Source organism: Juglans regia, chromosome 7, assembly GCF_001411555.2.
Source record: "Juglans regia cultivar Chandler chromosome 7, Walnut 2.0, whole genome shotgun sequence".
In the NCBI taxonomy this organism is placed as follows: Eukaryota; Viridiplantae; Streptophyta; class Magnoliopsida; order Fagales; family Juglandaceae; genus Juglans; species Juglans regia.
Window position 1 is genome coordinate 37,344,173 of NC_049907.1, and position 102,035 is coordinate 37,446,207.

The window sequence follows — 102,035 nt, forward strand, 5'->3', positions numbered from 1 at the left end:
AGTACTAATTGCCAATTAGTAGCGAAGGGAAATTGGATTTCGGATTCTTATGTTTGCATTGAGCAACACTTGATGGAGGATCCTGAAGGGAGGAATACCGGCAAATTGTGGACCGATTGGATGGTGGAGATGTTGGTAGATATTCTCTACCAAGAGACCCTTGAGGGGAAATTGGTTGTGTCGAAAATCACCAACCGAGACCACATCAGACTGGCAGAAAAGATGACACAAGTTGGGAGGAAGTCTGTTGATCCTAACCAAATTCGGGAGAAAATCACTCGGCTGAGACAGAGGCTATGACTGTTCACTGATTTGCTGAGCTAGATTGGAATGGGTTGGAATCAGCAAACGAAGACTGTAGTTGCCACAGAGGAACATTGGGCTAGGGCAATATCGGTAATCAATTGATTGAACTTAACTAATTTGACATCATTTAATCATTTATTACTTAGTAGAACATTTCTTTGCTTTATGTACTGTTATGCATAATTATTGTACTAACATAACCGTGTCCTACGATTAGGTGCGTGGCCAGTGGAGGAAATTCAAGACTCATGGTTGTCCAGACTACGATCTCCTACGCACCATTTTCAAACAATCTATTGCCATAGGGGTCCTCCATTATGCGTTCACGCAAGAACCCCCCTTGTCAGATGAGGACCACCTTGAGGAGGAGGCAAGGGCACGGGGTCCTGTACTGGGAACTATTACAGATTTGCCCATTGATATAGACAGCCCAGACATGAGTGCGCTAGGTGTGAGACGAGAGAGTTCTTCAAGGATCACTCGTCGTAGAGCAAGGGAGCTTGTTCGGGGTAGCATTTCCCCATAATTGAATAAAACTCTTGAAGTGATGGTCGCCAGCACTGTCGCTAGAACTGAGTTGGAGCAAAAGATGTTTGGCAAATCTAGTAGAAAGCGTAGCAAAGGCAAAGGCTTAAGTGGATCAAACGCTTCATTTAGCAAGATGGCTCAATGTATGAAGTTGTTGGAGGAGTTGACCCCTCGGCTACCTGCAGAACAATATAACAAAGCATCAATGTATTTCTTCAAGAAAATATGCAGGACATGTTCTTATGCATCGCCCCAGAGCGCAGACGTGATTGGATCTTGTGGTTGCCGTTTCGTCGCGTATGAGGATGGGCTTCGGAGTTGTCTTTTTTTATTAGTTATGGTTGTTTTATTTTCGCTAGGACTGTTGTTTGTTTGTTGTTGCAGACTATTTCAGACAATCAAATTTGAGATGGTTGTTTAATGTTTTATTGACATCTGCATTTGCTGCGTCGATGGATCATGTTTTATTGATTGGGTTCATTTCATTTCTTACTCGAAATGATTTGCATAATTTGCTAATGTTTTGAATAATTTGATAACTGTCTGTTTTAATATATAAGATTAGTACCAGATGGATTTTTGAGACAAGTCATGTGGACATAATTGATAAGCTTTTTTTAATATTCACTGTTATATCATAGAATACTAGAAATTCTGTCACGTGCTACGCATGCAAATGGAGGGATGTACTTAGGCTAATTGGTTTTTTTAATTTTTTTTAAGTTTCGGAGTGCCGAAAAAAGCCAAAACGATCTGAATGTTTAAAAAAGGAAATATCACTAAAAATTGATTTTTAGCTTAATTTCAATTTAAATAAAATGTTTTTAAAAAATTGTGCAAAATTATTTTGGCACTAATTTATCATAACAATTACATTTATTTAAACAATATACAAATAAAATCATCATTTTACCATCATTATTAATAAATTTTATCATATGGGATCTACACATTTTTCACATTTTTATACAAAAGTCAACAACTCAAAACACTCTCAAAGAGACCCACAAACCCACTCAAACGTACTGTACAAAGCTCGGCTAACTTTTCTAGATTGGGTTTTTGGTAGCATGACTTGCCTGATTGACAAATCTCTACATGTTTCCAGTAGCATACATGTCGTCAACAACAGAGACCATTGATTTAATGGAACATTGAAATTTTGCTTCACCGACTTGATGAAGGCCTCGTTTGTTTTGGGAAAACTTTTCATCTCATCTCATCTAATCATTACAACTTTCCCAACTTCCAATACAAAATAAAATAAACAATTCAACTTTTTCAAATCCCAAAATAAAAATAATATTAAAAAATATACTCTAACAATATTTTATTCAACTTTTTAACTTTAATCTCATCTCATCTCATCTCATCTCATCTCTGAAAACAAACGAGGCCGAAATGTAGAAAAAGTCACACTTTAGTTTCTCAACAACATCAATCTACGATAATCTTTTTTATCATGCACTCGTCCAAGTAAACTTGAGTGATAAAACTCAGCTCCATTCTAATGTAAGGATGTGATGCTCGAATTTAAGTACTGTACAACAACAAGAATCCCAACCTTATGCTTCTGAGAGATCTACATTCTTGTTTACTTGAATTGTTGGCTCAGGAGATGGGTCTTGGATACCTTCAGAATCAGGTGGTTGAGATTCATGCTTTGCAGCAGCCTGCAAGACCCGATTTTGAACATCTGAGGATGAAGGGGATGTTGGCAGTCCAATGCGATTGGTTTCCCATTTTCCCGCAGCCCATGAAAATGCTTGAGTTCCAACTCTAATGGGAGCAAGCAGCAGGCTTCAAGGAACGTAAGAAGATATGTTAGATAAGTATTCTGCTAGATGATTCTTCTCGAAAGAAAGGAAACAAATGGTAGGGAAGTCGGCATTTTCAGAGCTTCAGTTCTCTAATTAACTTCTGACATGCCTTTTTTATATACTAAATAAACTCATTTTGCATAAACAAACTTTAACAGTCGCTAGGCAAAATGAATGAAAACTTTAAATCTTTTTCACCTTTATTTTCTGTCTTCTACTCGTTGAAAGTTTTGAACCCAAGATTTGTCTGATTCTAATGGTCACCCATACAGAATCGAACAATCTTTAATAACATATAAAATACTGTACTCGCAAGAATATCGTATCAATGTTTCTTTCTATCAGCAATTCACCGTATTTAAAAATTATCAAGCATTAAATGACAACAAAGAAAGATTTTGCAATGTTATGGAGTTCATTACATTAATGAAACTTTGACTTTAACCTCAATGTTACGAATCCTGAAAATATAAAGTGAAGAAATAAATCACAATTCTCACATTAGCTCGGAATTTAGTTCATGGATAACTAGACTTGTGGTGAATCCTTCTCTCAGTTTGTGTGCCAGAAACTTCTGGCATGCATCAAACCCTGACTCGTGTCTGTGTAAATGACATCAAGTCAACAGAACAGGTAGCACTAAATAATACACATTAAAGATCAACATATCCCAAGGTGACTGTCTGATTAATGGCACAATTATCTGAATATGAAATAAAATAGTTTCCTATACGTGGGATTAAGAAGTAGCACCTCTCCAGAACGAAAATAGACCAGGAAGGACTAAGGTTTCTGTACTTAAGATTTTCATCACTAGACAACAAATGCTGCGGTAGATTCTCCAAATAGTTATGACTACATCTATATATTTGTATAAACGGGGGTATCGGGTTAAAAGCAATTACTTAAAGAGCTCTCTACTATAATGATGACATGATTATATATGGCCTAATGAAGTAAAATTACCTCACATCCTGCTTAAAATCTTCAGAGCTCTCATAGGAAGCAACCCGCCGGAAGATCGTCTGGTTGAGTTAGCATAAACCCGGCAATGAGGAATGGCAGATCGGCAATGCACAAAGTTTACGAAACATATAAAAGAATAAATATATATACATGCATATACAGTGAAAAACTAGACAAATAAATGCAGATCCTGACCAAGGACAAGGGTTCTGAACCACTAACAATGGAAGTTTAGAACAGGCAAGTTGAAGCCAGATCCCTCAGAACATTGGCTCGGATTATCTTTTTTCAAGTAAAACTGGCTTGGATTACCAAGATTTCAGGTCATTCCAAATTCTTATGTGTTGGTTCCTATAATGAAATTGACTTTTAGATTTGGTCCTACTCGCTATCAACAGCGGAAAATAAAAATGCATTTACAGGTCAAGGTGTCATCTTCCCTTGTTCCATCAAGCAGGAAAAAATGAGGATAGTAATCTAAAATAGAGCTTCATATGGGGACCCCATGCACTCCATATCCATGCCGAGGATAAAAGATCAGTCTACAACTCTATCTTTATGAAATGCTAATGTGGGTAGCAACCTTCTAGTATAAGCAAACATGGGCAATATAACTAGAAGATCTTCCTCGCAGCCCAGCTAACCGATTTTTCAAAAAAAAAAAAAAAAAAAACTAACGTTTGATGTTATGATGTAAACAATAAAAAAATCATGTCCTTTCCATTGTAAAAAGCACAAATTTATGATCATTGATATGGGAGTGTTCTCACAGTCACACATAGAAACATGCAAATGCGAAAATATACAAATAAAAACATTTGATCAAAACTTCCAATTTTTCGGCAATTTTTCCATCTTTATTTGGAATAGAAATTACTGTGAGCATATCAGGGGAAAAGCATGAGCACCTGTCCGAGGCCAACAATGCCAATAATTTGTAATGTCTTCTCCCACTCTGAGACAAAAACTAATTATGGTTAGTTGCAAAAGAAAGGTGAAACCAAAAGATCATATTAAAGCAAGACTAGAGGCTGCAGCTTGCACCTATGCACCTCTAATCAACAATCAATTAAGCGTTTTTTTAATTTTCTTTTTCTTTTTCTTGTTCTAGGTAACAAACACTCAAGATATAAATGCTATCTGAAGCTAGATTATTATCTTTATAGAAGCCATTCCTCTTACAACAAGGTGAAGTAAAAGAAGAAAGATACAAACAAGCATCCAAAGAAACAAGCAATAAAGCAACAAATGTAACAATTTCCAATCACAACCAAGTTTAACGAATTTCACAAAAGTGTGACATTATTAGGAGTACGCTGCAATTCGAAAGATAATTTAGGAGGGAAAAAAAAAGAAACCAAGAACCATCAATAATAACTTGATTAGTTCAGCCTCTCTCATTCTACTTAATGATGTAGGCCAAGGCAGACAAAATGAATCAGAACCTCTATATTTTTAGCATAAAGGACACCCATTGTTTCGACCTTTTGCTAGTCTTAAAGGCATGCCTCAAAATTATATAATAGAACCACAGTTTAATATCAAAAAGCAAAAATATTAAAAAGACAAAATAAAATCTTAAGATGATGGACACAAAAAAAAAAATACATCGCCAACTTAAGAAATGTCAAAAGAAACATGCCAAATATTACTACTTATGAACAAATCAAGGTTAACTTAGGATATATTCCGATAGTATATTACACATCACTTGTCAACTAAATTGTAGGTCACAATGAAAAAATATACGTACCTAGTAGGGCATAAAGGGCCGCAAGGAAACCCTGTCCACAAAGTAGTTGCATTGATTATGAATAATGATCTCGAAATTGCATGGGATTCAAAAAATCATTTTCAAAATGAAATCAACATGAAAGTCTTTAACGATGTCTATCCACTAAATTAACTTTTATCATTAACTAGATCATGGGTAGACCTTGTTAAATATGGGTTACAACTCATCTTTGTGCATGTCAGGTCACACCACATGCAATAAAAAGTAAAAATTTAATGAAAAAAGGAAGAAAATGAAAATATATGGTAATTATCACATTCAATCCATCCCTCTGGATTTGGTAGCTTCTATTGGAGGAATAAGACAACAAAAATGGCACATAATTGCATGTTTTCGTATTTGATCACATTCAGTCCATCCCTCTCGCTGAGAGTCGTCCAGCGTTGACCTGGACTTGACTTTTGCAAGGTTCTCTCTCTATTGTCTCTCAGAGTGGGCCCGTGTGTAGTGGTGCTTACTACGGACGGCTCTGTCGGTCGTGCCGTCAACACAAAAAGAGTCGCCGGCTTCCGGTGAGTCTGCTAGGAGTACTCCAGCGTCAAGATCTGTCTGTCCCGTGAGCCCTATCCACAGCTGGGCTTCGTTAGTTCTTCAGCTGTGTCCCTGTCGCAGATCTCTCTTTAGATCTGCCTCAGATCTGCACCAAAGCGCTCGTATCTTTGCATAAACTTTCAACATGAATGAAGCTTGGTAAACCCTTCAGCTTGGGAAGCCCCTGCATTTGAAATCGGAGATTTGAACTTAATATGGGTTAGTTGGTGCGTTTTTGGGTGGAATCAAAGGCTTTTGAGTTTTTACCAAAAGCATGGAGGTCCTCATTAAAAATTGTGAAAATGAGCAAAAGGGTTTGGAGGTCAATAGCTATGGGTCGTAGTGGGATAGGATGGCTGGTGGCTACGGTGGAAGCAGTATTACAGGCGGGGAGAAATTCGGAATTCACAAAACATTTACGTGAAGGAAACAGAACATTTGTGGTTCAACGATGCTCCAACGTGCATGGTAGGTATCTAACTATCACCGAATATGGTGGAGGAGGCCAGCGGAGTGTTGTAGTTATTCCTGAAGGGTATGAAGGTTTGGGTTGGGAGAAGTTTGCTATTGAATTACGCAGAGCCGCGGATATGTTTTTTTCCTTTCATGCTGATGGGTCAAGGAAGGAAAGCCAGAAGAGGACATCTGATTATGAGAACATCAACTTGGAGTTGAAACAAAAAGATCCAAGTACAATCATGGTGACGAGACGATCATATGCGGCAACTCTGAAGACGGGTCATGCTTCGGTGACTCAGAGTGAGGGGAACTGTGAAAGTGGCCAACTTGTCGTGATGCATAATTCATTAAAGGAGATGGAAACCCAGCTTGTCGAGTTGAAGGCAGCGATCGCTTTCTTGTATATGAAAATAGACTTGCTCTTAGCTGCAGGCAACAGGGTCGTAAGAAACAAGCCTAAGATAGGCCCAAATCCTTTAAACTCATATAAAGGAAAACGGAAAATCGTACTAGGCCCCATCCCTATAACCAGATCCAGGAGAGTGTGACAGGTCAAAAGGAAAACCGGGTTATTTGAAGTGGGTTCTACGTCGGGTATCGACGTAGAGACATCCATAATGGAATGCCCTTCGCTAGAAGTGACACAGGAAAGACAGATAGTCGGTGTTACACCCTTGGTCAGTGTTCTCCCCAAAAAAACTATGGCTCTCACGTCGAAGTTGAAGGAAAATGGTGTAACGCCGAGGTCTCAAAGAGATGTAAGGTCCGTCGAAGTTGCACATAAAGGGTCGCCAGAGGTGAAGGAACTTGCTGCCAACCCAGAATCTCCAACGGTGACCATGACCTTACCATTGGAGAGAACCAATGGAGTTGTTGAGGAGGTACGAGATTTGAATACGGGTTTTTCGTTGGTGCCTTGCAAGGATGAATGTTTAGGACCAGCTGTTTAGCTGGGAATTGTGTTTGGGGAAGATGTTGTCCCCTTGTTATCTCTTCCTCCATTAAACAATATAGCTGGATCATCATTGGATTGGGTTTTGCAAAAGGTTAATGAGATACAGCAGCGTGTGGGATTACTTGTGGAGGATTTGAAAACCAATTCACAGCACTACTCATTGCAATTGAGGCGGGTCATTCGCTTGAAACAAAATCAAGATTTAAGAAGAGTAGGGAGTTAAAGCGTCTTACTTGGGCAATCAACTATGTCACAAAGGGAGGTAGTACAAGTCAAGGGAGGACTAGAGAGAAGGCATAAAGCCTTCCTCGATCCTCATAGGATAATTCGGATGGAGTATTAAATGTGTGAGAGACAAAGGGTTGGGGTAGTTATAGTGACTTGCTTTGCTTTGGGAAGGCGTTTTTTGTCCCAATAGGGCTTGGTATCCATTGGATAGGTTTCTAATTTCTCTCTCTTTGGGCGATGTTCATTTAGGGGCTCTCTATTACGGGCTATGTGTTCTCTCTTGTATACACTCAGTTGTACTTGGTTACGCCTTTTCATATTAATATATTTTTACTTATCAAAAAAGAAATTGCAATCAATAAATCTATTTACAAGCCTATTTATTAATACAAAAAAACACACCTCTGATATGGAAGCCCACTATTTTTTCTAAATATAATGTGCCTCACCGTCTAACAGTAAATGGCATGTTTATACATCAGGCTTGTGAATAATGTAACTCAATTGCAATTCACCAATCACTAAGCTGCTATAAACATGACCAGAAACTTACCAAACTAAACCCAAGAACTTTAACTGGAGAAGGACTGATTTCCTCCAAAATTGCCTCAGCATCCTGAAATGACCCGATTTTACAATCATATAAAGTTTAAAAGATTTTTAAAAGTACTGAAAATACTATACGTTCAGCTCACTTTAAAAGAACATGAAGTATGGAACTTCTACAAAACCAGCATATTGAAGGGTCAGCTTGGAGACTAGTCTAGTGGCAACAACCTGCCCCTCCTAAAATTTGACTTCATGCAAAAGACCACTTCTCAAAAACTAGATGAAATTCAAGCTCAGCTTCCTGGAAATGATAGGAATCATATAGAATATTCCGTTTCATCTTAGGCACATGTACTACTGTATCAGTTTGATATTTGGTAGACCATGAAGTTTCAACACTGACCAGGATGACTTCTTCAATGCTTCTTTTGTTGTATACCCTCCATCTATAAATCAGTTAGTGGATCTCTCTAATTGCAACAGCTTCAATGTCGGATAATTTTTTATCTAGATCCAAACTAAAGCATAAACTGTCTCATGACTCATAATCAAAATAAATCATTACTCACTTCTTAAGATACTACATATACCACTCAGTACTTTGAAGGGATGAACCAACCACATAGTGTATTTTCAAATTGCTTCAAAGTTGGAAGCAAGAAAAAAAAACAATGTAGTCTGACTTGTAGATATACCTCAGACGTCTTAAGAGTTCATTAATCCTCACAACTTATTTACATATTAGTTGACAGCCTCATATATACTTGCCCAATATTCAGTATCAGTTACAGATAATTTATGCCTTCTATATTTGAAGAGGTAGTTTAGGGGTGTCTCACAAAGTGTTTGGAGCTTTAAAATCAAATTATCCAAATTATGTCATTAATATTTCTTTTTCTTGTTCTATCCTTGCTGTAGAATTTGTAGACAAGTTGATCAAAGGTACGAGTAGATTTATCAAATTTCTCAGTATCAGATACATCAATTAAGTATGACTCTCGGCTGATCATGAAATAGTCAAAATATGAAAACTCAAATCAAATGGAAGTAGCACTTACAGAATACATAGGAAATGATATCTAGGAATTGAACTTTAGCAAAACAAAATTATTAAACAAGATATTACTTCTCTTGAGGCATTAACTAGAAGTTAAAGAGTGCGGGCAGCAGGAGTGAAAAACATACCTCGTTGAGAACAGTAAGTGTTGTCTCAGGTTTGAGCTCCTTAATACGGAGCCCCTGCTTTTCCCAAGACTCAAAGCCACCTTGGACCAAGTATGGTTGCTGTCGTGTAAAAAAGCAGTCAAATCATTAGTATATATAATGTATTTTGCAAAATAAAGACCAAGACCACTGAGTAAATTTACTACTGCATAATTTTCTTAATGATTCAGTTACTAAGAATTTCAGTTATGATAGTTCCTGCCAGTTTTTACAGAACTGTTTGAGCACATTAGGACAAATAATTTGAAACATTGTCTTGCTTTTTTGAGATTCTTGAATATTAATTCATTAACCAGATATATAACGATCCCATTTGCAAAATCAGCTGCTATTGTCCACCCAGGTAGTTGAGTTCTCTAATCTGAGCTAGAGTGGAATGAATTCATTATGAACCCTTAGCTGCCTAACATTAAACAAATCAAAGTGCCATATGGAATTATTTTTTCAGCAAAGTGGGATTAGCATGGATTATGCCGGGAAGGGTGGTTGAACTGCTAGCTAGCTGGAGAGGGATCATGGGGACACCATAGATTGCAGCTATGTGTAAGATGGCTCCCATTTGTATTTTTTGGTGTATCTAGAGAGAAAGAAATGATAGAAATTTCGAGGATCGTGAGCGCTCCGTGGAAGAGTTTAAGAGTTTTTTTTAGAAGACTTTATTTATGTGAGCCATTGCTTTATATTTAAAGTAAAATGATATATACAACCGCGTGGGGGAATCGCGGTATAACCGCATCCCACGTGGAAAGAAATGAAAATGCTCATCCCTCCCCCCCCTACGGCCCTACCCAAAACCTACTCAAAGAGCTAATTCCTTCGTATGCCTCCTCCTTCTCCTTCAACCTCTCTCTCCCTCTTTATCTCTGTCAAAGTAAACTCTTAACCGATTACCTCCATTCTCTTTCGACTGTACATAGCGTTTTTGTCAAAGGTGGCAATAACTAAGGAGATTTTCTGTAACGCCCCAATGGAAAGTCCAAACCACATGGCCTATACTCCAAAAGGACTAGTCAATGATACAATTAGAGTCTCATTGGAACCTTATAAAGAGCAAGAACTTCTCATTCCCAAGCAATGTGGGATCCCATACACCACCTATCCTTATCCATATCATATGGGGTATCACAATCTACCCCCCTTAAATTCTCAACGTCCTCGTCGGGCTTGTCCATTGTAGGTGGCATGGCTCAAGTCCTACATTTCCGGTTGGGATAGGCTCTGATACCATTTGTAACGCCCCAATGGAAGGCCCAAACCACATGATCTATACTCCAAAAGGACTAGTCAATGATACAATTAGAGTCCCATTGGAACCTTATAAAGAGCAAGAACTTCTCCTTCCTAAGCAATGTGAGATCACATACACCACCTATCCTTATCCATATCATATGGGGTATCACATTTTCACTTGCCAAGGATGCGGAGGCTGAACCCCACAAACCTGTACAAGTCAAACAATATGAGTATGGGACGGAGCCAACCACCATATTCTCTGTTCTACATTTGACTTATACATCTTACTGAAAATTTTCCCTTTTCTATTTTTTTTTTTCCGAAGAACCTTGTGTCAATTATGCTAATAACTTGTTAATCAACTTCATTTTCATTTATTTATGATCTGCCAATTGAATGATTTTAATTTTCTTCTTTTTATTTTTTTCAAATATGCTTTTCACTTGGAATCTACAAACTTCATCTTTGAGTGGTTTTTTATTTTCTTGAAGGGATGTTTCCAGGGATGAGAACAATATCTGGGAAGTTTCTCGTGGAGATCGATAAATGGATGAAAAGATTTGACTGTCGTGTTGTTGTTCCAGTCCTTGGAGTGGGAAGGGACCCGTTTCTTCTGGTGTGTTTTTATTGAATCTTGATGGGGTTTATTAAGTGACTTATAAGCTCCCTTGAAAAGTATGTGATTTGGTAGGATTTCTAGATGAAAGAAACATTTGTAGATGTTTATAGTCAAAATGCTGCAATTGGATTTTTTAGTCGAAATGTTGCAGTTAGATGGATTTCGAAATGGGTTTAGGGTTTGAACGTTTCTCTCTTCTCAGATCTCTCTTCTCAAATGTTTCTTCTCACTTTTCACTCCTTCTCAGTTTTCATTTCTTTTACTTCTTTACTTCTGTCATGATGATGTGGCTACCCGGTTACACAGCGGTTGCGCATAGCCGGTTGTACGTAGCAAAATTGATATTTAAATGGTCTCAATTTCCATGATTTGCTTGTAACCATTTATAGTTCCTAAATAGGTTTAATCACATGTATACATCCTATGTAATTAGGCTATGCCTATCTTTATATCAATAAAATATCTTTTTACTTATTAAAAAAAAATTAAACACATCAACATTGTCAAGGCTTAGAACACCTTAAGTAGCATTTGCATGGCTTAGCCTGTAGATGGTATTACCCAAAGTCCAATTCCGAAAACATGCTAAAAATGGATGTTACCTCCATCAATGCTACAACCAGAATTACATATAAAAAAAAAAAATGCTACAACCAGAATTCTATTTTTGAATGATTTTTTTTTTTTTTTATTGGTCTTTTGAATGGTTTTCAGAATGACCATATTATTCCTAGCTTTAAATTTTCCAAGAAAAATCATGATAAGCAAAAAATTGTAACATATATAGTGGACCCTGCTCCTATGCCTGTAGTGTAAAAGAAATTGTTCGTTATTCTAGAAACAAAAAATAGCAAAAAAAGACAGGAGTGTAAGCGGAACATTTACTCAAAAGCAAGACATTGGTACGAATATAAATTATCACATGATAAGTCATTTATCACTGATTAGGTTCAAACTGTCGCATAACATCACTTGAAAAGAAAATGGACCAAATGTGAATCCTATAAAGTGAAATCAGCGAAAGTGAGAGTGATTACAGAAGATATTAGAGTCAACTCCCTCAGGGTATTTAGTAATATAATATATGATTCACTTTTGAGTTGAAGATAAAAATTCAGAACATATGAAAAGCTATTGACTATGATTCTATTGATGAGATAATTCTATCATTTTTCCTTTCGAACTTATGCTTATCTTAGCTATTTCTTCATAGTCGAATCTTTTGAAGTTTAGAAACACTTGCCTTAACCCCAAGTTTTTTCAAGGATCTTGCAATGCCTTTGGAGCGAGTACCATTAGCATCCATGATTATGACCTTGGACCTGTCCTACAGGTAGTAGAAAACAATATTCAGAGGTATCATTCCTCAATCTAGATCCTAATATAGCAAATCATAAGAGGTGCATGATAAAGGAATCTCTCATCGCCATAATAAATTAATATTTCTGCAGTTATCACATTGGTCATTTGCATTTTTCTTTCGTAGGTGTTCTTGTATTGTAACGGGCTTTGCCTAATTCTTTGATCAATAAAATTTGTTTACCAATCCAAAAAAAAAATTCTTAGCTCATTTAAATGTAAAAAAGGGTAAAATTTATTAAGAATTTTTTGAGCAAAGAGCATCACATGGTATTTTGAAGTTAGGAAGTTGAGATCATGCTTGCGTAAGAACAGAATTTTTAGTATTCTTCAACTTTTAATAAAAAATTATTTCAAATGCCATTATAGTTTCACCCCCCCCAAAAAAAAAAAATCTATTCATTAGTCGACCCCACCACTTTCACAAACGCAAAAAATATATATATATATATACAAATTTCAATTTCTTTTTCAAAAAATTTTATCAGCTTCCTTCAACTTTTAATGCTACCATGTTTTAAAGCCCATAATAATTTTTCATTTAATCATTGTTGGAAACTTGGACCCCACCATTTTCACCACACAAGAAAAGAAACGTTTAAAAACTTCTTCTCATACAGATTTACAATGGGCCTACTGACAAACACAAACACGAGACACTTCTAGAAAACTTTTCTCAAAATTTTTGTTATGCAAACATGCTCAAAGAATTTGTAAGACTGTCACGAAGTGACCAAACCTGTTGCTATAGCAAAAGCTTTTATGGGTCCAAGACAAAACTTGTAATACACTCATCAATAGGCCTCCCTTTATAAGTATTTACATCCATGGTGCCAAGCCAAAGAAAAACATCAAGCTACATACCTGAACAATCTTCAAATTCCGAATGACAGCAGCAATCAAGGAGTCATCAAGGTCTCTTCCACTCTTCAAGAACTTCCTTACAGAACCATCAACCTGAAATCAACCAAAAATAAGCTTCAGCAGAGAATGCACTGAAGGGCTACTGAAATCAATACTTATTTATTTTATTTAGCCCATGTCATCAGAAGCAGCAAAGCAAAGGTACTGGAATATGTCATTTCCTTATTACCAATTAATAATACTACTTTACATTTCCATAATAGAGTTCTTCAAATAGCATTCTGAACCAACCTCAGGTAGAGTTACATTTGCATAGCGAGACCGAGCTGCCCGACGGAGATCAGGAACACCATTACTTTCTCTCAAAACCTTCAACCAAGAAAATTCCCGACACTAAAATCAGTGGGAAATCCAGTTTCAGAAAATTTCAAAGAAAATACTTTTTGGGGATAAGTAAATACGTTATTAGAAAGAGAGACACCCAAGCACAAAGGATGACCATAGGGTGGAGGAAAAGCTAAAAGGGAACCATGAGGTCATTAACAGCATATTTAGTGGGGTATAAAAGAGAATTTGAACAGCATGTTTTGAAAAAGAACAAAATACTTGTAAAAATATTGCAAGCAAAGCATTTGGTTATTTGGCTGACTTCACCTCTTGAAGGAAAAATAGATTTATTATTATTTTTTGCTCCAAAAAAATGCCAGAAAAATTTACAGTCGCTTGCCTCGGGCCGGACATCAATGAGTACATTATTCTCCTTCCCAGTCAAGAACTCCAAAGTTAATTTAGGAGATAAATCTCCAGAGTAACCACTATATGTCCACACCCAAAAAAACACCCTGCACAAATCTGATAAAAAATATGAAATTTCCCATGAAATAGATTAATTATTCTCCTAATGAAAATAAATAAAGAAATATCTTTGAGCACAAAAGAATATTCATACCATAAAGTGGTTGAGGTTCCAAGGAAAAGCACAAATGGAACAATTGGATCATTTGGATCCAAGCCAAGATTTTTCTCCAACCCCTCTAAAGCAATATACACCTGTTCACAGCAGATTCGTTCAGCAAGGAGTAATTATTAAGTACTACCAAAGTACAAACACGTGGTATTCTCATCGTATCATAGAATGCCATGTCAATTAATATATATATATATATATAAATATATATACTTACATAACTAATTTTAATTCTAATTACATGGCATGTTCGGATAAATGAGAGTACCACGTCATCCGTGTTCCAAGAGTTTCTAATAATTTTCCTTCAGCAAGTACTATATGAATACTTTCTGTATCCAAAATACGGATGCAATTGATATCTGTTATGATTTTCAAACAGCATTATCAGGTTGTTGATGGATAAGCAAGGCTGATGGTCAGCAAAAGAGCCAGCAATCAACCAGATAATCCAAACCATTGAAACTGATTTTCAGCAAAACAGAGAATCTCATAATAGAGGGATGACATTGACTTGTCCAAAAAAACTATAAATGAAGTGTATAAGACAAAGAATGAGAATACCTGTTGAAAAATCACCCTGACCGGCCTCAAGACATCTATTGCTCTCTCTTCAGACAAATTCAGAGCATCCCTGATGTCTGGAGGAAGCAGTTCTTTGGTGGACCCATAAGAATAAACAACAAAGGATGCCCCATCTTTTAAAGAATCCTCCACCGTGACAATTGTACGCCTCAATACATCAGCAGCAACAACAGATGCTTTACTTATGGCTTCCTTCAAGTCACTTGAAAAGCTTGTCAAACTATTACCAGCCAATTCTCTGTTTTGATCAGCAGTTGAAAACACTCCACCAACAGCATTATCTACTGCATCAGTAGCATTTTTAATGACTGATGAAATTGATGCATTAATGGCATCTACTGAGCTTTTCAAGGCACTTTCTCCCTTGTTTAGTGATGTACTGAAGGACTTACTAGCACCATCCAGAAAATCCTCAATACTTGTTTTTTTATTGAACAATGGATCCTTATACGCATCTAAAGAGTTAGATGCAGATGTCATTATGTCAGTAGTTGATATGGTTTCAGGTTCTATAGGTCCAGAGAAAATATCTGCAGGTTGAGATGATATCTCTGTCAAGTTCGTGAATCCTTCTTCTGCAACAGCTGTGCTAGAATCCTCTACATATTTGACTTCCGTACTTCCCAAGGGGACTGTTTCATTTATCATTTCATTTGAAGAACTCCAAACATCCGAAAAGTTGCACTCCAAATAATCTGATTCATTTTGGCAGGATTGATTATTAGTGAAACCTGGGGAGACTGATTGTTCAGTGCTCTTAACAAAAGTAGAGTACAAAGACTTTGAAGCTTGTGTTTGAAAGGATTCTCCTCGGGACTGAGTTCCATTTGGCAAGCCTAAAAAAACCCTTTCTTCCCTGATACATCTGACCTCAAAATCCTTCTGGAATGGGGAAGAAGGTCGCAATCCAAGTAGTGAAATCTGCAGGATCCACTTAGTAAAATCAATAAAAACTGCTGCACAAAAATGCATGCCATGTTTCCATTCAAGATTGACTTTTTTGTGCTTGGAGGTCAATGAGAATAACATTGTAATCATTTTCTTCTTTGATTGGAATGGGTCTATTTGTGTTGCATTCACTAAATACATTTCTTTCATTTTGCAGGTCAAAGATAAAGAAAACCCATATATCTTATCTCTATCAGCCCGCGGCACAATGAAAGATGGTTTAAGCCTTACCATGTGTCAGCATAAATACCAGGAAAATGTAGGTGGTCACTCACTTGATCTAAACTGTCAATTTATTAAACTCATGCCAGCCTTCAACTTTGCAATGTACTCATTTTTTTACTACAGTGAGATTCTATCCGGACTTATTGGATTAAATTTGGTTTCCATGAAACCGTCCAATTGAAACCCATCAAACCTTAATTTTTGCATCTAATCTGCATCATACATATAATAGTATACATATCAAACTGCAACCATCTATCTTAAGTCCTTAACTTAATTGTGAAACAGCATAACAGAATGCTTTCTAGCTGTTGAAAACTCTATGACATTAATACATGTACGCTGACACACATTAGCAAGCACATGTGCGTACATACAGTGATATGCATGAAGAAAAGAGAGTATCTGTAATCTGTAGACACTCCTAAGCTACATTTTTATGTAGACTGACTTCAAAGGGTGCAATAATACTCATCATGGAATAAAATCCCTCACTATGACTTTTAACAGTCACATCACATTGAAGACACCCGATTTTACGAGTATAAAATAAATAAACTACAATAACTTGGATGGAATAATTTAAATGACTCCTTGTTTATTGATAAAAGAATAAATGAGCTGTAGACAACTACTGACATAGTTAAAACTTCATAAAATGGGTTAAGATTCAGTCGTTTAAGCATGTAATATATAGTATATACACACATATTCAGTAAGTCGAGTCTCACCGTAGAATAGGAAGCACAGCTTGGGGTGGCTGAGCAAACAGGCAACATTGTCACGTCAACTAAAAATGGTTCCAAAAACATTCACCAAATTCTCATCCTCTGCCCAAAACCAGAAAAAACAAACACAAAGTTCAGCGTTGCAAAACGTGAAACTCCAAATTGAATAAAACCCACCAACCAAAAGTCAATTTCAAAGGAGAGAAAAAACCAATCTTGTGCGACTCTCGAATTCAAAGAAAAACACGATTTTAAACTGAAGGAAAACGAACCGTGTTAATTTAAGACGTTAAGCTCAATTCTTGAAAAGGGTTTCTAAAAATTCAGTCTACAATGACAGTCAAGTTGACAAAAATTGATGAATTGGAAGCGTTTTTAGAGTGGGGGGAAAAAGAGTCTGCAAGTCGTTCTTACTTGAAAGCTGTAGTGATCTGAAGAAGGTTTAGGTTATTTAGACGGAGAATCGTCCAATGAAAAGATATAATAGTAGATATGACGAGGAGAATCGTGTGGCCTGTCAAAGCCGTTAGCGCCATCCCCATTGGCTCCTCTTTGCCTCTCGTTTATTTGTGGGGACAGGTTTTGTATTTTTTATTCTGGATTAACAGATATGACCCCTTTTGTATTCTTAACAGATATGCCCGCCGCCCGCCGGGCCGGGTACGGTACACGGCCAGAACCGTATGATATGTGGTAAATTAACCGGAATTTGAATGTCGAGTTAAGTTGAATTTTTTTATTAATAATAATAAATTAAGATGATGAAATAAATTTTATAAAATCTATCTAAAATAAGTTTAAATTTATTTAGATGTTAAAATGAGTTTAAATATATTTATGAGAAGTTAAAAATATTGTGAATCTCACGTGTAAAGATGTGTTGAATTGAAAAAAGTTATAGGTCTCACGTATAAAAATGTATTGAGTTAATATGAGTTTAATTATTTGAGAGTTAGGGATTTAGATGTTAGACTTAGTTTAAAATTAGACTTGAACTGAGATGATCTCAGTTCAATCTAAATTTTAAATGGGGTCTAAGATCTCGTTTATTTTCGTAGATGATATGAGATGAATTAAAATAAAAGTTGAAAATTGAATAAAATATTTTTTTAATATTATTTTTATTTTAAAATTTAAAAAAATTGAATTGTTTATTTTATTTTGTATGTAAATTTAAAAAAATTGTAATGATTAGATGAAATAATATGAGATAAAAATGATTACGATAATAAACGAGACCTAAATATTAACGTGGAAGTCCATAGGAAAGTGGATTAAATTACAAAACCTTGTTGCATGCTGAATGGCATATGTTTTTTTGTCAAGACACGTCTATTAATACTGCATAGTGCATGTGACTCTCGTAACGTTTCCTTCAAAATTACCCTTTTATCAACCATTGAGTCCGTCAATAAATTATAGAAGGGGGACATTATGGTACATAATCTTATTTAATTTTACTTTTCATGCAATCAAACTATTGTTATTAAGTGAGTATCCTCTCTTTCTTTTTGTTTTTTTCTTCAGTTAATCTTATCTTTTTCTAAAAACAACCCATCCACGCGTGCCAATGACTTCGTTGAAATAACAAGGAGATATATAGAGTTTACTTGGCTGTCAACACTAATTGCGTCTTAAAATTGTATTCCAACAAGATAAAAATGGTCTTGAAATCGTACAAGATTATTGGATTGAGAAATGCTTTGGACCTGAATTTGGTCCCGAATTTGTGTCATTTTTTATTTTTTTAAAAATATTTATAATGATTAAAAAAATATATTAAATAAAAAATAAAAAAATACTGTTCTCGGGCTACGTCTCCCGAGAGATGTAGCACTACTCAAATTGTTTTCCAGCAAAATAAAACAGAATATCGACGGCTTGAATTCCTTCTTTAATAGATATGGACAATATTTTCTTTGAAATGTCCAAGGAATAGTTAGATTGAGTTCTCGTTTGGAGAATGAGATGTGATTATAAATATGTAAATAATAGTAAAATTATTTGTAAATATTAATGAAATAATTTGAATTAAGATATTTTATTAGATTTTGAGAAATTATAGATAAAAAATTGAATACAAATATTATAAAATTAAAATATTATTAGAAGAAAAATTCTACTCATCATTCTTGCACCACACACCTGCTTTTATTTTATATATTTTTATTTTTTTTCCTTTAAGAGATGTGTGATGTAAGGATGATGAGTAGAATAACTATTGTTATAAGATAATTTTTTAATCATAAACGCTTCCCAGTGATCAGGCTGAAAATCCCATAAAAGCAGGCCTCCATTCAGCTAACTCCATGTAAGAAAATACATTGTAAGAGAAATACACTCCATCACATAGAATCACGGTCGTATGTAGCCCAACCATTTTGCCTTCTCATTTGCACCGCCCGCCCTTCTCTGCCCCTCTCTTCCTCGTTGCATCCCTTTGCACCGCCCTCAGTCCAACGCTAACGCCGATACCGATGCTGACGCAAGTAGTCTTCCCACCCTAACTAACTCCGGTTCGCAATTGTCAAGCTCTTCAACCGGATTTTCTTCTGGTTCTCCTCCTACTACTACTTCGACATCACTGAGATCGACAGAGTCAACACCAACGAGCTCTACAACGCCGTCCAGCTCTACCTAGCTCCTCCATCTCCATCACCGGTACTACCTCAGCCTCACCCGAGCCCTAAACTCCAGCGCCATCACCTTCGGCCTCTCCAATAATGACAGCATCGTCGACACCTACAACGGCGTCACTGTTATCTAGGAACACATCATCATGCAAAGGCTGTTGGGGAAATCAACACAGCGGAAGGAATAAAAGCGGAAATAAAATAGTACACTCACGCACTCAGTGACACCAAGAATTTAACGTGGTTCGGCAACTGCCTACATTCACAGAAAAGAGCTTCACTAATAAATAGTGGAACACAAGAAAATATTACAGAGGAGGAGGATCACACTCTACTCAATTCAATTCTCTTCTTTTCTCTCAGAGCTCTCTCGACTCTCTTTCTTTTCTTTTCTCCTTGGGTGTCACTGAAGCTCTCACATGGAGCTTCAATTTATAGGCGCCTCGCCTCACGTATGAATGCATTTATTTGCATTCAATGTGTAACTACATTTGCAGTTACTTGTTGAGGGTTTAGGGTTAAGCACTGAGCAGTCAACAATGACTGCTCAGGGCATGGATTCAACAATTCTCCCCCTCCATGCCTATTTACCTAGATGCTATCTATCTCAGCTATGTCTCTGCATAGCTCAAACTTCTCACTTGTAACCACCTTCGTCAGCATGTTCGCTGGATTCTCTTTTGTATGGATCTTCACAAGCTTCAACAACTGTTGTTCTATCGTTTCGCGTATCCAATGATAACGGATGTCAATATGCTTGGTGCGGGAGTGGTACATTGAATTCTTGCTCAAGTCTAGAGCACTTTGACTATCACAATGTACCTTGTAGTCTTCTTGACTAACCCCTAGTTTTTAGAGAAAACGCTTCATCCACAACATCTTTTTCCCAGCTTCCGCTGCGGTAATGTACTATGCCTCTGTTGTAGATAAAACAACACACTTCTACAATTTGGACTGCCAAGAGACAGCTCCTCCTGCAAAGGTGAAGAGAAATCCCGAAGTAGATTTCCTGCTATCCAGATCTCCTGCTATATCTGAATCTGTATAGCCTTCCAAAACTGGTTTAGCTCCCCCAAAACACAAACACATATTCGATGTACCTTTGAGGTACCTGAGAATCCACTTGACTGCTTCCCAATGATCATTTCCTGGATTTGAAAGGAATCTGTTCACCATGCCTACAGAATGAGCAATATCTGGTCTGGTACAAACCATTGCATACATCAGGCTTCCTACTGCTAAAGAGTATGAGACTGCTTCCATTTCTTCAATCTCTTTCTTTGAAGAAGGACACGAGCTCTTACTTAACTTGAAGTGGTTCGTAAGTGAAGTATTGACTGGCTTAGCATCTCCCATGTTGAAACGTTTAATGACATGTTCAACATATTTTTGTTGTGATAGCTACACCCTTTTGACTTTCCTATCACAAACAATCTTCATGCCCAAAATTTGTTGTGCTGGGCCTAAGTCCTTCATGTCAAAGGACTTGGATAATTCCTTCTTTAGTTTGTTAATCATGGATATATCATCACCAACGATTAACATATCATCAACGTAAAGAAAGAGTATGACAAACTTGTCATCCTAGAACTTTCGAACATAGACACACTGATCTGCAACAAGTCTCTTGTAATCATGATTCATCATGAATGAGTCGAACTTCTTGTACCATTGCCTCGGCGCTTGCTTGAGGCCATAGAGACTTTTCTTTAACTTGCAGACTAAGTGATATTTTCCTGGAGCTTTAAACCCTTCTGGTTGCTCCATATAGATCTCCTCCTCCAAATCTCCATGGAGAAAGGTTGTTTCACATCCATCTGTTCGAGTTCCAAATTTAACCTGGCTACCAATCCGAGTATGACTCGGATCGACATCATTTTCACGACTGGAGAAAATATCTCATCAAAATCGATTCTCTTCTTCTGCTGGAATCCTTTGACAACCAATCTGGCCTTGTGCTTTATCAGTTTTCATTGGCCATCTTTCTTCAGCTTGAACACTCATTTGTTCTTTAGGGCTTTCTTTCCTTCAGGAAGTTTCACCAACTCATAGGTTTGATTTTCTGCAGAGAACTCATCTCTTCTTGTATTGCCTGCACCCATAGGCTTCTATCAGCATGAGTTTGAACTTCCTGAAAGCTTTCTGGCTCCCCCTCATCAGTAAGCAGAATATAGTCTGATTCCGGATATCTCATCGACAGAATCAATAGGCGGCCTCTTGCCAATCTTCTTGGTTGAACTTCAACACCCTGAGCTTCTTCTTCTGCTTCTGGATCTTGATCCTGCATATCCACATTGTCTGTGGATTTGGAGTATAGGAATTAAGCTCTCTTAAGGAAGCTTCAGTTCCTGTGTTCTGGTTTTCATGGAACACAACGTCCCTACTTCTGATAATTCTCTTTGTCACTGGATCCCATAACTTGTATCCGAATTCTTTATCTCCATATCTAACAAAGATACATGAAGTTGATTTGACATCGAGATTTTGTCTCAGCTTCTTGGATACGTGTACAAAGGCTTTGCACCCAAATACTCTCAAGTGAGAGTAAGAGACATCTTTTCCAGACCAAACCTTCTTAGGAATTTCAAATTCCAGTGGTGCAGAAGGTGATCTGTTGATCAGGTAACAGGCAGCTAGAACAGCTTCACCCCAGAATAGCTTTGGTAACTTGGTCATACTGAGCATGCATCTTGTTCTTTCAATGATGGTCTGGTTCATTCTTTCGGCTACACCATTGTGCTGAGGGGTATATGGGACCGTCTTCTCATGTCGAATACCGCGATCAGCGCAGTATGCAGCGAACCTTTTGGAAATATATTCTCCTTCGTTGTTCGTTCGCAAGCACTTCAACTTCTTTCCTGTCTTTCTTTCCACTAGGGTGTGGAAATTTTTGAAGTGCTCGAAGACTTGATCCTTTGACTTCAAAACATATACCCAGGCCTTTCGTGAAGCATCATCAATGAATGTCACGAAATATCTGTTACCTCTTAATGACTCTTCTTCCATGGAATCACATACATTAGAGTGTACCAGACTCAACAACTCTGATCTTCTCTTCGTAGAGGATTTAAACAAGACTCTATATTATTTGCCAAACAAACAGTACTCACAAGGGTTTAACGCTGTTCCTTTGGCAACTTTGATGAGTGCCTTCTTCATAAGCGTATCCAACCCTTTCTCACCCATGTGTCCGAGTCTCTTGTGCCACAGATTTGGTGATGCCTCGTCTTCCACTGCATTGAGGCTATCAGAACCGATCTTCACATGGGTCTTGTATAATGTACCACAACTATGTCCTCGGGCGACAACCATGGCACCTTGTGACAGCTTCCAAGTGCCTTTGCTGAAGTAGCTATCATAGCCCTGTCGATCAAGGGTTGTCCAAGAAATCAGATTGAGCCGAACGTCAGGAATGTGTTGAACATCTTTCAACACCATGGTGCAACCAACGTTGGTATTTATTTGCACTTCGCCAACTCCCATGATCTTCGAGGAACTGGCGTTCCCCATTCTTACCGTACCAAAGTCTCCTGCTTTGTATGTAGTGAAAAATTCACTATGGGAAGTGGCGTGGTATGATGCTGCTGTCTCTACCACCCACTAAACATCATGGTTTGCAACGTGCAGACACGTCTCGTCATTAGTGGAGAGTATTGCCATATCTCCCGAAAGAGTGACAAGGGTTTCACCATCTTCTTTCTTCAACTTATTGCTTTAACCTTGCTCCCTTAAAAACTTGTGGTTATTTTTCCTCATGTGGCCTTCTTTGCCACAATGATAACATTTCATGTTACCCATCTGCTAGTTCCTCCTACTGCTGGACCTTCCACGTGGTTAAGGCTTCCCTCTGTTTCTGCCTCAACTTCTCCCTCTATCATTACCTTGAGGCATTTCTCTACTCTCGGTGACAAGGACATGAGTTTGATTCATACTTGTCTCTTTTCGTCTGGTCTCCTCATTAAACAGGGCATCCTTAACCATCGTCATGGTAAGTTTGCCATCTGGAGTAGAGTTACTTAGGGAGACCACCAGCGTCTCCCAACTGTCTGGTAATGAACTGAGAAGTAGCAGGGCTTGTTCTTCATCGCCAAGATTCAGGTTGACGGACCCAAGTTGACTAGGTTTTGAAACTCGCTAATGTGCTCGGCAACAGAGGTGTTGCTCTTCAACTTCAAGTTAACAAGCCGTCTTATCAAGAGAGCCTTATTTCGAGTAGTCTTAGCCTGATACATATCCTCTAACTTTTTCCAGAGGTTATATGCATCCGTCTCCTGGGCCACATGGTGAAAAACACTATGGTCGATCCATTGCCTGATCTGACCAATAGTCTTCTTGTGCATCTTTTTCCACACTTGATCCGTAACTTCATCTTCCAAAGGGTCAAACAGATCTTTACAGTTCAAGAGATCCTTCATTCGAGGTCTCCAAAGACTGTAGTTTGAGGCAGTCAGCTTTATCATGGCGCCTGATGCTGAATCCTCCATTGATTTAGACTGATTCTAAATACAAAATGGCAAGTACAGAATCTTCAAGGTAGAATATTACAAAATAGACAGCACCGTTGTGTTCGGAACATCTTATTTTGTTGGAAACGAGTCTTGTTTCGTCAAAATCGGACTCAGATAGCACAATGAATGAGCAAAAGAACCAAAACAGGAACTCTGTCGTGCGTGCAGTGCATGGCGCGACAAACAGCGCGTAGGTGCGTGTTCTTCACGCGCAAAAATCTTACTGGTGCGCGTGGAACGCGTTGGGGCGTGTATCACACGCGCTTCTCTGAGTCAGGGCTCGTTAAGCGCGTGATCTTCACGTGCAAGGTCTTCTCTGGAGTGCGTGGAAGAGCGTGGGATTCACGCACTCAAGCCTTCTCTGGGCGCGTGTTGTGCGTTTCGAGAGTGGAACTCACTCTCCGATCTTCAAATGGCGCGTGGAGGCGCATGCAGCCTCCGTTCGGCCTCTGGTTTTCACTGCTTTTCTTGTCTCGATGAGACGAACACAGTGGTATGCTCAAATTTGAAAACTGAGCTACGCACTAAAACCGAGTTTTCAGTAAAAAAAAACTCCTTCCAACAAACGCTCTGATACCACTTGTTGGGAAAATCAACACAACGGAATGAATAAAAGTAGAAATAAAAGAGTACACTCACGTACTTAGTGACACCAAGAATTTAACGTGGTTCGACAACTGCCTACATCCACAGAAAAGAGCTTCACCAATAAATAGTGGAACACAAGAAAATATTACAGAGGAGGAGGATCACACTCTACTCAACTCAATTCTCTTCTTTTCTCTCAGAGCTCTCTCGGCTCACTCTCTTTTCTTTTCTCATTGGGTGTCACTGAAGCTCTCGCATGGAGCTTCAATTTATAGGCGCCTCACCTCACGTATGAATGCATTTATTTGCATTCAATTTGTAACTGCATTTGCAGTTACTTGTTGAGGGTTGAGGGTTAAGCGCTGAGCAGTCAACAATGACTGCTCAGGGCATGGATTCAACAAAGGCAAGCTCAAACCTTCTCATGGGGTCCTTTCCCAGAAGAGAAACGAGTCTTCACTCTCATGGCATCCTTCTCATGGCGGTTCCTTGGACTCGAGGGGACACCTATGAGAGTATGTACCGTTTAAGCATCCAAGCACATTTGAGACCTTAGCCATGAACCCAACAAAGAAGTTGGAGATTATGGAGGATCTCATAGACTTCGTGAATGGTCAAGGATTCTACCAGAAGATCGGGCAAGCATGGAAAAAAGGTTACACACTCTATGGTCTGCCGGGGACAAGGAAATCAAGCATGATCACAGCCATAGCAAATTATCTGGGTTACGACATATACGACTTAGAGCTAATCGAGGTGCATACCAACTTGGAGCTGAGGAAGCTGCTGATGAAGACGAGTTCCAAGTCCATAATTGTCATCGAGGACATAGATTGCTCTCTAAGTTTGACTCGGGTGAAATGCGAGGTGGGCGGTGTGGCTTGGGTGACGATTGTGGGAATAATACGATTACGGACAGGTTATGGTGTTGTTGTGGGAGTGAGAGGATTTTCGTGTTTACCATGAACCACATTGAGAAGCTTGATCCGGTGAAAAGTTGACTTAATATCTCTGGAAATGGATTAAACAGAGTAAATTTACTTTTTTGGTCCATTTTCATGGCTTCCCAGTCATAGATTCTATCAACTTTAATTCGAATTTTTTTTTTCAATGTAAAGGTGAAGTTATGGGTTTGAGTTCAAATCAATCTTGAGAACCCAACAATTACTTCATCAGTTTTTGTAGCCAACAAGTTTTATTTTTCTTTGTTCATCAATGGTTTGCTTATTCTATTTTTAACAATATCATTTTGAAAGACCACCGCCGCGCAAACCGGCCCTCCCACCATCTTTCACATCAAAGAAGAGGTGCAGAAGCTGTTGTCGTGCATGCTGATGCTTCCTTTGCATCTTCATTCTCATCCTCCTCCTCATCATCGTTGTTGTCGCCTTTGGCCTCTTCTACCTCTGGTTTCAACCGAGACTCCCGGTTTTCCACCTACAGTCAGCTTCGATGTGCTGAAATCAACTTCGAGGGGGTGCGAGGGCTAATGGGATTCAATCGCAAAGAAGAGCTTGTCCTTTTCTGGTGTAGTGCTGCTTCATTATAATTGTGGTGGAAGGCTTACGTGTTGGTATGTGATTGGCAGGCTATTATTTGGCTAATAGCAGCCCAATTGGTCTTAAGGATTTTTTTTTAATATTATTTTTATTTTAAAATTTGAAAAAATTTAATTATTTTTGTATTTTGTTTAGAAATTTAGAAAAGTTGTAATGATTAGGTAATGATTAAATGAAAAGTTAAATACTATAATTGGAAAGTGTTTGTGTTTGAATGATGTTTGAGAATAAAATTATAAAAAACATTTAAGATGAGATAATTGATGGCTCTATTTCGTTTTTGCCTTTTTTATACGCAAACACTAAACAGTCTCATTTAGGTCATATATACGTTTTAGAATGGCATACCACTAGCAAATATATTTGTTTTTTTCGATAATGTCATATAATTAACAAAAATTTTACATGAGTTCTATTGTACTAAAAATATTCTTTCAGCAAGAACACCAATAATAGCAACACGTACCAAGATTGATTCAAGAAAATATAAACAGAAAATGCACTAAATAGAAAAACAATAGAGTAGAACGAAAATACCAAGAACACAAGGATTTAACATGGTTTGATCCTTTCGAATCTACATCCACAGGGGGAACTGGCCAGAGATCATCTTATTGAAGCTTCAAATCGCAAGGATGGACAGGTTACAAGATTCAGGTCATCAGAATGACCTTAACTCTCTCGGATTATTCCCTGATTTACAAGTTTCTCAAAAACCCCTTTCTCTTCGTTGAAGCCTCTCTCTCTGTAATGTATCTGCTTTTCTTTTTCTTCTCATACCGCTACAGTAGCCATCGCAAGCCTTTTATAAGGCTGCCTTATACCAATAGCCCTAATTCATTTGATCTAAACATGTGGCCATCTAATAGCCGATGGATTAAAAGTAATGAATTAGAATTACACAAAAGGACAAGAAAAAGTAAAGAATACGTGGTCACTTCTTTGACCATTAGTTACAAGGCTTAACAAAAGAAATTACAACTTTAACCTTCTAAAAAATAAATTATTGACACATTGGTCATCAATCTCTACCTTGTCATCAATTTGATTTCATGATTCCCCATCTCTGGCCAATTCCCACATTTTATTCCCTGGTCAACCCTCCTCCATTTTGATCAAGTCTAGACAGTGCTTGAACTTTGATCTTGGCAATGGTTTGGTCATCATATCTGCTGGGTTTTCTTCAGTTGGTACTTTCTCCACTTTGACAGTACCACCTGCAACCACATCTCTTACAAAATGAAGTCTAATATCAATGTGTTTTGATCTTTCGTGAAAAACTTGATTTTTAGTGAGATGTATAGTACTTTGATTATCACAATAGACTGTGATATTTCCCTTGTATAAACCTAGTTCATTTGTTATACCTTTCAGTCATAAAGCTTCCTTTATAGCCTCTGTCATGGCTATGTATTCAGCCTTAGTTGTGGACAAAGCCACAACTGACTGTAAATTGGATTTTCAACTCACAACACTACCAAAGGCTATGAATACATAGCTAGTTAGAGATTTCCTAGTGTCCAAGTTTCCAGCAAAATCAGAATCTACAAACCCACAGATTTCTTGACCACTTAACACATTGCCACCAAAACTTAGCCCTAAACCTGAGGAGCCTGTTAAGTACTAAAACACCCACTTCAGTGCTTGCCAGTGGGGTTTCCCAAGATTTCCCATGAACCTACTAACTAGACTGACAGCATAGGTGAGGTCTGGTCTTGAACAGACCATTGCATACATGATGCTAACTACCATACTTGCATATGGTATTTTTATCATATATTCCCTTTCATCATTAGTTTTAGGGGGCTGATTAACAGAAAATTTAAAATGCTGTCCAATGGGAGTACTTACAGATTTTGCTAAGTCCATGCTAAATCTTTTAAGTACCCTTTATAAATATGTTTTTTGTGATAAGTAGAGTAGTTTCTTTTTTCTATCTCTAATTATCTCCATACCTAATATTTTCTTAGCAGGTCCAAGATCTTTCATTTCAAAAACAGATTTTAGAATTTATTTTACAAGATCAATTTGACATTTATCTTTACAAGCTATGAGCATATCATCCACATATAACAGAAGATAAACAGTAACCTCATCAGAAACTTTAAAGTATACATAGCTATCATAATTGCATCTTTTAAACCCATTCTCAATCATATGAGTGTCAAACTTTTTATACCATTGTCTTGGAGATTGTTTTAATCCATACAAAGATTTTTTCAACAAACACACATGATTCTTATTGGATTCACTTACAAAACCTTCAGGAGGTTGCATGTACAATATTTCTTCTAATTCACCATGCAAAAAAACACTTTTAACATCCAACTGTTCTAAGAACAAATCATGATAACCAATGTAAGCTAACAACAATCTGATGGAACTATGTTTTACTACAAGGGAGAAAATTTTATTGAAATCTATACCTTCCCTTTGTGTAAAACCCTTTGCCACTAACCTAGCTTTGTACTTAGGTTTTTCTATCCCAGTTATACCCTCCTTTTTCTTGAATATCCATTTAGACCCTATGATTTTAACCTTATCAGGTTTTAGCACCATTTCTCAAGTCTTGTTCTTATAAAGAGATTCCATTTCTTCTTACATAGCAAGAAGCCAATTGTTAGATTCTTTACTACACATTGCTTCTTTATAAGACCTTGGTTCAGGGTCTTCAATGTCTTGAGTTACAGAGAGGGCATAGGCTGTTTTATCAGCCTGTGCAAATCTCACTGGAGGTCTTATAACCTTTCTTGGCCTATCTCTTGCAAGGTTATAAGATTCAATGGTTTCTTTTTGGTTGCTGCAGAATCAGACTTCCAATTATCTCCAGTTTGCATGCTTATATCTTGAGGTAATGAGTCTGAATACTCCACCTCCATCTGGACTTTGTTTAGAACAGTGATAGATTGAGTCTCAACTGTATCTAGTTAAGATCTGGCCATTTGTGACTCATTAAAGGTCACATCCCTACTTATTATACACTTTTTTTTTCAGGTTCCTTTATCCAAAATTTATAGCCTTTTACTCCTTCAGGATATCCAACAAAAATGTATTTTACTGCCCTAGGTTCTAGTTTGTCAGTTTTACTGTGTGCATATGCAACACGATCAAATACTCTCAAATTACTGTAATCTGAGGGTTTACCAGTCCATAATTCCTGAGGAGTCTTGCAATTAATGACAGTAGATGGACTCCTATTTATCAAATACACAGAAGTATTAACTGGCTCTGCCCAAAAATTTTTTGGTAACTTAGCATTTGACAACATGCACCTTATAAGTGATAATGGACAAAAATCAAATCTGGAAAGATTGCCACCTCCAATTGCATGATTTTCTGCTGCTGTCTCCAATGTGATTAATGCATTACAGCTCTCTTGTAACCGATGTACTGATTTGTAATTCCTTAAATCTTGCCTTTCCATTATATTGTACAGCCATAATTGTATCTATTTATACTGATATCAAATACAAGGAAATTTATCTTTCTTTCTAAAAACATATCTTGTTCATGGTATCAGAGCTTCCAAAGCTCCAACGAGCAGATCCTCTTTGCTATGGCCACCAATAACATCTCTGTTTCTTCTAATCCTCAAAGCTCTACGCCTCTAATTGCTGTAAATGCTGCTGCGCAGCTTCCTCATAAACTGACAGCCACCAATTTTCCTGCTTGGCGGTGTCAGTTCGAATCCTTACTCATTGGTTATGATCTTATGGGGTATCTTGATGGTACTCTTTCATGTCCTTCTCTCAGTGGTGTCTCCACTAATGACCAGGCTGCTGTCAAGGCTGCATATTCACATTGGATACGTCAGGACAAGCTTCTGCTCAACGCCATCCTTGATGGGGTCTCTGAAGGCGTTGTCTCTCATATTGCTAATGCTGAGACGTCCATGGAAGCATGGAAGACCCTCACCCGACTCTATGCTAGTCGATCCCGTACTCGTGTTATGCAACTCAAGGAGGACCTCACCTTTCTTCAGTGAGGGTCTCGGTCTGTCACAGAATTTCTTCATTCTGTGAAGCACATAGCAGATGAGTTAGCACTCATTGATGCCCCTGTGACAAACGACGATCTAACGCTATACATTCTCAATGGTCTTGGCTTAGAATGCCGCGAGATTATTGCTCCAATTCGCACTCGTGACACCTCTCTCACATTTGAAGAACTCCATGACCTGCTCCTTGGTCATGAGCGCTACTTGAAGCGCCTGGAACTTACTTCCAATCCTCCTGTTATTACAGCTAATACCTCTCAACGCAGGTACAACAATCGTTCCTCCCAAAAGAATGACAAGAAGCAATCCTATTCTCGGTCTGGCAATTCAGGTGGCTCCTTTCAGTCCAAGCCCACCGACAACTCCTCTGTTGACTCTGCTCAAAGAGGTCGCCAACAAGGAAAAACGTGTCATTTTTGTGGCTTCAGTGGCCATACTGTGACTGAGTGTCGCAAGCTTCGTCGTGTATTAGCACAGGCTAACTGCACTATCATGCCTCAACATGCCACAAATCGTTGGATGCTTGACTCTGGGGCATCTCACAATATCACCTCTGAACTTCAAAACATGACCATGCATTCTGAATATGAAGGACCTGACGAGGTTGTCATTGGGAATGGTACAGGTTTGAATGTCACACACGTTGGTTCTACCAATCTCTCCACCCCTTCCAAAACCTTTGCACTTACAGATCTTCTTTGTGTTCCTTCTATTCATCGCAACCTTATTTCTGTTCATAAATTTACCTCCTCTAACAATTGCTCTGTAGAATTTAACCCCTTCTCTTTCTCTGTGAAGGATCTGAGCACGGGGGTGCACTTCAAGGCAAATGTGAAGATGGCATCTACTACATGCCTCAGTCCGCTCATATCTTGCGCAAACCACCAGTGGCATTTGTTGGAGTCCGCACCTCACTTGATGGTTGGCATTCACGACTTGGTCACCCTTCCACCAAAATTGTCACCCAAATAATTCGATCATTTGATTTGCCTCTAGAAAAATCTTCATTTACAAATAAAAGTCTGTGTGTTTCATGTCAATGTAATAAAAGTCACAAGCAACCTTTCTCCATTTCGTCTATGACTAGTTCTCAGCCATTTGAATTAATTTATTCAGATGTCTGGGGTCCATCTTCAATTACATCCATCAATGGTTATCGGTTTTATGTTATTTTCATTGATCATTTTACAAAATTCACTTGGTTCTATCCTCTCAAACAAAAATCTGAAGTTGAAAGTGTTTTTATTAATCTTCAAAATTACATCACAAATCAGTTTGCCACTACCATAAAACATCTCTATATTGACAATGGTGGTGAGTACCTCAAACTCCGTCCCTTCCTCGCTAAACATGGCATTACCAGCCTTACAACCCCTCCTCACACGCCTCAACACAATGGTGTTTCTGAACGTCGCCATCGTCATCTCGTCGAAACTGGGCTTACTCTTCTCCATCACTCTAAACTTCCTTTGTCCTACTGGTCTTTCGCATTTGAGGCAGCCTGTTATCTTATTAACCGAATGCCCACCCCTCTCTTACATTGTAAAACTCCTTTTGAAGCTCTCACTCTTCGTTCACCAAATTATCTCAAGCTCCGCACATTTGGTTGTCTTTGCTATCCATGGCTCAAACCATATAACAATAGCAAACTTGATCCCAAATCCACTCCTTGCATTTTTCTCGGTTACTCTCTTACTCAAAGTGCTTACAAATGCCTTGATATCAAGCCCCACCGCCTCTATCTTTCACGCCATGTTGTATTCGACGAACACACCTTTCCTATCTCCACCAACTCTGTTGCTAGTCAGCTTCCTCTTGCCCCTGACCATAATCACCAATCACATGCTGCTGTGGAATCCTTTGGTTCTATCCCACAAGTCCCGCCAGTGACTCAGGTGCCTCCATCTCTCACGTTGCCTGAAGTACTTCACCCTCCTGCACCATCGGATCCACCATCGTCATCACCAGGTATACTCTCTTTTCCCTCTGACAGCACTACTCTCTCCTCTTCTCTTGCTGCACCCGCACCACCTACCTCTCATAGGATGACCACTAGATCTATGAATCACATCCACAAGCCTAAACACATGTACCTTGTCACCAAACATCCCCTTCCCAACTCTCTTGAACCAACTTGTGTCAGTCAAGCACTAAAACATCCTCAATGGCGCCAAGCCATGTCCCAAGAATTCACAGCCTTGGTTAAGCATGGTACATGGGACTTAGTTCCTCCACAACCTTCTCAAAATCCCATTGGGTGTAAATGGATTTTTAGAATAAAAAGGAAGCCCGACGGTAGCATCGACCGATACAAAGCTCGCCTTGTTGCCAAAGGCTTTCATCAACGGCCTGGTCTTGACTATACGGCAACCTTTAGTCCAATCGTGAAGCCTACCACTATTCGGACTGTCCTCTCCATTGCTCTTATGCATCGCTGGCCCATTCGCCAACTTGACGTCAACAACGCATTCCTCCATGGCACCCTTGAGGAAGATGTCTTTATGGCACAACCACGTGGATTTGTTGATAACAATTTTCCAAATTATGTCTGCAAATTAAGAAAATCCATCTATGGCTTAAAACAAGCTCCTCGTGCGTGGTACAATGAGCTCAAAGGTGCTCTCCTTGATTTGCACATCAGTCAGTCCAAATCAGACTCTTCGTTATTTATTTATCATGCAGGTGGCCACACTATGTACTTCCTTGTATACGTTGATGATCTCCTTATTACTGGCAGCAGCACCTCACTTGTTCATGAGATCATTCACAAGCTCAGCAACCGATTCTCCCTTAAGGACTTGGGCCTTGTCCATTTTTTTCTTGGTATTGAAATTATTCCCACCTCTGTTGGAATGTTTCTCAGCCAGCATCAATATATCCGTGGCATCCTTGATCGGGTAAAAATGGATGGTGCAAAAGATGTTCAAACTCCTCAGAGTACAAGTATCACCCTCAAGCTCAAAGATGGCTCCTCTCTTACTGATGCTACTGAATACAGACAAGTCATTGGTGCACTGCAATATCTCTCCTTCACTCGCCCGGACATCGCCTTCTCAGTCAACAAACTTGCTCAGTTCATGCACCAACCAACTGCTACTCACTGGACTGCAGCCAAACGCATCCTCCGCTATCTCAAACACACCATCCATCATGGGCTGTATCTCACTCGCACCAATGCGTCAACACTGCACGCCTACTTCGACGCCGATTGGGCAGGAAATTTTGATGACCGGTCAAGCACCACTGCCTATCTTATTTTTCTGGGCGACAATTTAATTTCATGGAGCACTCGCAAGCAACGAGCCATTGCTCGTTCGTCCACCGAAGCAGAGTATCGTGCACTTGCTGCCACCACTTCAGAAGTTGCTTGGCTTACATCCTTGCTGTCCGAGCTTCATTTTCCACTCTCCAAATCTCCACTCATATTATGTGACAATATCGGGGCTACACAAATGAGTCTTAATCCCGTAATGCACTCTAGAATGAAGCACATTGCCATTGATCTTCATTTCGTCCGAGATTATGTCAACAAAGGCCTGCTTGATGTTCGTCATGTTTCTACTCATGATCAATTTGCTGATCTCCTCACTAAAGCACTTCCCAAAGCTCGATTTCATTTACTCAGGTCCAAGATTGGCGTCCTTGACAGCACGTCCATCTTGCGGGGGTGTATAAGTGATAATGGACAAAAATCAAATCTGGAAAGATTGCCACCTCCAATTGCATGATTTTCTGCTGCTGTCTCCAACGTGATTAATGCATTACAGCTCTCTTGTAACCGATGTACTGATTTGTAATTCCTTAAATCTTGCCTTTCCATTATATTGTACATCCATACTTGTATCTATTTATACTGATATCAAATACAAGGAAATTCATCTTTCTTTCTAAAAACATATCTTGTTCACACCTAACCCTCTCAAGAATTGTTCTGTTCATTCTTTCAGCTAGGCCATTCTATTGGGGTGTTTCCCTCACTGTCATATGCCTTGCAATACCCTCTTTTTGGCAATAGTTGTTAAACTCATTTGATAAGTACTCAAGTCCATTATCTGTCCCAAGTTTTTTAACCTTCATCCCTACTTGATTTTCAACCAAGACTTTCCATTCCTTAAACTTGTTAAAGGTGTCACTTTTCTGCTTAAGGATATAAACCCAAACCTTCCTAGAATAGTCATCAATAAAGGATAAAAAGTAATTCCCCCCACCATGAGAACTAACCCTTGCAGGCCCCCACAAATCAAAATGGATATAGTCCAAACTTTGTTTAGAAGTGTGTGTACTGAGTTTGAAGCTAACTCTAGTGGACTTGCCTAGTATACAATCTTCACAAAAGGGAAGGTCTCCTAGGTCTTTGTCACCAAGTAACCCCTGTTTTTGGAGTTCCTTTAAGCCTTTATGGCTGACATGCCCTAATCTTTTGTGCCAAAGTATAGTATCATTTTCCAAAGATTTCTGGACAGCAGAAGCATGTCCTATAACAATCTGACCTACCAGGGTATAAAGATCATTTTTTATTTCCCCTTTCATTACTATTAAGGACCCTTTAGCTACTTTTAGTGCTCTTGATTCAGATTTAAAAGTGCAACCAGATTTGTCAAGCATTCCAAGAGAGATTAAATTTCTCTTAAGATCAGGTATGTATCTTACATCTTTTAGTATTCTTTCCACACCATCATGCAATTTTAATCTGATTGTACCAATTTCAAGAACTTTGCAAGATTTATTATTACTAAGCATAACATGTCTACCATCAAAAACTGAAAAAGTTTCAAACCAAGATTTACAAGGGCACATATGAATAGAACATCCTGAATCTAAAATCCATTCATTACTAGATTCAGTCTCTGAGATACAAAGTACCTCAGCACTCTCATAGCCTTCAAATGCAACAGATACATTTCCCTCGTGTTTGAATTTATCCCTCTCTTTTGTTTTCTTTTCTGGACAATCTTTCTTGAAATGTCCCTCTTTGTGACATAGGAAACACTTCAGTTGTTTTCCTTTTGATTTTGATCTACCCTTAATTTTATTTCCTTTATAATCAGGTTTTTCAGATCTTCCCATAGCCACTAACCCCTCACCAGTCTGTGTTTTAGCTTCAAAATTATTCTGAAGTTCCCTTGCATGCAATATGGATTGCACCTCATCTAATGACAAACTCTCTCTGCCATACATAATTGTTTCTTTTAGGTTAGCATATGAATTTTCAAGGGAGCTCAATAACAGTATAGCCTCATCATCTATTGTGATGTCTATGTTAGCAAGATCTAGGATGATCTTGTTAACTCATCCAGATGATCTTCAATAGTCACCCCCAGAGTCATTTTAAAAGTATACAGTTTTGTCTTATTATGAAGACGATTGGTCAGGGATTTGGTCATGTAGAGAGTTTCTAGCTTTAACCAAATCCCTGCAGCTGAATCTTCATTGGCTACCTCCCGTAAGACCTTATCCCCTAAGGAAAGAATAATGACATTGTGTGCCTTTTGTAATATTTTGGGTTTAATTCTATCAGTAATGGAAGAACTTGATTTTTCCTCTGAAGACCCCTTAGACAACTTCTTGTCCCCAAGAAGTTGAGTGATGTCGAGCGAAGCTCTCTGACTTAGATATCGCTCGAGCTGTATGTCGAGCGAGGGTCGAGCGAAGCTCTCTGCCTAAATTCGCTCGAGCTGGGTGTCGAGCGAGGATTGAGCGAAGCTCTCTGTCTGAATTCGCTCGAGCTAGATGTCGAGCGAAGCTCTCTGTCTTCATATCGCTCGAGCTGAATCTTGAGCGATGCTTGAGCGAAGCTCTCTGCCTGATTTCGCTCGAGCTGAGTGAACCTCCGCTCGAGCGAACATACGACACATGCACTGTTCCATCTAAATTCAAGTCACCTCTTAACAAATCTCCACCTTGGCTTGAACTCTGCCAATTTCAACATAAAAAAAAAACCTTTGACCACAAAACCAATCCCCACCACCAAATCCCTTACGGGAATAACAAAATGCGAACACCAATCAAGTCCAAACAAAGTTTGAACTTGTATACTGCAACTGGCTTAGACATCATATATGCTGGATTCTCTGTAGTAGCAATCTTCAGAATCTGTATAACACCTTCTGTAACAATCTCTCTGAGAAAATGATACTTGACATCAATGTGCTTCGTTCTCTCATGATACATTTGATTTTTGGTCAAATGTATTGCACTCTGACTGTCGCAGAACCATCTTGCTGTAAACCCAAATCATTGATCAAGCCTTTCAACCAAATGGCCTCCTTAACAGCCTCTGCTGCTGCCATGTACTCTGCCTCTGTAGTTGATAAAGCAACAGTGGATTGCAGTGTTGCTTTCCAACTAATAGCAGACCCACACAAAGTGAAAACATAACCTGTCAATGATCTTCTTTTATCTAAGTCTCCAGCATAATCAGAATCAACAAAACCAGTAACTTTGGAACTGAGATCGACATCTCTATCAAATATTAAGCCAAAGTTCAAGGTTCCCCTCAAATACCTGAGTATCCATTTCATAGCCTGCCAATGAGTCTTACCCGGATTAGCCATATACCTGCTAACTACACTCACGGCCTGTGAAATGTCTGGACGAGTGCAAACCATTGCATACATGATGCTGCCAACTACACTCGAATAAGAAACACTAGCCATGAACTGTTCCTCTTCATCTGTCTGAGGAGATAGGGAAGCTGAAAGTTTAAAGTGTATAGCAAGTGGTGTACTTACTGGTTTGGAATCAAACATTCCAAATCTCTGAAGCACTTTCTCAATGTACTTTCCCTAGGACAAGTACAACTTTCCAGCTTTCCTATCTCTAAAGATTTCCATCCCCAAAATCTTCTTCGCAGCACCTAAGTCTTTCATTTCAAACTCATTTCTGAGTTGGGTCTTTAACAAACCAATGTCAGATATGCTTCTAGCAGCAATAAGCATATCATCAACATATAATAGCAAATAAATGAAAGACTTATCAAATAATTCCTTATGATAAACACAACTATCATAGCTACTTCTCAAATAACCATGATCAATCATAAAGAAATCAAAATGCTTATACCATTGCCTTGGCGACTGCTTCAAACCATATAATGATTTATTCAATCTGCACACATGATTTTCTTTGTTTTCAATAATGAATCCCTCTGGCTGATGCATATAAATGGTCTCTTCAAGCTCACCATGTAGGAACGCTGTTTTAACATCAAGTTGCTGCAGCTCTAAGTCATACAATGCTACTATAGCAAGTAGCAATCTGATTGAACTGTGTTTCACCACTGGAGAGAAGACTTCATTGAAGTCGATGCCTTCTCTCTGACTGAAGCCCTTAGCAACTAAACGTGCCTTGTATCTTGCATCTGTATCACCCTGGATTCTCTCTTTTCTTTTGAAGACCCATTTGCAGCCAACAGTCTTCACCTTCTTTGGCAACAGAACCAAATCCCATGTTTGGTTTTTGTGAAGAGACTCAATCTCTTCAGTCATAGCTGCGCACCACTGTGCAGATTCTGCGCTCTTGACAGATTCTGAATAACTGGAAGGCTCCTGACCAACAATATTCTCTGCCGTAGTAAGAGCATACATCACCAATCTGCATGAGCATATCTCTGAGGTGGTCTAATCTGCCTCCTCTGTCTACCAGTCGCTATATTGTAGTCCTGCTTACCTTGTGCGCCGCTACATCCAATCAGAATCATGCTCATCTGCAATAGCATGATCTTGGGCGCCACTGGGCAACCCTTGTGGTGCTTCCACCTGAAACTTCACCTGCTTTCTAACATCATGTTCTTGTCCTGTAGACTCAATAATCTCTTTCTCGGACTAAGCATGGATTTTTCATCAAAAGTGACATCCCTACTGATCACAAACTTGGGTGATTTAGGATCAGTACACCACAGCCTGAATCCCTTCACCCCACTGGCATACCCAATGAATATGCCTTTCTTTGCCCTTGGCTCAAGTTTTCCATCATTAACATGGAAATATGCAGAACAATAAAAAATTTTCAAATTTGAGTAATCAGCAGGAGTATCAGACTATACCTCATTCAGAGTCTTCAAACCAATCGCTGTGGCTGGAGAACGATTGACCAAGAAGCAGACTGTGTTGATTACTTCAGCCCAGAAGTCCTTAGCCAAGCCTGCATTAGAAAGCATGTTGCGGGCTCTCTCCAAGAGAGTCCTGTTCATCCGTTTAGCTACCCTATTTTGCTGTGGAGTATGTCTAATTGTACGATGTCTGGCAATACCTTCATTTTTACAGAATTCATCAAACTCACCTCCGCAAAACTCCATACCATTGTTAGTGCGAAGTCGCTTTATTTTCTTGCCCGTCTGATTTTCAATCAAAGCTTTCCACTGTTTGAAGTTAACAAATACATTGCTTTTCTGTTTCAGAAAGTAAACCCAAACCTTCCGTGAGAAATCATCAATGAATGTAAGCAAATACTGAGCTCCACCTTTTGACGGGACGGAAGATGGGCCCCAAAGATCAGAATGAATATAGTACACAGAACTTTTGGTTCTGTAAACCCCTGTAGAGAACTGAACCCTGCACTGTTTTCCAAACACACAGTGTTCACAGAAATCCAGTTTCTCTATCTTCTGATCACATAGCAAACCTTGCTTACTCAAAATTGACATCCCCTTCTCACTCATATGACCCAAACGCATATGCCACAAACGGGTGACATCTGAATCTGGATCATCTGAAACAGACACTGCAGCTACACCTGTCACTGTAGAGCCCTGAAGGAAATAAAGATCATTTGTCTTATCTCCTTTCATCACAACCATAGAGCCCTTACTGACTCTGATAGCTCCACCTTCACCAGTGTACTTGTAGTCCAGAGAATCAAGAGTACCCAAAGAAATAAGATTCTTTTTCAACTCTGGAATGTGTCGAACATTAGACAATGTCCTGACAATTCCATCAAACATCTTAATTCTGACTGAACCAATTCCAACAATTCTACAAGCCATATCATTCCCTAACAGAACGGAGCCTCCGTTGACTGATTCATAGTTAGTGAACCAGTCCCTCTTGGGACACATATGAAGGTGCAAGCTGAGTCCATGACCCACTTGTCACTAAAGCGACTACTGGAGTCGCTAATGGCTAGAACAAGATCTGAGTCGTTAGACCTATCATCAGCAACACTAATGGCATTAGAGGAACTAGTGCCGTCCTCTTTGTTTTTCAATTTTGGACACTCATTTTTGTAGTGACCAAACTTATGGCAGTAATGACATTTGACGTTTTTCTTACTAAACGTTGTTTGTGAACTGCCCCTGGATTTCCCCTTATTCTTCTATGAACCCTTGTCATTCGATCTACCCCTGCTTGAGGATTTAACAAACAAGCCTCTAGCTTGTTCATTAGTGTTCTTCACACTCAATTTATTCCTCAACTCTTTAGAATTCAAATCAAATTTTACATCTACCAAGGAAATTGTATTTCTACCATACAACATGGAATTCACAAAGTTCTCAAAAGATATGGATAATGAACATAAAATAATTAACGCTTGATCTTTTTCTTCAAGCTTAATATCTATATTCTTCAGATCCATAATGATTTTATTAAATTCATCTAGGTGTTCAGAAATAAGAGTACCTTCCTTCATTTTGAGAGTGTATAACTGTTATTTCAAATACAAACGGTTGGTGAGAGATCTCTTCATGTACAAATTCTCAAGTGCCGACCAGAGACCAGTTGTAGTCTCCTCGTCAGCAACTTCTCTTAAAACTCCATCAGATAGTGACAAAAGAATAGTACTGTGTACCTTTTCTTCTTCTTCTTTTGAAGGAGCCGGAGAATCGTCAGATACCGACACTTCTAATACTTTTGACAAGCTCTGTTGTCGTAGTAAAGCCTTCATCTTGATGCGCCGTAGATTGAAACTGTTCTGACCGTCAAATTTCTCAACTTCGAACTTAGCCATAGCCATCCCACCAGATCACCCTGAGCCAATCTTTGACACCAGTTTGTTGGGAATAACTGTATATCTAAGACTAACTCGAAGTATAGTAGCGGAAATAAACGAAAGAAATTGATGACAATCACACAGAAAGAACACCAAGATTTAAGTGGTTTGACTCAAAATGAGCCTACGTCCACTGGTGGGGTCGGTATCGAAAATTTCACGATCAACAAAGATGGAATACAGAAGAATAATACAAAACTTCACAAAGATGTTATCTCTCAAACTCACTCTAAACTTCTCTCTCAAGAAATCACTTAAAACAAGACAAAAAAGGATTTCTGAAGTCTATGGAAAAGGGAGGCGCCGTTTGGTATTTATAGGAACAGTGAGAATTCACTTCTGTGAACATTGGCTCGAGCGAACACTCGAGCGAGTGTCGAGCAAACGTAGGTTTTGTACACTTCGCTCAAGCCAACAGTTGAGCGATGTCGAGCGAAGCTCTCTGACTTGGATATCGCTCGAGCTGCATGTCGAGCGAGGGTTGAGCGAAGGTCTCTGCCTGAATTCGCTCGAGTTGGGTGTCGAGCGAGGATCGAGCAAACTCTCTGTCTGAATTCGCTCGAGCTGGATGTCGAGCGAATGTCAAGCGAAGCTCTCTATCTTCATATCGCTCGAGCTGAATCTCGAGCGATGCTTGAGCGAAGCTCTCATCGCTCGAGATTCAGCTCTCTGCCTGATTTCGCTCGAGCTGAGTGAACCTCCGCTCGAGTGAACATACGACACATGCACTGTTCCATCTGAATTCAAGCCACCTCTTAACATATAACTTTCCTAATCTTTTAGTATCATAAAAATCTCTAATTATTCCAATTCTTGAGTTTGATTGAGTTTTCCCAAAACTCAAATGTACTGTAGAAAAAATCTACACGCATACAAATTTGGGATGATTCATAAGATTTAAAAATGGGTTATCTCAGAGTCCAAACGCTCAATTACATTTAAACATTTGTGTTATTTTTTGTTGATAAATCGCCAATTCATTTTAGTGATATTATATAATTAAATTTAGAGAGACAAAGTCTGAAAGATGTATCATTAAAGAATAATGCTATAAATTAGGTCAAATTTTGTTATGTGATAAATTTGTAGTCATTGAAGAATGATATTAATCATTTCAATATGTCTCAATGTAACATCAAATATTTAATACATAAATAAGAACTATAAAATAATTTTGAACCATTTGATGCATTTCTCATAAAATATATGATTGAAATGATGGATAATAGTCATTAGATTTTATATTTATTTTTTGTTGAGATAAGATTTTTTATTTATTTGATTCAAGAGTTACTAATATCGTTGCATCCATATGAATATTAATGTATTAATATATGAAATATTTTTGGGAGTAGCCACTATTTCGCTACATCCGGTGCACACTTGAAGTGGGTAGCAAACGCACTGTTTCATTGAGTGAGTTGAGAGTGAGACGAATTCGAGAGATAACTCATAGATGAGAGAGACGATGAGAGATGAGAGATGAGAGATGAGGGATAGTCGAAGAGAGAGAAATTTGATGAGAGAGAGTCGAGGAGAGAGAGAGCCGAGAGCGAGAGATGCAATGAGAGATAAAGACGATGAGGAATGAGAGATCTGATGAAAGAGAAAGCTGATGAAAGAGAAAAAGAGATAAAAGGTCTGTTGCGTTCCGCATAAAAAAAAAAAGAAAAAAAAAAAAAAGAGTAGATACGTAACGTGCTACGACAGCTCTTAATATAAATGTCCAAATCGCCATTGTATTAATCGAAACTCACAACGATGATTTTTCACAGCCACATCATTTTCTCTCTCGGAAAGATAATTAGCAGGATGAAGACTACGTTTGTACATTAAATTTAAGATGATATAATTTGTGAATAATAATAATAAATAATAAATTAAAAATAATAAATAATATATAAATAATAATAAATTAAATAATAATTAAAAATAATAATTAATTTATAAATAATAACCAAATTACTTCACTTACCAGCTTAAACCAATCGTCTTGTTTTGTCCTTTGAATTTAATTTTGGTAAATTTGTCTCTCTCTCTCTCACCCCGCTTTTTAACATCCGTCGTGTCTACCGTACCCAATACTCGCATCTCTCCGTTGTCGCAATTCACCGGAGCGTCCAGCGCTCTCTGGCTCTGGCTCTGCGAATTCATTTGTCTATAATACGAGCGTTCGACGATCAAATTCCCTTATGAATCGCTTTCCCTCTCTTCGTGTCCAGGGATCGTAAACTCGACGGTGCTATCCAAGACTGCTACTAGTCGGTTCGATTCCGAGCTCATGGAATCACCTGGTCAGCTTCTCTATCCATGCACCTCATTTTTTTCTCTATGCATCTCCTAATTATTTTAGGTTTTTAACTCTCAACCTCAGTTTGATGCGCTAATTATTTCCGACTCAGCGTGTCTGATCTGTTTCTAAGTCTGAAAACTCGAATTCTTAATCATCTAAGAATATATTTGTGTGCGTGTACACCACACACACACACACACACACACACACAAACGAAGCCCATGAAGGCAAGTCTTTTTGTTTATTTGATATTTGCTTACGTGCCTTAACATGATAGCTTGGATCCGTAGATCTTCTTGTTCGTGCTATTTGCTAACATTTGTAGCATCCATAAGCTCCGGCATTTTCATTATGAGGTAGCTACAACTGTAATGCATTTGTCCAAATCTCCGTTGATTGCTACTTAAACAAGCCTGATGTGTTTTTTATGATCACGACACTTGACATTGGTGCATGTGTTCCCATGCCGGTATTTCAGAAAAAAAGGATTGTTGAGATCCGACACGTTGAAATCAAATCCATCTCTTAAAATTCGTGTCAATATAGATCTAGGCGTAACATGGTTTAAACGTCATAGGAACACATGGTGCTAGGGATGAATTTTATTTATGCGGCTCTACGAGGATGCCATGGATAGAAGCCGTCTCATGCAAAAAATTGGTGGAAGAAAATGTATATTTATGACCTTTTACTCTGATTGCAATGAGGATAACCTAATTTTCAATGGATGAAAGGACTAAGACTCTTAATGGCAATAACGGTGCTAGTAATTATAGCAATCTTCATTATCAAAATAAATATGAAGAAAACTGCGGCCAAATAGAGTGGGCATTTGGTTGAGGAACCACTAACTTACACAATGCTCACATGTATGATGGTTTATTTGAATTTATTGGAGGTTTAATGTATAATATGCAGTGAGATTTTCCGTGTAGTTTTGGCTCAAGCGATTTATCCAACAAACACCAGTTTCAGCAAGGATATTTTTTATCTTAGATTTTGTACCTGTCTTCCACCAACAGAACCTCTACTATAGAACCGGGATTTCATGAGGGCATACATCAAGGGCGTATGTTGTTGAGAAGAAACTTTAGCTTGAAGTGGAACTAGGTATAAAAGGTGTTTGTGAGAGTCTCAAGTTGAAAAAATCGTCAGTAAAGAAACTTTCATCAATTAAAGATAGAAGAAAGTTACCACAAATTGAAGGAAAACATCTTATCTCTAGTTGATGCTGCGACTTTCTCTGCAAAACCTGTCTGGGGTGTGACAACCTAATGTTAAAAAAAGGACAACCTCGTGTGCAAAAGACAGATTCCAAATTATGCTAGTTAGCTAGCTGCATACTCATTTACTCAGCAGTCTGTTTAGTCCTTTAGGAACTTGAGATAGAGAGAGAAGGTCGTAGACAACGAAAAACTGAATTGGATTCAGTTGTAAAATGAAAGCAAATATTACATTTGCAGAATCCCCTATCACCTATATTTTATGTATGCACACATTTGTAGAGGCAAAATTAACTTTTGTTAATATGAAAAAAAAAAGATTGTTGTTACTGCTCCCTCCAGAAATAAAGTGAAGAAAACGAATGCATGGTACGATAAACACTTAGATCCACACAAGGTGGATATGGTGCCTTCTAGAAGACTAGAAGTCTCTTCTGTGCATGGTGCTTTGTCAGCAAAAGAAGTCGGCAATATAGTAGACACTCAGGCATTTATGTTCTTATTTCATTTTTGCTTCCACAAAGTTGTTTACTTCTTAATATGGCAGGCAAAAAGTCATTTTTTTGTTAATATGGCTGTCATAGTTCATTTTATGTTATGGTAAAATTGACAGATGTCAGATTCTGTTTTTTAATTAACTAGCTTTCTTCTTACTATTTATTCACAAAGCAAAAGCTCTTACTCTTTTAGTTTTCTTGTCACATGAATACTACCATATCTGTTACTTCGAAAAATCTTGCTTCAATTATGGTGTCATTCTAATATTATGCATGCTTTTCATTTTTCCTGGTGCTGTGTTGCAGTCCGGAATGGGAGGGATACATCTGTGATTGTTCTTACACTGGATACTGGTGAAGTATATATCATTGCTAGCTTGTCTTCCAGGACTGATACTCAGGTGATATATGTCGATCCAACAACTGGTGCCTTGCGCTACAATGCAAAATTGGGTGTTGATATTTTTGAATCTGAAAAAAAGGCTTTAGATTACATTACAAATGGATCACAATGGCTGTATAAGAATTTAACATATGCCAGGGCGATTTTGGGTTATGCCGCCCTGGGAAACTTTGGTTTGCTACTTGTTGCAACGAAGTTAATTGCAAGCATTCCAAACCTGCCCGGTGGAGGGTGTGTATATACGGTGATTGAGAGCCAGTGGATCAAAATATCACTTCAAAATCCTCAACCCCAAGGTAAAGGAGAAGTGAAGAATGTTCAAGAATTAACCGAGCTTGATATTGATGGAAAGCACTACTTTTGTGAGACAAGAGATATCACTCGGCCTTTCCCGAGTCGTCTTCCCTTGCAAAAGCCTGACGATGAATTTGTTTGGAATGGATGGTTTTCAATGCCTTTCAAAACCATTGGGCTGCCACAGCATTGTGTCACTCTGCTGCAGGTTTTGCTTCATGCTTGGTATCTTCAAATTGATGCTCATCTGACTGTTGTTCTTTCAAAATGTCTAGCTTTTAAGCGAGCTCCTCTATATGTTCTTGCTACAGTTAACATAGGCCCATTGTAGTATGCTTTGTATTTTGTAGTTGCATATACATATCTATACAAATAATATTAAGTGACAAGCTATGAATTTCCCTCCATATTAGGAGCTGAACTCCATCTTAGTTATGAAAAACTCATTCAACTGATGGATAAAAAGCATTTTGGTAACATACAATTGAGGGTTAGACATTTCTCAATTCATTGCTCTTGGTGGTAAAGCATGCATGTAATAATATGTCTTTCTACAAGCAAAGTCAATCTTAATCTGGACTGTGATTAGCATATTGTTCTGCTAGGGGGTTCAAAAATATTTGAATGAGGTCAAGTTAAGCCACATTTTTTGATGTCCTCTTTTTCAAACCTGCTATCTCATAGGTCAGGTTGAAGTTGTCTAATCATACCTTGCTGGCTAATTTTCAAATTTGGATATTCTAGTGACCTTCTCTGTAACTGGTAATAAAGGGGGGAAAACAATGTTGTTCTGCTTCCTGATGCTTTTATATCCAGGAATTTGGTACTGCTGCATTATTTTTTAATCGTTTCTTCCTATGTTTAAGCATTTATTGCTAAATGCTTGGGAAGAAGCCATTAGACGTGTATATACATATATGTTTGTGGGGGTGTGTGTCTTTGTGTGTCCCCATGAAGGAATTTAATTCAGTCAGCAGTGCTTGTTAGAAAGAACAAGTTCAAATTGCCACCATGTATTACTTATCAGTCTGCCTATTACAATCAATTATTACTGATGTGTCCCAAATTGCCATCAGAAATTACTTAATTTGTCTACCTATTAGAATTAATTATTTCTGAAAATTTGACTTTTTTTAACAACTAATTGAAGGTTATATTGAAAAATGCAAAAGGTATAGCCTAGATACACAAGAAGTATACAAGAGGAACACCTAAGTAGAAGTAGGAAAATGTTTTTATGTGATGTTAAAAATTTATTTCTCTGGAATTTATTTTTGATAGGTTTCTCTGGAATTTATTTAGACAATGTTTTTGTTATCTATAAATCATTATCACTTGGATATAGTTAAGTTGTGACTTCTCTTGTTTGGCTGTTGTCACTATCCATGTGTGCTTTCACAGTCCATTTTTGTGGTTAAGCCATGACTTCTCTTGCTTGAATCTTATCACTATTCATGTGTGCTTTCATATTCCATTCTTTTTTTAAAATTGATGTTATCTTTTTTCCTCTGCCAATTCACTTTCATAATGATTTACCTGCCCTGCATTTGGGAGTATTTGTTTAGCTATATTTAATGTTTAAGATCTTTACAATAATGTGTAGGGGTTTGCAGAATGTCGAAGTTTTGGAAGCTCAGGTCAGCTAGAAGGGATTGTTGCTCTCACTGCTCGTCGTAGCAGACTGCATCCTGGCACTCGATATTTGGCTAGGGGATTAAATTCGTGTTTTAGCACAGGTCTGCAACACATTAACAACTTTTGAAATTGAATTGCATTGTTATGGAATTTGCTAAGTTAGTTTGGTCAATTGGTAGAAGCTCCCTACAAAAGCTTTTACCAATTAGAAACCAAAAAACTTCTGAAAGTTATCTTTTGGTTTCTAATACTCATTTGTTCACTTCATTTAAACCCACAAAGTGATAATTTACATCTCAACAATCCAGTTACCACATTGTCTCTAGTTTGGAATTAATTGACTAATTAACAACATTGACAATTTTTTGTGAATTTTCATTTTATAAGTAGATGAAGTTGAAAGGAAAAAGGGTGATACCTAAGTACACAAGATATTCACTTAACTCAAAAAAAGTAAAAAGAGCAAGAAAATCATACCATGTTGGCTAGTTTTCAAATTTGGATATTGTGGTGACCTTTATTGCACTTATGCCAAAGAAGGAAGGATCTTTGGATGTGAAGGATTTCCACCTCATTAGCCTTGTTAATAGGATGTACAAAATCATATCCAAAGTTTTTGCTAACTGCTTGAGCATGGTTTTGGAGAAAATTATTATCTCTAAGCCTCATAATGCTTTTGTCAAAGGTAGACAAATTTTGGACTTAGTGCTAATTGCTCATGAATGCTTGGAGAGTAGAATGAAGTTGGGTGTGCCAGGTATCTTATGTAAGTTGGGCACAGAGAAGGCTTTCGACCACTTAAATTAGAATTTCCCTTTTTTTTTTTCAAAAAGAAGATTTATTTGGGAGATGTGGTTTCGAGGAGAGGTGGTGTAGTTGGATCAAGTATTGTGTATCCATGACCCGCTTCTCAGTTTTGGTGAACGACACTCCCGTTGGTTTCTTTAATATTTCTCGTGGATTGAGACAAAGGGATCTGTGTCTCCCTTCCTTTTTGTCATAGCATGGACGCTCTTAGTCTGATGTTGGGGGACGCTCTTAGTCTGATGTTGGGGGCCGCTATTGGTGGTGTGTTCTTGGGAGGTTTAAATAAGGTGCCCTAACAATGGTTTTGTCAATGTTTCTCATCTTCTTTTTGCAGTTGGCACTCTTATTTTTTTCAAGGTAGAACATGGCCATGTTCAATTGTTAAGGGTTCTCTTGCTTTTCTTTGAGATTGTCTCGGGCCTTAAGGTGAACCTTGTGAAGTCTGAGATGGTCCAGTGGGAGTGCTAGGGGGTTTGGTGCTCAAATGAAGTGAGAGGCGCACATGTTGCAAGATTGTAGAAATACATTAGGAGTAGTTGGGCAGATTTGGCCCGTCATGTTAGTTTCGTGATTGGCTAGGGCTCCAAAATTAGTTTCTAGCATGATGACTCTTGGTCTGGTGGTACAACCCTTAAGGTTTCATTCCCCACTGTCTAATGGATCACCCATAATCAGGATGCTTCGGTTGCGGATCTCTTGGATATCTCTAATGGATTGCCATTGTGGAATGTGCGTTTTCTTAGAGCTGCGCAGGATTGGAAGATTGGTGCTATTTCTGATCTGTTCAATTTGGCAACCAATAAGAGTGTGACATGTGGCACTCTTATTAAAAAAATAATAAAATCAGAAAAATCAAAATAAAAATATTTTAAAATAAATGAGAAAACTAAAAACTTAAAAATGTAAAATAATTAAATTTATAAAAAAAGAGACGATTTTTGGGGAGGCCCTCCCCGCTGGAAGGGGGATCCCTTCCACAGGGCCGCAACGGGGTGGCTGGGAAGCCACCCTGTGGTGGTCTGGTGGTGGCCAGCCCCACAGTGGTTGATCTAGCCTTAGGCAGCCAAATTGGCCACCTATAGTGGTTTTCATAGCCATCGCGGGGTGGCTTATTGTTCACCCCGCAGGGCCCTGTGAAGGGATCCTCTCCCTAGAATTGTTTTTTTTTTTAAATTAATTACTTATGCTTTTAAGATTCCTAATTATTTTATTTGTTTTTAATTTTTACAGAATTTTTATTTTGATTTTTAAGATTTTATTATTTCTTAAGGGTGCCACATGTCGCATTTTGATTGCTTGCCATGTGGCAACCTTGTTGTTAGATGAATTGATGGGAGATGCACAAAAGGATCTAATTGCAAAAATTTGCATACCCAAAGGGTAAATTATAAAAATTTGAAACTGAGGGTGTGATTTGCAAACAGACTTCAACCCATGGACTAATTTTATAATTAACCCTATCATAGTTCTTTTCCTTGGAAGTGCATTTGGAGGAGTAAAGTGCCTTCCAATGTTGCTTTCTTTGGTTGGACGACCTCTCTTGGGAAAATCCTGACAATTGACAACCTTTTTTTTTTATCGGTAAACAAAATTTTTATTGATCAATAGGGATAGGCAATAGCCCAATTATACGAGAAGAGTGGGCTTATTGTTGTGGATTGGTTCTATATGTGTAAAAAATGTGGTGAATTGGTGGATCATTCATTACTTCATTGCAAGGTGGCAAGGGTATTTTGGGATGCAATTTTTAGAAGGTCTATACCATAGTTTTAAATTCTGTTCCAGCCGGAATTTTCCTTTCCGGTGTTGTATCTGGTACACTATACCTCCTCGTTTCGTTTCACTCCAAATTCAGGCCCTTTTCGGTCCGTTTTGGCCATTCCAGTCAAATTCCAGCCATTCTTGCCCCTATTCGTTTCAGACTGTTTTTGTAATTTTCTTGTGCTTGGATGACATTTTTATAAATTTTAAATCTAGATGGTATTTAGTTAATTCTAGAATATAAAATGGATTTATATAATTTTAATTTTTTGTAACTTTAGATATGTCCTCTCATTCTCTCATTTTTTTAAATATCATTACTTTTAATAATTTCTCTATTATTTTATTTTTTTCTTTGTTTTTTGTGTCTCAACTCAAGTTTGTAATTTTTTCAACGAATATTCATTTTATAAATCTTCAATTCTTCCATATATTTACACATATACATGATACACACTTATATATATATATGTATTTATTCCATTAGTTGTTAGTTTATATATACATATAAATATTTATATGTACTATATATTTAATAACAAAACGGTAAACTGGAATGCACCAGTACCGAAATATTCCGTTTCAGTACTTAAACCGGAATGATCACCGAAACTGAATTTAAAACATTGGTCTATACTGGCATGGGTGATGCCTAGGAGGGTTGTGGATCTTTTTGTTTGTTGGAGAGGTGTTCGGGGTGTTTCTCATACTGCTGCTGTATGGAATTTATTCCTTTATGCCTCATGTGGTGCATTTGGCTTGAAAGGAACAGCAGAAACTTTGAAGATCGAGAGCGCTCTTTGGACGAATTGAGATGTTTCTTTTTCCACACTTTAATTCTATGGGCTTTGGCCAATGGGACTAGCGTTCATGATTTTCTTGCATGGGCTACGCCTATTTACTTGATTCACTATTGTGATAGTCACTATTGTATACACGAGCTACGCATATTTACTTGATTCAATAAAACTTCATTCTTATTTATAAAAAATAAATTAGAAAACTAGAATTAGGAAAGCAGTTATAGGCAGCCATCTAGTGGTAAAAAGGTTTTGAAAAAAAATGCCTTTAGTTATGCAATCGTTTTCTCAGCCTTTTTTTACAAGTAAAGATACCAGATTTTAATGAAGTGTGCCATGAGCGCAACCCAACTATGTAAGAACTATACAAAGGAACACTTGTAGTTAAAGGAAAGAAAGAGAACAATAAGCCATTTTTCTAGTTCTCAGCTTGTAAATAGGCTTTCACTTTCGTATACTTCTTGTGTACTTGGGCTTTGCCTATTTACTTGTTTTGGTAAAATCTTTCTTATAAAAAAGCCATAAAGTCAACAAAGGAAGAAAAAGAAGTATTGTTGTGGGCAGTTGTCCAATCATATAGAAATCTAAGCATGGAGGTTTTAACTCTAGTAGTGTTCTCTCATAGTCTTCAAAATTGTGGATGCTACGTTCCTTCCATATGCTCTACATTATGCACAAAAAAGAACCATCCTCTGGTCAATAATTCCACCACCATTTGTGGCACCACCTAGTCAATCTCAAAAAGGTGGAAGATCGCATATCGCAAAACCCTAGCCAGTTCACGACAAAGCGACAATTGGTTGATGGTTTCCCTGCACTTCTTTTTTTCTTTGTTGTTTTTTTTTTTCCCTGTTTCCTTGTCTGGGTACATTGGGTACTGCCAGGACATATGTTGCATTTATCTATTGGTTAGCATGGGAGACTTAGAGTCAAAAGGGGATGTCTGGCATGGAAAACTGTTCCCTTTTGTTCCTTAGGGATTGTTTGGACCTAGAGTAGGTGCAGTCTTGATAGGAAAGAGGCACCTGCTTGTGAAATTAAAGCAGGTGTCCTTGTTGATGCTTAACTGCTTCACTTGATCTTTGTTTTTTCAGCACCTCTTTTTTTTTTTTTTGTTGTTTTTTTTTTTTTTTTGCTTTTACAGATTCTCTTTCTTGTAGACGTTCGTAAGTCTGTACAAAATTAGGTTTGGTACTTGTACAACTGTTTGTGATAAAGCTTGGAGAAGTAGTTGACTGACGTGTTTTTTTTTTTGCATTTATAAAAAAAAAAGTAGTTGACTGACGTGTTTTATCTTTATGTAATAAAGCTTTGGTACTTGTACAACTGTTTGTGATCATAGTCCTTACAAGGCATTTTTACAATTCTGTACCACTTGGAGAAGTAACTACGAGTTTATATGTATATTTTATTCCCAAATATTTTCAGTTCTGTGTCTGCCATTACATTTTATTGCCTGTTCTTATCTCAGCTGTTTGTTTTGTTCCCTATAATTTTCTTTGAACTTAAGAAGAATATGTACTTGATAGGAAATGAAGTTGAGTGTGAGCAACTTGTATGGGTCCCCAAAAGGGCTGGTCAGAGTGTTCCTTTTAACACACATATTTGGCGACGTGGCACAATTCCAATCTGGTGGGGAGCAGAATTAAAGATCACTGCAGCAGAAGCAGAAATATATGTTTCAGAGGTCGATCCTTATAAAGGAAGCTCACAGTATTATCAGAGGTTGAGTAAAAGGTATGATGCTCGAAGTTTAGATGTTGGTGTTGGGGGGAGTCAGAATAGAAAAGCTCTGGTTCCAATTGTATGCATCAACTTGCTTAGGAATGGAGAAGGAAAGTCAGAGTCTATTTTAGTTCAGCATTTTGAGGAATCTTTGAATTATATCAGATCAACTGGAAAACTTCCTTATACTCGAATTCATTTAATAAACTATGATTGGCATGCCAGTATAAAGTTAAAAGGTGAACAACTAACAATTGAAGGATTGTGGAAACTTCTAAAAGCACCCACTGTATCTATTGGCATTTCTGAAGGGGATTATTTGCCTTCACGGCAGCGAATCAAGGACTGCAGAGGTGAAATCATATATAATGATGACTATGAAGGTGCCTTCTGCATAAGATCACATCAAAATGGAGTGATACGTTTCAACTGTGCAGATTCTTTGGATAGAACCAATGCCGCTAGTTATTTTGGTTCCCTCCAAGTTTTTGTGGAGCAATGTAGGCGGCTGGGAATATCGCTTGATAGTGATCTGGCATTAGGTTATCAGTCAATGAATAATTATGGTGGTTATACTGCTCCATTGCCTCCAGGTTGGGAGAAACGTTCTGATGCAGTGACAGGGAAAACATATTATATCGATCACAATACTAAGACCACAACATGGATGCATCCCTGCCCAGATAAACCTTGGAAGAGATTTGATATGACATTTGAGGAGTTCAAGCGATCAACAATTCTTTCTCCAGTATTGCAGTTGGCTGATATTTTTCTGCTTGCTGGTGATATTCATGCAACACTTTATACTGGTTCTAAAGCTATGCATAGCCAAATCCTTAGCATATTTAATGAGGATGCTGGGAAGTTTAAACAGTTTTCTGCCGCACAAAATATGAAAATTACTTTGCAGAGAAGATATAAAAATGCAGTTGTAGATAGTTCTCGTCAAAAGCAGTTGGAGATGTTTCTTGGGATGAGGCTTTTCAAGCATCTTCCATCACTTCCTGTTCAACCTCTAAATGTACGTTATTCTAGGATTTTTCTGAATTAGCGGTAATAGTGTTTTATTTGTTTATATCTTTCTGCAGTCTCTATATTCTTGTTAGTTTGTTTCATAATTGCCATAGTTTTGCTTGAATAGTTGCTACGTTATTCTTTATTTATTTCTACAGCTTTTTGTCAACTTTCCCTTTAATTATGTCTCTCTTTCTCTCGTGATTTTATTGAATGGATTGAAATTTATGATAAACAGTCATCAAATGTTGAATCATGATGTCAATTAAGATGTTTCATATGGTTGTTGTGTTGCTAAAAGTATGGTACTCCTGTGGATCATTTGTCATTTTCTATTTCTAGTTTGATGGGTTATAATTACTCATCCATTAACGTTTTATACTTTTTTTTTGTCTCTCTTATAACCTCAATAAAAATTTTATGCATTCTGAATTTATTATAGCATTACTTTGTTCTTTCAATCATTACATACTATTTTTTGGGTTTTGAAGGCGCAACTTATGCTTAAACCACCAAAACTGCTAGGCATGAAAATTGATATTATCTTTGATGCATTGATAATGAAAAGTTGGTGGAAATTGGGAGGGAATTATAATGCGTAACTAGCCAGATATGAATGGAGCTATTTGCAGATGATGACCTTTCTACTCTGGGTGTATGTGTGTGTTCAACTCTATAATGCACAACGCATAACAAACTTATGGTATGGATCCCTAATTGCTAACTTTGTCAAGGTTAGAGAGTCTAGGGGTGTCAAATCGTGTTAACGGGTCGTGTTCGTGTCGTGTCAAGACAGGAACATTATACTATATGGGTTAACACGAACACGATCCGTTAAGTTTAAAGTGTCAAAATTTCAAACCTTAACACGACCCATTAAAATAACAGGTTGACACGAAACGACACGATATGACCCATTATTAATTAATAAGAAAATGGGTCGATATGACACAACCCATTTCGACCCATTTCAACCTGTTTTACATTAAAATTAAAATCATAATATCTTTCAAAATTATAAAACTAACTCCAAAATTACAATCAAGATTCCAAATAATAAAAACACTTAAGGCTGCATTTGGTTCCCAAATTCAGCTGAGTTCAATCTAATTATTTTAAACTGAGTCTAACATCCAAACACTCAATTCTCAAATTACTAAACTCATCCCAACTCAAAATCTTCTTACACGTGGGACCCACAACATTTTTCAACTTAAAACATCTTTATACGTGGGATCCACAACCTTTTTCAATTTTTCATAAAAAGTACTAAACTCATCTTAACATCTAAACACACTTTAAACTCAGTTTAGATGGGCCCCACATAACTCCTTTCACTACTCAACTCACTACTATTCATAAAGAACTCAACTCAGCTGAACTGAGCTCAACATCCAAGCGCAACCTAAAATTAAAATTCTAGCAATACCAAATATGAGAGTATAACTTTTTTTTTTTGATCGGTAAATGAGAGTATAACTTCATAAGTCCAAAATTACAATACAAACTATAAAAATATAAACATAGTGTAATAATATTAATGTTACAATCCCAATAATGATAAATACAAATCTAAACAATTTTAGAACTTGGAGGAAGTGAATGGTCTCCCTCTGAATCCAGAGTCAACTTCTCCTCCAATCTCTGCGGTACACTTCCTGCTGCAAATAAAAGAACAGAGACAAAGAAGATTATCATTTCCTTAATTGTAACAAGTTCATCATTTCATAATCAAGAAAGTCCGAAGACCCAAGAACTTATATACCCACTTGAATTTGGCTATTCCATTCAAAACGAATTCCCGCATTGAATTATCCAAATACTATATATATAATAATAAAATATTAATAATTTTAGCCAACTGCTTTTATTATGTATTGTTTGCCTAAAATAAAACCTGATTTGTTCTAAATGTTCTCAAGTGTGGTAAAGAATTGCTATGTATGTGTCACGTGACAACAGAATAAATGTTCATCAGCGTAGTGAGATTGAAATCAAATACAACACCTCGGCTGGGCAGCACCTAGGCACCTGCATTTTATATTACATCTACCTAATCTCTCCAACAAATGTAGTGAGATTGAAAAGCAAAATCAGCCAGTCATACTTCTGTATTATACAATTAACAACCCAACTGTATTATAGGCTATAGCAGTACCACCAGCAGCTTCAATCTCAGAAAAATTAAACAAATACTTTCAACAAGCACCCGTTTCAGCTCATAATAATAATAATAAAACAAACACAAGCAGTTTCAACAAACAGGTTGTAAATTTTTTTGTACTCTGCTGCTAGTAAACACAAAAAACAAGCTATTGTTACTTGTGTTTACTATGAGCTGGGTACTCCAGGAAACATATGCTTAGCATCTAAATGATCTTCTTTGGTTGTACTTGAAGGAAAACGCTTTCAATCAAAATAAAATAAAACAAAATGAGTCTGAGCTTAAACGATTGGAAAAGAAAGATACAGTATTTAACATTGATTCCTGCTTAAAAGTTTCAAGAATGTTCTTCATGAGATGGAGTTTTATATAGGTACCGAGTACCTATCAAAATTATTTAACCCCAAGGGGTTGGCCCAAGTGGTGAAGACTTTGGTCTTGGGGTATCATTCCCTTCAAAGTCTAAGGTTCAACACCTCATGGGTGCAAACGATCCTTTGGGGCCACACCCCTTGGTGAAAAGCCAGCGATTTAACCAGTTCTATGTAGGGAAACTTCTGAGGGTGCGGTGTACGAGACCGGGGTTTACTCTGCAGAGGTGGGTCCGAAGGGCCCTGCATTGGAGAGGTTTCCCGACATAAAAAAAAAAAATTTATATATGTACCGAGTAATTTTGTGAAATCTATGACATGAGGGTTTCTTACAGAAAAATGAAATCTATGTTATTGTATTTAGGTTCTTTCATGACTTTGACAAGAGGGTTTTTACAAAAATGAAATTTATGTTTTGTGAAAGGAGAAGGGCTCGGCTCTCATATTTAGGTTTTCCATTTCATGACTTCGACAAAAGGGATTCTGATAAAAAAAACTCATGAAATCTCAATATGGTTTTGGAAGGGAAGAAGAAACACAGAGGAAACAAAGATCCAAGCAGATCCAAACCCAACCCACTAACTAATCAAAGATTTTTAGCACAAATCAAAGTGTAGCCAATGAATCGCACCATAACACTAGCTGATGTTTAGCACAAACTAAAAAGTGCGTACATTGAACATATGTTTAGCATATCCAAGCAGTTTTTTAGCAGCTGTTCATACCTTAGAGGTGGGTATGGGGGCGGTAGGAGGCTTTGAGAGATGGGAGGCAGAGTGGAGGCGACATGAGAGTGGCAGGGCGTGAGGTGAGGGGAGGGGAGGGGAGGCGTGAGGAGCAGAGAGGTGAAGAATCTGAGTGAGGAGTGAGGCCGTTGTGAGAGAGGACATAGGGATTTTGGTTTTATGTTTGTAAGGGTATAAATGTAATTTTGAGTAAATTTCTTAACAGGTCATAATGGGTTGACCCGTTAGTGACCGTTAAGCAATCGTATTTTAACGGGTCAACCCGTTTTGACCCAAACCCGTTAAGGCTAAACTCAAATTTGCTTTTATCGTATTGTGTTCGTGTTGGGTTAACGGGTCATGTCATATATTGCCACCCCTAAGAGAGTCTGACTTTGAACAGCCTTATCAGGAGATAGATCGTAGATCTAAGTTGCTTGAAATATATAGTATTCTCCCCCCTTGTCTCTCGCAATCATCCATAGTAGGGGTGGGCTCCGACTTCGATCGGAGGAGCTCGGAACTCCAATTGGAGTAGCAACTGGGTTTTTTCAGGCCCAGTTGCCCTACTTAGGCCTAGTTTTCCTATTGAGAAAATGGATTCCGAATTTCCGATTGGCCCAATATTAACGCCTGTTTAATAATGTAAAAACATAATTAAAAACATCTAAAATACTGTAAAAAATAAGTTAAAAAACTAAAATTTAAATACAATAACTAAATCAAACTACAAATCGCAAACTATAAATTTAAATTTAAAACTACAAATCACAATAAATTTAAATTTACAACACCAAAATATTGAATGTTGTCATAAATTTCATTCAAATGTGAAATAGCTGCAATGGCCAATGCCCCGCATCAGTCTTGGACAGTCCATGCATTCGAGTCAATGACTTGATATACTTGATAGTGCTTTTCAATTTTCCTGCATGAAGTTTTAACTTTTATTGATCAGATGCACTATTTTTTCTTTAGTCATTTAACTATAGACTTCTAAACCATCAACCAAGACTCTAAGTGATATTATGAACTCACCTCCACCTCTAAGGCTTCGTTTGGTTTCTAAACATCTCTCAACTCATATCAACTCATTATTACAACTTTTTCAAATCCCAACATAAAATATAATAAACAATTCAACTTTTTCAAATTTCAAAATAATAATAATATTAAAAAATAATATTCTAACAATATTTTATCATCTCAACTCAACTCAATTTAACTCACTTCAACATCCAAACGCAACCTAACTCTAACGAGTTTTGCATGATGGTAATCATCCCATGGTGCATTGGTTTCAGACTCTCAGTCATCCGCAATTAGTCTGGGGTTCACAGTTAGTCTACAAAATCATATAAATTATAAATTAAATAATGAAAACATTAAAATTATGTAAATAATCATTTGATTTGATTTAAGACTTAATTATAAGTAAAGAAAGATTGCATAAACAAATAGGCTTTGAGGAAAGTGGAGACTGAGAGTATAACTGAGAAAATAATATATTAAGATTTGTTTTTGATTCATTAACAAAAATTGCACCTTCATTATCACCCGAAGTCCCTAAACTCTAGAAAAATGTTTCTTCAAATAACAATTATCAAGCATAAAACCGGAGTACACAGGATAGTCACCAAAATTCTGATGAACTGCAGAATAATTAAACATGTCTCATAACTCAGCAACATTTCACAATTCACAGTTTCATTTTCACAAACACCTTCCCTGCATACACTGGTGCCATTTCACAGTGTTCCACTCCATCGTAATCCATTCCATTTTATATTTACAAGCAACCCAATAGCCAACAACTAGACCCAAAACAACTGTTATAATGTAAAACATCAAATAATTCCAGGCAACCCAACATCATGGCAAAAAATAAAAATTGCAAAAATTAATTAATTTAGGGCTCGGAGTCTCGGACTACACTTATGAGTTACGACATCGCAAAGGCTAAACGGCGCAAACGACAGCAAGATCACGACGGCAAACGGGAATGGAGCAACAAAGACTCAGAGAGGGATCATAGAAGATTCAGAGAATCAAAAGAAGGGAAAGAGAGTGAGGGGAAGAAGGAAGAAGGGGGGTCCTGCGTTTTGGACCCCCGTGTGAAGAAACGACGTCGTTCCACATTAAGTGGAATGGCGTCGTTTAGTTATTTTATTTTATTTTTAAATTCGGATGTAAAATGATCGTTTTACATCTGGATTTTTTTAAAAAACCGCTAGAGTCGAAATCGGAGCGGAGGTCGGACGGAGTCGGAGTGGGCGGAGGGTTTGCACAGCCCTAATCCATAGTGTTCTAAGTAGGTTGTCATGTGCTGGTCAATTGATGAAAGTAGTGCGGATTTGAAGAATTTTAGAGAGCATGTGTATTTTTTTGTTTTCCAAATCATGCCTGGTGGTTTCACCGTGCATGACCAACACATGTAGAAGAGAGTGTCAAAATATCATGTGAATGGCCGAATCGAATGGCCTTTGAGTGATCTGTATATTATATATGAACTTTACAAGAGAGCTATACATGGAATGAAACTAATTGCTGAGTGATTCTAGCAGTCTAGCCTTATATGGAAACTATATATTCTGTCAATATGCTAACTGTACAAGCCTATGTAAATTAAGTAAAGGTGAAATAAGGAAAGAAGAATAGAAGGAAAGAAGATTGATTATGGACAGCAAAGCTGTCGATTGACAGAGAGAATGGGCCCTTAATTGCCAACCTGTCTCAAGGAGTGTAACTACAAACTGCCTACCTTGTGAGAGATTTGCAGTAACCCCTAGATTGTCCTAAAGATGTGGAGTTTTCTTGTTTCCCTGCAGTTTTGGTGCTTTGGTTAGACTTTCATGGGTGGGTTTATGTCCATACTGGGTTGCAGTTCAGTTATTCTCTACGAAAAAAACTGAAGTGGGCAACAATACTTCACCGATATAGCATAGGTGTAACAACTATCCACATCTGGAAAATTTAAAATGATAAGTGGACCAGAAAAGAGAAGTGCCTAAGCTTGGAAGTGTGCTAAAAAAAAACACTTTTATATCACTAAGTTGTTCTTATGATATATTTTCTGCTGATTGTTAAAGTCTCTTTTTGCATATTAAATTCCTTGAAGCAACTTTAAATCTTTTGTCATCCAGCAGAGAGGAAGTTGATCTGTGCGTGGAATGTTCAAAACTTGTTGAATTTTGCCTTGCACTTAAACTGCAGAGGTTGGGTCTCTTTCACCAACCTAAGCCTTGGACATTTACTTTTTAAACTTGTTTTGTGGCTGCTCATAACCTAGTCTTTGAAGTTAGTTATCTTTCATTTTGATTTTCATAAATTCTAGCTAAAATACTTGTTTATTATTTGAGTCACCATGAGGTTGCTCTTATGAAATGTAACACCCCAGATTGTGTGTAGGAAGGTAGTGAATGGATCACGCAGAGGGAGAAGTTCAAGGCCTCTATAATGAATTCAAGGGGCTCCAATTGTAACCTTGACTAGTCCTTTTGGAGTGTAGGTTTTTTTGGGAGTTATCACCTGAAGATTTTTGGTGGTTGTGATTTTTTCCCAAAGATCCCGTGTACCTGGGGTGTGCCTAGTTCTCATCAATAAAATTCTTATTTACTGATCAATTTTTTTTCTGAAGGACAGATAACCTTTTATAGAACAGATATATATATATATATATATTTTTAATATATTTTTTTAATCTTTTTTATCACAATCTGGCTGTTTTATAAATTTAAAAGTGTATTACATGATATGTTGCAGGTACTCTCACGACCATCTGGTTTCTTTCTTAAGCCAGTTGCCAACATGCTTTCGATTTCTGATAGTGGAGCCAATCTTCTGAGTTTCAAAAGAAAAGACCTAGTCTGGGTATGCAACCTACACATCTTTTTGTCACAAAGGAACAATTTTTTGCAACTCAAGAATGATCTTGGACGCATATATTTCTATATGATTTCAATTAATGATTATTCATCAGTGTCATTTTCTTATGGAAATATATGCATTGTATTTCTCAGGTTTGCCCCCAGGCTGCAGATGTGATTGAACTTTTTATCTATCTTGGGGAGCCTTGCCATGTTTGTCAACTTCTTCTCACAATATCTCATGGTGCAGATGATTCAACTTATCCATCAACAGTTGATGTTAGGACAGGACGCTATCTAGATGGGCTCAAACTGGTCGTGGAGGTCTGTATATCTCTTCCATATATCTTACTCTTTTAGCTTCACATCTTTGCATACCCCTTGCTGTCTATTTCTGTATGAGATAAGAGTAGATAAAATTATTTACATGGGTAAGAAGAGGATATGGTATTTGTTCGACTTTTAGTTTCTCTTTCAAGTAAAAACATGCATTGTTTTTAGAAGAAGTCTCCTATTGCCTAAATTACTCATAGGGCAAGAAAGCAATCATAGGGAGTTGGGATTTATCAACTTATTTGATAAGTAATCATATTTGGGTAGTGCTGTTTAAATTATCAAAAAAGAAAAAAATAGACACTGGACAGTGAACGTAAGTGCTGCATAGTACCTTCTAAAGGTGTTTTTGGTAAGTAAGGTAATTTTATTTATAGGTAACATATAGTTTTCTCGATAAATAAGATAAATTTTACTTATGAAAAAAGATAAGTAAGATAAGTTTTTAATGATAAAAGAAAGAAGATATATGGGCATCTTCGAAGTACGTAGGAAGTACACTCTTATAAATAAATAAAAAAGTACATAGGGAATACACATCATATACACCTAAGAAGAGAAAGAAATGGCCTCGGCATTGGTGGATAGGGTGTTATTAATCCTATAGTGAGTATACATATTCACCTAATAAGAAAAGTAAACACTGTGGGTCTTTTATCGATACACTTTACATGTGGATTGTTCCTATAGACTTTAATGAGATTATACTTCTTGTGTACCTGGGTTGCACCTTTTGCACTTCGCAATAAATTTTTGCTTATAAAAGAATTATAATCCTTTAGAGAAGATTACTAAATTATACTCATTTTTTTTTATAAGTAAATGATTGTATTAATAAGAATAGACATAGCCCAAAGTACACAAGATGGTATACAAGAGGTAACACCTATTTAGGAAGAAGAAATGGAAACAAGAAATTCATGAAAATCAAGGCCACTAAAATCTACAGAGGAGAAAGAGCTCACAGAGGGTATCACAAGTGGAGACTTGTGGCCAATAGAAATAGAGTGCTGGCAAAAAGTAATCTGAGTTCTTCTAATGAGCACTCCTTGTCTTCGAACATCTAGTCATTTCTCTCCTTCCATAGGTACCACAGGATACAGATAGGAACCATTTTCCACATGACTGTGATTTGTGGAATACCTCTTAAATTTGTCCAACTGGCCAAAATCTCAATCACTGTGGCGGGCATAACCCAAGCTAACTCTAACCTGCTGAACACTTCATCCCATAACTCTCTAGCAACCTCACGGTGCAGTAGAAGATGATCCACAGTCTCACCACTTTCCTTGCACATATAGCACCAATCCACTATGATCACCCTGCGATTCCGTAAGTTATCCATCGTCAAAATCTTACCCAGTGATGGTATCCAAGCAAAAAATGCCGTTTCGTCAAATCCTTCTCCATGGAAATTGATTGTTCTGCGGTTTTGTGAGAGACTTATAGAAAGAACGAACCGAGAATGTTCCCTTACTTGCAGGTACCCACCACAACATGTTAGCGCCTTGAGTTCTCGGTTTCATGGAGTATAGAAGACTAAAGAAATCCTCAAAGCTGCCAACTTCCCAATCTTGGGTCGCCCTAGTGAAATTCACATTCTATTGGACTAGGTCACCATGTCTCCATACAATCAACCATTGAAGCTTCTTTCTCACATGCAGTCCTTAAGGGCATTATCTCCAAACCATAAGTCGCTCTAGAATTTTATTCTAGAACCATCTCCCAACACCAGTTTAGTGTGACGAGCAAAAGCCCCCACCCTTGTCTAATGTGCTTCCATATTCCCACTCCATATACCCCATGTACCTCCTTAGTGCTCCACCCCCCAACCTCCATATTTGAAGTCAATCACTGACTTCCATAAGGCTTCCGGTTTCGTATTTTATTGCCACAACCATTTCCTAAGTAAGGCCCAATTGAAGATCCTCATATTTCTGATTCCCAACCCGCTAGAAGAGATTGAGGAGCATACCCTATCCCACTTGACTAGACGAAATTTGAAGTCATTCCCCAAACCACTCAAAGGGAAATCACGATGAAGTTTCCCGATACGGGTCGACACACTTGCTGGAATTGTGAATACATATAAGAAATACATTGGTAAATTAGACATAATGCTTTTGATTAAGGTGATCTTACTACTTTTCTACAAGTACAATCTCTTCCAACCTGCCAATCTCCATTCAATCTTCTCAATCACTGTAGCCTGAATCGGTTTAGCTCTTGAGGCTGCCCCCAAGGGAAGACCAAGATAATTCATGGGAAGAGAGGAGAGCTTACATACAAGAGTATTAGCCAATTGCTGGATGTTGCGAACATTACAATGCCCAAATCTGGTTTTGAACATTACAACCGGATGTTGCGAACATTACAATGCCCGAATATTGATGCCGATTCAAAACAGAGTTGAAGTAGAACTGCTCTCAATACCCGAATCTGGTTTTGTTTTGCCTCACAAAATATCAATGTATCATCTACAAACAACAAGTGAGAAATGTTAATGGAACCCCTATTGGGGTCACCAATCGAGAATCTAGCCATAAAGCCACTATTAACCAAGGCTAAAATCATTCTGCTAAGTGCCTCCATAACAATGAAAAAAATGAGGTGGGGCAAAGAATCCCCTTCTCTTAGACCCCGAAAGCTGTTAAAGAAACCAACTGGACTATCATTCACCAAGGCTGAAAACTTCACCATCGAGATACACCATCTGATCTACGAGCACCATCTCTCCCCAAATCCACACCTTCCAAGCAAATAAACTAGAAACTCCCAATTGACATGATCATAGACATTCTCCGTATCCAACTGGATCCCTAGATTGCCAGATTTTAGCCTACTATCTAGGAATTCATTGGTGATGAGAACTAAGTTCAGAATTTGCCTACCCCTTACAAATGCATTTTGGGGTTTTGTAACGATCCTCCCCTAGGTGATTTGCAAACACCTTGGAGATGATCTTATACACCCCATTCACAAGACTAATAGACCGATAATCCTTCACCTTCGATTCCCCAATCATCTTTGGAATAAGTGCAATAAAAGTGGCATTAAGGCTTTTCTCAAATTTTCCAACCGAAAAGAATTCCTGGAACACCTTCATTAAATCTTCCTTCACCACATCCCAACACGATTGAAAGAATCCCATAGAAAAACCGTCTAGACCAGGTGCTTTGTCTTTGACCATTCTCCTCACCACATCGTGAACCTTGGTCTCCTCCTCAAAGGGTCTTTCCAACCAAGAAACATTTTGCAGGTCAATGGACTCAAAGTCTAGTCCATTGAGAGCTTTGGCCGCTACCCCACCTGTTCAATAAACAAGTGTTCAAAAAATTCAGTAACATGCTCTTGAATCACAGGAGCCTCCATACAATCCACACCATCTATATTCAGTATCTCAATGATATTAATTCTCCTATGAGAGTTGACCACTCTATGAAATAACTTTGTACTTCAGTCTCCTTCTTTCAACCACAATGCTCTTGATTTTTGACGCTAAGAGATTTCCTCCTATGAAATAACCCTCTCTAATTCTGAAGCTAACTTGGACTTCTGAGATAATTCTTCCAAGGAAAGAACCCGACCCTCCTGTATCCTCTCTATCTTCTGTAACTCCTCCAACATGGACTTCTTACGGTCACCTATATCACCAAAGGATTGAACATTCCACAACTTTAAATCTTTTTTTAAAGTTTTGAGTTTACCTACAAAAATGAAGCTAGGTGTGCCATGAATCTGATATGAAGACCACCATTGCATTTGCCTAACCCTTTTTCACAAAACCTTCAGTTTTCAGCCACATATTTTGGAATTTAAAATGCCGACGCCCTCCTTAAATACCACCACAATCCAACAAGAGAGGAAAATGATCTGAACAAAGGTGAGGGCAGCCTCTTTTGACAAAGGTCTAGATAATGAATTTCCCAGTCCAATGAGACTAAAAATTTGTCCAATCTAGACCACATATGATTATTGGACCACATATATGCTCCTCCCATGAGAGGGATATCCATCAAACCCAAGTTGAAGATACACTCCGAGAATTCTATCATTGCTGGCTGCAACCTACTTTCTCCTGAATGTTCACTTGGGAACCTTATAACATTAAAGTCACCACCTACGCACCATGGTAAATCCCACCAATTATGTACTTCGGCAATTTCTTCCCATAAAAGTCTTCTACTGCTGTCCAAATTTGGCCCATAACTACCAGCAAAAGCCCACGAAAAATTGTCTTCCCACTTTTAAAAGCACATGCCATTGCATACTCCCCAATGAATTCTTCCATTTTCTCTACTACCCTCCTATCTCACATCATTAATACATCTCCTGAAGCCCCATCGGAAGCAAGATAAGCCCAATCCACATATGTACAGCTCCATAAACTTCGAACAATTCTCCTTGGAATAATTTTCAGCTTAGTTTCCTATAAGAACACAATGTCTGCCTTCCACTCACGAAACAAATTTTTTATCCGAAGGCTCTTATTGGCGTCTTTAAGCCCTCAGACATTCCAAGAAATGATTTTAGGCTTCATAAAGATGGTGCTAGGATCTTTCTTTGTTTGAGCTGCCTCATAGTTGAGAGACCACGTTAAACTCTTTAGCTCCCTCCATTTTTCAGAACCTGATTTCTTTAATTGAACATGTCGAGCTTCAATAGCTGTAAGCAAAACCATAAATTGTTCCTCAAAACCTTGACATTCAATTCCCACACAATGCTAGATTTGCTTTACCTTATGTAATACCCAATCAGAGATGCTAGACTGACCTGGCAACAAACAGTTTAGGGGTGTGGGCTCCCCAACCATGTCGATCTCGTCCCTGGGTGTCCACTGTGGCTTCATCAACGCCCTTGTCTCTTCCTCAGCACAGGTACCATCCCACTCAGAGTCGTTGAGTGTAGGGACTAACATCCGTGATGGCCCCATATCCTCTCCCTTGTCACTCCTAGCCTTTGAAAATAACACACGAGCTACATCCAAAGGTTGAAAACCCTTCGCTGAAGAAAGTGCCACCTGAAGCTCAAGGGAGGGCTCTCCCCCGCTGCCTGTCGAACTCGTTTGTCCTTGTTGAGCCTGAGATCCGACACTCAGCGATGTGGTATCAACGGGAAACGTTTTTGGTTCTACCAGCGTCAACACTATCGTTGTTGTCTTCACTAGCTAGGCCACCGTTGAAGGTTTCTCGGCCCGGAGCAAGGCTACCGGGATCTTTTTTGGCAAGATTGGCTGTCTCCCACCGGTGGAAAGCCCAATCTCGCCCCCCTTCTGATTCTCCACACGAGCTGGGCTCCTACCTTTGCTTTGCCTTTATTTTGCCCCAGGGGCTGAGGCCCAGAGGAGTGGCCCATGTCCTTTTCACTTACTGTCGGCCGCCCATCCACATGATTAAGGCCCACAAGAGCTGCTTTGGCTGAATATTTTATGTATCGTGAATGACACTTTATTCGGGCACTTCACCAGACATGATAATTTTTCATCATTCGGCTCTATCCTCTATCCCCAATATTGTCATTATCATCAATAAAAGGATAAAACAATTAGCAAAGAATATATTGGAATAAAATAAATAAATCAATATGCCCCACGAGTTGGAGCCCAGATGACTAGCGCATGTCCTTTCCACTTGCTTTTGGCCTATCAATCTTATCAGGCCCAATATTCTTATGGACCGCGTAGCCTAGGACCACATCATCTTCTTCCTCAACGCACTATATCAATGTGTCGACTTTCTCTTGCAGTGCCGCCAGTTGTGATTTCATTTCTTTCAGAGTATTGTGCATGCCACCTCTTGCCAAACCGACAAAGGACCTGCCACCGCCGCCCTTCCATTGTGCACGTACTGTACCAGTGGTTTGATGAGCCATTTTGATCTCTTGGCCGTTATTATGGCTTGCGATGGCTCTACGATGAGCTGTCCCACCATCAATAGCTCCACCCCTATACTGCTTTCTAGACTACACCGGCGACGTCGTCTGCACCAGTGCCTCCTTGTACGACTGATTTTGCATTTGAATCCCCACCACCGACAACCTTTGTGATACCCCACCTCTATTGAGGTTCATGACTTCCTCCTTCGATATGGCCTCCCTCAGTGCAGCTACCATCCTCCTCCATCCCTTCCCTCCATTTCTTCCGGTATGAAGACAAAGTTTCGTCTTCCATCCCACCATATTCCACTAGCGCCATGAATTGACTGTGGGCATTTGAGCACTTCTGCGCTATGAAACTTCTAGCACCCTGTTAGGGACCTCGGTCTAGTCCCTAAACACTAAGGTCCATGAGCTTGTCTTGGTGATGGTGATGACTGAGTGGGCCTTGCCAACTTGCTTGGCTTTCAACTTTCGTGGCAATGGAGGGTCCCTAGGTTGATGAAGGTTTAGTGTTTGAGTGATGGAAGTGATGATGATGATGCAATTGGGTGTTCTAAGTGTTTGATGGATGCAATGCAATGTGGTTCGGCTATTGCTTGTTCTTGAGAATGACGCCAAATTGGTATGGACTAGGGTTGGAGGCGTGAAGTGAGGTTAGGGTTTGGTGGCTAGGGCAACGCGCAAAGGGTTAGTGGAATTAGGGTTTGCGTGAGTTTAGGGTTTGGATTAGGGTTGGCGTGATTGGGTGATTGGATGAGGTTGGACGGATTGGAGATGAGTTTGGAAAGATTCCTAAATGGTGGGAATCTTTTAGGGAATAAAGGGATTTGGTTTTGGCTATTATTGAAGGTCTTGGTTAACTTTGAGATAATGTAGGAAGGGAAGGATTTAAGGAATTGATGATGCATGACAATTCCTTAAATCGAGGGATTTGATTTGGATGAAGTCAAGGAATCCTAAATGATAGGAATTTCCTTATTGGACTTGGAGTTTTCGGCTAGGGTTTATGGAGGATTGGGAGAAGGGCAATTATGGTATGTAGCCGAATATGGTGACTAGGGTAAACACAATGGTGGCCGAAATATGGTGTATGGGAAGATTGAACGGATGCAAGGAAATATATGAACACAATGGAAAAGTATGAACACTCAAGAACTTGAATGAATACAAAGATAAACCAATCAACTTTGATTCACGAATTGCACAAAGATGAAAGGAAACCTCATATATTGATAAAATGAAATACACCTATTCACGAAGTGCAATGTGTGATTCTCTCTTAGGGGATTCATGAATTGCACTCCAAAGAGCCTAAGTGCAAATCACCGAAAATGATCTCAAGAACAATAAGCCGTCCACAAAGGGAATTGTCAAAAGATGTAAAAGAAATGACTAAGGGTCCTATTTATAGAGATACAAAGTGGAAACCCCCAAAAGGTCCATTGGAAAATATTAAAATAAAAATAAAAGAAAGCAATAAGATAGTCTTGTTAAGGGCCATGGTGGCCCGTTGCTTGCATTGGCCCATGGGTGGGCTAGAGTGGTTCATGGCCCACGGTTGGGCTGGTCTGGTTCATGGCTGGTGGGGGCACAGCAGGGTGCCATGTATGGTCTGCTGGTGGTCATGGCAGGGTGCCATGCATGGGCCTGCTGGTGGGCACGACATGGTGCTGTGCATGGCCCGTTGCTGGACATGGCAGGGTGCCCTGCGTTGGTGCTGCATGGCCAAGGCATGTGCCCTGAGCGTTGGCTCCGCATGGCCCAGGTAGGTGGCCTGGGCGTTGATGCTGCAAGGCATGGGCTGGTGCCATATGCTGGATGGCATGCGTGGTGGGCATGCCACTGGCCTTGCCTACAGGGCATGGGCTGGAGCCGTGCGCTATATGACATGCCACTAACCTCGCTGGCTGCTGCTACTGGGGAGTGCGCGTGGGCGTGCGCATGGGCTTGCGGTGCAGGGGTGCGGACATGAGCATGCGCATGGGCGTGCTCATGCTGGGCCGCGCGTGGTCACTAACCTCACGCCCAGCGCGCGGTCACTAACCTCACCAGGCATGCGCTGGGCTGCGTGTGGCCAGCAGCCTCGCTGGGCTCCTCATGCATGTCAAGGCATGGGCCATGGCACGCATGTAGGCTGGCTGTGGGCCTGTCTTGGCTTGTCACGGGTAGTGTCAAGGCTTGGCCCGAGGCTACTTTCCTAGGGGTTCTGACACACCCACCCTTGACGTAGTGTAGAAGTCCTTTGTCCCACCCCTCGGGCAATCCTCTAGTGTTCGGACAAATCAATGCACCAATACCATCCCAAGTCTCATCTCCTTCACTACCTTCCAGCTCCTCTCTGTTATGAGCAAGGAGCCTCCATCCTTCATCAAAACAAAAACTTTCGATTCTATAACTGGTTGTTTCGGGAATCCCATGATCACTCTAACTCACCTACAACTCTCTCTGCTCAGCCGTACAACTTACCGTTAAACCCCATAGACCTCATCGGACTCTTGGTTGTATGGAGAGAAAATTTTACCCCCTATTTTTTTATAATATATACCAGCATCATCAAAGTACATAGGGAGTATATGTGACTTTTAAAGTCATTTTGCAAATGGTAACAAGGAGTATACTAGTGACGCACCCACTTAAAGAGGTGAAGGAAAACAGAAAGACAGTATAAATAAGAAGTAAACTAGAGCTCTTATGAACTGACTTCTAGGCATAGGGTCTAAAGCAGTGTGGACCTAAGGCCATATGTCGTCTTCTCAACCCAAGGGAAAGAGCTTATCAACATGCAGGTTGATAAACCCTAAAGGCAAGATGTGAGCATATAAACTTCAAGTGTCCATAAGCTTGAAGCATATAGGAGCAGTGAACCCTTGTTAGTAGTAAGCTCTAAAAACAAGAGATTAACCTGCAGTGTGGATTTGACTCGACTGAGGAAAGATCTACTGTGAAAGAAATAACCAAAGTTTTCAAGACATTTCAAAGACCACCCAAGACCTTAATACTTCTTCGATGTACTCTATCAATGGATGGCCGCCAACCTAATGTCTCTCTAGCTTTACTTTCCTAGATTTTCTTGCTCTCTTCTCTCTTTCCCACTGGATAAATTTGTTGTGCACCCTTCATGTACTTTGATTATACTTCCTCTCTCCTTTTGATCATCAATAAAACTTATCTTGTAAGAAAAATAAAAAACTTGCGTGTCTGGAGAAATTTTGATGAGGGGCAATTTAAGGAAGCGTGGTCTTATTGTTATGGATTGGTGTTTCATGTATAAGAAGCATGGGGAAACTGTGGATCATTTTCTTTTGCATTGTGAGGTGGCAAGGACATTCTGTGATGGAATTTTTTGTAGAACTGGTTTGGCTTGGGTGATGCCTTTGAGAGTGGTTGATCTTCTTGTGTGTTGGAACGGGCTTCATGGTTGCTCTCAAGTGGATGTGGTGTGGAATATGGTTTCTTTGAGTCTTATGTGGTATATTTGGATGGAAAGGAATGAGTGGTATTTCAATGATAAGGAGGAACTCCGGAGTATTTTTGTGCATTCTTTATTGCTTTGGTTTTCTGCTTTAGTGATTAATGGAGCTTCTGCTCGTGATTTTTTGTTGTCGTTTTCTGCTTCTTAGAATGTATTTAGGTGTGTTCTTTTGTATACTTCATGTGTACATGGGTTTTGCCTAGTTCATTCGTATTAATAAAATTGTCTTTCTTACTTATAAAAAAAATAGATATGTGTTTATAAAGCTAAAAGTATAGTTTCAAGTAGCAAGGAAGATAATGGGAAAAGGTGTACATAATTTGTTTTTTGGGTGTAGGCCCCCCTTAGAAGAAAAAATACAATAATTGGAAATGGTTTTTTAGATATATCTAGCTTAACGATAAACTTGGGCACACCTGACACTTCCAATGCACGGTTACTTTAAGCTTTATGTATGTATCTGTTGTAGATACTGATGCCTGATGTAACTAATGTACTCTTATGCCCCTATGGATTTGTTTTCCTGATATTCAATCTTGTGTCGTTTTGTTATTAATGTTTATAATTTCTAATCCTGCATTGGACTTTGTTGACAGGGTGCTTCCATACCTCAGTGTGTAAGTGGGACAAACCTCATTATACCCTTACCTGGGCCAATTTCTGCAGAAGATATGGCTGTTACTGGTGCAGGTGCTCGCCCTCATGCACAAGATAAACCAACCATTTCATTATTGTATGATTTTGAAGAACTGGAGGGGGAACTGGACTTCCTTACTCGTGTTGTTGCACTGACATTTTATCCTGCTGATCCTGGAAGCAGCCCTATGACTCTCGGTGAGGTAGAGAGAAATTTTAATGTATATTTTAGTTGATGTGTCATAATCTTAGCCTAGATTTTTTATTTTTTTGGTTCTTATAGAAGTATAATATAGGTTGAATGTGATTTTTATTAAGGTGGCATCGGTGCTATTTAAATTGAAATTTTAGGAACAAAGAGGGTAGGGTTGTCATAAATGGAATTTTTTGATGTGTTAATGTGCATATCTATTGTTAATTGGATATGAACATATGCCAGAATATGCTGTTAAGAGGTCCTTTGGGTGGGTTTAGTAGAACTATATTGAAGGTGTAGATTGGTCTTGAGCTAGGAAGACAAAAATGTTTTCTATGTGGTGTACCATTATTGTCAAAATAATATCTATGGAAGATAATTATTCTTGTAAATTACTCTTGACACTAATTCTGATTTTTGCTCATTACTAAGAGCACTCCCAATGGATTCTCCATCTTATCCTTTAAAATACATCATCAAAACTCACTTTTTCTATTTTATGTACTAACTTTTACAATATACCATACATCAGTTTATCTATTTTTTCTTCATATCATTTAAATATTGTACTTTTTAATATTTTTTGTTCATTTCAAATATTTTCTCTAACTATCAGTGATATCTTCATATCTTTTGATATTTACAATATCTCCTCATATACAATATCATATAATTATGTTCTGTTTTAAATTAATTCAAATTTATAAGCTAAATCTAAATATAAATTAATTTAAAAATAAAAAGAAGATATTTTGTCAGTTCGCTTGAAGATACGGAATTGTTATTTGAAAGGAACCGAGAAGATAAAAATTATTATTTGAGCAAAATTCGGTGCCTAGAGTTGTTATTTGAGAGACCCAGACTCTTTGATGCTAAGCAAAGATGAAAGCGTGGGAAAGAGAGGGGTGGTCTGAATTGAAGATAAAATATTTTTAAGGAGATGGGGAAAATCAGATGAAGGAGAGAGAAATGAATTAAAAATATTTTACATGGATGAACAGTTCCTTCTCGATGTAGCGGGATCACTTTAGCAAGAAGATGAAATACAACATCCATTGTAGGTCATTTTTGAACGAATTTCTTCATATTTTAAAGAAAATTGTATTATAGAACATCCATTGTGAGTGCTCTAATCCAAAAGAACAATGATAAACACACATTACACAACTATGTTTTAAAATGAAGGGTATTTTTGTAAAACAGCTTATAAAAGTAACATCATTTTACAAAAAATACCCCCATTTTAAAACATGTGTTGTGAAATTTTTTGTGAAATGTGTTGTGTGGGTATCATTACTCTTGCATTGATATAGATATTGAGTCTAGATTCTAGCAAATCATAAGGTTACATTCGTGAGTTGCAGTCTGACATGGTCAGCCTCCCCCCGCCCCTCCCCCCCAAAAAAAAAAAAATCCAGATGAAAAGTTTTTTATACATGTTTAATATTTCTTTCCTGGGTGGAGTTCTCTGTAGTTGTTGTTTGTTAATATTTTCTAGTAAATTTAATTACAGATGGAGATCCTTGGTGTTTCTCTTCCTTGGAGGGGGATATTTACAAATGATGGTCCTGGTGAAAGATTAAATGAGCTTGCCAAAAGAAGTCACAAGGAAACCAATCCCTCTTTGTCTAGCATAGACTCCAATCCATTTTTGGGCACTTCATCTAGTGAAGATGTGCCGCCATCAGTGCAACAAATCACTTCTACCAACCTCTGGGTTGACCTTTTGACTGGAGAGGACACATTTTCTGAACCCGTCTCTCAACCAGTGAGGGAAAAAGTTGTAAACGAGGGAAGTGACTTGCTTGATTTCTTGGACCAAGCTGCTATTGAATTTTCTGGTCCTCAAAATGATCATAGACATTCTTCATCACAAGATATACAAACTTCAAACAGTAGCTCCCAGCGGTACATAACTTGTCTGACATCCCTTGCGGGGCCAAGAATGGTATGTTATTATCGGTTGCATATAGCTTTGAGTCATTATATTATTCCTTGTTTAATACCTATTATCAAGTGAATATCAAAGCGTTCAACATCTTCGCTTGAAAAATATTTTTGTTGTCAGTTTTTCGTATTGGCCAGTTTGATGCTTTCACATCATGACTAATTCTGCTCATTAGTGCATCTGTTTCAATTTTTCTTTCACAATTGATTGCTTGTGCTTCTCATCCTAATGAATTTGGTAATTCCATCAAGTTTCATGGATAGTTTAGTTTCACAAGTTCATTGTAAGTTGACTTGTCCTATATTCCTTCACAGAGATTGATGACTTTGTGTAGATAAGCTAAACTCAACTAAACTATGCCCGAAACAGAGCTTGGCTACATAAATCGTATTCAACTAATTGGAGTTGGCTTTATGCCTTTTTTTTTCTCTTTTTTTCTTTTTGCAGTTCTATACTATTAAGTTATACTTTCCGTTGCTTCTCTATCTAGCATATCCTTCACTGCCCTTTAGGCTTTCCTTCAGTGCTTTCCACTCCTACTTGAATTATATTATTGTTTCAAACTAGGTTAAGGAGACTGCTTGCCAGGCTGTCTTAGGTGTCCTTTTTTCATCTTTTCCTCAACAAAGGGCCACCTCAAATAGGAATGGGTTTTTTTTTAATTTTTTGTTTGATCTTTCCTTATTTTCACTCATCCATCTTGACATTATCATTTTAGCCACCACGTACTCTCTTAATATTCCAACATTCTGTAAATATAAAACATAACTGTTCTTGTAGCAGTCCTGCAAAATTTTTCTTCAAATTAAAGGATATGTATTCGATACCATTGGTGCACTTTTTCAACTTATTGGCCTTGATATTATTGTATGGATGAAATCATTTGCAATCTCTGTATGAAAGATTGAGATCCAAGATATCAGAAGTCAATATTCATGAAATATAAATAATATTTTTTTTCTATTTGCATAACATTGTTCCCAATCATATTTTCATGTTCTCAATCTCTGGGCTTGGCGATTGCTATCTTAAAATTAAGATACTAAGCATGATGGACAGGATAAAATGACAATGTCTTGTCCTGTAAAGCAGATCATTTCTACATTGTGGTTATGACTTCTGAAATCTTCATTAAAAGTATGAAACTTGTAAAGTTTGGTTGCATTTGGCCTATTTTTGTTGTGGACTAGGCCTGTTATACACGCTTCTGCAATCTAGTTGAGGTGAAAAATAATTGTTAAAATTGACATCTTTTTTTTTTTTTCTTTTTCTGAATTTCCTCTTTAGATTGTTATGTGATATGTTTGTGTATGTGGTTGCTGTACTTATGTGGTTGCTGTACTTAATCAGTAAAGGACATATATGTTGTGTTCTTGATGTATTGTTTTGTGGCCTAGATCACAAGCATAATATCTTTTTTGATAAGCCTTAAATATGATCGACTTTAGGTTAGGCTAACTATGGTGATTGTTTCTACCTCTTAGGTCTGTCAAAGGTCCAATCCTTTGCTCAATCATGAGCATCACTTTTATACCGTATCATCCATACACTCTGATTATTATGCTGTCAATCTGAACACCTTTAAAATGTACAACACCAAAAAAGAAAATATGAGTTCTAGTGTTCAGAGGCCCCCAATTTCAATATATCTGTGATAATTACACATTTTTCTTAGTGGCAGTCTCAGAGCATCCAGGCATCAAAAGCTGGGCTTTAAGACCTTTATCTAGTTTCTTGAGCGAGGAGGCAGAAGCTTCTTGTCTTCCTTTTAAATATAAAAAGTATGTATGGCACCGTCATTTAATGTTAGCTTATTCCAGGTTATTGGTGCCACCATTGGTTGCAGTTTTTGTAACATAAGGGTCCAAATTTAGGGCTTTTATTAGTATTATATATATTATTTTAATTTTAATTAATTTATTTATTTTATTGTCTTTATTATTTTTATTATAATTTTAGGAATATGCTAACAGATAGATTAAATTAGTGATACCTTCCTTATCAGAACTTTCGTATACGTTATCCATTAAGTTCCCATATTAGATTCGGTTTCCAGTTTGAGACTAACTCCAACTCAAACTCTTCAAAATCCTCTCAGAATCTGTATCCTTGTAGGAATGGGTTCCTAAAGTCTAGGCAACTTCAAATTTCAGCCAATCTCCTGAAGGTTCACGTTGTTCCCTCCCATTGCCTATAAGAAACCCACAAAGCCTCTGAATTAGACACACAAAATTCCTGGAGAAAACTCGTTCACGCAGAGAAAGGAAACTCACTCCTGCAAGCACCACTGTAGCCCCTCTCGGCAACCAACAGTCACCTCGACGAACCATCTCCCACACCACCACAGAAAACGCCGGCCAACCTAGTCCCGTCGCACCCACTCCCTTCCAGTAAGCCCATCGCCGTCGGCCACTAACTTCTTTCCCTAGTGTTTTCGGTTTGATGGTTCTCTCTCTAAACTCTCTCTCTCTCTCTCTCTCCCTCTCTCGGTGTCGCACCACCATAGGGACCCCCCAGTCACGTCGCCGGTCACTCCCAGCCACCCAAAGCCGCCGTCGCACTCAGCTCTCTCTCGGTGAGCATTGCATAGCCCCCTCTCCCGTAAGCCTGTTTTCTCTTTTTATTTCTTTTGCTTCAATTTTCCCAAAATACCCTTTCTACTAGGCTGAGTTTTATTGGGGCTGGGCTTAGTTGTAACTTGACTGGTTTATAAATCTGGTTGGACTTGAATTATTTCAGAAACTGTAGTACTAGGTTAAGTGGGTTGATTTCATGCGGGCCTGAGGTTTAAACTGGGCTGATAATTAAGTAGGCCAAAGCTTTTAATTGAATAAATATATTGGGCAAATCTGAGATGGTAGCAGTGGGAGTGGTGCCTCATATCAATCTACTAGCAGAAACGGTGGGGTGTGAAGTGGGTTCTTTGCCTATGAAATATTTGGGCCTTCCTTTGGGGGCTAATTTCAAAGCTAGAGGTATTTGGGAAGGCATTATTGAAAGAGTGGAGAAACGGTTGGTTGGGTGGAAACGATTGTATCTATCAAAGGGAGGGCGACTTACATTGATCATGAGTACTTTATCTAATCTCCCAACTTATTTTCTATCTTTATTTCCGTTGCCGGCAGGGGTGGCGCATCGTATCGAGAAGTTATTCCGGGCTTTCTTATGGGGAGATCTAGGGGAAGAAACTAAATTCCACTTAGTGCATTGGAATAAAGTTTGTTCCCCTATTTCGAGTGGTGGTTTGGGATTGTGCAATTTAAGGACCTTCAATAAAGTTCTTTTGGGGAAGTGGCTATGGAGGTATCAAGAAGAAGGGGAGTCTTTGTGGAAGGAAGTTGTAGACTCAAGATATGGAGGTGCTTGGGGGGGTTGGTGCACTAACGAAGTGAGGGGGGGGCATGGTGTGGGTTTGTGGAAATATATAAGGGGGGGATGGCAATGCTTTAAAAATAACACTAGATGTGTGGTCGGACAGGGCACACGCATCAAATTTTGGCAGGATATTTGGTGTGGAGAGCAGACTTTGGAGAGAGCCTTCCCAGCCCTCTATAACATTGCGGTAAATAGGGAGGCTTCAATAGCGGATTTATTTGTGTCTGCCCAAGACTCGTATCAGTGGAATATCTTATTCACTCGGGCCAATCATGATTGGGAGATGACCATGGTTTCTGAATTTTTCAGCTTGATCTACTCTTCAGAAAGTTTAACGGCACAGGATGACAGGTTTCAATGGAGGTGTAAGGACAATAAGAAGTTCTCAATCAAAACTTATTATAAAATTCTGACGTCGCAAGGTAATGTACAGTTCCCGTGGAAAAGTGTTTGGAGGTCACGAGTTCCTTCCAAAGTAGCGTTCTTTGTGTGGACTGCTGCATTAGGAAAAATTCTAACCACGGACAATTTAAGGAGGAGGGGTCTCATTGTGTTGGATTGGTGTTATTTGTGCAAAAACCATGGTGAATCAGTGGACCATCTTTTATTGCATTGTGAGGTGACGAGAGAGTTGTGGAATGGGATATTTAGTAGAGTCGATGTTGCGTGGGTTATGCCGGAAAAGGTGGTTGATCTACTTGCTTGCTGGAAGGGTTTAGAAGGCTGTTCTCAGGTAGCAGCAGCTTGGAAAATGATCCCGTTATGCATAATGTGGTGTATTTGGATGGAAAGGAATGCATGTTGTTTTGAAGATAAGGAGCAAACAAAGGAGGAGCTACAGAATTTTTTTCTGCACACTTTACTTTTATGGTTTTCAGCTATTGTTCTTAATGGAATTAGTGTACAGGAGTTCTTAGCCATAACTTAGTTTATTAAGAATGTATTTAGGTGTTTTCTATTGTATACTTCCTGTGTACATAGGCTATGCCTATCTTCATTCATATTTAATGATAACTACTTTTTACTGATCAAAAAAAAAAATATATTAGTCATAGACTTATTTTTATAGATAAGTATTTAAAGGATTTTAAAGCATAATTTTAAAGTATCTTTTTATAAAGTATCTTTTGAGTCCATTATTTAGTTAATATTCCAATCGACTTTTAACTAAGATTTTTATAAAATTATTAAGTTATATTTCAAATAGAAGTTAAGGAACATGTTGTGAGTTTTGAATAATATTATTATATATGATTTTAAGTATTTAGAATGCTATGACACATCTTTCTAGAAAGGTTAGTGACGATTAGTACCTCGTATAGGTAACGCGCTACAAGTTAGAAATCAGGAAGCAGCGCTAAGAAATAAATAATATGATCATATAATTGCATGCATACTGTGAATATTATTGTTATGTATGAAAATATGATGTGCTTATGATGATTAAGTACGCTATACTAAGAGGCAAGTCAAGGTTAGATTCCTTTACGATCTTTGATGAAATACAAGATTATCCTTGAATGAATGAATTTGTTGTTTGATTGATTGAATGTTCTTAAAAATCATATGAGAGCCATGAGATGTTCATGTAGTAATTCAAGTTAAGTATGTCATGTAATGGAATAGTCAAATTATGCGAACCATGTCCATGTAATACATAGATTATGCATGCCATGTTCATATAGTACTTAGATCATGTATGCCATGTTCATGTAGTGCTTAGATCATGAATGCCATGGGATGTCATATAACGTTCAGAGCATGTTATGTCATGTATGATATGCCATGTATAAGGAAATGCCATGTTATGCTATGTCATGCTATACCATGAACAAGAATATGCCATGTACAAGTATATGCCATGTTATGCTATGCCATGTACAAGAATATGCCATGTTATATCATGTTATGCTATGCCATGATAGAAATGTTCATGAAGCCTAATAAATTCTCATGCATTAAGAAAGATAAGAAATGTTACGGTGCCACAGATTCAAGCGTGGTTAACCACAAGTTAAGTGAAACACGGACTCAAGCGTATTTCACTCCATGTATTTCAGTTAAGTGAAACACGGACTCAAGCGTGCTACACTCCATGTTACTCAGTTAAGTGAAACACGGACTCAAGCGTGTCTCACTCCATGTATTTCAGTTAAGTGAAACACGGACTCAAGCGTGTTTCACTCCATGTTAAGACAAGATAAACAAGTTATTATGCATTCACATTACATGTTTGCCCTGAGTATGTATGCTTTCGCTCATGATGATGAATATATATGTGCTATGTGAATATGTGACTATATATATATATATATATATGTGAAGTTGTTCAGAAAGTTATATTATGTGTATGATTGGGAATTTGTGATGCTATATGTATTTTGTTAAGAGTCTTCAGAAACTAAATCCATGTTAGGCTAGATTATGTTTTACAGTATGATGTGCTATTTACTGAGCATTCGACTCATTTTTGTTTGTCTTCTTGTTTTCTTTCATGTCTAATCTTTCCAGATGAAGTTTTTGACGATGCAGAGTTGGATGGCCAGGAGTAGATTTAGTACAAAGAATTAGGAAGGAATATGTGATATTCACACAAGAATTAGATCTCTTTTACGTCATTCATAGGAGTAGTTTATGTTCTTTTACTTTACGTTCAGTTTTCGAGACAATTATGTTCAATTATGTTTTAACATTTTATCACTTTTTAATAAATGAGGTATTTCAGGATATGAATCTCTTTACCGGGCATTATGTTATGAATGTTAGTAGCATCTCTATCCTATGGGAATGGGGTGTAGTTTTAGGCCTCATTTGCACCCTATGTTACTGGTATAATTGTGTGAACCTATCACCTTTATGAGACCAAACCCTATCACAAGATTAACTTATTATGTTGGCTGGTAATTTTGGAATTTGTTTTTATGTATATATTTTACTTGAATTGTTTGTTTACACCATACGCATGTTGTTTTGAGAATTATTAAAGCTTAATAATTAGGTTTCATTTTTTGAATGTAAATGTAATGATAAAAAGTTGATCTATATGACTATGCAACTTTACAGGATAGGAAACTAGACTTCATAGAAGCTATGAAACTTGAAATTGAACGGCTTAGATCGAATCTTTCTGCTGCTGAAAGGGATCGAGCTTTATTATCAGTTGGGATTGATCCTGTTACCATAAATCCAAATCTTTTGCTCGATGACTCCTATGTGGGAAGATTATGCAAACTTGCAAATCACCTTGCACTACTTGGTCAAGCTTCCGTTGAAGACAAAATAACTGCTGCTATTGGTCTGGACACTACAGATGATAATGTGATAGATTTCTGGAATATCGCTGGAATTGGGGAGAGTTGTTCTGGTGGCATGTGTGAAGTGCATGCTGAAACCAAGGCACCAATACGTTCATCCCCTATGGTTTCATCTGCTGGAGGCTCACAATCTGTCTTCTTGTGTTCTCAATGTGAAAGAAAGGTTTGTAAAGTTTGTTGTGCTGGAAGAGGGGCTCTTCTTCTTCCAGGCTATAACTCAAGGGAGGTCTCCACCAACAATGGTTTGTCAAGCCTGAGTGGCTCAAGCCACGGCTACCAAGTTGATGGCTCCTCTGACCGTTCAGTAACACTAGACAGTGTTATCTGCAAGCAATGCTGCCATGGCGTCGTGCTTGATGCGTTGATGTTGGACTATGTCAGGGTGTTGATTAGTTTGCGAAGAAGTGCCCGTGCAGACAGTGCTGCACACAAAGCTTTGAACCAGGTGATTGGATCATCCTTGAGGGATTATCTTTCTGAAAGGAATCGGTATTCTGATTGTGGTGAAGCTGTAAAAGAACTAAGATATTTACTTAATGGAGACGAATCCCTTGCTGAATTTCCATTTGCCAGCTTTCTACACTCGGTATTGCCCCTTTTCCATTCACCATGTCATCAGTATTATTTGCTTTGTGCTAATATCCAATTGCCTAGTTTAAGGAGGATAAACACCATATTTCTTCCTTCTTTGTGCACATGGATAGCATGTTTACATTGGACTGTTAGTATTTATTTAGGATGGGCAATACACCATTTATACTAGGCAATTGACAGCAATAATCACCAGGCTTAATGTTACTTCGTGCCTGTGCTTACTGTAATAGCTGGTCAATCAACCACTTGCACCTTTTGACTTAACCTAGTTCACTTGCTGCTACTCACCCAAGTGCCTAGAACAAACATTCTTGTTGTATGCACCCGAATATCCTTCACTTTATATTCCCCGCAAAAGAGTGGGGAGGGGTGGCCAGTGTAGTCTAGCTTCCCCCTCTGGGCGTGACCATAAGGGCCCTCACTCTCTGTGGCATGTTCGGTTTGAGCCATAGCTATTGACTCCGGGTGGAGCAGCCCATCACTGCGACCCCACCAAGGTGCAAGCATGCAAAGGCTTTCAAGACTTTGGTTCACAAGTTTTACTAAGGAAAGCCGTTTTGAACCTGTGACCTTGGGCAAAGGAGGGAAGAACGATCCCCTAGCCTTTACCAACTAGGCTACCACCTTGGTGGTACCTTAATTTCCTTCACTTTATGACTAGCTTTTTCTAGAAAAAGAAAAATGGGTAACAATGTTAAGATGGCCGAGTTGTTTACTTATCATAAAGAAAAAGAAAAAAAGTGGTTTTCTGTTTCTGCTCACAAGGTTAGGTCTCATACCCGAAAGAGTCTATCACTTTCTTTATCTTAACTTATCTAAACAGGTTACCATGCTATTTGAAAAAAAACCTGCTTGACCCAGCTTACCATTCTATTAAATAATATGAAGCTTTGAAACACCTTTCAGCAACATACTAATGAACAAACCTTGGAACTCACTAATGCATGTTAAGGCTAATTATCATTAATCCTGTCTTTCTAGCCACTTTCCTTGCTGTGCCATATCAGGGGATGGACTTACTGGCTAAGTCACTCAAGGTTTGAAACTCTTGCTGGTTGCTTTTTTGAAAGAAAAATCTCCTTTACTCTGTTAACTTGCTTTAGGAGAGCACCTCTAGTATGCCTCCTTTTTGTTCATGTAAGCTGTCTAAGGTGGTGTGTAGAGAAGACCAAGAGATACATCTTTCTTCATGGCGCCGGAGAGCATTACACCAGTCCATATTCATGTAGAAAACTGACACTGTCATTGCAATAAATATATCACAAAAACTCTCACATAATATCCCGATCTAGAAAAATAATGCACTATTATTTTCTCCTGTCTCTTGGATTGAATGCAAAAAATGATCTGATAGAATTAGCCATTTGAGCTTTGGGAGTTGGAGTTTCTTTCTGAGTGTATTCCTTGGGAAAGATTATTAGGAGGCTGAAAGAATATTTTTGGGTAAGGGGTATGCATGTTATATAATTGCTAACAGATAATAGATAAAAAAAGACATCATGGTACATTATTATTAGCATTTTTTTATCATTTCTTGAATCCTAGCTTTATATTATCTGATTGTAGGTTGAAACAGCGGCAGATTCAGCACCCTTTTTGTCATTACTTGCTCCGTTAAATTCTGGATCAACACATTCATATTGGAAAGCTCCTCCTAATACAACCCGCGTTGAATTTGTTATTGTTCTTGGTACCCTTTCCGATGTCAAGGGGGTAACCTTGCTTGTTAGTCCATGTGGCTATTCAACGGCTGATGCTCCCATGGTGAGTGCGCTTCTTTGTTCACTTTATTTTTTTCTTGCACAATGCATATATGCAGTGACTAAGTGTTTATATGATAGAATCCTGTTGTTCTATGTACTCAACAAGAAGTATAAAGGAACACCGAAGGCAAGATGGTTTGCAGAATAGTCATTACCTTAAATATAGGAAAATGTATTACTGGGAATGTAAGAGGCTGCAGTGCAATGACCATTCCTATTCTTTTGTTTGGTATTAATATTATGATGTTCTACTAGATTTTAATCAAAATTCCTCCAATGCCCAAACCCAAAAAAATTATTTTCCAGAAAACCCACTTTTTCTTTTCAATAACTTAGAAAGAAACAGAATGGTTGGCAGGCCAAAAAGATCTAAATTACTTTTGTTCAATTCAAGAATCAAACAAACTATTTTTTACCGCAAGCCTCCCCTTGGAGTAGTTGGCCACCCCTTACAGAAACTGAGGTGGTGCGACCACCCCCGGTTCTCTGAGTGGTGGCTAATCACCCTAAAAATTTAAGAATTGATTTTTCTTGAATTGTTTTTGAAATGCAATAAATTTTTTTTTTTTTCTTACACCTTTCAATTCCATCACTATTTCTGGAAATGTGGGAATAGGTATTCTAACAGAAAATTTATTCCTAAGAGTAAAATTTTAACCATACAATGAAATGGCTATTCTATGGTAATAACCATTCCATTCCATGGGCCTATTTTGCATATTAAATGTACCTAAATTGGCGTATAATCTCAATTATAGGCTAGTTTTTCTTGAGAATAATTTTGCTGTTTTCTTTGCTTTGTAAGTAAAAGATATTTAGCTGGATGACAAAGGCAATTTTGTTAACCAAAACATTTTCGTTAATGGTTGTATAGTAGATTACCTAGTAATGGCTCCCGGATGTAATATTTTAGCAAGGGATGAAAAGAAAAATCTAGAGTTTTGATTCAAAATCATTGTAACTTCCCCCTCAAGGAACTACTAAAAGATTGACTTTTCACCATTTCCAAAGTAAAGGATTAGTGATTCCTAGTAGGTAGTAAATGAGTCAGATAATGATCTTGTACTTACTTATTTGAAAGAAAAGGAGTCAGAAGCTGTCAAATGTTATTCTTGTCGGGCTTAAACCTATCTAATTTACTTTTTGAAGTAAGAATTATATTTATTATAAACTAAGCAAAGCAAAGCCCAAGTACAGGGGTTGTGTACAAGAGGAGAAACCTAGTTAAGAAGGGGCTTAAACCTAAATAAATAACAAGAGTCTGGGCAATTTGAGCGCCCTTTTGCCTAAAAGACTAGCTAAGTTTAGGTGTTTAATCTGGGAACTTTCTACCAATAAGTCTTGGTTCAGTGGGATATTTTCAATTCTCAACTCTTTACAGTATTTATATACCCCAGTCTATACCAAAGAAAAGTCTCGATTAATCAAGAATTATCATGCTTCGTGCCTTTGTTCTTTTTTTAGTGCAGTAGTCGGTGATGGTTTTGGAAACAAATTAACTATGTTTATTTGTTTGAAGTCCCTGAATATGGTGTTTTCCATTTTGCTATCACTGGTTGCATTGGTTTAAAATTGTAAATAATTTATGAAAGGCAAACATGAAAATAAATGGGCTTCAATATTTGGTTTTGAAAATAATTTTCATTGAAGTATTCATACCTTTTTTTCTCCAATTGAACCCTTATAAATCATGCACATGGCATGATCTCTATCATGTATGCCTGGTTTTCTGAAGTCCCTACCACTTTTGCTTGATTGAAAAAGCAAACGCCCACCCCCATCCAGGACCCAAAAAATAAATTGCTGTGCACATAGAGCTGTGCAGCGCTGTTTGCAACAGAATCAAAGTACAGGAGTTATTTTTTTGTTCAATTTTGGAAGTTCAAAGCACAGTTGGGTTGAACTTCATATATGTTCATTAGGTAGTATAGCAGGATAGAATGGTTTTTCTATATTTGCAGTCATCAAACTTGAAATTGCCTGCAAGATACTATGATCATAACAGTCTATCATGCATGACATACTTATATATACCTGCATGTGCAATTTTTTTATAAGATATTTTTGTTGAAATGCACCAAGGGGCACTACCCAAGTACACGGGGGTATATACAAGAGCACCTTGTTAAGTAGGTGAAGGAAAACAGGACTAAAAATCCAAATAAGAAGTAAAATCGCTAGAACAATCATGAGCTGACATCCCATACATAAAGAGTTTTGGCTGAAGCGTTAACAGTTATTGTTGAGCCTGCGGAGTGCTTGGTCCGTTCACAACTTTGCTTGGTTAATGTATCTATATCGTGTTTTGTTCCATATTGTACCTCTATGCTTTATAGGTGTGAGATTCTTGTAGTTATTTATCTTTCAGAACTTATGTGCAGTAACTGGTTATTGTCTATTCTACTTCCTTCGACTCTTTACCTCTTATTGTCACACAGGTACAAATCTGGGCTAGCAATAAAATACACAAGGAAGAAAGGGCATGCATGGGAAAGTGGGATGTTCAATCTCTGATCATGTCTTCATCAGAGTTCTTTGGACCAGAAAAGTTGGGTGGAGAGGATAAAGTGCCTAGACATGTAAAATTTGCCTTTAGGAATCCTGTTCGGTGCCGAATCGTTTGGATAACACTAAGTCTTCAACGACCTGGTTCAAGTTCTGTAAACTTTGAGAAAGACTTCAATCTTTTATCTTTAGATGAAAATCCCTTTGCACAAGTAAATCGGCGTGCCTCTTTTGGAGGTTCAGTTGAAAGTGATCCCTGTCTTCATGCCAAAAGGATCCTTGTGGTTGGATGCCCCGTAAAGAAAGAGATGGGAAAAAGTGATCCTGACCAGATGAATTTGAAAAGTTGGTTGGATAGAGCTCCACAATTAAATAGATTCAAGGTACGACTAATACTTCTGTGCTTTATCCTCCAATAACTTAGTTCGTTTTTTAACTTTGTTCCATATCCACTGTTGCTGACAATCCTCTTTTATTCTTCTAGGTTCCAATTGAGGCTGAGAGGCTGATGGACAATGATCTTGTCTTGGAACAGTCTATACCTCCTGCTTCACCTTTGCTTGCTGGATTTCGCCTAGATGCTTTCACTGCAATTAAGCCTCGTGTTACCCATTCACCTTCTTCAGATGCACATATCCTGGATACATCAGTGACACTTTTGGAAGACAGACTCATTTCTCCAGCTGTGCTGTATATTCAAGTATCTTTTCTCCAGGTATTTACTTTCACCTACTTTTTTTGTTGGTGTTATATTACCCTGGAATGATACCGTTTAGCCTATTTTATTGCTCAGATATTTCAGATATATATATATATATATTAGCTTTTTTTATAACTGTGGGTGTCCGGGCCAGCTTGCACACACCTATATATTAGCTTTAAACAAGCTCAAATGAGTCGAGTTGATTATATAAAAGCTTAAACCGAGTCGAACTGAGCTTATATGAGTTTTAACTCATTTAATATTCAACCAAAATTACCGATAAAAAAAAAATATTCAACCAAAATTGTCATTCACACACTTCATTTATTAGTTGAACCGAGTTCGAGCCGAGTTTATACAAGTTGAGTTCGAGTTGTTCATGAACAATTTGGTTTGTTTACAGCCCTTGCTCACAGGTTCAATCCTGTTTGATTGTATGAGTTGTATTTAGTTATCAGAAGTCCAATAATTAGAACAGGTGCTCTGTTCGATTTACTCAAACAAATTGCGAGATTGAAGTAGAAGGATTGCTAAAACTTCTTAGGAATCAGTTGTGCCAAATCCTTATATGACTAACTTATCTCCTTGGGTGCACAAGTAAATTTACCAAAAATTTGAAAAAAAAAAAAAATTCAGCCTGGTGTAACTATTAATGATTAGTACTTTCTTATCTCTTTGCTTTGTGTCTACATCCATTCAGATAGTGCATGGGTAACAAGAAAATAATGTTACGGGAAAATAACAATAAGAGTGAAGGAATGCATGCGAGTTATAATTTTCAACGATGGCTTATATGTTACAATAATATCACAGGAACCTTATAGCATGGTAACGATTGGGGAGTTTCGAGTTCCAGAGGCTAAGGTTGGAACAGCAATGTACTTCGATTTCCATAAGCCGATACAAACCCGCAGAATTTCATTCAAACTTCTTGGAGATGTTGCAGCTTTTGCAGATGACTCCACAGAACAAGACGATTCTGGTTTTAGAGCTCCACCACTGGCATCAGGTTTGTCATTGCTCAATAGAGTTAAGCTATATTACTATGGGGATCCTTATGAACTTGGGAAATGGGCGAGTCTTTCGGCAATTTGAATGTCATTGGTATACGTAAACAAAAAAAGGTCTGGGGATTGATTGTGGTAATAATGTCTCTTTTTTTTGTTGTTGTAATATCAATATGTAGCATTTATATTCATTGACGCCAAAAGATCAGTTTTGTGAATTGGACTTGCCATTCTATTTTATAATTCCTCCTAGTAGTGATACGTCATTTGCATAGGCTAGCTTTGTATACAATATAATCCAAAATCTATTGAGTTAATTTGATTGGAGGTATTTGCTTATTTTTTCATACATCCAGACATTCCATTGAAATGGGCCTTACAATGACATAAAAGTGTTTAGTGTTTTAAATTTATGATAATTATAATTGAATTTACATCAAGTGGCCGAGTCATGTTGAAATACCAGGCTTGCAAGTAGCAATACTTGTTAAACAATATTAATTGCACTTACATTTGAAGGTCCTTTTTAGTAAAATTACAAAAACTTCCCCGAGATTTTTGAGTGTGATCTGCAAGTAGACTTGTAGTTTTAAGATTTTACGTCAATGGGGGGGATATCAAAATAACCAACTCCAAATTAAGTTTAAAGATCGAAATGCTGGCTAGCGTCCTTTTCACTCTGTTACTTCTTTACTCACAAGAGCTCCTAAATAGGCGTACAAGTGAACCTAAGATTACAAGGAAAACAAAACAATTTCCTAAACAACATGATCTATAATCTATATGAAATCCCAGAGATGACTTATTTCCAAATCAACGTCCTATAAGTCCACACCGAAATACCAAAAAAAAAAAAAAAAAAAAAGGTTTATGGTTTATCATAATATATAACAGCAGTAGTCAGTCCTTGTCGCCATGTACGCACGCCCTGTAACGACAGATTCATCCCCCGCATGTACACGTGCAAATACTAGTACTCCAACATGATGACCTTTAAGAAGTACCGCACATGTCTGACGTATGGTAATAATAATTAAGTGGTAATACCACAAAAGGCTTTGACTGAAATTTCTTGCTGAAATAGAGTGGCTTGTGCTTTGGCATATTCACGATTATTAAACGGTTTGTATTTCAAAGGGTGCTCTTCGTCAACCAATTCTTCTGGCACATGTATCGTCCCATCATGGAATGCAAACATCCCGACTAAGTATCTCTCATTTTCAACCAACATTACTCGATGGACGCTTGCTTGAATCCTGTCGTTGCTCCATACCTAGTCATTTTTTCAAGTACAAAATTACATTAATCATGCATCACTCCAATTAAATTGATGATCTCCTATATAGCTTGCATGTGGATCGGCCAGTCTTTAAAGCATAATCATCATATATATATGATCATGTTTAAGATCAACCATATATATATATATAAACCCACCTTGATCCCAATCCATTCACCATCATGTGTTTTTATCTCCAGACCCCTCACTCGGTTTTGATGAAGAATGGTGGTTAAGTACTGCTTGTCTGTATGGCTTTTAATCCCTTCATTGGTCTCCGTCTCATGATGTTCTCTACATTTTATAAGTGAGAGAGTACGAGTTGTTAATTCCAAGTGAGCATCAAAGTTCTTCTCTAACCCATAGCTTTCAAATACCATTCTCGTAACAATTTTATCCAACTCCGCCAACTTCTTCGCGTATGAATTAGCACCCTCCCTAATTACCAACAGATCATATAAAACAAAACAAATCAAGCAAAAGATCAGTACGTACTATAATTTCGAGCAATATATATAAATCTTGAAAAGAAAACAGATGCATGAGCTTGAGTTATTACGTACCGGACAATATCATTTCCGTTGGGCCAGAAGACATTCCTCAACTTCTGAGTTTCTTCAGGGGAGGAGGTTGCGTTATTAAGCATCATACTTTCGCGGACAGGAGGATTGGCGACATAGCCATGGAAAACTTGTTCAGAAGTGAGTTTCATTTTGGTTTCTGTGGGGAAATCAAACAGCTCCTCCGCTGCAGCAAACATTGTGTTGTGAAGTTCCAGGGGAAACTTATTGCCAAGTTCTGCTACAAAACAACCGTACGTACTCCTCGAGTGCACCGCAAACATCTTTGCTCACCGACAGCCATGAACTAGTGCCAGGTTTCAGCGTTTGAGAAATCAATGGTCGGAATCGTGGTCAGTGTTTGGACGTCGGCCATGGTTTATTTTCTGTTAGCCTAGCTAGGAAGAAAGTTCAAGCCAGCTAAGGCTGCGAAGGCCGCTACAAGAAATAGGCCTTTTAGCAGCGATTTTCTATATGCTGCAAAATAAATCGCCGCTATATAATATTTTTGCCAGCGATTAAAAACTCGCCACACGTTTTAAAATCCAATCCTCATAAAAACACCGAGCCAGTCCCAAATGCAACAATTGCAGCGATTTAATAGATTTTAGCTGCGAAAACAATCGCCGGGATATAAAATCACATGTTGTAGCGACATGAAATCGACGGGATAGCTCTAGGCGCCAAATCTAATTTATTTCCCCCTTTCCCTCCCGTCCCGAGCCTTACCCATTTCTAAAATCATCTCCGTTCTTCCCCAGTACTTCCACGTTCTTCTCCAGTTCGGCTACCTGCAATTAAATCCACCCACTTCACATACACGACTTCATCTCCATTTTCAAATACGCCCCAAAGCTTCTGCGCCTCTGACCTCCACTTCATTTTCCTTCCCCACAGAAGCGAGGGTCGTAATTTTTGGAGTACTTCTTCTGGGATCAAGTATCAGAGGGCAAGCATATTCCACCAAGACTCTTGGAGTGAATTCCTTTAGTGAACAGAGGTATTGCTTGGCCTGCTGGCAGGCAAAACCTTGAAGTGCAAGTCTAGAATATTGACTATATGTACGAGAGAAGTGGTTTCCTATTTACTCCTACATTGATGGAAAGTGGAGTGAAGGTTACTGAAGAATTGACAGTTACTAAAAAGAATCAGATCCTCTCTCTACCCGTTAAAAAGAAGAGAAATTATATTTGTAATCGTGAGTGTGTAAGTATTGTACAGTCGTTTTGAAAAAAGTAAATAAATATGAGATCTACATGAAAATAAATTAATTTTTTATGAGTGTATTCTACTCTTTTTCAAAGCGACTGCACGACGTTTACACATTTCACGACTGTATGTAGCATTACTATTATGTTTGCAAAAATCATGATAGTCAAGACCTTGGTATTCATAAAAACTTAAGTTGAGATTTATTTCAGTCTTACGCGCGTCTATTCAATGTACATACAGTACTGGGGCGAACTTAGGATTGAAGACAAGCTCATGTACATGATGATGATCATGTATGATTTCATTTTATTAATTCATTTTTTTTAGTTATTTTATTAAATTAGCATTTTATAAATTGCACCGGCAGGCCACTGACCGGCGAGAAAGAGGTGATCAAAGGGTGCATGTCGCTATATTCCATATTCTAATCGGCAGCTTTAGTTGGAATTCAAATGTGATCGTGAACTTTAGTGATCTTTGATTAATATTATCATATATATTGATTTCATGAATTAATGCAGGACACATTTGTTGACGTTCATTTCATTTCATTAGTCATCATCTGAGACACCCGAAGGCTAAAACTGAAGGTTTTTTTTTTTTAAATTATATATATATATATATATATATTTGTTTGTTTGTTATGAATAAGGAAACACCAAAACATAAAAAAGACTCAGGAATACATATATAGATTAGAGAGTAAAAAGACCCAATCCAAGAGTCTGAGATCCCACGATCTAAAGGAGGCCCATCGGTCTGGCAAAGCGAAGATAACAATCTCTAGTGGGCTTGTCCCACCAAGTGAGAGGCCTGCTCAGCCCTGCTCAAGAGTAACGAGATGCCAACAGAGATGGCTAGGGGTGATATAAGAGAAACAACACTTAATGTGATAATGTTTGATTCTATTTTCCTGTTTTACAATTGGTCACCCTTTACATATATATATATATATATATATATATACATGTATTGATGTATAAGCAAGGAAACAAAGTGATAATGGAATAACAACAAGCTATAAACACAGGGCTGTAATCTTGCTGGAATCATGCATGAGTCGTGATCTTCTCCAACAGCTACGATTGTGGCTTGATTAGTGGAATATTACTTACATGCCCCCGCAAGATCTACTAGCCATCGGCGATGCCTAGCTTGGATCTCAATAAACCAAAGCGAGAACAAAGATGGGCTTTTGTCATCAAGTCAGCAAGTTGATCATGAGAGGATATGTGACCGACATTCAGCAAGCCCTTTGCGACATAATCTCGAGCAAAATGTAAGTCTACTACAATATGCTTCATTCGGGAGTGATGAACGAGGTTTAAGCTTAACTGGGTGGCCCCGACATTGTTGCAAAGTATCTGGGGCGATTGCAGAAGAGACAGACAGAGCTCATGAAACAAGGAAGACAACCATTCAAGCTCAGACGTAGTGGCCACCAATGCACGATACTCTACTTCGATGGAGGAGCGAGCAACTACTTGCTGTTTATGGGTACTACAAGAAATATAATTAGCACCCAGAAACACAACATAAGCAGTGGTGGAAGTCTGATTGTTCATGTTGCCAGCCCAATTCGCATCGGAGTAAACGGTAACCACCAAAGACGAAGAACGACGAAGATGCAAGTCATGGTATAGAGTCCCTTTAAGGTACCAGAGGAGTCTTTTTACTGCAGTCCAATCATTTTGAGTTGGCTTGTGCATGAATTGAGCCAAGCGATTCATTGGAAAGGAGATGTCTGACTTGGTGAGAGATAGATATTGCAAAGCACCGATGACACTACGGTAGAGGGAGAAATCCGTAGCAGCAGAACCATCATGAAGCCATAGTGGTTCGGTTGTGGAGATAGGAGTCTGAACTAGTTTTGCACCCTCAAGTTTATAACGTGATAAGATATCACGTATGTAGCGATGTTGACTTAAGAAAAGACCAGTCTTGGTATGGACAACTTCAACTCCCAAGAAGTAGGGTAATTGGCCCAAGTCCTTTAGGCTAAATTGTTGTCCCAGGGACTTAATAATTCGGTCCAATAACATCGGGGTGTTGTCTGTGACAATTAAGTCATCCACATACACGAAACAGTAAGCAATTTGATCATCGTGATGATAAAGGAAAAGTGAGGGGCTTGAGACTGAGTAAAACCCAGAGAAAATAGGCTACGACTTAGGGCCTAGTACCAGGCACATGGAGCCTGTTTGAGACCATATAAAGATTGTCTTAATTTGCAGAGATAAGTGGGCCGATCAGCATTAACAAAGTCCACTGGTTGCTGCATGTGAACATCTTCACTAATTGTGCCGTGTAAAAATGCATTGTTTACATCAAGTTGGTGGAGAGGCCAATTATGAGAAATAGCCAGTGACAAAACAGTCTGAATAGTAGCGGGCTTAATGACAGGAGAAAATGTCTCAGTGTAGTTGATAAATGGTCAATTATGCTTTATTAATACTCTTAATATATTGGGTTAAATGAGTTTTAGGTGTTAAAAATAAGAGTATTAATAAGATAATATGAATTAATTGGGTTTTGGCATGTGAAATAATATTTTACCTCTAATTAAATATAGATGGGTTTATGTTTTTTTTTGGGCTAGCTAACATTTAAGTAAGCTCATGTTTGAATCTTGGCCTTTGCAGGTGTGAAGCCCATTGGAACTTGTAATCAAAGCCTACTTAGTTGCTAAACCTGTGAAGAAATAAAATAGAGGCCACGTCCATGAGTAAAGCAAATGGATAGCATGTCCAAATTCAATAAAATAAAGCTCAAGTGCATAAATGAAGCCCATGAGGAGAAGGCAACCTGAGAAGAAACCAAATCTCTATCAAACCTGATAGACTAACGCATGTGCAATTATTTTGGGAATTTGGGGACCACGAACAGAGGAGAAGATGCGGTAGTTAGGCACGATGGAAGAGAGGAAATTCATGGCAAGGAGAGAAAAGAAGAGAGAAGATTCCAAGTAAAAAAGGAATGAGTTAGTTAGTTTCAGGTAATTATCTTTTTCTTACATTTTTCTTTCATGCTTTTGTTCAGACGAATTTGGGGTTTTTTCTTAGGTTTTTTTCCATTTCCAGTATTTAGCTAGTTTAGAGGAAGATGATCGGCTAAGTTCTTAAGGCTTGGGTTGCGGTAAAACTTTATATTGTTCTCCATTGTTTGCTGGATTTTCTATGGTTCGATTGCATACCTCACTTTGTCTGAAATTGAATTCTGAAGAGGGAAGTTTGATGAAATCTTTTGCTTTTGCTCTTGTTCTTGCTCTGTTGTTGACACAAGGCACATCAGAATCTTGAATTAATCAAGGATTCCATCAGCTACGTGTTATAGTAATTTTGGTGGATGCTTAGTGAGGATATTTTGTTTTAGGCATTGGCATATTTACTTTGAGCTTATATTTCTCATATTTTGTTTTATTAACCCCTTGATTGGGTTAGTAAGAGGAGAGTAATGCCCAGAAAATCTTGTAAATGGTGGAAACAAAGAAGTTCTAAAACTGCAACCTAGGTGTTTGTCAAATTGATTATGTGAACTTGTCAATTTTAACTATTGATTAGTAATTTTGTTGAGGCTTGATAAAAACTAAAATTACATTTTAACACCTTTTGAACCATTCCAGTTTTAGAAATCAAATTATGCATGAGTTAATCCATATTTTAGAGCAAAGTCATAGACCCGAGATCCTCCAAGCTCCACCATACATTCCATTGGCAACAAATCCTTTACTGTGTACAAATTAATTTTTATCTTTCCAAACTATTTTCATAACCATAAAAATCCAAAAAGAATTTTACATAGAATTTTTATATCACCATATTTTTACAATAAGCCTTCATAAATACTTTTAAAATCATTTGTCCATGTGGCATATAATCCTGAACTTATTCTTGATACAACTTGATACTTCTATACTTGGAAGCACATTTGAGAACATGTCAGTAGTCAAGACCTTGAGATGTGGGCATAGTGGAACACAGAGGCCGAGAGGCTACAAGACTTTGAATAAAATGGAGACGTGGGTTGGGTGGGTAGGAGTGGGCTAGTTCAGTTGTGGTGGAGATTGTGGGTGAGTATGGAAATTCAGACTCACTAAACAACACATACCTTGAGATGTAAATGTGGGTGGTTTGCAAATCCACGCACAAATAAGCAATTTGGGAGTGGAGTAACCAACCAATATACAGGGCTTGGATTTTGGATCAAATTTATGTTGATTAAAAGGCTTGAGCCACAAAAAACAAAGACACCCAAAAATCCGTAATTTTTTTATAATTGGGGGTATGACCAAAAAGACAGGTAAAATGGGACTTGTTGTGGAGAATAGATGTAGGGAGTTGATTAATAAGGTACACGACAGTTTGGAAAGCAAGACACAAAAATTTAGGGGGGAAATTAGCTTGGGAAAGTAGGGTCATACCAGTTTCCACAATTTGACGATGATGGCGTTCAGACAAGCCATTGTGTTGGGGGGTGTGAGGAGGTGCGGTGAGTCGACTTATGACATTTTTACTGAGATAGGACTTGAGCTTAATATATTCTCCATCATTGTCAGTGTATAGATTTTTAATAGGCAAACCAAATTGTTTCTCAAGGAGAAAATGAAATTGAGGAAAAATAGTACTGACATCAGTTTTTGAGTGCATCGGAAAAAGAACCAACAGTAACGAGTATAATGATCAATAAAAATCACATAATACCGAAAACCTTTGTAGGAGGGTACATGAGGTGGACCCCACACATTAGAATAAAGATACTCTAGAGGCTTGGTACTGATTATGCTATGTGTGCCAAATGGAAGTTGTTGGCTCTTATTAATGCGACATGGACTGCAAACATGATTAAGAGAGGAAAATGAAACTGACAAATTATTGAATTTAACAACTTGTGAAACAATTCTTTTGGATGGGTGGCCCAAACGGCGATGCCACAAGATGTTGGTGGTGTGTTCGCTAGTATGAGAAGTAATTTGACGTAGAGTGGTAAGGGTAGACATGCCATTCTCATAGCTTCCTTGCAGCAGAGTCGCCCCCGTGGTCCGATCCTTCACAAGAAAATAATCAGGGTGAAACTCAATGAGCATATTATTGGTTTTAGTACAATGATGCACATATATAAGATTCTTGTGAATAGCCGGAATGCAAAGAGTATCACGTAATTGAAAAATCCGATTAGTAGATTGTAAAGCAAGAGAACCAATATGAGTGACACATAAACCTGAACCATCTCCAATGACCATAGCATCAATACCATCATATTCAGAGTGTATAGATAAGTTGAAAAGATCCGAAGTGATGTTGGGGGAAGCACTAGAGTCAATAAGCCATTTGGCACTCTTGCCAGATGATTTCTAGCACAGTTGGCAGACATAGACTATTTTGGACATGAGCGGGCTGTGTGTCCAATTTCTTCACAAAACTGGCATTTGGGTTTTCTACGAGGCCAAGTATTGCGATACTGACTTGAACTAGATTGTTGAGATCTACCATGATCGTTGCTCTTGTAAGACCGATTAGGAGGAGGACCATCATGTCATTGGGCAGCATTGGTTGTAGCAATAAGATGGGCCTGAGAGGTCTCCAAGCACTTCAAGTATGCCTCATGAGATTTAAGAACATCATGAAGTTCTTCAAACGTCAAGGGCGTTGCTCTGGTTGGGTAGGAGAGACGATGTCCCTGTAGTCGGGCTCGAGGTCGTTGAGAACATAAAGGGTGACATCATCATCAGAGGGAAGTGCATCAATCATGGCGAGCTCATCGATTGTGGTACATGCATCTTAGAGGTAGTCGGCAATAGATCGGTCACTGCTTTGAAGAAGGGTCAGTGACTCCTTGAGTTGCATCACCCTTGTACGGGAAAGGTTGGCATAAGTCTTGAGAGCTGAGACCAAGCTTCAACAGAGGTCTGCACCATGGCAATCAAAGGGGAGATGGTTTTGGAAATGGATGCCAAAATGGCATTAAGAAGCAGTTGGTCCTGGCGGAACCAGTGGGCAGCAACAGCACGGGCAGAGGGGCTAGAGTCACTAGCCAGACATGACAGGCACTTGACAAAGCCGTCAAGAAGGCCCATAAGGTCATATCCATGAAGGAGGGATGGCAAAGTGGCACTCCACGCAGGAAAATTCGAGGGAACAAGGCGCTGCAATTGATTCATATTGATGGCAGCAAGAACATGTTATTTATCATAGGAGGTATGCAGGTTGTTGGCAAAGGAAGATATGGAAGACGCCATTGTTGTGAAAGCAAAAGAAGGGGAAAAAGAATTCAAAACGTGACGCTCTAATACCATATAAGAGAAACAACACTTAATGTGATAATGTTTCATTCTATTTTCCTGTTTTACAATTGGCTGCCCTTTACATATATACACATGTATTGATGTATAAACAAGAAAAGTAATAAACAAGGAAACATAGTGATAATGGAATGACAAGAAGCTGTAGATGCGCGGCTGTAATCACGTTGGAATCATGCATGAGCCGTGATCTTCTCCAGCAGCTACGATTGTGGCTTGATTAGTGGGATATCACTTACAGGTGACATAAGCCGACTTGTCAGCCGCGAAGAGAGAGAGAGGGGGGGACTCATCGAACCTAACTGAAGGAGTGCCAAGATGTAAGTCAGAGCTCAATGCCGCATTAATTATTTTCTTTAGGGTATCACGCCCCTTAACTGATTCACGTGCCCGAAGCATGAGGCACGATGTGACATCTCCTTGTGAATGGAAGCAATAGCACTGCAAACTACCTAGTATAAAAGCTCACTCAATGTATGATCAAACTCACGGAATTTAAGGGTAAAGAAAACACTTCCTAAAACGGAAAAACTAACTTAAGTATCGGAGGGTTCCTCGACCACCCTCGAGCTCACTTTTTTATTTGTATGTTTGCAACCCTTGGTCCACCTCCCAGCTGACCGAGGAGTCCTCCCGGTATGTACGAAACACGTCCAAAATACTGATGTACGTCATTTGTGGGATGCAGTTACATCTGTGGGATGCATTTAATTAATCTATCATTCGTCGGAATTAGATACAGGGAATCGATCATGTCGATCCATCGATACTTCACTATATCCTCAAGATATAATAATCTTAAATGTCATTCCATGCCGCTGATCATATACTGCTATATTGGCCTCATGCTAGCAAAAGCAGTTTTCGATGGCGATTATGATAAATCTTCATTTCATTGTCCTTTCAGTGCGTCAATATTTAATCCTATTGCGCATCATGTACTTAATCATTGGTAATTAGTGCATGACCGACAGCATGGCCGATAGTTTTGTAAGTTTCCTTGAAGCTTCTAGTCTATACAAAGACAAGATAAAGAAGAACTCTTCAACATCCTCGTTGTTTTTTTCCCCTCTTTTAGAGGCCTGGGAATTTTCCGCTTCAACTCATGCACAGAGAGTTTGAATTCCACGTTAAAATATTGATCTTTGAATTGAAAGAATCAATAGCTGCACTGCAACTTGGCTTTAATAACTTGAACTCCTTGTAGAAAAAAAAAGGTAACTTGTTATTTCCACCTGATCTCTATATGTATTCTCTCTCTCTCTCTCTCTCTCTCTCTCTCTCTCTCTCTCCATGTATCGTATATTTTGTGTAATTGACTAATTGTGTGGAACTTGGAAGGGTCACAACTTGCAAGTTGGTAATTGCAAGTGTGCAAGAAGGCTTTCAATGTCCCCTTTATTTGCACGAGATAATGAATCAAAAGCCACACATTTCCTTTTCTCATGAGTGATTTGACTGGACAATACTTTTTCCGCGAAAGTTTTAGCCAGTGCTAGAGTTACATAGTGAAGACTAAGTGTACGACAAAAGTATAATTTTACATATAATCGTGAATTATATAAATATTGCATAGTCATTTTAAAAATAATAGAGTTTATTATTAAAAAATTAATTTTTTTTATGTAAATCTCATATTTTATTTTTTATTTTTTAAATAATTATGTGACAATCGCATAATTCACGATTATAAATATTTTTTTCATTTATATAAAATTGGCTTAAGAAGAAATGAAGAGAATATAATATAGACTTTCTAGACTTAGGGACCACAAGAGATAATTTCACAATTCTGTTTTGTTGCAGCTGCCAATGCAGAATCTTCTAGATGCAACATATTGTGCTCAGACGTGAGCCCTTCCTTCATGTTTTGACCCTTGCTGTGTTGATTTGCTATAGCAGCTACCATTGCCTCAACAGCTACCCTCTTATTCCAAGTCATCACTTGACTATTTGATTTAACTATTGATGTAGTAAAAATTGCTCAATAGGCTGGAAGGAGAGAAAGAGTCAGTTTGGAGCCCATGACAGTATTCTAGTACGGCTGTACGGTGGAGGTGCGTACGTCCATAGCGATGAATGAAAAACATAAGTGCAGAAAAATAAAAGATAAACACATAGATTTACGTGGTTTGACATAATGCCTAAGCCCACAGGCGTTTGGAAAGGAGAAATCTACTATAATATTTTTATTTACAGTCTCTCATGGTCTCTTATATCTCTCTATACAATGGTGATGTTGAATATAAATTTGTTGGAGAAAGGCATTTGTTGGAGCTCTCTCTGTTCTCTGGTTGAAGGAGAGGTCGAAGAAGAAGAAGGAGAACTGAAGACGACGAAGAAGCCGACCCGGAGAAGGAGAACATTTCCCTCTATTTATCTGAACCCATTTTCCTGCGTGCATCCCCCTCCCTGACATCCCATGCGCCATTGTCCCCCATGACTCTTCTGACCCCCTTGGCATGTTGTCCCCCATGACCCTTCTAACCGCTTGCCCCTTGACATGCCCCTATTGTCACCTAGCCCTTGTTTTTAGCACTCTCCGCGTGCCTCCCTGCCCTCTTGTCACCTACTGGGCCCAATGCCAGTATCTTTATTTTTACTCCTTCACAGTACCCCATGACTCTTAAAGGTAGGTAAGGACCTTGAGAATCTTTAGAGGTAAAGATGTTGTCGACTTGATCTGCCTGGATATGTAGGCAAATAAATTCCGGAGGCCGGTTCCTGTTCATTTGTTCCTCTGGCGCAAACAACAAATATTTTCGAACTCAGGGTTTGACTGTGTAGAGTGCGAGCACGTGGCTCGTCTAAGGCGAGAGATGGACTCGACCATGTTGAGTGAGAGCACGAAGCTCAGCTAAGGCAGGAGATGGACTCGACCACGTATGGTTCGAGCGAGAAGCTCGAATGTGGCGGGAGGCTGGCTCGACCGCATATGGTGCAAGCGCGGAGCTCAGATGTTTGTCGTTTATTAGTATAGTGTATGTTCGTTTGAGGTCTTTATCTTGTTGTTGGCACTGGAGTTTGTGTGAGTTAACCCACACTAAGTGGTTAGAGGGTCCGTCGACCCCCTGGGTCCACGTTAGGCGGATGTCAAGCCCATCGGCTCGTTCCCAAAGGTTATTTGCACATGTCGATCGAGTCAAGGAACTCGTCTTCTTGCGAGTGTAAGGACTCGGCTCATCGAGTATAGGGACTCGTCTTCTTGCGAGTGTAAGGATTCGAATTATCGAGTCAAGGGACTCGACTTCTTGCGAGTGTAAGGACTCGGCTTATCGAGTCAAGGAACCCGTCTTCTTGCAAGTGTAAAGACTTGGCTTTGTTGGATAGGGGGTCAGTGCTAAGTCCGGGGACTTGGGACCTTACCCTGCAGCGAGTCAAGGGACTCGTCTTCTTCCGAGTGTAAGGACTCGACTTATCGAGTCAAGGGACTCGTCATCTTGCGAGTGTACTCAACTTTTATCGAGTAAAGGGACTCGTCTTCTTTCGAGTGTAAGAACTCAACTTTGTTAGATGAAGGGTCGGTGCCGAGTCCTGGGACTTAGGACCTTACCCCGCAGTGAGTCAAAGGACTCGTCTTCTTGCGAGTGTAAAGACTCGGCTTATCGAGTCAAGGGAGCCATCTTCTTGCGAGTGTACTCGACTTTTATCGAGTCAGGGGACCCTTCTTCTTACGAGTGTAAGGACTCAACTTTGTTGGATGGGGGGTTAGTGCCAAGTCCGGGGACTTGGGACCTTACCCCACAGCGAGTCAAGAGACTCGTCTTCTTGCAAGTGTAAGGACTCGACTTATCGAGTCATGGGACCAGTCTTCTTGATAGTGTACTCGACGTTTATCGAGTCAAGTGACCCGTCTTCTTGTGAGTGTAAAAACTCGGCTTTGTTGGACGTGGGGTCGTGCCTCAAGTCCGGGGACTTGAGACCTTACCCCGCAGCGAGTCAAGGGACTCATCTTCTTGTGAATGTAAAGACTCGACTTATTGAGTCAAGGGACCCGTCTTCTTGCGAGTACAAGGACTCGAATTTGTTGGACGGAGAGTCGGTGCCAAGTCCAGGGACTTGGGAACTTACCTTGCAGCGAGTCAAGGGACTCGTCTTCTTGATCTGCGTTCCGCGGTACAGGAAGTAATTTCATTAGTAAAAATAAATTCACACAAATTTTGTGAGATAATATCGGGAAATTTCTAGTTGTTGTAGTCAGTCATTGCTTGGCCGAAAATTGTTCGCAGCTGTCTGTCGCTTTGCCCTTCTTTTTCTCTTTCTTTTTATTTTTTATTTTTATTTTTTGGAAGCATGCCAAGTCCTTTCGCTGGTCTGCACTGAATTGTGCTAAGCCCTGTGTAGACTGGGCGTTGTCCAACTTGTGCAAGTGATAAATTGCCGAGTCCCATGTAATCGAGCAGTGCATGGTGTTGGTTTCCTAAGCCGTGCATGTTGTTGTTTCCCGAGCTAAATGTTTCCCAAGCCGTGCATGCAGTTGCTTCCCAAGTTGTGTCTTCCGAGCCGTGCATGCTGCTGTTGGTTTCCCGAGCTGTGTCTTTCGAGTTGGTGGTCTCAGAGCTGTGATGTCCGAGCTGGTTGCCCAATCACATCAGTGTCCGTGTAGGTGAGCTGCCGAGCTAAGGGGCTCCAATGGTGGGCCGTGGAGGGGACTCAGTGTGTTAGTTCCCGAGTTGTGCAAGGTGTCCGAGTCCCGAGTCGTGAATGTAGTTGCGATTTCCGGAGTTGTGTTTTCCCGTGCTCACCTTGTCTTCCGAGCTGGTGACTTCCAGGCCCGTGCAGGTGAGTTGCCGAGCTGAGGGGCTCCGATGGGGGATTGTGGAGGAGGGCTCAGTGTCTGAGTTCCCGAGTTGTGCATGGTGTCCAAGTCTCATGTAGTGATGTTCAAGTCTCATGCAATGGGGGACTGCCTGAGCCGAGGAAAGCTTCCGTGGTGGCGAGCTGCCGAGTCCCCTATTGTTGGTGAACTGTCCATTGGACCCAAATTGGGTGTCCGAGCGGTGGCGCCCGAGTTGTGATTGTGTCCAAGCTTTGTGCCGGGGCTGGGTGTCCGTGTAGTGGCCAAGCAGTAGTGCGAGTTGAGTGGCTTCCGGGCTAAGGAGATACCATGCGATGCTCTTGAGCACCGAGCTACGTTCTGGAGCCGATGACCTCCATATGGGCATAGTGCTGCCGCAACACTCTTGTGTACACGGCGAGGTACATACGGAGTGGGTAGTGAACCGCCCCCATAGACAGCGATCGTGACGGCTGGGCAAAGAGAGTCGGTGGTTCATGTAGTGACTGTTGGGTGGGTAGCCTTGCTCACGGCTAGAGGCCGTGAGCTTGTCGTTGTGTGCATGGTGACGTGCACCTGGGTGCACGGCCATTGGTCACTGCGTGCCAGCAGCGGGTGGCCAGAGGACACCGGTAGACAACGAGGGTTTTTGTCGACACCCCTCAGTCCATGACACAGCTAGGCGCCCGCCCAAAGGGGGGATACTGTCCATGCGGGACCATGCTGTGGGGGAGCGGTTGGTTGGAGACCGGCCCAGAAGAATCAGATGGCACAGACGATCATCATGGTGGCCGCCGTCGCCGCGTCTGGGTTGTGCCACGGCTGGGCCATGGCACCGTCAAGGGTGCGACTGGCGTGGAACCACGCCGCGGGAGTTGGGTGGTCGGCAAACACCCTGGACGGCTCAGACAGTGCTGACAGTCCATTTGGTGGCCGCCGGCGCCACCTCCCGTCGTGCCACGACAGGCCACAACGTCACTGGGTGCACGACGTGCACCTAGCCGCTATGTACCCCGTGCATGGCACTGTTTGTGCCATGCATGGGGTGTTGTGCATGCGTGCACAGTAGACGTGCTTGGCACTATGCACTTAAGTGCACAGTGCCACCGTGTACTGTTCCCGTCTCTATGTGTCCCCACATTGAGTCCAGTGTCTCGAGTGCTGTGCATAAATCAAACTCCCAGAGTTTGGAAGATCGGTGATTCGGCCAGTATGCTATTCACCGTTCGCTCATTTTTCATAAATGTAAATGTTAAATGAAATTGAGAAGACTCATCTGGGAGTGTGTAATCTTTCCGTCCGGTGACTTATTCAGTGTGCCGAAAAATAGTCCTTCTCCCACCTCCGACAAGGAAAGGAAATCAGATTCCACAGCGGCGCCACTATTGATGCGGTAAAAATCGCTCAATAGGCCGAAATGGGAGAAAAAGTCATTCCCAGACCACTGGGCGACTTGGGCCTCGTTCGGTGTTGTTTGGAGCCCACGGCAGTATTCCAGTGTGGCTGTATGATGGAGGTGCGTACGTCCATAGCGATGAATGAAAAACTTAAGTGCAGAGAAATAAAGAGATAAACACATAGATTTACGTGGTTCGACATAATACCTACATCCACTACTATAATATTCTTATTTACAATCTCTCATGGTCTCTCATATCTCTTTGTATAATTAGGGGCGTAACCGGTCCGGTCCAGTCTGGTTTTGGATAAAATCTAGAACCGAACCGGTATGTACCGGTTTTGTATTTTTCAAAACCGATTACGCACCGGTTACCCTCCTAAACCGGTACTTCCGGTTTTACCTGTTTCCGGTCCGGTCCGGTCCGGTCCGGTCCGATTTTTTAGTTTTTTTAAAATGTAAGTTTCATAATTTGTCATTAAAAAATTTTTTATAAATTTTTTTTTATTTAAAAAAAATTGTTTTATACTTTTATTAATATTAGACTATTGGTATAGTTATAAGTTATATATTAGTATTAGTTATAAACTTTTAGTGATTTAGTATTAACATTTTATGTAATAATTTATAAATTATAATAAAAAATTATTTCATATATGAATATATATATTATATATAAAATTTCACATAAAAATTTATAATTATACATTATATATAAAACTTATATATATTAATATTTAATATATAAAAAATATTTTGTATAAAACTTATATATAAAAATATTATTTTTTATTTTTTACTTTTTTTTAATCAACCGGTCCGGTCCGGGCCAAAAAATCCCGGAACCGACCGGTTTTTACATTTTAGAAACCGGTTCCGGACCGAACCAGTTCAAAACCGATAAAACCGGTCCGGTCTGGACCGGTTTTCCGGTTTGAGTTTACACCCCTATGTATAATGGTGATATTGAATGTAAATTTGCTGGAAAAAGGCATTCGCTGGAGCTCTCTCTGTTCTCTGGTTGAAGGAGAGGTTGAAAAAGAAGAAG

At 38.7% G+C, this 102,035-nt stretch overlaps 3 protein-coding genes and 1 pseudogene across 4 annotated transcripts; 2 read left to right on the forward strand and 2 right to left on the reverse strand.

Annotated features, from left to right (window-relative positions):
* Nucleotides 1-2,162: 2,162 nt before the first annotated feature.
* LOC108983080 lies at nt 2,163-17,429 on the reverse strand. Of its 2 annotated transcripts, none has more exons than XM_018954610.2 (14): nt 17,304-17,429; nt 16,893-16,991; nt 14,968-15,909; nt 14,386-14,486; nt 14,164-14,278; nt 13,728-13,805; nt 13,437-13,529; nt 12,457-12,540; nt 9,323-9,421; nt 8,142-8,204; nt 5,374-5,404; nt 4,529-4,575; nt 3,621-3,679; nt 2,163-2,634 (listed from the first exon to the last, which is right to left on the reverse strand). In XM_018954610.2, exons 2-14 carry the CDS (start codon nt 16,971-16,973, stop codon nt 2,400-2,402), a joined length of 2,028 nt encoding a protein of 675 aa, XP_018810155.2. In that variant the 5' UTR covers nt 16,974-16,991; nt 17,304-17,429; the 3' UTR covers nt 2,163-2,399. The 2 variants fall into 2 exon arrangements, with proteins under 2 accessions (XP_018810155.2, XP_018810153.2); XM_018954608.2 differs by having other exon boundaries at nt 17,162-17,314.
* A 1,971-nt stretch (nt 17,430-19,400) lies between these two features.
* LOC118348935 lies at nt 19,401-25,619 on the forward strand (annotated as a pseudogene).
* A 16,576-nt stretch (nt 25,620-42,195) lies between these two features.
* On the forward strand, nt 42,196-85,807 carry LOC109014353 (probable phosphoinositide phosphatase SAC9). Its single transcript, XM_018996787.2, has 13 exons — nt 42,196-42,455; nt 44,481-45,079; nt 46,475-46,607; nt 51,404-52,620; nt 59,636-59,743; nt 59,893-60,063; nt 70,018-70,260; nt 71,767-72,201; nt 78,640-79,476; nt 81,051-81,248; nt 83,686-84,135; nt 84,237-84,467; nt 85,269-85,807. Exons 1-13 carry the CDS (start codon nt 42,443-42,445, stop codon nt 85,548-85,550), a joined length of 4,917 nt encoding a protein of 1,638 aa, XP_018852332.2. The 5' UTR covers nt 42,196-42,442; the 3' UTR covers nt 85,551-85,807.
* A 688-nt stretch (nt 85,808-86,495) lies between these two features.
* Nucleotides 86,496-87,585, reverse strand: LOC109014357 (probable 2-oxoglutarate-dependent dioxygenase AOP1). The gene is made up of 3 exons (XM_035691528.1): nt 87,305-87,585; nt 86,900-87,179; nt 86,496-86,735 (listed from the first exon to the last, which is right to left on the reverse strand). Exons 1-3 carry the CDS (start codon nt 87,583-87,585, stop codon nt 86,496-86,498), a joined length of 801 nt encoding a protein of 266 aa, XP_035547421.1.
* Nucleotides 87,586-102,035: the final 14,450 nt, after the last annotated feature.

Excerpts from the sequence above, each read along its gene's own strand:
- LOC109014357 (XM_035691528.1), bottom strand. The coding sequence starts at position 87,585 with ATGTTTGCGGTGCACTCGAGGAGTACGTACGGTTGTTTTGTAGCAGAA. Across the intron at positions 87,180-87,304 it reads AACGGAAATGATATTGTCCG|GGAGGGTGCTAATTCATACG; the intron begins GTACGTAATAAC and ends GTTGGTAATTAG. Across the intron at positions 86,736-86,899 it reads GTGAATGGATTGGGATCAAG|GTATGGAGCAACGACAGGAT; the intron begins GTGGGTTTATAT and ends AAAAATGACTAG.
- LOC108983080 (XM_018954610.2), bottom strand. The coding sequence starts at position 16,973 with ATGTTTTTGGAACCATTTTTAGTTGACGTGACAATGTTGCCTGTTTGC. Across the intron at positions 13,530-13,727 it reads CAAATGTAACTCTACCTGAG|GTTGATGGTTCTGTAAGGAA; the intron begins GTTGGTTCAGAA and ends GGTTGATTTCAG. Across the intron at positions 2,635-3,620 it reads GATTTTAAGCAGGATGTGAG|CCTGCTGCTTGCTCCCATTA; the intron begins GTAATTTTACTT and ends CGTTCCTTGAAG.
- LOC109014353 (XM_018996787.2), top strand. Across the intron at positions 45,080-46,474 it reads ATTGTGTCACTCTGCTGCAG|GGGTTTGCAGAATGTCGAAG; the intron begins GTTTTGCTTCAT and ends AATAATGTGTAG. Across the intron at positions 84,468-85,268 it reads TTCAAGTATCTTTTCTCCAG|GAACCTTATAGCATGGTAAC; the intron begins GTATTTACTTTC and ends ATAATATCACAG.